The 144179-nt window shown below is 37.3% G+C and overlaps 3 protein-coding genes across 5 annotated transcripts in view; 1 reads left to right on the top strand and 2 right to left on the bottom strand.

The window, feature by feature from the left end:
• Positions 1 to 329: 329 nt before the first annotated feature.
• On the bottom strand, positions 330 to 64494 carry LOC122496585 (protein sel-1 homolog 2). 3 transcript variants are annotated; one of them, XM_043602912.1, is made up of 17 exons: positions 64387 to 64494; positions 59785 to 59947; positions 37412 to 37465; positions 36685 to 36744; positions 36513 to 36594; positions 35154 to 35308; positions 34401 to 34457; positions 25488 to 25556; positions 24468 to 24545; positions 20137 to 20199; positions 19482 to 19569; positions 15382 to 15530; positions 14086 to 14251; positions 13904 to 13978; positions 9062 to 9234; positions 668 to 796; positions 330 to 530 (listed from the first exon to the last, which is right to left on the bottom strand). In XM_043602912.1, the coding sequence occupies exons 1-17, from the start codon at positions 64434 to 64436 to the stop codon at positions 411 to 413; spliced, it is 1731 nt and encodes a 576-aa protein (XP_043458847.1). In that variant the 5' UTR covers positions 64437 to 64494; the 3' UTR covers positions 330 to 410. The 3 variants fall into 3 exon arrangements, with proteins under 3 accessions (XP_043458847.1, XP_043458846.1, XP_043458848.1); XM_043602911.1 differs by having other exon boundaries at positions 330 to 533; XM_043602913.1 differs by lacking the exons at positions 9062 to 9234; positions 14086 to 14251 and having other exon boundaries at positions 64387 to 64489.
• Positions 64495 to 80637: 16143 nt separating this feature from the next.
• Positions 80638 to 118904, bottom strand: LOC122467056 (protein sel-1 homolog 2-like). Its single transcript, XM_043553313.1, has 3 exons — positions 118756 to 118904; positions 99577 to 99632; positions 80638 to 80814 (listed from the first exon to the last, which is right to left on the bottom strand). The coding sequence occupies exons 1-3, from the start codon at positions 118811 to 118813 to the stop codon at positions 80638 to 80640; spliced, it is 291 nt and encodes a 96-aa protein (XP_043409248.1). The 5' UTR covers positions 118814 to 118904.
• Positions 118905 to 125251: 6347 nt separating this feature from the next.
• MACROD2 (mono-ADP ribosylhydrolase 2) overlaps positions 125252 to 144179 on the top strand; it is a 2047020-nt gene continuing 2028092 nt past the window's right edge. Inside the window, 2 exon segments of the mRNA XM_043602917.1 lie at positions 125252 to 125590; positions 131037 to 131153. Coding sequence (XP_043458852.1) covers positions 125545 to 125590; positions 131037 to 131153 — 163 coding nt within the window. The 5' untranslated portion in view covers positions 125252 to 125544.

The raw sequence follows: 144179 nt of genomic DNA on the forward strand, positions 1-144179 counted from the left end.
TCTGAGGGATCTGTGTTCCTGCCCTCCCCAACTCCTCCTCCTCTGTATCTCTGTATGTCTGTAGGAGCCAAGAAACACATTTGTCCTCTTGAGAGGGAAGAGGCTGTTATAACAATGTGAAAATGGGGGCCATTATCCCTAACTAGGGACTAGATTACCAAAACAACAAGTTTGTAAGGAAACCTCAGGTGACCAGTCTTCAGCAGCTCACTCCCCCACAAGTGGTCACCCAAACTAAGGAAGTCTGAAATGGTTTCTGAAGACAGATCTCAAGCTTTGTCCATTTTCCACCACAGGCCTGTGTGAGAAATATGCAGCAGACTCTTGAGTTTCATGAGGAAATTCTTTATTTAGCAAGGATAGTTTGAAGTGAACTGTTCCCATGAGCAGGTTTTGCTGTGGTCCAGATTCTACCCATAGCGATTTCTAAGCAAGAAGATCAGCACAGCAACAATTAGGCCAATCACAAATAAATCCCAGTATGGTCCAAGGGTGTTGTCCAATTTCATCCATTTCCAACACATCGTAAACTGCTGGAAGAGACATTCTGTCAAAACAAATCCAAGCCTCCCCCTCCATACACAACCGTCATCTCCTTCCATCCCACCATTCAAAAACTGCTCGTTGGAGTTTTCAGAGATTTGGGGCCTATCTGAGACAAACTTACTTTAAAAAACAGGATATCTTGGAGCAAATGCACAGTTTCCAGTTTCATGAGGGCAAAGAAAACAGGTATGTGAGCATCTGGACTTGTTTGAGCAGCCATATCATACAATCTCCTGGCCAAGTGAATGTCCTAGAAATAGAAGAATAGCCCTGACTCATTAAGTCCAGATTCCTTAGGGGTAATTAAATGGAAGCCATCACTTGAAATATTGTTATTTATCTTTGGTAGCCCACCACCTCCCCCATCCCTGGCAAGGCAGTCATGTCCTAATCCTTGGAACCTATGAATATGTTATGTTACATGGCAAAGGGGACTTTGAAAATGTCATTAAACCTAGAGATCTTAAAATAGATTATCCTAGATTATCTGGGTGTACTACATACTATCACATACTACATATTATCACATCTGGGTATACTACATATTATCACATAAACACAGTTTTCTCAGGGCTGAGGTCAGGAGAGAAAGTCAGATATGGCAGAAGTACAAGTTGTAGCTTCTAGATTTGGGAAGGGCTCAACTTACTTGCTGGAGGGCCACGTGGAAAGAATGAGAAGGAATGTGGGCAGTCAGCGAGGAAATGGGACCCTCAGTCCTACAGCACAAGAAACTGAATATGCCCAACAACCTGAGTGAGCCTAGAAGTGATTCTTCCCCAAAGCTCCCAGTAAGGAACACAGACTGACTTTAGCCTGTGAAACTACACAGGATGGGTCAAGCTCACCCAGACTTTTGAACCAGAAATCATGAGATAATAAATGTGGTTGTGGGGTGCCTGTGTGGCTCAGTCGGTTAAGTGACCGACTTGCTTTCGGCTCAGGTCATGATCTCATGGTTCGTGAGATGAAGCCCTGCATTGGGCTCTGTGCTCAGCGTGGAGCCTGCTTAAGATTCTCTCTCTCTTCCTGCCCCTCTCCCCTACTTGTGCACTCTCTCTCTCTCATAAATAAAAGTTAAATTAAATAATTAATGTGAGTTGTTTTAAGCCTCTAAATTTGTGGTAGTTTATTATGGCTATAACATAGAAACTAACACATAGAAAACGAACACAAAAAGCTTTCTTGGATACTGCAGGGCCAGACCTTAGATACGATTCCAGTTAAAGAAGTAGAACACGAGATGCCAACAGTCCAGCTCCCCCAAACAAATAACAATACAGATACTAACAAGCATTTAAAATTCCTAGTTTTCTTTATAGTACTTTTCATACCTGAAGTTACAGAATTTGCTTGGTCATCTGTCCTTGTCCTCAAGGACCTGGACTACCCCTCAATTGCCAGTGCCTAATGGAATGCCAAGTACATAGCTTCTCTCTGATAATACTTATAGAATGAATGAATGAACTTTTTACTTCTCAGGCTGGAATTTTGATTCCTCAAATTACATACTATATTTTTAGGGATCTTTCCCCGCCATTAAATTATGCCATGGCAGGTAAATTTCTTTTCTTTAATTTTCACCTACTTGTGGCTTGTTTTTATTTGTTTGCTTTACTTTTGCTTGATTTCCCAAACAGAGTAGTGAAAAAGCTAAGTAGTGTTGTTCTAAAGGTTGAAGTGCCTTGGGCCAGTCCCATTATTGTACTTTACTGGGTGCCTCTGGATTCGTTTCAAAAGGATAAGAAAAGAGATTTTCACAAACTGTGTTTATCTTGCATCTCTTTGTCCTCCCTGTCTTCCAAACCTCCATTACACAGAGTGCAGTAGTTGTGAATCCCTGCGGCCCCTGCTAAACCCATGTTTTGGGTGGTATTGTCTCAGCTGTGTTCTGGTTGTTATTTCTTAAATTTTTCCCAAAGCTTTGTGGTCTTGTAAATTGATTGGTTGGAGAAAGAGGAATGTTCTTGCTAAAAACTTAAAATGCAAGAGACTGTTCTGAACAAATCTTCCTGGCAACAGAGAAAATGGATGTTGTAAAAACTCTAATTTGTGTCTCTAATTCCAACAAATTCAGTGGGTGTTCTTTTGAAAGCACCCTGCAGATTATAAAGGCTGTGTCACCCCCACACATGAAAGGCATATTGACTTTAATAGGGCATTCAGAGAACAAAAGCATTTGTCAATGTCTCAAGCATTCATTCTTATTTGAAGCAGGCAATAGTTATTAATTTATTTCTTCAGGCACAAACATCACAATTCAGTTGCTTAGTTTGAAATAAAAAATAGCAAGAAGCACCATTAAGGTGGGATAAGCGCCCTCCTTACCCAGGGGCCTCACAATTCTCAGTGGGGGTGGGGTGGGACATGAAAGTCTTTCTTAAAAATTCCCAGAGAAAGAAATTCCTGAACCCACTGGTTAATTAGGGCAACCCATATAAAAGAGATTTTATTAGCTGATTCTAGAAAAGGCTCCTTGTTCTTTGATCCTTATTAGGAAGAAATCCAAGTCATTCATACAAAAAATTCCCTTTCAAAAGTGTTTTGATGATGGCCAGGGTTCATTAAATAAGTCCATTGCATACCCAATCCACTTACATTTAACTTTCCTGTGATCCATTTGAGCTTATTTTGCTTTAAATTCAATGATTGAGGAGATTATGTAAACCGATCTGCAGTCTCTTGTTAAATAATGTGTTTCCAAGTAAAATATCAGGTTTGCCAAAATATTGCCCAATGTTCATATGTTCAAAATAGCTTCTTATAATTCAAAAATACAGAATTCTCCAGGAATAAAGTAGCTGGTTTATGAAAATTGTTCATATACACGATGCAGGAGTTTGCTAGCCCTGAATCTTTGGGTGACATCAAAAACTTCTTATACCAGGACAGAGGTAGATTTTTTGAATAGTTTATTCTTGTTTTCTAACTATAAATATACCATATACTAATGGGAGAAAACTTTGAAAACATAGAGCTGAAAAAAGTATTAAAAACCCACCTACAATTTCACTGTACATAGATAAGTCCTGGTAATATTTTATACACATCCTTCCAGCATATATATATATGTATATGTATATGTATATATATATATTCAAATATACATACTTTTAGGAATTTTTCAACTTGCACAATATTTTGTCTTCCGCTTTCTCAATCTAACAATATATTTCAAACAACATACTGTGACCTAAGATATTGCTTTAGTCTATAATATTTTTATTTTTAATAGTTGCATAGTATTTCATAATAATGGCTAATGCTTATTAAATACTCATATTGCGTGCCAGTTACCACCATCATTTATTTTAACCTCATGACAATTACATAGGGCAGATGATATTAACTCTACTATAAAGATGAAGAAACTGAGGCACAGAGAGTTTAAGTCAGTTACCTAAATTCATGTCACTTGTAAGTGGCAGAACTGACATTCACATCCAGATGGTCTACTTCTAGCCTGCTCACTTAGTCACTGGGCCATAAAATACATACTACAGTGGTGTACTACCATGTGATAGTTTATAGAGCATGTCTTCTATTTTGAAGCAGTTTGTTTGTTTGCTTGTAGGATTTTTTTCCTGTAATAAATAAAGTTATCCACACATAACTATTTTGCACATTTCTGATTATTTTATTAGGTAATAAGCCATTTATTTCAAGAGGAGTTATGGCCATTTTAAAGAGGTGTGTGTTTTGTCCTGTCATATTTCTGAGAAGGCCATTTTAAATACCTAACTTGAACTTGTCCTTTCCAGAAAATAATTCTATTCTGGTGTTTAAAGCTTCAGCTCTAACACTCTATAAGTGGTCAGACCAGACAAATGAGAAGTGAAAATACCTCGTGTCATAATTACTCTTATTTTTGATATGTTTATTTATAATTTATTCAGTAGATGTGGTTTTGTTTTCTTTGTAGGATCCCAAAAATGTGTTATCTGGTAGGTCTAACTATATATACTGGAAACTCATCTGCAAAGGCTACTTCCTCCCCTCCTTTTGTCTTAATTTAGGATAGATTTCTTAGTCCTTATCTTAAAACATACCTGCTTTCTTCCATTAAAGAAATTTGTCATGCGTTTCTTATAGTCCATGTTATAAAATCATTTTAGAACAAGACCTGGCAGTACTGATCCTTCCACCTGAATTCACTGTTCCCTCTTTAACATTTTCACACTACTTTATTTGTGTGAGCATCCACTAGTGCCTTTTTAGGCTTTCACTATAGCTATGGACATATCTCTTCCATAGTAGGCTATGAGCTCTTTGAAGGTTGTCTTGTTCTTATATCCCTAGAATGAAGCACATTGCTTCCCGACACAAAATAAGCACATGAAAATATTTGAGCTAATAAATAAGTGAAGAAAAGCAAGTCACAGTGCCATGGTAGTTTAGAAGCAGATGCAGGGGCGCCTGGGTGGCGCAGTCGGTTAAGCGTCTGACTTCAGCCAGGTCACGATCTCACGGTCCGTGAGTTCGAGCCCCGCGTCAGGCTCTGGGCTGATGGCTCAGAGCCTGGAGCCTGTTTCCGATTCTGTGTCTCCCTCTCTCTCTGCCCCTCCCCCGTTCATGCTCTGTCTCTCTCTGTCCCAAAAATAAATAAACGTTGAAAAAAAAAAAAAAAAGAAGCAGATGCAGATATCTTTCAAATCTGGGGGCTCATTGAAGGGTTCATGGAGGAGATGATAATGGAACTATTCTTTGAAAAACTCAGGGGTCTTTAATGGTCAAAACTCTGGGAGAAGATCATTCTAGCAAATGGGGTGACATGATCGAAAGTCAGGAGGGTTAAGTTCAAGGTCTCTAGTTGGGAGGGAAGGAAAAGTACCCTAGAACATACATAGGGGAGTAGGTAGGTTATGTCAAGGTAGGTTTGAATGGCAGACTAAGAAGTCTGGACTTCATTAAGCAATACAAAGTCAATAAGATCATTTTATTTTTGTTTGTTTGCTTGTATTTTTTTTCTCTGTGTGTGCATGGTTTTTGGAGGAGTGAGGTGGAGGAGAAACAGTATCAGAGTTGTATTTTATAAAAAATAACATGGTACTGCTCTGTTAGATGGATTATGTATTAACTAAGGTAATGCTAACACCTGTAACAAATAAACCCCCAAATTTCTTTTTTTTTAATATGAAATTTATTGTCAAGTTGCTTTCCATACAACACCCAGTGCTCATTCGAATAGGTGCCCTCCCCAGTGGCCATCACCCAACCCCCAAATTTCAACAGGCGTATTCCTGGTTGGTAACTGAGAGACCCACCCTCCTTCTACTATGTGATTCTGCCATCCCTTAGAGCCTCTATAAGTTCTGCATTTAACAAATGGAAGGGGAAAGAGACTAAGGAGAAGCTCCATCTACTTCTTAGCCGCCTTAGCCCAGAAATGACACCCTTCATTTTTATTTCTGTCCCATTGGTAAGAACTAGTCACAAGGATGAAAGGGAGCTGGGAAATGTAGTCTCTGACTAGAAGACACATGTCAGCAACAAGTCCTCCCCGTGAATTGGAGATTATATATCTTTGGCAGACACAGCTTTCTCTGAGCAGATTTAAAGGAAGAACAGTAGAATGGAAGACGACTGAGGAGCCTTTACAACAAGCCTGAATGAACAGAAATGCGGGCCTGAACCAGGATACAGACAGAAGGAATGGGCAGGAGGGGATGGGCAAATCATTTTGTTCATGGTTAAATTTCTGAAGTACTTCTGTAAATTGAGACATAGTTGCATAACAACTTGTGAGCTGAGTGCTTATGTTTCTAAATTAGTTCAGGTCCTCTCCCAGTTCTTCCTCAGGCATTATTTTATATTCCCACAACAATGGTGCAGCCAGTCTTGGCCCACAGTTTAAGTCAAGGAGCTCACTGAACTTAATTCGAAGTCATAAATTGGGTAATGAGATGCTTCTCAGTGAAGCTATTAGGATTAAGTCACCTACATCACCCAGTCCTGATGCCCTTTCCTAAAGACAGATGAGGACAACAATGACCCATATTTTTATACTGATTTACCACAGGTTGATTTATACCTCACTTCCTTCTCCCAGAGAGTTTTGGTTTACAAACCTTTTTCGGTTCTCAGAGAAATCCTGGTAATGATATTATACTTATCTTTCCTGCTGGTTTGCATGAGGACTAACTAATAAAGAGGATTGTGAAGTGCCCTGCTGAAGAAATGCTTAATTACTTGATGACTTAAATGCTGTGAAAGTCTGTTCTAATTGCTTTGCTTTCATTAACCATCGCTCGAACAAGCTTCAGCTTTTTAATTATCAGAATATTCATTTTAAGGATTAGAAAAGGTGGTATCTCCTTGTTAATTTGACTATGAGATGGCAAGATTAATAAAGTTTGCCCCTGGGTACTTGGTTATTATTTTTCGAATTGCAAAACAGAAGAAATTAATAAAGACAAAAGAGAAATGGCTCCTCACCAACTAAACCTAAAATTCCTCTGTCCGGATCTAAGTTCAGCTCTGTTTCTTATTTTTTGTTTACAATTTTTTATGTGTAGAGACTTTCTGTAGGAAAAAATACACCTGTGACTGTGAGAAAGGATCAAAATGAACTAACTACCTGTGATTTAACAGGACCTGGATAGGAAGGAACAGAAATGTGTCCAGAGACAAATTACAAAGTTTCTTCTAAATGTATGAAATGTATGTCTTGACAGCTGCTGCTTGACATAGTGAAGAAAGTGACTGGGAGAGAGGCTAGCGGTGACTCCAAGGAAGAAAACCAGACCTTCTGATACAGTGGGCCATCTGGGCTCTGGTAGGCAGTGTCCTCTCTGGTGCACAGTTGACCCTGTGTCATCCTTGCCCCCAGGCTGTTAAGGCAAAATGGTCTCGTTGTGGTGAGGATAAGGCTGTCATGGGGACCAAGTCCTTAAATCACACAGGACAGGTGAGCTAATTTGAAGTTAACCCATAGAGTGGGGTCATTTTTATCCGTGATACACACAGTGCTCCTTTCACCTTTACTGTTACATTTTGCATGAGGAATGATGAATAAAAGCTTTAATCTTACTGAAACTTTACTTAGCAGTCACGCAAATTCTCTTCTGATCTAACTAACAGTTATTCCATATGCTGACTACAAAGCCCCTTCACAAAGGCTTATTTTTTATTTCAAAGCCTGGGGAGGGGAGGTATCATTGTTCTGTTTTACAGATGTGGATGATGGTTAAAAGGCAGTGGGGTGTGGCTAAATGACATCCGAAGAATCTTCTGATTTAGCTATTTGATCTCATTTTATAAACACAGGAAGCCTGTACCTGCTAAGGATGGGAAAAACAGACTGGATTTGGATTTGACAGTCTTTCTACTGCTTAGGGTTCTGGGGCTGATGGAAAGTGATCAGTCAAAAAGCAGGTCACAGGGAGAGCTCAGGAAGGCAGGGATCTGGATTGTTGGTGCTTGAATATGAAGCCGTTGGTTGTTGCACAGTGCACAATTAGCAGTCAGATAGGAAATTCCCCACCAATAATTCTCAACTACTAGCACAATTGGAAGAAAGAAGAAAGCATAGAAAAGCAGATAACCCCTTCATTATTTGGCTCTCAAAATGCAGCCAGAAGTATAGATACTGATACAAAATATATACTCGAATAGTAAGAATGACTCAGTGCAGGGCCCACTCTTTCAAAACCATAGGGTCAGACAGGCCTGGATTCAAATTCTGACTCCCCCACTAATGAGTTCTGCAAATTTGGTCGGTGACTTAACCTCTCTGCACTTTGGTTTCCTGATGCATGCAATGATGACACTGATAGGACTTCTCTCATTTATTGAGTGGTTGTGTGATTTAAATGGCATAGTATATATAACACACCAATGCCTGGCTATTATTTTCATTATTGATATTTAATACACCTTTCTCACTGAGTCAGAACCCAATGCCATCTTCTTTAATTACACTTACCAAGGGATTTACCCAGTATCTCCTTGTAGTGTTAGTTCTCTTTCTTAATAAATATGCCTTATATCCTCAAGTTAAGTATAGCCTTTGAAGGACGGAGATCCATTTTTTTAGGATTCTCCAGAGTGCTCAGCACTGTGTCATGTACATAGTGGGTGATTTATAAGACATTTCTGGATTAATGTCACCTTGGTATCCAGCTCTGACCTCAGTCCCACTCTTTCCTTGTTTACTGAAAGCTTGAGAGTCAATGGAAATTTTAATGGAAAAAGGCCTGGGGTGTAAGGGAGTGGAGGCAGGACCCACTAGTATAGCTGAGAAAAGTGTGAAGTTATGAATCTAATTAGCCGAGACTAGATTTATTTCAACTTGCTGGTTATGTCTTTGGGCATAAATGGAGAACATAATTTCCTCCTCATAGGGTTCACATTAGGGTAAGTACTATGTGTTGGTATGGGGGGAGGGACTCAGCAAATGTTGTCTTTTCCTTGCTTCCTCTACACTGATGACATCAATGAATTTAAAAACATTTACAAATGTTCCCTTCCCATTCAGCCGCCATTACTAGGTTTGGATTATTACCAACACAATTACCTTTGCGATACCTAAGCCATGTTCATACATATAGGCCAGATTAAACATGGCTTGAGCGCTGTGGTATTTGTCGGCTGCAATGCTGTAATGTGTGGCTGCTGTTTGATAGTCCTTCTTAGTCCCGTAGCCATAGTAATGGTAATCTCCAATTTTTACTCTAGCAAATGCATTGCCTGATAGAAATATTAGAAAGAGAAGAAAAAGAACTCCAATGATTCACATACAGTTCCTAGTAACTCAACTTGATGATAATATACATAGAAAAAGAAAAACAAAAGACTCAATATCCTAGAATCAAGATTAGCTATAACTTATGGATATAAATTATAATGCTCATTGTTAGCTGTCTTCCTTGCAGGATAACTCCCATGGTATAGTACAAATGTTCATTCCTAAAGAATAAAAATTATGAATTTTACCTTTTAAGTTCATTTTGTGAAGGTAGGTCAACTCTTGAAAAACTAGATCCCACCCCTCCAGTTCTCAAACTTCACCCCTGAGGCTGTGTTCTCCTGCATCACCCATGTCTCCCTCTTTCCTAGATTAGTCCTGTCAGTCATTTAAACACACTTTGGTATCTTCTATGAATGAAAACAAATCCTTTCTTTATCCCATGGTGTATCCTTTTAACTACTCCCCATTTCTCTGTTCCCTTCACACTCAGCCTTTCCAAAGTGTGTTCTATACTCAATGTCTCCAAAGCTGCACCTCCCACATACTCTTAACCCACTCCAATCTGGCTTCTGCCCCTCTCCATGGAACTGCCACTTTTAAAGTGGTTGGTAACCTCCATGCAGCCAAACCCATTGGCCACTTCCCTGTCCTCATCTCATTGGACCTATCTGCCCAAGAACTTTCCTCTCTTGACACCAGTGACATCTCATTCTTTGGGTTTCTCTCCTGCCTCATCAGGCTCTCCTATTTAAAAAAAAATTTTTTTTAACATTTATTCATTTTTGAGAGACAGAGCACAAGCTGGGGAGGGGCAGAGAGAGACAGAGACACAGAATCCGAAGCAGGCTCCAGGCTCCGAGCTGTCAGCACAGAGCCCGACACGGGGCTCGAACTCACGAACTGTGAGATCATGACCTGAGCCGAAGTCAGATGCTCAACTGACTGAGCCACCCAGGTGCCCCCAGCCTCTCCTCTTTAGACACTTGCCTGACTCCTCCTCCACCCAGCTTCTAAATGTTGGAATATCAAGGATTTATTAGTTAAATCCTTCTTCTCCTTTCTTCTCTTCCTTCTTTTCTCTTCTTTCTCTCCCACCCTCCTCTATCTCAACTCTTTTTCTAGGTGATCTCAATTAGTGCCATGCCTCTCTTGATGTTTACTCTTCCTGAATTTTATCTACAGTCCTGTCTTTCCCCCAAGCGCCCGACTCTTCTAATCACCTCTTTGACTTCTCTGCTTGGATCCCAAAATATTCAGTGGAGATTCCTAACACGCTGCTACCTCCCTCCCTCAAACCAAACCAAACCAACCCAAATAATCAGTTTCTTCCCAATCACAGTGCTAGCATCACTGTTCAGGCACAAATTTAAATTAGTTATTCCTAATTGTTTTCCCCTCCCTTCCATTTATAGAATCCATTAGCAGGTCCTGTTGGTTCTACTCTCAAACACACCTGTTTCTTGCTGTCTCCTCCACCACCTAGTTGAAGCCTGGAATACTACAATATCTTCCAAACTGTTCTTTTATTTCCACTTTCCAATATATTCTCCATACAACAGCCAGGATGGTTTTTTTTTAATATAAAGTCAAATCATATTATTCCCTTGTGTTAACCCCCAAAGTGCTTCACTTTGCACTTGGAATAATATCCAGACTTCCTAGCTGACCTACAAGTTGTGCTTCATCTGCCTTTTCTGCCTCCCTGACTAGCCTCATCACGTTACTTTCCCAACATGCTCTAGCTTTCTTAATTTTCCTAATACTCCTTCAAAACATCAAGCTCATTCTTGCTTCAGGACCTCTGCATTAAGATTCTCCATGCCTGTCTGCCTGGCACGTTTGGACTTCCTCTGACTCTTCACGTGTCTGGTTTCTCATTATTCAGACCTCACTGCAAATGTCATTTCCCTCCTAGAGGCCTTCTCTGACTACTGTGTCTAAAGCATTGCCTCAGCCCCCACTCTGGGAGTTATCTATCTCACCTCCATGGTTTATTTTCTTCACAGCATATATCGCTGTTATTTTATTTGTTTAGTCTCTCTCTCTCCTTCATGAATTTATTTTCTCTCTCTCTCTTATGAGGACAAGAACTTTGAAGGTCTTGATCACTGATTATAGTCCCAGACCTAGAATGATACTTGACAAATATTTATGGAATGAATGGACAAACATGGTAGGAAACTTTTTAGAAAATGCTTTCTCCAAATGTTATATAATTTAGAATCTTACTTTCCAACAAATTTGGATATAATCAGGAGTAGAAAAAAATTCACGTGACTTTTAAGATATGAGACTTCAATCTTTTGAAGACCACAACTTAGTGATGACCTTTGGGGATCCATGTTTCCATTCACTAAGAAAATGTTGATTGAAAAGATGAGGGAATGCTAACTAGGACATCCATCTCAGGTGTGGCTAACCCCTCTAGTACAGTCTAGACTTTCATGGAAAAGGAGAAAGCACCCTGTGCAGTGTGTTCTCAGGTGTATACTTAAGGGCTATAGGACTCCTCCATCCCAAATTTTCTCCATATTTGGCCTACTGCAATGCCTAAAATCCTTTGCAATTGATTCCTTTGGATACTGAAGTTCTCTTAATCTTCTAGAATCCTCTATTGGATTCTAATGTAATACCATGACCCATCTTTAGTTCTGAGTAGAGGTATCATTATAAAATTCTTAAGCTGCCGAAGACATTAGTTAATAGGCTTTGCTTCCCAGGTGCTTCAAAATATACAGGTAGATGAGGGGTGCCTTGGTGGCTCAGTTGGTTAAGCATCTGACTCTCGATTTCAAGAGGCTCAGGTCATGATCTCATGAGTTTAAGCTCCACTGTCAGTGCGGAGCCTGCTTTGGATTCTCTCCCCCACCCTCTGTCCACGCCCCCTTCAAAATAAATAAATAAACTTTAAAAAATGTACAGGTATCTGGGGGCAAGTCCTTATAGAAATGCTACCCAAGAGAAGGGATTGGATGGACCCAGAGAGGCAAAAGTCCCTTGAAGCCCTAATGAGAAACCCACTTCATTTCTAATTTTGCCCAAAGCTGCCCTCCTTTGACCCTGAGATTCTTTCTGGGCTATAACCACAAACGGACAGGACTTCTATGTGTTTTCAAGCTTTAGAAGGGGTAGGCAGGACCTCTAAAATCTCTGAGAAGGAAGGCAGTGAATAGGCAGGTTCTCCAGAGGATTCGGCTCCACCCTAACTGGGGGGCTGACTGGGGGAATATAGTGACCCTGACAGGCTCTCAGGGGGTCACTTGACAGTGGGGAGGATTCCTCCTTGAATTTCACAGTCACAGCGTGGTGACTGGGTCCTGATGGTTCAGCGTTCTCTGCACACACTGCACCACCAGTGCTGATCAGAAATGTTCATTATTAGATTTCCTAACCTCAAGTGAGGTACAGCAGCCTCATCTCCAGAGACACTCATGCCTGACCTCTCTTGTGACACATAGTTAATTTTAGCAGCCTGACTTTTTTTTTTATATTGGAGAATTCTGTTTAATATTAATGTCCCCTCATTTTCAACGTCTCTTTTCCTTGGTGCAATTTCCACACATTTCCTGGCTTGGAACAGGCCTGTATTTGTTGCAATTGAGCTGATTTGCTACAGCTGAGAGATTGCTGGTGTTGTTTCCCTACACCAAACAAGGTCTTTATTGCATTTTAGAAAACATACACTTTTCTTCTTTAGGGAATTTCTCACTAAAGTTGCATGGATGGCTTGCTGCTGGATCACCTGCTCAGCTAGATCTGAGAAGGCACCCCCCATAACTTTTCCCCTCTGCCTCATATTAATATCAGTTGAGAATTTTTTCATACCATTTACTTCTTACAGAAAAGAGGTGATTTGACCTCAGCATGAGACAATTTTAAGCAACTTAATTGGAAGTAAAATTTCTCTTTTATTGCATGAGACTTCCTCACATATTCAAATGCAGATAGAGCTTTGCAGCATCTGTTTGCTTTTAATAATGCCACCTGCCAATGCTTTCCCACCAGTGCTATTACACTTTCCTTATCACATGTGAATCCTGTAAGCGGAGCATGGGAACCCCGGGAATAGGGAGAGGATCATGATATTTGACTCTGGGTTTTGTTCTGTTTTGTTTTCTGATGCTAACATGTTAATAGTTATAATAAAGGTGTGAAGTTGGTAGTAATCATCAATGTGGCACTTCAAAAGAGACATCAAATGAGTCTTAAATCCATAAGTAATTTTACCTACAAATTCATTGAGACATAGGTCACTACTCAGAAAAAAACTCAGCAAATGTGTGACTGAAGCCAGAACAACAAAACTGGTTTCCTGAGTAAAATTGTCATATTTCAAACAATTGTTCTGGTGCCATGGAGACAGAGCCATAGAAAAATTTCTATTGTTTACTAAACCAGGACCTTGAGAATAACAAAGAAATTCCTGGAAATGACCTGTCAATCAAAGACTGACCCTAACATTTGTTTACTAAACCAGGGACCTTGAGAATAACAAAGAAATTCCTGGAAATGACCTGTCAACCAAAGACTGACCCTAACATTGGTACAGTTGGAAATAACCACCTTCTTGATATCTTGCTTATACACCCGAGAACTCGGCTGAAGCGAATCGATGACTAATAGTGGACAGAGACCAGGTACGTGCTTATTTTTATCTAGGTTCTATACCTTGAATGGCAGCTCGATTCCATAGGAGAAGTGCCATTGGATACATCTTCTCTTTTTCAAGAATTTTAACCTTTTCTAAAAAAAGGAGAAATTTCATTAGGAAGGCTTAAAATACCCGTGTAGTAAAGTCATTTATGCATATGTATGATTGGGGAATTGCAGAGAATTTTAACTTATCTTACTAGATTCCAAAATGAATGCTGAATTGCTTTGAGCTACTTCATACCCCATTTCTGCAAGCAGTGCATACTGAACAAGAGAAGAATCTATATCACCATCCTTATAGGCAAAGTATGCTGTCAGGAATTTCTCAGCCCAGTGGCCTAGTTCACAGACACCTTTATAAAGCTGTATATGGAAAAAGAAATCAAGCAGACTAGTTAGCCAATATACGTCATCCCAGGTAAATGATGAATGAAGTCAATCTTCAGCTCCTGCTGGCTGGTCAGGCAAGGATTTCAGGTTTAAAGCATGGCTTTTTTGAAAATTATTTAGGGTGAAGACATAATACCTTTCATAGGCACAGAGATTACAAGTGTGTATTTTTTGGTCTTGAGCTGAAACTTCCGGAGGCTTATTTTAAATTTGTGTAATAAACTTTCCTGACTTAGAGGCTATTTGGCAGGACAAGAATACATCGACTTCTTTTTTTAAAAAAAGGACTTTTCTGGGCACTGCTACACTGCAAGGGTGAGTGATAAGGCCACAGCTGATGTGGAAAGGAGAGAATGAAGGGAAGACAGTGCCTGAGGGTGTAGGTGACATAACCACGAGGGAGGTGTGCAGAGCTCTGTGGGGACAAACGTCAACTTAGCTGAATAGCCCTTATGTAACCAAAAGAGGCTAGCCATACATAATTCATTAGGAAGTTGGCAAAGGAGCAAATCTAAAGATAGATTATTAGCTGGCAGCTTTTGAAATGAGTTTCAGAGGGGCCAGATTGCAACATGGAGGTATTCATATTGGTGCAGTGGAAGTGTTTAATAAATCAATGAAGGACATTAAAGTCCTAAAAGCTTTCTTTTGAAAAGTACATCACTGGCTCAGGCTGAAAGAATTCACCTTCTCAGCTGTCATCCAAATCCTCAAAAACCTAAGGGCCCTGCTTTCCGGGAAGCAGTGGGCTGCATTTTCTGGGCTAAATCAAGACTTTCATTACCCACAACTCTCAATCCCACTGAAGTGTCCAGTTGCCCCGGCCATTTGAGTGAAGGCTGAGACAGAGCTCCTTAACTGAATTCTGAGGTGAGCTCTGAACCTGATGAAAAGCCAAATGCAAGAGAGGAGGGATCATTTCTCTTCTTCCCTTTCCCAGCCTGAGTTTCATCACTGCTTTTCCTCCCTGGCAAAAGTCAGTGTTCACGCTGTCAACTGGGAGAGGTAATATCTATAAAATCATAGACACCAACAACTTAAGGACAGTTTCACCTCCTCTGTGTGATAAATGAAAAATACTTTAAAAACATCCCATTATTTACCTCCACAGCAGTTCTGCACGATCTTAACACTCCTGTTCCTGTTGCGTACATCTCGGCCAGATAATAAATGGCGAGGGGCTGCCCACTCTGAGATGCCAAGTAAAAATATTTGAAGGCAAGTTTATAATCCTTCCATACTCCAGAGCCAGCTGAAAATTAAAATTATTTTGAGCCACCCCTCATTTGTGTTAATTTTTATATTATAATCTATGAATATAATGGCCATAGTGATGCCTTCTGTTTTAAATAAGAACCAACCAATCCATAGCCAACAAAAGTCAAGCTGTTACAGATCCACTATTTGTAGGGGGGAAAAGCTGAGTTTGATTATAAGTAAGAATAAGGAAATTTATGTTCTTGATCCATTCAGAAATCTGAAGAAGGACTCTTTAGTCTCATGAAGATATCTCTTCAATACAACATACCTAAGATTAATAAAAGTAAACTAAGTGTGGTCTCTGAGTACCAGGGACAACAACCAGGATGTGGCTCACCATCCTTGTCCTTCCACACCAGAAGACCAGTGTAGTGCCTCCCTGTCATAACTATGGATTTTGGAGCAGGCAAATCCCAGCTCCAGGAGGCTCAACTCAGATTCAACTCATGCTTGGAGCAAGGAGAGGCATTTGGGACTAGGATAGAAAAATCAGCATACTCTCAGCAGCTGGGATTCATATCCTGGCTCTTTCATTATTCCTTTGTGAGTTGGGCACTTCTAGGCCCTTTATTTTCAAAAGGAGAGGCTTTCACTAGATGGTCCCTAAATTGTCTTCCAGCTGTTAACATTTCATAACCTTTAGAAGCGGTGCCACTAAGAGCAAAGGCTCTGGAGGCAGATCACTTGGGCTTGAATTACCAGTTCCACTAACCGCGTGATCTTGGGCAAGCTCTTGGACCTTAATATGGCTTAGTTTGCTCATCTATAAACTGTAGGATACCCCCTAGATGTGCTGATAGGACTAAATGAGTAAATGCACATAAAGACTTAATAAACATTAGCCATTACTATTTCTCTTATTTTAGAAGCTTGAGTTATCTGATGGATCCTGGGCCTGCAACTTGTAATGAGCCAGAAGAACAAGGCCATCTTAGGCAACTACCCAAGACAAGTACAAAACAGGCCATCTCCTTGGGCTACTAAAGAAAATGTCAGCGGATGTTGCAGTCTGCTGCTACCCTAGCTCTACCTCTGAAAGGAAGGACTTATGGGGATACTCAGGTATGTTCAGATCTCTTGGTACTTGTCTTGGGCACTCCCTCTCTCAGTCCCCACAGAGTATTACAAAGTTTCATGGCTTCCTAAGACCTCCTACCCCAATCACTCTACCTTCCCTCTCAGAAGACAACTTGGTACCTCCTAGCTCATTGAGGAAATTCTTGCATTGTCTTTTCTCACTTGCTTCTCTGTCCTTCCTTCCAGATTTACATCTGCAATATCCTTTCCTCCATCTCTCCAGTCTTTGAGGGTGAGAAGTTCCTCCTCTTTATTAAGGCTAATGAGACCTCCACCTACCTGGGTGCAGTCAGATCCTAATGCCACCCTATTTTTTCCAGAACCTCTTCATCAATTATCTCATAACTTCCATAACACATTAATTATCTCCAATAATTGGCTGGCTCTTTTTTTTGTCAGAAATTATACCCAGGTGTCCCATCATCTTAAAAAGAATTCCCTCTTGGTTCTTGGTCTCTCTCATGCTACCATTCCATCCTTCTTCCTCCATTTAAAGGCACACAACTTCCAAGAATATTTTTACTTATCTACTTTCTCACCTTCCATTCATACCTCAACACATTGTGTCTGGTTTCTATACCAACCAGTCCAATGACCACATAAACATTCTCTATATTGACAAGGCCCATAGATTCTCAGACCTTTCTTATTTTTTGTTTGTTTTGTTTTGTTTTGAAGAAGCAGGCTTCTCATTACATTTCACAGAAGGGCTCATTCATTTATTCTTTCTTGACAGTTCTATCCCATGGCTTCCTTAAGATCACTTTTTCCCCCCATTCCTCTGATCATGCTTTTTCAGTCTTTTTGTGTCTTCACAGTCCCCACAGAGTCTTCACTCTTTCTTTGCCAATCTTTTCAATACAACAGTGAGGACCACCAGATTTCTGACCATGGCCCACTGTTCTTCTCATGTTTTCGTTTCCATTTGCAGTCTCAGCTACTTTTAATTAACTCCTATATGTTGATGCCTCTCAAATCTTTCTCTTCAAGTTTGACCTTTCTTGTGAGTTTCATACCTGTTTTGGGGTATCCACTGGACATCACAAGGCACCTCAAACTCAACCTTTTCAAAAGTGAGCTTCCTGACTATACCTTTTGCCTCCTTCCTCAACTGGTATCTTTTCCTTCAGTCTTCAAATTCCTTCTCAGATTGCTGCCTCAACATCTATCTAAATCAATCACTCTAGCAATTTGATTTTTGTTAAAAAAGGAGTAGACTTAACAATGCATTTGTCATATGGATCCAGGAAAGACCCCGAAGAGCCAAAGTAATGTTGAAAAAGAAAACCAAAGCTAAAGAAAACCAAAGCTAAAGGCCTCACAATTCTGGACTTCAAGCTGTATTAGCAAGCTATAATCATCAACATAGTATGGTACTGGCACAAAAACAATTACATAGATCAGTGGAACAGAACAGAGAACCCAGAAATGGACCCACAAATATATGGCCAACTAATCTTCGACAAAGCAGGAAAGAATATCCAATGGAAAAAAGACAGTTTCTTCAGCAAATGGTGTTGGGAAAACTGGATAGCAACATGCAGAAGAATGAATCTGGACCACTTTCTTACACCGTACACAAAAATAAACTCAAAAATGGATGAAAGACCTAAATGGAAGACAGGAAACCACCAAAATCCTAGAGGAGAGAACAGAAAACAACCTCTTTGATCTTGGCTACAGCAACTTCTTATTAGACATGTCTCCAGAGGCAAGGGAAACAAGAGCAAAAATGAACTATTGGGACCTCATCAAGATAAAAACCTTCTGCACGGTGAAGGAAACAATCAGCAAAACTAAAAGGCAACCGACATAATGGGAGAAAATATTTGCAATGACATATTGGATAAGGGTTAGTATCCAAAATCTATAAAGGACTTACCAAACTCAGCACCCAAAACACAATCCAGTGAAGAAATGGGCAGAAGACATGAATAGACACTTTTCCAAAGAAGACATCCAGTTGGCTAACAGACACATGAAAAGATGTTCAACACTGCTTATTATCAGGGAAATACAAATCAAAACCACAATGAGATACTACCTCACACTTATCAGAATGGCTAAAATTAACAACTCAGGAAATGACAGATGTTGGCGAGGATGTGGAGAAAGGGGAACACTTTTGCACTGCTGGTGGGAATGTGAACAGTGCCGCTATTCTGGAAAAATAGTATGGACGTTCCTCAAAAAATTAAAAATAGAGCTTCCCTAGGACCTAGCAATCGCACTACTAGGTATTTATCCAAAGGATACAAATAGCTGATTCAAAGGGGCACATGCACCCCAATGTTTAGAGCAGTGCTATCAACAATAGCCAAATTATGGAAAGAGCTCAAAAGTCCATTGATTGGTGAATGTATAAAAAAGATGTGGTATATACACACACCAACAATGGAATATTACTCAGCAATCGAAAAGAATGAAATCTTGCCATTTGTAACAGCGTGGATGGAACTAGAATGTATTATGCTAAGTGAAATAAGTCAGTCAGACAAAGATAAATATCATACGATTTCACTAATGTGGAGTTTAAGAAACACAATAGATGAACAGAGGGGAAGGGAAGGAAAAATAAGATAAAAAGAGAGAAAGAGGCAAACCATAAGAAACTCTTAAATACAGAGAACAAACTGAGGGTTTCCTGGAGGAGAGGTGTGGGGAGGGGGATGGGCTTACTGGGTGATGGGCATTAAGGAGGGCACTTGTGGTGAGCACCAGGTGTTATATGTAAGTGATGTATCACTAAATTCTACTCCTGAAACCATTATTACACTATATGTTAACTAACTTGGATTTAAATAAAATTAAAAAAAAATAATGCACTTGTCAGTCTTGGCACAGTAGCTATATTTGTAGCACTTACAGTAGTACATGAAGCCTAACTGAAACTGTGCGTTGGGCCATCCTTTCTCTGCAGCTTTCTGAAAGTATTTAAGTGCTTCAGCATAATTCTGCAAGATAATTACACTTTATTACTCAAAGGTGTATTGTATAACTCCATGGTAACAATTGCCTTCTTTTTTTTAAAGAGTATAGATAGTGCCTTATGTGATTTAGGCTAATTAAAATAGTATCAGAAGCATTATAGACTTTATTTAATAATTATATTATACTCTATTAGGAAATAATTATCTCATTTTCACTGTAAATTATGTCTTTTCCTACACTGACAGTATTTTTTTTTTTTAGATATTGGGGAAAGGTCACCCAAAAGTGAGGAGGATAACAAAAAAGATAAATTTCTCTGTCAGAAAAAGTCTTCAGGAATTATATAATTTCTAAGGTTACTTAGAATCTATAATTCTAAGATATAAATATGGTCATTATTCTTGTCACAAATTTGTTCTATGTCTCTTTGGCAAATATTCCACTGGATTATTTTATTTCTATCATCAAATACGATAGTTTGGCAAACTAGGTATTAGACACTAATTCTTTTAAATTAATCAACAATCATGAATTTTACCCCATAAATTGCTAGAAATATGTTGAAAAGATAATGAAATTATTTAACTTACCACAGGAACTCCTTTCCCATAAAAGTAAAGAAGACCGAGCCCATGAAGACCAATTGCATTGCCCTGGAACAGTTTTAAAAATCCAAGTAAAGTCCCAGAAGAATTCATGATAAGGTAAATTATGGAAAAATCATTCTAAATATTTAAAATGCACCCAGTAGAGGTTTAATCAAGGCAGGTTAATGAGACAGTTGGTAAATTATTCTGTCTCTCTCTAGTTTCTCCTTTCATGCCTTCATAACCCCCTCTGACGAGAAAAGAGGGAAACAAAAGCCAAATCTTTTCTCCATTCTTTCATTCAGCATTTATTTAGCGCTAGCTTTGTGAGTGACTCCATAATAGGCATTGGACAGACGTAGGAGGTGAAAGTTGAGAGGTGACAAAACAATGATCCCTGTCTTAGAGAGTTCACAGGCTAGTGGGCTCTGATCCACTGAGTAGCGCCTCTTAAAATAGTCACGTCAAAAGTGGTAAGTCCTGTACTAGAAACAGATCAGGAGTCTTGTGGACACCTAGAAGGGGGACTCAACTGCCTAGATGAGGGTAGAGACTGAGGGGATTGAGTTGTCAGAGGTGGTTGACATTTGAGTTTGGTCTTGAAGGATGTGTAGGAATTTTCCAGAAGAGAGAAGTCTATCCAGACACTTGTTACCTGCTTTGGTCAAAGGAGGTTGACATAAATGGCCAAGTGACATTTTAGAGATTCTTTGAATTTCGATCTAGCGATTCTGGATGGTAAGGTGTTGTTAATATATGTTTCTTTATTTAAATCTGATTGCTTATAACATCATCAGTGTTTTCTTTTCCATTTGATGCTAAATTAACTAACATTTCTTTTTCTGATTAGTATTCTAAAGAGCCTATGGAATGGAGTATTTATTTAGCATGTTTAGAATTTAGCACATGTTCAAATACATCAGTACTTTGCATATCAATCCTGGATGAAGTGTGAACCTTGAAAGTGACTTCCCCAACCAGGAAGCCCACTTTTCTTTTTGTCTCCCATCATGTATTTCACCTGCTAGTGACTGAGTAAAGAGGCACATTTGACCACTCGACTGTCATTCAGTAGACATATAGGTTTGTTTTACAGGTTTATAGTATTTCCTCAGGACTCAAGTTTTGATAGAAAACTCTCCAGATTCTTCTTACCACCTAAATGTAGTTATTGTGGATGCAGCCAGAGTCCCTCTCACTGTTACAGGAATAGCACGTAACTAGAGAAGGCATAGTTCAAAAATTATTTTGAAACTCCAAAGTTTGAGCCTATGCATATCAAAGGGCCAGCTATTCCAAGAATTCTTAAGGATGGTCCAGCTATATTTAAAACCGGTGGTATACAACTGCTCTCTTCTTCTTGCCTGTCCCCTTACTATGTATCTACTTGTTGTCCTAGAACTCTTGGGAAAGTCTGGTCTGGGGGTGGTAAGGCCTTGTGTGATGGATGTGGTAAAGTCTGGTGAGTCTGTCTTCTAACAGTGAGTCTGTCTTCATTCAGGTGTTGAGCAAAATAGAAGAGAAGGGAAATGAGAATAGAGAAGGAGGAAGGGAGAGAAGAGGGTAAGGTTTCTAACCTTTGGCTCACCAACTATTTATGGACCAGACTACTTGTTTATAATTTTCAGGTCAGGAGTGTCCCACTTAGATCCCTCCAGGAGCCATTCAGGTAATGTAAGTAGTACATCAATCTGGTGATAGACTGACAGAGACTGAGGCAAATCAGAGAGTTCCTGCCCTGTTTAAAGGCAGTAGCACCACTCAAGAAACTGCCCCAGGCAACTGTTGTCACATGGAGTGGCAGCCTCATATGGTCAGCTCTTCCCATTTCCAAGAAAAGCTGGATGTTCAAATTTGTATATGTAATTTCCTGGTTTGTTTTTTTACTTCAATATAGTTGACACACGATGTTACATTAGTTTCAGGTGTACAGGATAGTGATTCGACAACTTTATACATTGCGCTGTGCTCACAGGTGTAGCTACCAACCGTCACCATGTAAAACTTCCTAATTTTTGAAACACTTTTTGGGCCAAATAAAACATATGTGTAGGCAATCCCCCCATGAACAACTTCCACTTTAGGGCTCATTGCTCTTGCTTAGGTTAAGTGACATGAACTTAGAAAGCAGATGGTCATTTATTGTCAAATATGTAATGAACTTCTATGTACTAAGACCACTATCCTCCTCTAGTTGAGGAGACATGGCCTTCAGATAATAGGAGAGAAGGCATAAGGTAGAAGCAGTAAAATTCCAGCAGTACAGAGAGTGAATGCAGGGCAAGTGCAGAAAAGAGAAAAATTATATAAGCCAAGGTGGATAGAGGTGGTTTTGTGGAAGGAGAGAGGAGAGAGGATTGAGCTCTCCTCTGGGAAATGGGTTGGATTCAAAATGGGGGATTTTAGGGAGGGAGTCAGAATGACAGAAGTGATAGGGATGGGACTGATCTGTGAAAGAGAAAACCAGAAGAATATGGTCCAATATGGACCCAACAGGATAACTGCTCATGTTTCTGAGAAAATAAGATAAAAGAAGTCATAAAGACTGTAGCTTTGTATCCTGATCTGAAGACTTAAAAGCAAATTAAAAACCATATATATATATATATATATATATATATACATAAATATATATATACATATATATATATACACATACATATATATATAATCTTAATGTTATATCTTATCTTAATATTATATATAGTAAGAGTATGGGTATGCAGAAAGTGGAAGATAGAAAGACAAAAAACCTTTTACTTTGGTAGTGACCCCGAGTGAGAAATCTAATAAACCATCAACCAGGTGATGATAAAGGAATATATGGTCATGTCCACCTGATGCCATTCAGAATAATTACCTAAATATAATTTTAGATTTATCTGTAAAGAAAGACAGCTCAGATTTAGAACACAAGTAGCTCAGATTCCTGCCCTGAATAGCTTGGAAGCCGGGTTAATTTACACACCCAACTTCCTGGCGTTATTCTTTGGGCTGACAAATCAGTGTTATTTGCCAGATTACAAGAGATCTTCCTCTGTTACTTAACCCCACCTCTTTTTCAGCCAGTTTTCCCTTGTCATCCTAATCTAATGGTACTCCATCCAGATCACTTTCTTGCTGAGCAAAAATTTCATATAAATTACAAGGGAGAGGAGAGGAGAGGAGTACCAGCCTTCTCAGTAATTTACAACACAATAGCAGCAGCTCCAAGGTGCTAGTCACTTATAAATAGGCTCCTAAAGCAGCATGTGGGCTTTTAAAAACTGAGTACAGTTGAAAGTATTCCCCAGTTTGAGCACATCTTCACTCCCAGTGTTGCAGTAAGGCATTGTGAGACAATGAAATCCTTCCTGCTGTGCAGGGTTAGAAAGTTTATCAAGGCCATTTCCCAGCATTAGGCACATGGGTGTTACAATGAGGATGTTCTTAATGCACTAAAGGAAGTCAGAGTAGTCTACTAAGTTTATCAGACAGATGCTAGCGTCACTGAGCCCCGGAATCAAGACACAAATTTTAGTGGCAGGAGCCATATTATTCCATTTCTATATTCCTTCATAGATCCAATTAATTCAGCTTTGGATATGCTTTGAAGTTCACTCTACCTAACTGGCCCCAGACTGCAGAAGATAAGCTGACCCACTGCATCTACTGTAAGCCAGGCACTGCTTTAAGTACTTTGCAATAAAAGGCATATAAACATAAACTCATTAGATCCTGGCAACAACAATATGAGGCAAATCTTCTTATATTCCCATTTTACATTTGGGAAAATTGAGGCACAGAGAAGTTAAGTAACTTGCCCATGGTCACACAGGCAGTATGCTGCAGGGCTGGCATTTAAACCATGGATTCTGCCTCCAGAGTTGTGTCTCAACCATCTTGTCCTGGTCACCTATCTGATGATCTGCCTGGGCCAGGGAGATTTCTGGCCTTTGAGTAAGACTAAACTGGAAAAAACTAGGCATTTCTTATTTGTCCTTGTCCTGAACTTACTGCAGATATTGTTTGAGTTTTCCCTTCCTCTGTCCTCTTTTATTTCCTGTTTCCTGAGCTAGGTGGCCTTACCTACTGGGGGACAGAAAGCTGAGCTTTTGTTTGCCCTCATGCTGGAGAAGCATGTCATTGCCATTTTTCGTTTACTGAGAAAACAAGATGTGTCTCCCCCTATCCCAACTCCACATTTTATGGTCAATGATATTCTTCTCCAAGACATGAAACTCCCAGGCTCATTACTTGGGCATGGGGCTTTGAAATCAACTCTTCTGCATGAGTCTGCATGTAATAAAAGCCAAGTGTTTTAAAGTGCTTACAGAAATGGGCTGAGTACATACCTTACTGGCTGCCATGGAAAAGTATTTGAAGGCAGTTGCGTTATTTTGTGGGGCTGCAGCGTTCCCCTCTAAATACATCTACAGAAACAAACAAGAGGATGTAAAAAAAAACTGAGGAATTTGTGGGTGATTAAAATGTTTTAGAACTACATAGAAGTGATAGTTGGCCAACATTGTGAAATGCAGTGAATGCCACTGAATATACAGTTTAAAATTGTTGATTTTACGTTGATTTCACCTCAATTTTAATCAAAGAAAAAACTGAGGAAGCAACCTACAACACACATTCTGGAGAGACCTGGCCTAAGGGCAGAGAAATGGACCCTATTTTGTGTCTTTTTCACTGTTTCCTTCCATCTAAATTAGTATGTAGCACTTCTGGAAAAGGAGCATTTGTCCCCATGGTTACTAATGCAAATTGGCCGTAGGGAGCCAAGGGCAGCACTTGGGGGGATGAATGGTCTTTGAAGGAGAGAAAAAAATGTTCTTCTTTAGAGGAACTGTCCACAAAAGTTGCTCAGCAGCCGAGGGCCCTCCCTTGATAGTTGGCCCCAGGATGGACTTTGGTCAGCTTTGAGCTGGTTCTCATTTCCAGGGTGTAGGAAGGAGGCATCTCACGGGAGGCGGTGGGGGGGTGGGGGGGGTGGGGGGGTGGGGGGGGTGGGGGGGTGGGGGGGGGAGGGGGGGGTGGCTATACCAGTTAGATGTTCAGTTCGCCCAGATCTCTTGTTACATGCCAGAGTAGGGGGTCATGGTGGTGGTAGGGGTCTCTGCCCAGGAACCCTGAGCCAGGTGCACTTTCAAGGCTGTTTTTGGTGCCTCAGACAAAGGCTGCTGTTGTATGGGGCTTTTTCTCAAACTGTCACCTCAAGAATACTATCCTCAGTCTGTAGTGGAATGCCCTGGCCAGCTGCTTCCATGAAAGACATCTGTCATGCTATACTGGGTTCAATTAGCTGGTACCATTAGTTTCTTAGGTTTTTAAGAAATGAAAAGTACTGATCAAGATGAAGCATGTACCTTTCCTATAAATGCCATGGCATTTGCACTCCCAGCCTTTGCTGCCTTTAAGAAGTAGTATAATGCTTTCTGGAGAGAAAAGGAACAAACAGTATTATTGACAGTCACAAACATATCCTACAAAATGTTTTTCAAACCAAACTTTATTTCATTTAACATACATTCAAAAAATATCTATGAAATGCCCACACTGTTTAAGGCACTATTTCAAATGTTATTTCAACCATAAACCTGAAGAGTGGGTGCCATATAGAGTTCACAAATATAATTTTAAAATGTGGGGACTGTTCCTTGCATGTGGAAAGGCATCATGGGCATGTGGCTTTGTGGAGGACAGATGAATCCCACCTATAGAACTACATAGCTCATTATTTTGAAAAAGTATGCTTCGATGTTAACAGTATGTACTTATTTTATAAGACAGTTTGTACAATTTGGTAGAATTGGACATGCAGCCTCCTAATGTTTATGAGGCCGAGTGAGTAAAACAAGACACCTCTAGCTCCTGCTGAGACTAAGTCTTTTTTTAAAAATATATAACTTATTGTCAAATTGGTTTCCATACAACACCCAGTGCTCATCCCAACCAGTGCCCTCCTCATGCCCATCGCCCATTTTCCCCTCTCCCCCACCCCCCGCCATTAACCCTCAGTTTGTTCTCTGTATTTAAGAGTCTCTTATGGTTTGCCTCCCTCCCTCTCTGTTTGTAACCTTTTTCCCTCCTCTCTTCCCCCATGGTCTCTGTTAAGTTTCTCAGGATCCACATATGAGTGAAAACATGGTAACTGTCTTTCTCTGCCTGACTTATTTCACTTAGCATAATACTCTCCAGTTCTATGCACGTTGCTACAAATGGTCATATTTCATTCTTTCTCATTGCCAAGTAGTATTCCATTGTATATATAAACCACAACTTCTTTATCCATTCATCAGTTGATGGACATTTGGGCTCTTTCCATAATTTGGCTATTATTGAAAGTGCTGCTAGAAACATTCGGGTACAAGTGCCCCTATGCATCAGCACTCCTGTATCCCTTGGGTAATTCCTAGCAGTGCTATGGCTGGGTCATAGGGTAGTTCTATTTTTAGTTTTTTTGAGGAACCTCCACACTGTTTTCCAGAGCGGCTGCACCAGTTTGCATTCCCACCAACAGTGCAAGTCTTTTTATAGAAGTGAACTTCAGGCTAATTCTTTCTAAAGCAAAATGAAGGAGGCCAGCCTAGCTTCTGCTTCTCTCTAGGTTGTAACATTAATTGAAATGCTCAGTCTAGAACATCTAAGAGCTGACCTGTCCCTTGTTGCCCCATTCCTTAGGCTTCATCTTAACCTCCCAGATGTTCTCCTCAGAAACCACATGGAGCATTAAAAGAAATTAGGCCCACAAATGAGAAATGAAGACACTTTCCAAAGTGTCTTTTTAGGACGTAACTCTTCTGTCTTTAAAAAGCCTCAACTAAGAGTGCCTAACTAACCTTAACCTCCGTTGGTTAAGCGTCTGACTCTTGATCTCAGCTGAGGTCATGATCTCATAGTTTGTGAGATCAAATCCCATGTCAGGCTCTGTGCTGACAGTGTGGAGCCTGCTTGGGATTCTCTCTTGCTCTCTGCTTCCATCTCTCTCTCTCTCTCTTTCGCAAAATAAATAGACTTTAAAAAAAAAAGCCTAGGGGCATCTGGATGGCTCAGCCGGTTAAGCATCTGACTTTGGCTCAGGTCATGATCTCACAGTTTGTGAGTTCAAGCCCTGCGTCAGGCTCTGTGCTGATAGCTCAGAGCCTGGAGCCTACTTCAGATACTGTGTCTCCCTCTCTCTCTCTCTCTCTCTCTGCCCCTCCCCTGCTCACACTCTGTCTCTGTCTCTCTCAAAAATAAACATTAAAAAAAAAAAAAAAAACCTTGACTAGGTTGACATACAAGAATCTGCTCCTTCCCAAAGAGGAAAGGACATTTAAGGAAGAAATGTGAGTAGTTCCTTTATATGTACATTTGCTCCAGAAATATTGCCAACTTATTTGGGAATCACACCCTTGTTGTAAGTTAGTCTGCCTTGTGGACATAACTAAATACGAATGCCACCAGTGCTGAACCTCACTAAATCATATACCCATTCATCCATTTATCTCTTCTATTCTTCATTTATTCTTTGTTTCAAAAACTTAATTGAAAAGTGCTATATATAGTAGTAGTGTGTTAAGTATTATAGGTGATTCATAGATGAACAAAAAACACCATCCCTACATAAGCTTTCCACCAATACTGCTGTGAAGAAAGGTAAATAGCAATGACAGTAGGTGAAAGGTGGGATAAAAGCAACACCAAAAAGAATTCGAGAGGCATGGAATAACAGAAATTGTATATAAGTGTTTTACAAGCTTCGTCTTACCTAATCTTCACAACAGCAGTATAAGGAATGACACTCAAAGTGAAGCAGCTGGTACCAGAGTTCTCCTGATTCAATTCCCATGCACTTAGTACTCTGCCTTCATGGTGTCAAGAAACGGGAACCCTCTTGCACTGTTGGTGGGAATGCAAATTGGTGCAGCCGCTCTGGAAAGCAGTGTGGAGGTTCCTCAGAAAATTAAAAATAGACCTACCCTATGACCCAGCAATAGCACTGCTAGGAATTTATCCAAGGGATACAGGAGCACTGATGCATAGGGCCACTTGTACCCCAATGTTCATAGCAGCACTCTCAACAATAGCCAAATTATGGAAAGAGCCTAAATGTCCATCAACTGATGAATGGATAAAGAAATTGTGGTTTATATACACAATGGAATATTACATGGCAATGAGAAAAAATGAAATATGGCCTTTTGTAGCAACGTGGATGGAACTGGAGAGTGTGATGCTAAGTGAAATAAGCCATACAGAGAAAGACAGATACCATATGGTCTCACTCTTATGTGGATCCTGAGAAACTTACCAGGAACCCATGGGGGAGGGGAAGGAAAAAAAAAAAAAAGAGGTTAGAATGGGAGAGAGCCAAAGCATAAGAGACTGTTAAAAACTGAGAACAAACTGAGGGTTGATGGGGGGTGGGAGGGAGGAGAGGGTGGGTGATGGGTATTGAGGAGGGCACCTTTTGGGATGAGCACTGGGTGTTGTATGGAAACCAATTTGTCAATAAATTTCAGAAAAAAAAAAAAAAAAATAAATAAATAAATAAGCATTAATGCAAAAAAAAAAAAAAAAAAAAGAAAGAGGACTTAAATGACAAAGGTCTCACAAAAGATGGAGAGGATTCACCAGCACAGAGGGCATCATAGGCTGGAGGAATAACATGAGCAAGGAACGGAGATAGAAATGTTCAAGATGTGTTTAGGAAACAGTAATTACTTCAGTATGGCTGAAGTAGAATATCCAAAAGTTAAGATGTGCAGGAATATGATGGGGCCATATTATACCAGTCCTGGATACTAGGCCAAAGTTCCTCTTTTATTTGGCAGAAAATAGAAGGCATTGGAAATTTATGATCATAAGGGAATCTTGAGACAACAAATGATGTCCAAAATGTCTAGAATAACCTAAGTGTCAATTGGATAGGAGCAAATTGTAGCAATGTATGATTTATCAATCATCTATCAGTAAATAAATCAAAGGTATGATTTACCAATCACATTTATCTGATCCCATTAATACAGAAAATGAAGGTATTTCTTATAAATGAGTCAAGACCCAAAATACCTGTGGGTAACTATCATGGCATACATCCATACATTTAATTGTTTGCTTAATTTTCTGTCTCCCCCAGTGTTGAATCCTCTGTACTTAGCACAGTATCTACTGTATATCAGTCATTTAGGAAATATTTCTGGACTGAATGCATGAGTGAATGAATGAAAGAGTAAGTTTATAAATCTCTAAAACAGGGGAACTAGATTTTAAGCATTATGGTCCCTTATAGTTCTCATACTATGATTCTGTGACATAATTCTCAAAGTCTAGTTTCAGAATCTGGCTTTCAAATACATATTTGGCAATAGAGAGTTCTGGGGGAAAAAACTGTCATTCTGGTGAACTATACTTGAACTGTTAAAGGAGATAAACAAATAAGAATCAGAAGATAAGAATCCTGGAGTTTTCCCCATCTTTCAATATAATGATCCCATAAGGACTAAAGGAATTGAAGCTTTCTATAATTTCCCCTTCTATACCCCTCCACTCACATGACTTACTCAGCATTTCAGTTCTCTTTTATTTGTCTTTAAATTAACCTACCTTTAATGCTGTTGCATTTACTAAACATTTACTAAGCTCGGTGTGAAAGTATCACACAAGTTACTTTGATGGGTACTTGCTCTCAAAGAGTTAAATATCCATCCATCCACCCATCCATCCATCCATCCATCCATCCATCATCTGCTGCAGTCTGCATATTTGTGTCCCTTCAAAATTCATATGTTGAAACCTAATATCCAAGATGATGGTATTAGGAGGTGGGGCCTTTGGAAGGTGACTGGCAGAGCCTTCATGAATGGGATTAGTGTCTTTATAAAAGAGGCCCCAGAGAGCAAGCTCAAGTTCTGTTACATGAGGATACAACAAGAAGTCCATAAACTGGATAGAGGGCCCTATCTAACCATGCTGACACATTGATATCAGACTTCAAGCTTCGAGAACTGTGAGAAATATATTTCCATTGTTTATAAGCCACCCAGACTATGGTATTTTTGTTACAGTGGCTAAAACAGACTGACACCATCTATCCCTTATTCAAATATTTACTGAGCACCTATAGTCATATTTTACTGATTCTCAGATGTGCCCCCCACTTTAATCAGACACTTCTTACTATCAATGGCATCATATAATTTATATTGGCAGTGTATTTTCTTTCTCAGTAGAACACAAAATAAAGTATCTTATAATTGACGGTGTCTTAGATAGGTTGAAATATAGTATGTCCCAGGCATTATGCTAAGAGAAATTTTATTATTTAAACACACATCTATTTTTTTTACTAAAAAAATTTTTTTAATTTTTATTTATTTAAAAAAATTTTTTTTTCAACGTTTATTTATTTTTGGGACAGAGAGAGACAGAGCATGAACGGGGGAGGGGCAGAGAGAGAGGGAGACACAGAATCGGAAACAGGCTCCAGGCTCTGAGCCATCAGCCCAGAGTCTGACGCGGGGCTCGAACTCACAGACCGCGAGATCGTGACCTGGCTGAAGTCGGACGCTTAACCGACTGCGCCACCCAGGCGCCCTGAATTTTTATTTATTTTTGAGAGAGAGAGACAGAGTGTGACTGGGGAAGGGGCAGAGAGAGGGAGACACAGAATCTGAAGCAGGCTCTGGGCTCTGAGCTGTCAGCAGAGAGCCCCACACAGGGCTCAAACTCACAAACCATGAGATCATAACCTGAGCCAAAGTTGGATGCTTAACTGACTGAGACACCCAGGTGCCCCCACATCTCTTTAAAAAAAAAAAAAAAAAAAAAAAAAAAACCACAACGAGCATGATTTTTCATTGGTTCAAGAAAATCCCTAGTTTAATCAGTTTATAACATTCCCCCTAGAATGAAATGCCAAGAAATATTTATAAACACTGAAAATAAATATAAACTGAAAATATTTATAAATACTCCTTTTATCTCAAAATTTGTAAATCATCCTGAAAAGGGATGATATTAGCTCTTGATTTTTTAATGGGTGGCAGGATAGACAAAGCAGTTGCTCTTACATATCTGATTATTATGCTTCTGCTAGATTTAATTTAATTATGCCATATCCACTTTAATAATATGCACCCAAATACCCAGCATTCCTAAGCCAATTCATGCTGAGCCTGTACATATTTAGGAATGCAAATTACATTAAAATGTATGTGTAGAAATTCAAGATAATGTAATCAAGGCTTGCATATACAATATTTTTCAATAATTTAGAATTTAGTAGTGGGGGAGGGAGAGGTGAAAATGTTGCCTTATAGTGACAACCCATGAAAGAGATTAATTTAATCAAACAATGAGGAGAAAAAAAAGGCAAACGAGTTATTTCCAGGTTTTTGATACTTAATTTTCTGGGAAGTAAACTGGGCATTACTTACATTTATAAAGAAGCTTACTACATTAATCATTTTCTTTGGTGGACCAAAGCATTAGCATACTGGCTCAAGTGGTGGCTCTCAGGCTGAGGACCAACATATAATGCTTAGGATGCTATCACTCACTAACTCACTCACTCATTCATTCATTCATTTCATTTATTCATTTGTTCAATAAATACTAAGTACTTAATATATACCAGGTACTATCAGAGTACAGGATACATAGAACGAGCAAGATAGACAAGAACTTACATTCCATAATGGAATGGAATAACATTCCATTATTATCCAGATAATAAACAAGATCAAAATAATTTAGGGAGTGATATGAGCTAGAGGAAAATAAACACTGTAATAGGATGAGTAGTGGAACAGTAGAGTTGATCAAGAAAATCCTTTCTAAAGAGGTAAGACTTGAAAGATGAGAGGCTAGCCATGGGAAGAGTTATAGTAACAGCCTTTCAGAAACTGGGTCTATCCTTTTACCTTCTCTCTCCACTTTGCATCACCCTCCAAGTTGATTCTGGTGCATTCTGGTAAGCTGCAAAACTGACCACAGTACTTTGCTGTTGTGCCTTCATTAGGAGTCCTTTTTAACTACCCTTTCAATGCTGGCTGACCTTGTAATTTGCTTTGGCCAAAAGAATGTGGTGGAAGTGATTTGTGAGTTCCAACCCAAGGCCTTCTACCCTTGTGTTCTTAGAACCTTTGGCTGCTATGTGAAAAGCTTGGGCATAGTTGGCTGGGAGAAGAAAGCATGTGGAGAAACCTAGTCATCTTAGGTGTCACAGATGAGGCCATCATAAACCAGCCTGCCCTGGCCAATACTCTACAGATGCATGAGCAAGCCTAGTCAAGATTCTGGCTGAGACCAGAAGAATTACCCACCTGAGCCCAGACAAAACTGCTAAACTGCCAAAATCATGAATTAAATAAATGGTTGTTGTTTTAAGCCATCTAAATTGGGGAGTGGTTTATGATGCAGCCTAAACTGATTGATACATAAGCCAATCAGTCTGGAGATTTGAAGCCTTGACTGGAGCACTCTATGCAGGTTTGGGTTTATTAGGCTGAGGTAAGCTGGAAGGACAAGCCTGTGCTCACATCTAGAATGCGCCTGAACCACTCAGATGTTTTGGAAATAAGCCAGCATTTTGGTGATGTCTGGATGGGAAGTATGGGGCCCAACACTACCATTTGAAAATTTTCAAATAGTGGTCAGAAACCTGATAAATTATATGAGTCCTTCTTTTTGCTTTATAAATGAGGAAACTAGATTTTAGAGGTTGTATGTCTCCCACCCCCACCCAGCTCAAAAGGAAGTACAGTTTAATGGAAAGAGCACAGGCTTTGAATGTTGAAGCCCAGAGTTCAGATTCTGATTCTCAACATTACTACCCAGCTGTGATACTTGAAACAGTTTACTTCATTCCTCCAGCCTCAGCTCCTCCTCTGTAAAATAGAGATAGTAAAACCTCTGTGGATGAGTGCATAGGAGAGCCTGACTGAGTTCCTTGGTGTTGCCCAAGTGCCTGGCTGTTGCTACTACAGCACCAGAATCTTTGACTCAGCATTGGGATTACATTTCATCCTCATCTGGAAGCAGCTCCCATCTGGTATTCAGAGTGGCTGGTGCTGCCCAGTTCTTAGCTTTATAGGGTTTTTCACATATTTTGCAAAAACTGGAGGGTATTCCCTACAACTGAGGTTTGGGTGCCTTCACACTCAATGGAATTTCATGTTTATGGAAAATGGGTAATTCTTACCAGTTTATGTATCTGTTAGTTAACATGAGAACCTCACTGCAGACTGAAATCTGACACTGGAGTAATATTGTGAATCTAGAACTTCTCATCTATGAAGGTAGAACCCTGGTTATGATGAAGATTAATCAAATCTGAAGACCTTCAATTGAGCTGTCTTAAGATGCATATGCTTATTTCAATTGCTACCTATTTTATCATGTTTTATGAATTTACCCAATGTGTACTCAAATTACACTCATAAAAATAACATAAAGTGAAGTGAAAAGTAATAACAAATCACTCCTTTATGTAACCACCTAATAAAGTAGTTATTTCTATTGCTTAGCCATTGGGACTATGTTGAAATAGGGTATGTGTTTTTTGAGACAATGAGCACATAGGTTCTATAAAATGACAAGGGCTGCAAAATCATCTTTTAAAAAGAATCTCAGTTACTTCCTCAGATCTTAGGGGATCCACGGCCTTGAAACCACAATTAGAATCTAGATGAGACCTTATCCCCCCAGCTCTGGTATCTTACTGAAGATCTTGTGTAGGTCAAGTTTATTTGCTTTTTTCTCCACTATAAATTTGAGTTGTTAATTAATCTTCTAACCTCATGGGGATAAGGTAAGGTTAAGCAAAATGATTGAAAGGAGCTTTGCAAATTTATAAAGACGTTTAATAATATTTCTAATTATATTGAAAGCAGTCTGAGGCTGGTTCTCAGACCCCTCGTAAGAAACTCCCATGTGGACTCTCCACCGCTGGTTTTTGGGCAATGGGTGTGTCCAAGGCTGGCAAGTGAGGGTATCTTCCTCACCCAAACCAGTTAGGGTGGGAAGAGACTAGGTTCCAGGGGAGCATGGAAACTCCCCAGCCCCAGTGTTTTGTTGGAAGCCTCCACTCCTTTGTATTTAGAGGCAGTTAGGAAAAGTGCTTTCTCTGGTGAATTTTGTTCTTCCTCAAAAGCTACAACACTGATCTGACCAAGGAAGTAGTAATGGGCTCTCCCCAGCAACTTTTCCATGCTCCACTCCTCCCTTTTTGCCCTACTATCCTCCCTCACCACTCTCCTCCCCACCCCATGTGACTGAATCTTGAAATGACTTACATAATAATCCTGATCCAGACCTTTCCTCCCAATTAGATGTAATTGTCCAAGAGAAACCTAGGAACAACAATTTTTGAAAATTATTTTTAGCGATAGCATTAATTTAAATGAAGAAAATAAGCCAATTATAGCACGATTTGAAAAATAAGTGAAAAAAAGGAGTGAAAAAAATAAAGAAGGCATTTACTTGGTGATTTTATTATAGTATGCTGTTTTAGTTTGATGCAGCTGGTATGCCTAAAAAAAGAAACAGAAAAACATTCCAGGTGATACCTTTTATTTGGTAATTGATTGATACTGGCCATCTGGCTTCCTCAGTGACAGGAAGCTGGCCTGCTGGTATACAGCAGCACCTGGGTATATAAACCTAGTGGTCTTTACTCTTAACTCTCAAAGCTCATACAAATGCTGTCCCATTCCCATTCTCAGAGACAGAACTTCTGAATGCTGGTAAGAGTTCATTCATATTAAAGTCAACACTGGATGGTGCTTTGTTCTATACTTAAAATCTAGGTCTTTTAAAAGTGAAATTTTTAGGAGTAGATGCAAAAGGAAAAAAAATGCCATTACTGTAACACCTGGCTCTCCCATAGGCTTTAGAAACTGCAAGTAGCAGGGAACAAGGAAAGAGGAGGGTGTGTCTCTTCCCTGTCATATTCAGGATGGAGCATTGTTAACCCTTTTAGGACTCAAGACAACTAAACCTCTTGTAATTTGCATTTCTAAAAATTCAAATTTGTCAGTATACATTACCTGTATCTGAACATCTCCTCTTTCTGCCAAAAATTTATAGTATTGGTATATGTCCCAATCTAAAATCTCACTGTTAGAACTCAGATTTTCAGGTCTCTCAGTCAGTCTCACTTTTTCCACTGGAATACTTTCACTTTTTTCCAATTTGTCAGCAACTGTGAACAGAAACAAAACAGAGACTAGCCAGAATACACAAGGTTGCAAGAGATAACTTAGAGAAAACAGCTTAGAGAAAACACTGTTCAGCCTATTCTTAAATTGTGCAGAGGTCTGGCCTACTAACAGAAAAAAAATATATACCCTTAGGAGATAGAAATTTACTGATTTTTGTTTATTTGGTTCTGAGAAAAGTGCAAGAAACCTCATTATTTTTTGCAGTCCCTACAAATAGTGTATTAACACATATCAGAGCCTACTGAAGAGTTTGTCCAAGCAGGCTCAAGGAGAGAAGACAGATGTTAGAAGCAGGCAACGGACCCTCTCTACCACTGACCTTTTCCAAGATTGAAACTACAATATAAGAGTAATAGCTTCTTAATTATTTCCTATAAAGAGTAGGAAACTAAATATAAATATAAATATATTTGAATAAACCTAACAAAGTATGAAGTTTGAAACATATATAGTAATTGTAGTTTCATTAAGCATATGAAATGATCTTGTTATATATATTATCTTAAATTAAAAAACAGTTGTTTCACTCTTTCCTTTCTCAGATCCTAATAATGCCAGAGCTGTGTATTTAGATATTATTTTGATTATAGAAATTAACCATATGGACCTTACCTTATTCACTTCTTGGAAGACTTTTATTTAAAAACCTATTATGTCGTCTGGTTCAATGATGTGCAAGATGAAACGTTACATTCAACTTTGAAAATGATTCCAGAAGCATATATTAATCTCATGCTCTATTTTTTGTGATCATTTTAATCATTTAAATAGAATAATGCTTACTTAAGTTGTTCTCACATGAGGTGACAGAGACTGATAGTGTATGTATCTTACATCCATTTATTGAAGAGTTTTTAAAAAGCCACCCCATATTCTAAATGTTAGAATTGGAAAAACTGCTAAATATTTATTGATGCTTCATTCAAATTCTCAGTTGAATGAAAGCACAGCACAAGAACATGGGGACTTATTCTAACAAAAATAAAAGATAAGCACATTCATTTAAAGCTTTTGAAAAGTAATAAAATCAGAAAACTCTACATTGTATTAAAAGAATTGTACTATAACAAATGCTGAAAGCATAGTCATTTAATACTTTCATAAATATACAAACTGGCATTGATTTATTCTTCTAATTGCTCAGCAAGCCTATTTATCTTAAAATAAATTATGTGAAATACTCACTGTAATCTGCTACCTTCTTGTAATGATTTAGGGCAACTTCACAATTCTGTAGAACATTGATTCCTGACAAATATCTGTACCCCTAAAACACAGGGATATATATTCTTAATATTCTGACAGTGTTGTATTTATAACATGCCCATTTGGGCCCAAGAATATTTAATTTACTTACCAAAATCATTTGGGACATCATGCTTCCTCCAGCACTTCCAAAGGTGTAATATATCAGTGCCTAAAGTAAACGAAAAAAAATCTATATCTATATCTGCCATCTAAATTTGAAGCTCAAACCAATCATTGCTTTTTTATTCCTTGCCCAGCAATGAACTTTGAACTACTCCAAAATAAATTTCAACTTTTGTCTTCTTCCTTGGTAAAGATGGCTGACATTTTTGGAGGACTTAGGGCATTGTACATGATACTTCATTTACATTACAAAATACCTATGAAGTAGATATTATCTATCTATAATAGAGATATGATCTATCTATCTAAAATATGGGACATTAAGAAATTTTATTTTATTTATTTATTTAAAAAAATTTTTAAACATTTATTTATTATTGAGAGACAGAGAGTGAACAGGGGAGGGGCAGAGAGAGAGGGAGACACAGAATCTGAAGCAGGCTCCAGGCTCTGAGCTGTCAGTACGGAGCTTGACACAGGGCTTGAACTCACAAACCGTGAGATCATGACCTGAGCCGAAGTCAGATGCTTAACCGACTGAGCCACTCAGGCACCCCAAGAAACTTACGATATTTTAATATTAAACTTCTGACTATTGAGCTGGCGCTTTTAACCACCACTCTCAAGTAAGCCCCTTTACCTAAAGGGGAGACTATTCAATGTCCCTTTTTAAAAAATTCAGTTTTGTTCCAGGAAAAACAGAATAATTTTACCTTGGCTTGATTGTATTCCATTCCTATTCCATAAGAAGACAAAAATCCTAATGCCTAAAGCCCAAAAGAAAAGGAAAACTAAATAAATCCATTTATTTCACAATTATTCTTATTTACAGTGGTAAAAGATATTTTAAATGTCTGTTGCATAAATAATTGTATTGTTGGCTTGTATCTTATATCCTATAATAAAGTACCCTTTTACACTTTTGCTAAAGCTGTAAGAAATTGGAAAAGGTAATAGTGGGAGTTTTCTATAATATATATGAAAATAGGCTAATACTGACATTTAGTATAAATCATAATAATGAAACATTATAAACCAATGATATTTATATTCTTGCCTTTAATGGCAATGAAAAAACTTCTTCCTTCAACATTTTAGAATTTAGATTTGAATATTTGTCTTCATATTTTTAAAAGAAAATGCGATGTATATAAAAAATTCAAATGCAAAGAACTGTATTGAATAAAAGGAAAGTCTAATCGTGTAGCAAGATGCTGAAATAGGCAGCCCCAGATCTTGTTCCTCCATAGAGACACTGATTTAGCAACAATATACAGTCCAAAAAATCTTTATGAGAACTCCAGCAACAACTTAAGAAATCATGGTAACCCAGACAAACTCAAAGCAAGGAACAAACAATCCATTGATACAGGTAAAGAAAGCCGTTTATTTAACCTGCAATTGCTCCTCCCCCAAGCCAGCATAGCACAGTGTGATGAAGAGGAAAAGCCCAACTCAGGACTTCTACCTTGGGAGGGAAAGAGAAGAGTGGAACCTAGGTCCAATGTTTCAGCTTTTGCAGGGACTGCCCATGGGTCTGATTTCTGTCTTGCCTGACTTGGCATGATTGAAGAACCAGCATACTATGGATTCCTGGGCAGCTGCTGAGAACAAAAGAGAGCTCAGCCACTAATTGCAGGACTGGAGAATTTCCCATATACCACAGATAGAAGCCAGCACAACTTGGCACAATCAGCAGAAAGTGACCAACTGTGACTTCTCCTTTGGGAGGAAAAGAGAAGACTGGAATGGGGGCCCAATGTTATGGCTTTTGGGAAGCTACTCAAGGACTGATTTCTATCTCCTCTGACCTGAAGCACTGACCGAACTCTCATGCTTTAGATGCCTGGGGCCACTAAGAAGAAAAAGGAGTTTTGCAGCTTGTTGCAACCCCAGAGAACCTGCAATATCACATACAGACACTAAAAGGAGCAAAAAACTACAAGCTCCCGAAAAATACCAGCAAATCTCTGTAACTGGAAATTACAAACACAAGCCCCAAGAAGACACACCCCCGGAAATGATTTGAGAGGTCCCCAGAATCTCTAGCTATGTTGATAGGTGAAGGTATTTCCCTGCACATATCCAATCTGTAAAGATAAAGGGGTGGCTATATTTCCAAATACATAAATCACAGAAAAAATTAACAAGGCATATGAAGAAACAGGCAAACATGGCCCAATCAAAGGAACAAAATAAATCTTAAAAAAATAAAACCCTCAACCCTAAAGAAATGGAGATCTATAAATTACCATACAAAAAATCCAAAATAATCATCTTAAGCTCAAAATGCTACAAGACAGCACATAGAAACAACTAACCAAAATCAGGAAAAGGATGCATGAATAGAATGAGAATATCAAAAAAGAGATTGAGAAAGAAAGAAAGAAAGAAAGAGAGGAAGGAGGGAAGAAAGGGAGGAAGGAAGAAAGAAAGATTTCTTTCAAAAACTCTGGAGCTGAAGAATATAATAACTGAATTGAAAAATTCATTAGTGGGCTTTAATAGTAGACTGATCAAGCAGAAGAAGGAATCAATGAACCTGAAATCAGTGGAACAAAAAAAATGAAGACAAGTAAGAAATCCTAAGAGACTTATGGGAAACCATCAAGTGGACCGATATACACATTATGGGAGTCACAGAAGAATAGTGAGAGAAAAAGGGGCAGAGAGCTTATTTTAAGAAACAATGGCTGATAATTTTCCATATCTGAGGAAGGAAATGGATATCTAAATTCAAGAAATTCAATAAACTTTAACTAGGATGAACCCAAAGAGGCCCACAGCAAGACACATTATAATCAAACTGTTACAAGTCAAAGACAGGATCTTGAAAGTAGCAAGAGAAAAGAGACTCATCATGTACAAGAAAGTTCCCTTAAGTTTATGAGCAGATATCTCAGTAGAAACATTACAAGCCAGAGGGAATAGGCTAATATGAGCAAAATACTGAAAGAAAAAAGTTGTCAACCAGAATACTGTATGTGGCAAAACTGACCTTCAAATATGGAGAAGTAAAGGCCTTCCCAGATAAACAAAAGCTAAAGGAGTTCATCAACACTAAGTTCATCAACACTGCCTTATAAAAACGGTTAACAGGAGTCCTGCAAGTTGAAAGAAAAAGATGCTAGACAGTAAAACAAAAATATACAAAAATATAGAGCTCTTTGGTAAAGATAAATACAGAGACAAATACAGAATCCTGTAGTACTGTAATAGTGGTACAAAAGTCAGGTTTAATTCTGGTATAGAATTTAATAAAACAACAAAAGCATAAAAGAAAACTATAACTATAAATGTGAATGAATACAAAATGTGAATTGGGTTATTGATAACATAAAGTGGGGGGAGAGAGGAGTGTTGTGATTGTAGTTAAGTTGATATTAATTTAACTAGAAGATGTTTTATGTAATCCCCTTGGTAACGACAAGGAAATAGTTATAGAAGATACACCAAGAAAATAAGAAGGGAATGAAAGCATGCCATTACTAAATAAATAAATAAATAAATAAATAACAAAAGGAGGGACGAAGAAGGGAAAAGGACAAAATAACTACAAGGCAAACAAAAACAATCAACAAAATGACAACAGGAAGTCTTTCCTTATCAGTAATTACTCTAAATACAAATGGATTACACTCCAAACAAAAGATACAGAGTGGCTGAATGGATAAAAATAAGCAATATCCAACTATCTGATGTCTACAAGAGGCTTTATTTTTTTAGAGCTGGGGGGAGAGGCAAAGAAAGAGGGAGAGCGAGAATCCCAAGCAGGCTCTGTGCTGTGAGCATACAGCCCAACGCAGGACTCAATCTCACAACTGTGACATCATGACCTGAGCTGACATCAAGAGTTGGACCTTTAGCTGACTGAGCCACCTAGACACCCCCAAGAGACTTTAGATGTAAGGACACATAGGCTTAAAGTGAAAGAATGGAAACACATATTCCATGCAAATTGTAACAAAAAGAGTAAGAGATGACCATAATTATATGAGACGAAAGTAGATTTTAAGTCAGAAAGTGTCAAAAGAGACAAAAAAGGATATTATATAATGATAATAGGGTCAATTCACCAGGAAGATATAACCATTATAAATACATATGCATTAATGGTAGAGCACCCAAACATATGAAGCAAACATTGACAGAACTGAAAGAAGAAATAGACAGTAACACAATAATGGTAGGAGATTGTAATGTCCCATTTTCAATAATGGATAGAACAACCAGACCAAAGCTCAGAGAAGAAACAGAGGAGTTGAAAAACACCATAGACTAATCGGACCTAACAGACATATAGAATGCTCCACCCAACAATAGCAGAATGCACATTCTTCTTAAGAACACATAGAAAAATTGGGAATGCAAGCTGGTGCAACCACTCTGGAAAACAGTATGGAGGTTCCTCAAAAAACTAAAAATAGAACTACCCTACGACCCAGCAATTGCACTACTAGGTATTTATCCAAGGGATACAGGTGTGCTGTTTCGAAGGGACACATGCACCCCCATGCTTATAGCAGCACTATCAACAATGGCCAAAGTATGGAAAGAGACCAAATGGCCATCGATGGATGAATGGATAAAGAAGATGTGGTATATATATACAATGGACTATTACTTGGCAATCAAAAAGAATGAAATCTTGCCATTTGCAGCTACATGGATGGAACTGGAGGGTATTATGCTAAGTGAAATTAGTCAGAGAAAGACAAAAATCATATGACTTCACTCATATGAGGACTTTAAGAGACAAAACAGATGAACATAAGGGAAGGGAAACAAAAATAATATAAAAACAGGGAGGGGGACAAAACACAAGAGACTCATAAATCTGGAGAACAAAGTGAGGGTTACTGGAGGGGGTGTGGGAGGGGGGGATGGGCTAAATGAGTAAGGGGCACTAAGGAATCTACTTGTGAAATTCAGAAATATGTGGAAATTAAGTATCACACTCTTGAACTACCAATGGGTCAAGGAAGAAATCACAAGGAAATTTAGAAAATATCTTGAGACAAATGAAAATTAAAATACAACATACCCAAACTTATGAGATGCAGCAAAAGCAGTACTAAGAGGAAGTTTATAGAGGTAAGTGTCTACATTTAAAAAGAAAGATCTCAAATCAAATCAACAACCTAACTTTCCATCTTAAACACACACACACACACACACACACACACACAGGAAAAGAAGAACAATCTAAACCCAAAATTAATGGAAGGAAGGATATAAAGATTAAAGAAAAAAAACAGACAATAGAAAAGGTATATAAACACATGCTACAAAATAGTTGAACCTTTAGGACAGTATACTAGGTGAAATAAGCCAGTCACAAAAAAGACAAAAACTGCATGAAACCACTTATATTAGGTCTCTAAAGTAGTCAAACTCTTAGAAACAAAAAACAAAATGAAATTTGCTAAGATCTAGGGAGAGGGAGAAGAGGGGAGTTGTTTAATGGATTTCAGATTTGTAAGATTAAGCAGTTCTAGACATCTGCACAATGATGCACATACTGCTGTACTGTACAGTAAAAATGCTCAAGATGGTGAATTTTATATTTACCTCATTTTTTTAAAAGTGGAAGTCTTCCATCATCACCAATGCTTGATAATCCCCATCATCCCCAAGCATCCCCATGCTTGATAATAGTTTCATATATGTCTTTCCAAACCACTTTCTTTTTTTTTTTTTAATTTTTTTTTCAACGTTTATTTATTTTTGGGACAGAGAGAGACAGAGCATGAACGGGGGAGGGGCAGAGAGAGAGGGAGACACAGGATCGGAAGCAGGCTCCAGGCTCTGAGCCATCAGCCCAGAGCCTGACGCGGGGCTCGAACTCACAGACCGCGAGATCGTGACCTGGCTGAAGTCGGACGCTTAACCGACTGCGCCACCCAGGCGCCCCCCCAAACCATTTTCTAAGCATTCATATACTTCGAAATGGTGTAGTTTTTCTTAAAGCCCATCCCTTACTGATTTGGCATTCCTTTGTTACAATCTACTAAATTTTCTTATATTCATGGATCTAAGTCTAGAACTTCTAGTTCCTTGGTTTTCAAGGGACTATTTTCATAATAATGAAAATATGTTATTTGTGTTTTTTGTCATCTTGACATTTGCATGAATGATGCAAGTCAATGGTAAATAAAACTGCTGTCATGTTGGCATGAATCAAGCAAGTACACCAAACTGCCATTTATATTGTTATTGTATTCTTCACACCACACACTCACAGCAAAACTAAAAATGCTAATGTCAGTTAGGAATGTCCTTGATGAAGCAGTAAAAACATTTTTGTAAGTCTCAACTCCTGAATAAATGTCCCTTTATATTCTATCTAAGATGGAAAGTAGGCATAAAGCACTTCCAATAGTGAAATATGTTGGTTATTTCAAGGAAATGCTTGAAATGCTTGTTTGAGTTGCAAGCTGAAATAGTCACTTTTTTTCATGGAACACCATCTTTAGTTGAAGGAACAATGGGATAAGCTACATTCATTTAGACTGGCAGACATCTTCTTGAAAATGAACAAAGTAAACCTGCCACTTCAATGAAAATGATTGAAAGTACTGTTGCCAATGATAAATTCAAGCTTTTAAGCAAAAATTAGAATTTTGGAAAGCTTGTATTTGCTACCATGTGCTTGCCACTCCAATACTTAGACTTTTCATGATGGTGGTATTAACAAATATGATTTTGATATTGTACAAAGCAATGTGTCAAATTTGGAAGAACTGCATAACTTAGTGAACCAATATTTTCTAAATAACCAATGTATGATACTATAAAATCATGTATAGGTAAAAAAAATTGCATTCAAAATGCAAGGTAGACCAGTTACTTTTAATGTAACAGAATAGGAAAAAGTTCATTATATGATTTTGGATTCCACACTGCAATTAACCTTTAAGAAATTATCACTGTTGGGCTTTGGTGTAGCACCAAGGAATATCTACAGTTATCTGAAAAAGCTATTAAAATAGTCTTACCTTTTCTAGTTTTATTTTACTTTGCTACTTTCTTTTTTCTTTCAGCTTTTTGAGATATGTTTTTAAGTTTCTTGTTTATTAAGAAACATTTAAAGGTATATATTTTCCTGTGCATGTGGCTTTAGCCATATTCCTTAACTTTTACATATAGTTGTGTCATTATCATGTTCTTAATATGTCATTTCAGTTTCTACTTTATCTTTGCTACTTGCTAAAAATTAGGACTCTTCAAATTTTATAAAGAGTTAAGCTTTTTTTCCAGTAATTTTTAGTTTCACTGCTTCTAGTCAAAGAATGCAGTATCATTCCTATTTTTATTTTTATTTTTTTTTACATACAAATCTGATATTTAACTTTTATTAGATACATAGGGTTGGGCTATTAACTTATCCTCTCTGAGCCTGTTATTTTGTGTAAAATGTGGATATAAAAGTAGCTACACCACAAATTATTATTAGGATTTTAGATAAGGTTATTAACGACCTAAGTTAAAGCTATATAAAGCCATATTTCCTTTTGTTTTGCCTCCAGAAGCACAGGTTTGGATTAATCATAGTCTTTAGCCACGAAGTACTCTCATCACTGGCTCACAAATGGTTGCCCTTGTTTCGTTGTTTGCTTGTTTGTTTATACTTATTTGTTTTTAAAAAATACAACCACTTAAACATTCAGCACTCAATATAAGAACTAGAATTTTTCTTGAAAGTCCCCTTTGGCTATTCCATTATGGGATAGGTCACAGTTATCTAGCATGGCCAGATGTCAGACGATAGAAGATTGTTCTTGGGTTGTAGGGCTTTTAATCTGTACATTTAAGTCTACTCCAGCTCCTCTCCGAATGTGATTAGAGTCCAAAGTAAAATAGCAAAGTGATATAACAGAAGCTTTAGCCCAGTCCTGTCTTGCTGGTTGAGTCTTCTTAGTAGATGGTACCATCAACCTCTCTCTCACAGTGATCAGGTCAAATTCCCTTTCTACTACTTGCAACCGTATAATGATGTGAGTGAGTGGCAGAATTTGCCACATGACATGAGTGTTCATGTTTGCAGAATCACTGTCCATCATGGGGCACAATCAGTGTGCTGGGGTCAAACCCTTGAGGTTAACCAGAAGTGGTATCACCTTAGGTATTTGACCAATGCTGGTTTCCATGGTGCTTTGTAGGAGGTCAGCTCCATTTCTGGGAGATCAGCTTGTAGTGGATTGGTCTTTAAAAGTTAATCTTTATCTCTCAATCCTATTCATCTAAATTTCTCCCAATATTTGGTAATTGTCAAACATTAATATTTTTATTTTTATTATGTTGTCAGTCAACAGGTCTAAAGTGGCATTTTATGTTGCAATTTGTATTTTCCAAATATCTGGTGAAACTAAATCTTTCTTTGTACATATATTGATTGGTAATATGTTTCCTTTACCTCCAAGTGCTTGCTCATGAATTTGGTCATTTGTTATTGTGTTATTTGTGCTTTCCTTATGATTTCCAAATGTTCTTTATATATTGTTAGTAATCTTTTATAGGTTATACATGTTAAAAATATCTTCTTCCAGTTTATTATACAAATTTTCATTTTCTTTAATGTGTCTTCTCATTAGTAAGTGATCTTGATATTAATGTAAATTCATCCATTTGTTTTCCCCTACATTGGTACATTTTGTGTTTTAAGAAATCCTTCTCTACTTTTTTTTTAATTTTATTTTTTATTTTTTAAAATTTACATCCAAATTAGTTACCTTATAGTGCAACAATGATTTCAGGAGTAGATTCCTTAGTGCCCATTACCCATTTAGCCCATCCCCCCTCCCACACCCTCTCCAGTAACCCTCACTTTGTTCTCCAGATTTATGAGTCTCTTGTGTTTTGTCCCCCTCCCTGTTTTTATATTATTTTTGTTTCCCTTCCCTTATGTTCATCTGTTTTGTCTCTTAAAGTCCTCATATGAGTGAAGTCATATGATTTTTGTCTTTCTCTGACTAATTTCACTTAGCATAATACCCTCCAGTTCCATCCATGTAGCTGCAAATGGCAAGATTTCATTCTTTTTGATTGCCAAGTAATAGTCCATTGTATATATATACCACATCTTCTTTATCCATTCATCCATCGATGGCCATTTGGGCTCTTTCCATACTTTGGCTATTGTTGATAGTGCTGCTATAAGCATGGGGGTGCATGTGTCCCTTCGAAACAGCACACCTGTATCCCTTGGATAAATACCTAGTAGTGCAATTGCTGGGTCGTAGGGTAGTTCTATTTTTAGTTTTTTGAGGAACCTCCGTACTGTTTTCCAGAGTGGCTGCACCCACTTGAATTCTCATCATTTCTATTTTTAAAAGTAAATTAACTTTTTTCTTTGTGTGATAATTTTTTAAAAATAACTTTTTAATTCTTTTGCTTTTTAATTTTCTTTGGGATGATTTTGAATATAAAATCTTGTATGTAGATGTGGTCAGGGTATGCTGTTTTTTGTCTGCTTGGATTCTCTTTGTGAAACCACTTTTATTCCATTCTGAGTTCATTTGATTCAACAGGGCTCCTCACCCTCCTCACTAGACACAGGTTCAACCAATCAGATTATTCTCCTTCTGGATGCAGTAAGTGATTTGGGGTGGTTTTGTGACCTAATCTGGCATTTTTGCTGAAATCATTGGGAAAAAAACTGGCATCTTTCATGGAGACTTCCAGACAGAAGGGCTAATGATACCTAGGTTTGTTGGAGACTGTTTTTGCCTTCATGGGGGTCAAGCCACTCAAAATAAAACCATCAGAGAAAAAGGAAAACCCAGAGACCAAGAATGTATGTCCTGATGTCATCATTCTGGCCTCTGAATCCAGATGATCTAAAAGCAGCTATAACTTGTACTTCACAGTTAAATGAGTCGATAAATCACACTTTTGCCAGATAGGTTGAATTTTCTGTACTTGAAATTTAGAGAATCCTAACCAATACAAGCGGACATCTCTGTTGATGGGAAGTTTATTAAGTTAATAGACACACAGTGAACCAAAATTAATCTCTGTATTGTAGTTGTTCCTTAGGACTTAGTTGTTTAAACTGTATGGTAATTTGGTGCCTAACAAATCAATTCCTTCTTGTACCACTTTCTGCCCTGTTAGACACTTGAGGGCAGCTATTTGATACCTGATGTTTTCTACTACAAAGATTCCCTATTTTGCCTTCCTCCTGTGATATATTTTAGATTATATTCACCATCTTGTGTGTTCTGTGAATCTGGTCTATATTGTGGATGCCATATTTCTGTCATGGCCCTGTGGAAACAAAGTAGTTACAAGTTTTTAAAGAAAAGGAGGTACCCCAAAGTAGATAAAACTACATTACTTTTTGTTACTAAATTATGTGCAGAAGGAATGGCTCTTACAAGCCAAGTTATCCCACTAAACACAGGAGAAATTGCCAAATCCCTAGGAATAGATGAAAAACTAATGAATGAAAAGCTGTTGTGACCAGTTTATTTATCACAAAGGGTTACAATTAAGGTGTTTAGCATCAAGCATTGTCAGAAACTTCTTGCTAACCTCGAACTGAACTTCTAGCAACATGTGATTCAATCGAAGAAAAGATAAAAGTATAAATTTAGTCAAATTGGAAAGTGTCAGCACTAATAGTTGTAGAATGAGTCAGTAGTTTGGAAGAAATCCTGGAGGTAATCGAGGAACACTCCCTGAGGAAATGTCACACTACTGACATTCTTAAGGGTATGGAGAATGATATGCTAGAAAAGATAGTCATCAAGGAAGTTTTCTAAGTTGAAAACTGATTCAGTTAGATTCTGAATGAGAAGAATTTTGGAGCACCTTGATTTACTTAACTTATATTTACCTTTTTATATAATCAAAGACTGACATCTGATGGAAATCTATGTCTAGAATGTCTAAAATAGCACTCTTTTTTTTAATTAAAAAAATTTTTTTTTTCAACGTTTATTTATTTTGGGGACAGAAAGAGACAGAGCATGAACAGGGGAGGGGCAGAGAGAGAGGGAGACACAGAATCGGAAACAGGCTCCAGGCTCTGAGCCATCAGCCCAGAGCCTGACGCGGGGCTCGAACTCACAGACCACGAGATCGTGACCTGGCTGAAGTCGGACGCTTAACCGACTGCGCCACCCAGGTGCCCCTAAAATAGCACTCTTAATAAGAGTAAAACAAAAAATATAGTAAGAAAACTTTAAACTTTAATTGACATCATTTATATAATTAAATAACTTAAATTTTAAAATATATATAACTTACAGTCGATGATGTCTTATAATGGATAAAATATGTGATTATCATCTCTACCACATTTTTCAGATTTCTTAGTCTAGCAACCCTGTAAAATAGAGTTTGCTTAATACAGATTGTTCTTAGTGAACTCATGCTGCTTGGCAAATAATACTGCTTCATTTTCTGGGATTTTCAAAAACAAACATTTTGAAAATATGATGGGGAATTTTACCATTAAACTCACCAGCACTATGCGTAATTTGCAGAATTTTACATCCTCCAGGCCTTGTGGCTTCTTTTCTGCCCTCTTTAGTCACTCAAAATCACTGACAAGTTGGCAATAACATCATTTGTAAGTTCTCTCAGCACCCAGGGATGCAACAGGATTGGGCCAAAAAATTTGAACTCACTCCAAACAGATGTTTGCTGCATTCTGCTTCAGGTGCTTCTGAGAAGTGCATTCTACCCTTTTAATTCTGAATACAAATATCCTTGTTCCAGTTACTATGGCTGTGTAACAAATTACTCTGAAACCTAGTGGCATAAAGCAACCATTATTATGCCAAGGGTTCTGTGGGTCAATAATTTGGTCAAGAGTGGGCATTTTTGTCTCTGATCCACCATATGGGGACCTTGGTTGGAAGACTCAAAGGCTGGAGGTTAGAATCATCTGAAGACTTGTTCATATGTATGTTTGGCAGTTGATACTGGATATTGGTTGAGACCTTAGCTGAGGCTGATGGCCAGGACACCTACATGTGGCCTCTCCTATAGTATAGGTTTTCTCAGAGCATGGTAGCTGAATTCCAAGGGTGAGCTTCCTGAGAGGAAGAGCTAAGCAGCACTGTATACCTTTTATGACTTCCCTCAGAAATGTAACATTACTTCTACCAAACTCTACTGTTTGAAATTGTCAAGAATCTCCCCTAGGTAGTAGAAAATAGGAGGGAGGGAAGATAGACTCCATTTTTTGATTATGTTGGTTGGGTATTGAAATAGTATATGGGACTGGAAATAATTGATGTGGCCATTTTTGAGAAAAAAAAATCACAACAATGCTTTACAAAAGCCAGAAGAATGTGGGGATATCTCACTTCATTCTAGTTATTAATTATTATGAATTAATGACTTTTAGTATGCTTGAGGTATGTCAGTCCATTGTGGTAATTATTCATGTTAGTGCTCAATTTTTCCATCTTGAGTCAATAGTAGTAGCCTATTTTGAGTTTGCTCAGTCCTTTGGTCATGACCATGGTATTTTCTGACAGCTTCTTTATTATCATAATGTATTATATGGCACCTTGTATTATACTGATATGACCCCTTGTATAATAAGATGTTTCAAGAGCATCTTGTACATTTCTTGTCCCACACCCAGAATTTGACATCTTCCAAAGAAGCTTGTTTCTTTTTAGTTGGAGAGGATTCGATTTTTATTTTAAACACAATTCCTCCTTGTGGAGAAAGTTAGTATCTAAATTTAAATTTTAATATATTTAAAAATACAGGGGTGCCTGGGTGTCTCAGTCAGTTGGGTGTCCAACTGATTTTGGTTCAGGTCATGATCCAGGGTGGTAGGATTGAGCCCTGTGTCAGCTCCATGCTCAGTGTGGAGCCTGCTTGGAATTCTCTCTGTCCCTCTGCCCCTCTCCCCCATTCACATGTTCTCTCTCTCTAAAATAAAATACAAAATAAAAATACATGTGTTTGTATTAACAATGACAATTTTATTTATTTTTTATTATTTTTTTTAATATATATGAAATTTATTGACCAATTGGTTTCCATACAACACCCAGTGCAACAATGACAATTTTAATACTTCTGATGGCTTAAAATATAGACATCAATGTCCTGCTCCTTTCTTGGCTACTCTTTATTCCCTTCATAAACAACCACTTTTAATTATTTTTGCTGTTTTATTCACATAACTTGTCATCATTATAATTCTTGATAAATTGCTACCACTTGTGGTTAATTTTTATATTTCATATATTATATGTACATTTGCTATTTTGTAGATGACTTAGGTCATTTACATTTAGGTCATTTACTTTCTCACTTTTTCTCCTTGCACCTCTTCTTGACAGAATCATAACACTATTTTTTGTCATAATATAATTGTAAAAGTCTGTCTTGGTGTTCCTAATATTTTCAAGATTCTACTCATTTGGAAATTTATAATTCCTGTCACCATTTTTAGGAGTTCATTCCACACTCTTATGTATATCACTGATAATATAATTTTCCATGCTTTATATTAAAAATAATCTGGTCTTATCCATTCAACTTAATAGTTGATGAAATATTGAAGAATACAAAGTCATAGGCAGAATCCTTTGGTGGATTGCCATAGACTTGCTTTCACCTTGGCATCAACCCATGAGTCTACTCTTTACTTACTATCATCAATGCCCACATTTCCATTGTTTCACTGAGTTTATGAAAATATCATGCAAGGTTTTGTAAAATGTCTCACTAAAATGAAGATACCACGAAGTCTGATAATTCATTCCAAACAGAAAATGAATATTTTCTTAAACTTTTTATTACAATTTCAAAGGCAAAGAACTATGTTACTGTTTAAATTAAAGAACTGACTACAGAGTTCAGCAAAGCATAATAGCTGTAATATGTGGTTTATAAGTATAATTTGTGTAATTTACTTAATCCACACACTGAAAAAAAAAATCTATGGTTCGACCAATTCCTCTTTAGTCTCAAACATGATCTTTTTATTGGAAAGTTGACCATAAGGCTGTTATAACAAATGGAAGGCGTCTGGAATCCTGGTACTTCTCTAACCCTTATAGTTTATATTTAAATTTTTTTTTCAACGTTTATTTATTTTTGGGACAGAGAGAGACAGAGCATGAACGGGCAAGGGGCAGAGAGAGAGGGAGACACAGAATCGGAAGCAGGCTCCAGGCTCTGAGCCATCAGCCCAGAGCCCGATGCGGTCTCTGGTCCGAACTCACGGACCGCGAGATCGTGACCTGGCTGAAGTCGGACGCTTAACCGACTGCACCACCCAGGCGCCCCATAGTTTATATTTTAAATGGCCTTACTGGCTCCTATTAAGGATGTCTTTAGTCAATATTAGATTTTTATTTTTCTTGCAACTCTTAGCAATTTTTGATTCTGCTGAATTTAGAAACTGGTTTATTTATTTAGAAATTTTAACAGTAAACAAATATACTGACCTTTATATAAGTAAATAAAGATACTGTTCTATTCAGTTGAGCTTGTATTTTAAAATACTTTCACCAAAAGTGTATAATTTTGTGCACAGCTTATCACACTTTTTGGCCTGATTCTGAAGAAATTTGTGAGTTGTGGATTGTGTGGGAGTTAAATTTCCATTCTGTGCCTGGGGAGGGAAGCCTTTCTCTGTATAAAGCTCATTCTAAAAAGTAAGACCCGAAAACAATGATTTTTAGCAGTTTTAAAACCAGCCCCAAAGGCACATTCCCTCTCTCTTTCACTGAGAAATAACAATGGGTGATTTTGAATTAACTCTCTGGAGGACTCAACTAAATTCCTTCAGTTCCTTCCTTTTTTTTTTTTTGCTTTCTACATAAATATCGTTTTTATTACAAGAAGCAACCACCTCTGTAGTAAGGCACACACTGTTTCGCCATCACTGTGGCAGAAATCCCTGCTGCTGTCCCTTGGATCTCAGCCAAGACTCTGTGCCCACAGGCCTAAGGCACTTGAGATTGCCCCTCAACTGGAAGCCAATAGTGGAGGTCCCAAGAGCCAAACCTCTAGGGATCGTTCATGACCTCTGGACCCGTGTCCAAGTTCCTTCCTTCCTTCCTTCCTTTCTTCCTTCCTTCCTTCCTTCCAGAAGTAAAAGAAGACAAAAGATGTTCTGGGTTTTCGTGTAGTGAATATGCTAATTATAGCCAGTGCTGTCTTATTCCTTTACACTTGGGCATTGTCACCTAACAACTTTACTGTCTTCTGTCTGTCTGTCTGTCTTCTGAGATATATTTGAGATGAGATGAATTATAGGATGGTTCAAGCTTAATCCAGAAACAAAAATGCTGTAAGTCAAAAAGGAAGCTATATAATAGTGATGACATCAATGACCCTTCCAGTGGCTTTTAAAGGTCAAACTCTGCAAAATAGTTTTGTTAAGACTTGATTCTGAACTCAACAATTGTGCTTTGGTTTGTAAGAAACTGTTATAATAGCTGGGATTTGAGTGGAATGAGTTAAGAATAGAGAATATTTTATTATATTCAAAGCAAATTACTCAGGTTCCATAATAACAATTTGATTTTACATAACCCTTTTACTTTTTATATAGGAGATTATTATTAAAAGAGAAAAGATTAAGCATTTTTTCTTTAATTACTGCACAAGGCTTGAAAGCATCCAAGATCATTACTTTTAGCTCAAATTGCATACCAAACGAAAGTTTGAATCAACGCTAATGAACAACTCAGATCCTATCTGTACCCTTAATACAAAAAGAGCATTAATGTCAAGATGAAATGTTCTACACAGGTAATCCTAAAATTATCAAAGTGATTATTAGGTTGATACTAAAAATGATTTTTTTCAGTAGAAGAACAGTGCTAATAAGTACAGTCCCTCTACAAAACACCTCTATAATTCACATCCAAAAATAAATGAAAATATGTGAAATCTTTGCCATTGAGATAGAATTATTCTAGAATTACAAAGTATGGAAAAGCACACAGTCACTTATATCCTCCTTAATATATCAATTAAAGTTATTTTTACATAATAGAATGGATTTTCTCATTCATAGTAAGATTTTTTGAACTAACTAAGGAAGTACATGCATCTGTGTTAAGTAATTCTTCTGATATCAAAATAATACATACCCATGAATTTAAAAACCTAGATAAATAAAACCCAGTAAAATATTTTTAAAAAGAAAATGATTACAAATAATACCACCATTTAGAGATTATCACAATTAAATTAAGTTTTAAGGTGATACAACGTGGATGATCTATTTTGTTAATCTTTTTTATTTTATTTTAAGTTTGTATTTACTTTGAGAGAGAGAGCACAAATGGAGGAGGGGCAGAAAGAGAGGGAGAGGGAGAGAATCTCAAGCAGGCTCCACGTTGCTGGCACAGAGCCTGAAAGGAGCTCAAACCCATTACCTGAGCTGAAACCAAGAGTCGGTTGCTTAATCGACTGAGCCACCCAGGTGCCCCTATTTTGTGATTTTTAAAGGAATGAGGTTTAACCCTACCTTCTTGTTGGCAAATTGACAAATTTCCTATTGAAGCTATTCATTGATATTAAGAGTGAATCTTTCTAATTCTGAATTTTTGCTTCCTGAATGAGAATCAGAAATAAAAGTGATACAATTTACCTACTCTCAGCTGGTATAGTACAGTATCTTAAAGGACATCCTCAAGTGTGTGACTTAGTTTTGTTTGCTATTTCCTCAATTTCCACCATTTTCATGAAGACTACTCTGTTAATTAACAGTTCTTATTATTTGGAAGGTACAGTTTCTTTGAAAATTAATATAAAAAACTCTGTTCATACTGATAAATGCTTTTGTTGCTCTTGCCAGAATTTCCTTCAATTTGGAATTTTGTGGGGTAAGCCATTCAGAGTACGTGAAATAAATCATTATGCCTTTTTTCCTTTATCCAGCTTCCCTTTATACATAGCCTGAAATTATATTTTCCCCTGACCCCTTACTACCACTTTATAATATGGATTCATCTCTTTTTCATTTTTTCTTTGTTAATTCAGGTCTTTGCTAGATTTCTGGCACCCTAGGCTCTCCATTTATTACACTTCATTATTTCTGTTTGTTCTTCGTTTGTTCCCCAGAGATTGGTGTCTTCATACTCCTCATTATCTATCTGTTTCCCTCTCATTCTCTTTCATTGCCATTCTTAGTATATGTTTTCAGCTTTTTTAGTCACATTGCTGTTGCTAAATTGTCCTCACAGTTTCCAGAAATATTTGCTAAGAGTGCAGGCAGGATTCCTGTACCTGGGTGGCACAAACAGCCTGAGAAGAAAGGTGGACACCCAGCCTTTCAGCCTGGTAACTCTCTATTAGAAAGCTGTAGTCAATGTGGCCTGTGGCCATTCTAGTTGCAGTCATTGAACTAGTTGTAGCACAGAATCTCTTTAGTTGTTCTTTGTACAAGGACATAAATCGACTTTAAGCAGACTTGCTACTGGAAACAGGTTTTCTTATAGTGATGACAGGGATGACAACAAAATTACAGAATAGAATCCAGCAATCCAGCTGTAGTACTAGACCAGGGTCTTGTAAGCTCCCTGTTCATCCAGTTGTTAACAATTTGGCCACTAGATCATGGGGAGGTCAGGAGGGGAGAGGGAGTCTGAGTAAGGAATAAGAGTGTCCAGGATGTCAGGGAGAGCATGGGAAGCGCTTGGGACAGAGACTTTTTGCCATCTAGTATTGTAGCATTTCAATAAAACAGTTTGGTTGAAATTTGCGTATCAGGTCAACCTCAGCCTTTCAGGTGATGTTTGTCTGCACTCATATTCTATCTTCTTATCCTCCTGAGACCAAACACACACATATATCAGACAGATATTATCCCCATTTTACAGAGGAGGAAATTGAGACTCAGAGAGTGCTGGTCACAAGAGCCAGTATTGGAGCTGAGATGTAAAGCCAGGACTGACTGACTCCAAAGACAAAGCTGTTAGGACTAAAAGTGTTACACGACATTATTCATTAGTGTTCTTTAACATCTGCTAAGGGATCGTGTACACATTGTTTGGTTCTTGCAGCAACCTTATAAAGTACTGTGGCCTTCTTATCAGTTCCCTTTTCAGGTTTGGGACATCTAAGGTTTAGAGAAGTGACACTGAAAGAATGAACAGGATGGAAGCTCATTAGGTTGTAGAATCTGCATTCACATATTGTCAAACTTTCTGACTCCAGAACCCCTGTTACCATGCCATACCATGCTGAAGTCTGCAACTGCACATTTTTGAGAACACTGTCCCAACAATGCTTGATTTTCTCTACAAAGATGGCATGGCCAACAGACATGCATTTAGATCTGTTCTTCCTGGCATCAGATTAGCACTCAGCCAATGACATTCTCCTACCTGATTCTCCTTCAAACCCATGGCAAGAATTTCAGGGTCAATTAACAGGGATTAGAGGGTGATCTGTGGCTGGAACCACATTACTTAGAGTATGGGGAGTGATATACTGAATTCAGCTCTGATATCCATGTGTTTTATGTATGATTTATGTTAATTTGGAATTTATTTTCTGGGAGTAGTAGTTTGACTCTGTATCAAAAACTTTATTTAAATAGAGACAAATAGGGGCGCCTGGGTGGCTCAGTCGGTTGAGCATCCGACTTCGGCTCTGGTCATGATCTCATGGTCCGTGGGTTTGAGCCCCGCGTCAGGCTCTGTGCTGACAGCTCAGAGCCTGGAGCCCATTTCAGATTCTGTGTCTCCCTCTCTCTCTGCCCCTCCCCTGTTCATTCTCTGTCTCTCTCTGTCTCAAAAATAAATAAACGTTAAAAAATTAAAAAAATAAATAAATAGAGACAAATAAGTCTTTTATGTTGCCTATATCCAATATTCTAGACTGGGTAGAAATGTCACTTCTTCCTACAAGCCTTCCTTACCTGTTCTGGCAGAACCAGTTAGACTCTTTTCTGTGCCTGAAGCATTTTATACTGTAGTCTATCTAAATTGTGCTGCAAGTAACCTCTTTGACCTCGGCTACAGCAACTTCTTACTAGACATGTCTCCAGAAGCAAGGGAAATAAAAGCAAAAATGAACTATTAGGACCTCATCAAGATAAAAACCTTCTGCACTGCAAAGGAAATAATCGACAAAACTAAAAGGCAACCAACATAATGGGAGAAGATATTTGCATATCAGATAAAGGCTTAGCATCCAAAATCTATAAACTCAACACCCAAAAAACAAATAATCCAGTGAAGAAATGGGAAGAAGACATGAACAGACACCTTTCCAAAGAAGACATCCAGATGGCTAACTGACACATGAAAAGATGCTCAACATCACTCATCATCAGGGAAATACAAATCAAAACCATAATGAGATACCTCACACGTGTCAGAATGGCTAAAATTAACAACTCGGGAAATAAGCAATGTTGGCAAGGATGTGGAGAAAGGGGAACACTTTTGCACTGCTGGTGGGAATGCAAACTTCTGCAGCTACTCTGGAAAACATTATGGAGGTTCCTCAAAAAAATTAAAAACAGAACTACTCTATAACCCAGCAATTGCACTACTAGGTATTTATCCAAAGTATACAAAAATGCTGATTCAAAGGGGCACATGCATCCCAATGTTTATAGAAGTGCTATTGACAATAGCCCAAGTATGGAAAGAGCCCAAATATTCATAGATTGATGAATGGATTAAAGAACATGTGGTATATATACACAATGGAATACTACTCGGTGATGAAAAAGAATGAAATCTTGCCATTCGCAACAACGTGGATGGAACTAGAGTGAATTATGCTAAGAGAAATAATCAGAGAAGTCAGAGAAAGTCAGGTATCATATAATTTCACTCATATGTGCAATTTAAGAAACAAAACAGATGAACATGGGGGGAAAAGAAGGAAAAATAACATAAAACACAAAGGGAGGTAAACCATAAAAGACTCTTAAATACAGAGAACAAACTGAAGGTTGCTGGAGGGGTGGTGGGTGGGGGGATGGGTTAAATTGGTGATGGGTATTATGGAGGGCACTTTAAAAAATAATTAATTAGTTAATTAATTTTTCAACTTTGTTAACATACAGTGTAGTCTACTTAACGAGTAGATTCCTGTGATTCATCACATACAACACCCAGTGCTCATCCCAGCAAGTGCCCCCCTCAATGCCCATCACCCGTTTTCTCTACCCTACAAACTCCCCACCCCATCAACCTTCAGTTTGTTCTCTGTATTTGAGTCTCTTATGGTATTCCTCACTCTCTGTTTGTATCTTATTTTTCCTTCTCTTCCCCTATGGTCATCTGTTAAGTTTCTCAAATTCCACAGATGAGTAAAATCATATGATATATGTCTTTCTCTGACTGACTTATTCTGCTTAGCATAATACATGGAGGGCACTTTCAAGGATGAGCACTGGGTGTCATATGTAAGAGATGAATCACTGAGTTCTACTTGTGAAACCAAGACTATACTATATGTTAACTAACTTGAATTTAAATAAAAAAATTAAAAAATAAATTGTGCTTCAATTATATGTTTACATTTCAAATTGACCCATAAGGACTGTGAACTATTAGTCTTTTTCTACCCATCAACTAGGATTATGTTTGCTACAGAGTAGGTGTCCACAAAACAACTAGTGGCTTAATTAACTAATTAATACTCCCACTGAAAAATAAAGTACCTGTTCACTAGTTTGAAAAGGAATTTGGAAATATCAGTTTTAAATATTTATTTATTTTGAGAGAGAGAGGGAGAGCATGTATGTATGTGTGTATGGGGGAGGGTGAGAGAGAACCCCAAGCAGGCTTCACCCTATCAGTGCAAAGCCCGTTGTGGGGCTCTATCTCACAATCCTGAGATCATGACCTGAGCTGAAATCAAGAGTTGGACACTTAACTTACAGAGCCAACCAGGTGCCCCTAGGAGATATCATTTTTAGTGTTGGACATGATGGTAACATTTAGTCTGTCTTGGAACTTTATATTTTTGATTAACCAAATATGGGTAATTAAAATTTTAAACTCTCATATTTTATTATAACATTTATAAATCTGTTTAATATTTTGTAAATATAATATTTTATATTTAATTGGGGTAAAGATAGTATTCAACAACTTAAATTAATTAAAATTATACAGATATTTAAAATGGTGATGTTGATATATATATATTTATATGGCAAGATGTTTATGGCATATTATTTAGTGAGTAAAGAGGAGATTAAGAAATAGCAATTAAAGTATCTCATTTTTGTAAGAAAATTCTACATCGTTATGGGAAAATTCTAGAATAATAATAATAGGAGTAATGATAATATTTATATTCTTTCTTTATTATGAATGATTACAAAGTTCCAGGTATGGAATTAAGCGCCTTCATACATTACTTTAATCCTCAATTAATTAATTAATCCTCAGTTAATAATTCCATTAACTCGGGGCGCCTGGGTGGCGCAGTCGGTTAAGCGTCCGACTTCAGCCAGGTCACGATCTCGCGGTCCGTGAGTTCGAGCCCCGCGTCAGGCTCTGGGCTGATGGCTCAGAGCCTGGAGCCTGTTTCCGATTCTGTGTCTCCCTCTCTCTCTGCCCCTCCCCCGTTCATGCTCTGTCTCTCTCTGTCCCAAAAATAAATAAACGTTGAAAAAAAAAATAATTCCATTAACTCATTCATCATTAATTGGTTCAACATTGAACATATATTTCTTGTCCCAGGCACTGTGCAGACTTATTAGAGATAGAGCTATGAACCAGATGGACATAGTATCTAGCATTTTATCATATCCTAACTCCAGAGATGAAAATTAGGGATGTTGTCCCACCCATCAGGGGTCTTCTGGCCCAGGTTCTGGTTCAACCAAACAAACATAGAGACTCATAGGCTACATTTACCATCAGTCTATTCAGGTGGATACAGCACAGGAATGATGGTCGCCCAGCAGGGCACCATCAGGCCTTCCCTTCTGTGGGAGTTCTTGCTGCAGTTCACATAGTCTTCCAGCAGCCATTGTCTTTGGTCCTTCAGATGATGACTCAGACTCCAGGAGGTGAGATCCATTCTGAGTGGGTTCAGGATCTTCATTCCTCAAGTAACGATTTCATAGGTACAGTGTCCAGGGTTCTCATGAGAATCACTACCACCATCAGGTATTTACAGTTAATTTAGTTTGTTTGCCCCAGTACAAAGGGAGTTTGCCAATCAGAAGTCATTGCAATCATAAGCAATGCTACTTAAAAACAACTTAAGATTTTACTCCTATTAGATTACCAGGGAAACACAACTAGAGAGTGTAGAAGGGGAAAGGATTTTGTTAAGGAGGGATCTAATAAGCAAGTGGCAGAGTGAATTAAAATTTACGTCTTTCTGACTCCAAAGTCTAGCTTCTGTAATTTACTGGATGATACCAAAAATGATCTCTGGGAGGAAAGCTTTTTAGACAGCTTTTGCTTTCTTCTTTATACTGTCTGAATTCTCAGACTTTTTTTTTTGTAATGAGAATGAATTTCTTTTGTAATCAGAAATAAATGTTTTTATTAAAAAGACTAACAAGATGAAAACAAGCTTTTGGTGTAACATTAAGTGAAAGTAGCCAGAAACAAAATTATATATGCATTTGTGTTGTGATTAAGATGATGTAAAAAGAGAGGTGCATGAGGAAGAAGCCAAGCAAAAATATAAAGCAGTCCTATCAGTAGCTGAGTCAGAATGGTTGGCTTGCGAAGGCCTGCTTTATCTATCTGTTTGTCTATCTATCTATCTATCTATCTATCTATTTTCCAGATACTTTATGAAATTCTTATGTTATTCTTTGAATAAAATGAAATGCATTAGTAAAATAGAAAAGCAAATTTAAATGTAACTATATTAGGGGTTCAGAGTTCTCAAATTATTTCAAAACATACCCATGGACCTAAGATGGGAGGCTGAATTAGAGAGCAGTTCTGTTCCATTCCTGACATTTACCGATGTAACTGGAAGAATTTGCCCAGGGCTCTTGCTATGTCCCTACGCCGATACTACTATTTCAGTGCATTACGGTAACTTTCCTAGGTCTGTGTTCATGTGGTAGAGTGGGAATACTATTGCCCAATTCCTTTCACATGTCATTTATCTACTATGTAAGGTTTACTTTTTGTTCAAAACTCACGTTTTGGGCTTTATATGATCCTTCTTTAGCCAAGGACTCATATAATTGGATAGCTGCTGTTATGTTTTGCATACCAAAATTTCCAAATAGCAAAGCATCGGCCATTTTCTCCATAGCTTTCAAGTTTCCCATGTTAGCTGCTTTGGCAAAGAATACATAGGCTCTGTTTAAAAAATATGAAGGTAGAGGTTTGATTATCAAAAATGAAATTTTCTGCTCCCTCCTTCAGACTACTTCTAACAAGTAGGACCAAGTTGTCATTGCTGCTAACAATAAAATTTAGCTGAAGTCCGTCACATCTATAGACCAGTAGGTTTTTTTCCAGCCCTACATTATCTAAGATGACAATTTCAAATATATCTGACAAACAGTGAAGCTGCTAAAAAGGAGAAATATGCTTCAAGCTTATTCACCAAGTGAGGTGAAATATTGAGGCCCTTGTCCTAAAAGTGAACTTTCCCATGGCCACCCACATTATAGGAGTATTTATTTTACAAACTGAACTCTGAAATATGTAAGAATATAATCAAAACCAATAAAAAAATAATCAAAACTGGAATGTCACATGTAGAGAGCTACTATCATGAAAACAAAAGTCCCTTTATATTCTGAAATAATTTTCTAAAACAGAACATGTTCTTCAGCACCATGTGGAAAAACAATAACCAAATAAAACCCAATGGTTATTAGGACTCTAAAGTCTGACTGCCTGGTTCAAAATCTGTGTCTACCACTTGTTAGTGTGGGAGCTTCAGGCAAGTTATTTAATTTCTCTGTGCTTCTCTCATCTATGGAGTAGGGATAATAATAGCACTAACTTCATAGGGTTGCTGAGAAGATTCAGTGAGATACTCCAAATGAAGTGCTTGGCATTAGTGCTTGGTACATAGTAAGCACTAAAAAAATTTAACTATGATGATGATGATGACAACGGTGACAATGACAATTGCATAAATTCTAAAGTTTCATAGCATGGCAATTGTTCTCCTGTAATTTGTGGGTAAATGGTGTGAAAGCTTAGTGACAGATGCCATAGGATTGCCTTATACTGTATTTTCTGAATCCCAGTCAGAAATCACCTGGATCTGATGTGTATAACAAGTAGTGATGGAGAGCCTTTCAAGGTCAAAACTTGTGTCAGAGACAGAGAGTACTTTTGGGGTTTATTTTTACTTTTATAATTTCCTTTTTGGTACCGGTAAGACAAGAAAGCAACTTCTACTGGTGACCTTGATTCCAATATAGGAACAAATACACGAATCTACCATTACTACAAACTCAGAAGGATCAGGAGACTCAGCTTTATGTACCGCCTGTCCATGCCAATGCTAAACGAATCTGTTCTTGGTGGCTGGAGCAGGGTAGAATGGGCTTGGACTGAATGATAGCTACATAGGCATTAGGGTTCTGGATGCCAACACAGTGAATAGACTCCAGTGAAACAAAAGAAGCCAGAGATTAACCATGGTCAGAGCAAGCTGAGATTCTGGGGACCAGAAGGCAAATAAGACAGAAGGTCTCAAAGGCCAGTGAGTACAGATGTCTGGCATCCAGGGGCAGGCATGACATCAGGACACAGATACCCTGAAGCCCTTCTGTCACATGGTTTGCTGCTGCAACCACATAGCCTGCTGGGATTAGAAGGGCACCAACATGGAACAGGGCAGAGAAACTTGAGATGGGCTGCAGGAGCCTTTGCTGATCCCAGGGGGCAGTAAAAGGTTGCAAAATCAATTCCTCTAGGTGTCTCTGGTCCCCTGTCAGGAAAGTCCAAGGTGACATAAGGAATACTAGAAGCAGGACCCAGGGCTGAGGAAAGTTGTTGGTACATTAGGTAGGATTAAGATCTGGGCTGCAATCCCCAAGATGGAAAATGTAGGAGAAACTGGGCAGCATTAGCAGATCCCCAAAAGAAAGTTTAGTTAGGTATCTGGAAAATTTCTAAAGAATCTGGTATTGGATGCTAAGGTAGGTGCTGGGGAAGAAGGAGACTAAATGCATCTCTAGGATACATTAGAAACCTGGCGTAGGGCAGCAGCTTACTTCCAAATCTTCTTTGTTAATGGAGAGTAATTCTTAATGACAGCTAACTCCGGCTATCTCCAAGGCTTCTTGACTCCTGCAGACAGGTTTGTGTCTCCCTGACATATGCTCGCTTAACATCTTTACTTCTAGCACTACTGACCATTTGTAGCTGAATGAATTAGTGAATGAATGGGGTCAAGATGTGGGTGTTGATGAGCCAAAAGTACTGGTAGCACCTTTATCTTATACAAGAAGTGGTGGACAAGGAGGGCATAGGATAGACGAATGAATGGGAGAGAAATGATTCCTCTGTGGTCAGTAGGGTGTTTTTTCTGTCCTCTGACCAGAATCTTAGAGATGGCTATATTAGATGTAATTGGCTTGACCGTCCTGATAACTGAAGGAATTTCACTCAGTTTGCCCACAAATTCCTGAAGTCTCTTGCTGTGAACAGATTAGGTTTCATTTCTCTATCTACCACCTGGGAAGGGTCAGGGGACTCAGCTTTATGCACCTTCTCATGTATCTATGCGACTGCAAAGATAAGCTGCTCTTGGGTGCTTGGCTGGCTCAGTTGGTGAAGCATGTGACTCTTGATCTTGGGGTTGTGAGTTCGAACCTCATGCTGGGTGTAGAGATTACTTAAAAAGAAAATCTTAAAAGAAAGAAAGAAAGAAAGAAAGAAAGAAAGAAAGAAAGAAAGAAAGAAAAAAGCTGCTCTTCCGGAACTCTTTAGGAAGGATAGGCTAGGCAAGAATAGCCTGAGATTGAATGACACCTAGGTAGGCATGTAAGTTCCTGCACTGCTGGATGGTCTGCTTTCAGAGCTGGGATTTCCTCCCATTCTTTAAGCCAAAGAGGAAGGCACCCATCAAGGTTAAGTGGATAGTTACTTGGGAGCTTCTAAGAGTGATTTTGTCCCTTTAGACTGAATCTAGGGTTTCCTTGAACTTAACAGGGTATACCTAGTGGGCCTTCATCTTGGGTTCATCTGCTATTAACCTGAAATCTGAGGGACCAGCCCCTTTCCAGAATTCCATTGTTCTCTCATCTAGGTGGGCTGGGTTGAGAATTCTTTATTCTTACTCCTTCATTCAGTGAGCACATGAATGAGCAGACTTCCATAGCAGGCCAGATTGCATTTTGGGGGGTCTGATTTAACCCCATTCTCATCATGATAGCCCCCAGACATGCTCAGCATGACACGCAGGTTTTGTAGGGGATGGTTTCCTTTGCTCTTATAAGGAGCTTCTAACTTTCCCTAGAGAGAGGTCCAACTCCTTTACCTCCTTTCTTGCTGCTTTGGAAGAATTACAGAATATTTTTGACCTTCCATTTACTCCTGTATAATTTGGGGATAATAATTTATGACTCTTAATTTCATTGTGAGCAATGAATGATATTCTATACATAAATACCCAGAACAATAACTAGCACAAAGAAGGAGTTTAATAAATGGAGGTTGTTTATAGTCGAGTGCCCCTTTACCCGCTATACTCTTATGCTCTTTTGGGAAGCTTTGAATTTTAAGAAAGAACTCAGGAGCTCTGTTGCTGCCCTGTCTAGGGTCGGCCACCACAGCACTGGGCTGCTTTCCCCGGAGCTGGTATGCCCAATTTGTGTGAAAACAGAAGATGTCTCCTAGTTGGAGGTACAGAGCCCATTCTTTTTATTATTATTGCTTCGGGACACACTTGTTTTCTTCTCTCCCACACCTTCTTCCTCTTACCATTTAGAGGACTAGAGATAAAAATAACAAATCTTTATCTTCTGCTTACTATGTGTTGGGCATCCTCCTAAGAGCCTGACTGCACTATCCAGAGCACAGGGAGGTTAAGTAACTTGTCCAGGATAACACAGCCAGTAAATGGCACAGCTAGGATTCGATCCCAAGGTTTTAATTAGAGACTTGAGGGGTGACCTCATGTTGCGTCCCTCTACTCTGGGGACAAGATATTTCTTCCTCCCCGTCAGACAAAGTAGACAAGGAAAAAGAGAAATGATGAACATGGAGTGAGACCATGTGGCCACAGCTTGGTTACGTCCCAGCTGTGTACTTGTGATCATCTCACTCACATCTTTGAATCTCTATTCTCAGCTGTTTACAGGGGGAACATGAAGCTCTTCTTAACTCATAAGGCTGTTCTGGGATATAATGGAATCACATACATGAAAGTGCCTTGAAAACCACAAAGTGCTCTATAAATGCTGAGTTAGGCAGAATAAAGCATTCTAAAACAACCACTCTAATTCAAATAACAGATTTTATTTTGTTTGAAATACCTAATAAATAAAAGTCAAAACAGAATATTCTTGCCTGAATACTTAGATCAGTGCCTTAACTCTGCATTTCACTTAAAGTGTAGGGACCACAATTTCATATACAATTCTGTTTGTTTAGGCTGGTAATTTGTAGGATTCTTTAAACATCAATTGATCCTTTTCAAAACAAAAGCTTATGGGCAAATAAACTTATTTGTTATCCCAATAAGCTTTTAACAACAAACGAGATTTTGAATTGTTCTTTTTTCTCAGCCAGGAATTTAAGTTGGCTTAAATAACTGGATAAAGACTTACTCTGCTTTTTGTTTTTGGCTTTTAGACTGCTGGAGAATCTTGATGCCCATCTTAAACAGCTGGTCTCCTTCATCTGTGAAATTTTTCTTTGCTTGCTTTCTTACTATATATGGGCAAACAAGGAAAAATAACATCATTTTTATGTTTTATATTTTATTTTTTTAAATTTATTTTGAGAGAGAGAGAGAGAGAGAGAGAGAGAGAGAATCTCAAGCAGGCTACATGCTGTCAGCACAGAGCCTGACATGGGGCTCAGTCTCACAAACCATGAGAACAGGACCTGAGCTGAAATAAAGAGTTAGACACTTAACCAGCTGAGCCACCCAGGTGCCCCATGTTTTATATTTTTAAAATAATGTGCTGCCATATTAGTTTGGGTTTTTCTTATGAGGGGGTTCAGATGAACCTCCCTAATATGTGCCATTTTGGCATGTGGATTATTTTGAGCTGAAGACATTCAAGGCTGGAAAGACTCAAGAAGAGCTTTTTACCTCCCCCTTAACTGCCCATAAGAATTTAGATAGAGGGCCTGGTCCAGGAAGATAGCTATCACCAGAGATAACCATGCAGAGTATGGGCTAGGTGTGGTAAGATAGGGGAAGTTGGTAGGTCATGTTTGTTCCAATTCCTCCCTGTCCTATTGTCTCTACATGGCATGAAAATCATTTGTTTATCAAACATTTGCTCTTCCCATCTTCCTGTGAATTGTCTTCCTTCCCTTTGAAGCCCTAGTCCCTTACTTCCTCAGGATGGTTTATAAGCCTTACTCACCCATATAAAATTAGATTTGTTTTTCTATTAATTTGACTTATGTCAATTTAATTAAAAAACCAACCGAAAAAACCTCCTTTCCTCCTTTACACTCTCCTTATTTTTTAACCTCTGCATTTCAAGATCACCTTGGTTTTGTTCAGAAGATAAAAGCTGTCTACAAAAGTATCCTCTTCCTGTCTTTTGTTAAAGCGTCTGGAGGGTGGAGGAGATAGAAAGATGCTTCTGATGGTAGGAAGGAGAAGGATGCTCCCCAGTCTGGGAAAGTGATGCAAGGTTCCACAAGTACAAAGCAGGACAGAAGGTCTTCAGGGAAGGGGCTGCTTGGTGTACTCTAAAGAAATGATCTGAGCACCAAGGTCTCATCTTGCAGACTCCCTTGTCTGAACATGGCCCATAAACCTGAGAGCTATAAGATTCCAAGAGAATATGAGGACCAAGAAATGGACATCGCCTAGATATCTAATGTACATCTAGGATTGGAGGAGAAAATCTCCCTGAAAATTTTGCTCTGCCCAAGGCTCCATCCTCCTCCCCAACAACCTTTCTGAGACCTTGGGGAAAACACAGAGAGAGAGTACCAATAACAACTTGCCGTGTTGGGAAGAGGGCTCAGAATTAATTTTATAGGATTTAAATAAAGAAATGGAATTTTACCTGGTACAATAATATTTCTCAAACACTTATATAACACTTCACAATTTTCAAACCATTGTCATCAGTTTACAGATGCAGAAAGCTATTTGGAGGGAGAGTCAGCTTTACAGCTCCTACTACACCCACACAGTGCATGTGCACATGTGCAACACACACACACACACACACACACACACACACACACTCACACTCCCTTCCACATCACAGTGCCTCTTGAAGTCCATTATGACACTCAGTGAAACCTCTGATTAGGTGAAACATGCCTGAAACCATTTAAAAAGAGAGGCATTTTGAGGTTTGATGCCTCATTAAGAAGACTACAAAAATCTTTAAGTGGTTCCTGTTTTTCTTCTCCCTGACAAACCATCAGAGTTGTTCAATTTCTTTTTTAAATTAAAAAAATTGTTTTAACTTAAAAGTTAATTTGCAATTATTTCGAATGCTTCAAGTATCCAATCAATTCAGTAACACCAGACACTTTTAGTATCTAATTTTTGCTTTGAGTTATATGTTAACTATAGTCATGACTAAAGAGGAAAAAAAATGGGGAAAAAACCTACCAATCTTTGATTTGAATAGCAGTTTCTCTTATTATCATGCTTTCAAAGAGCAAAAATCCATTTTGAAATGTTGACTCTGCATGCACATACATATGAGAAATGATACACCATTACAGATTTCCACCCATGGTTTTTACTTCTATTTGTAATTCTATTTTTGACTTCCCAAATGTACTGAAATAACAGTTTTCTTTACAATAAGAGGGCTCAATTATCAAATAAAATTCTCTTGACAACACTTTAATTTCCTTTTTATGGTTTAACAATTTCCAAATTTGGGGAAAGCATAGTCAGGAAATGACTCGAGGATATTATTCTGAACTTGACGTAAAGAACCTTCCTGAATCCAGAATCTTCTTCTTCTTCTTCTTCTTCTTTTTTTTAAGATAATTTTTGAAGTTTATTTATTTATTTTGAGACAGAAAGAGGGGAGGAGAGGTGGTGGGAGAGGGAGAGAGAATCCCAAGCAGGCTCCCTGCTGTCAGCACAGAGCCCACTGTGGGGCTTGAGCTCATGAACTGTGAGATCATGACCTGAGCCAAAATCAAGAGTTAAAAATCTGCCCAATCGACTGAACCACCCAGGTGCCCCAAATCTGGAGTCTTCTCAACAGCCAAATAGTGGATGCCTGTTGTTCTTTCCTGATAAGGGCTCGAAGCTAACCTGAGTGGTGGTAGGAATGAGCATCAGGAGTAGAAGAGGGCACAGTATGCCACAGTGCCAGAGAGCAGCAAGTATGGGAAGTACTTCAACTAGATGGATTTGTATTTCAGTGTTTGCCAGAGACATAATTTATAGAAAGTTCTTGACATGTTATTACATCCGCAGTCTTAATTATCATTTCATACCTAACTTGAATACTGTTATGGGCTGAATTGTGTCCCACTAAATTCATATGTTGAGTGTATCTCAGAATGTAACTTTATTTGGAGATAAGGTGTTTAAAGAGGTGATTAAGTTAAAATGAGGCCATTAGGGTGGGATCTTAATCCAATATGACTGGTGTCGCTATAGGAAGAGAAAGAGACATCAGGGAGATGCAGGCACTAAGACCATGTAAGGATACACTGAGAAGCCAAGGAGAGATGCCTTAGAATGAAACCAACTCTGTTGGCACTTTGATCACAGACTTCCAGCCTCCAGAACTGTGAAAAATAAATTTTTGTTGTTTAAGCCACCTTGCCTGTCGTATTTTAACATGACCTCCCTAGCAAACTAATACAGATGCCAACTCTGGATTACATGGAAAACAAGCTGCTCTTTCTTCCTACTGGAAGGGATGCACCCAACTCAGCTTCCTATCAGATCAGTGGCTACCTTCTAAAAATAGGAGGGCATGTAATTTCCCATTGGCTCCCAAGGTCTCCAGGTGCTGGACATCTGACTTGCCCAGGCAGCTGGGTGCCCAAGTAGTCCACCTCTGACAAGGTCATTTTATCATGATTATACTCTAGGTAGGCAGTGTAGTAGGTAGACTTTCCATGTGTCCAGCAATCCCAGGACCCAGCTCACCTCTCTGTAAGATGATGGGAGAACTGGAATTCTATGTGTTCTCTTGCTGACCCTTCATCTATAAAATTCTCTAATGAAGTCTATTCTTTAATCCCTATAACCTGTTTTTGTGGCATTCAAGAAAAATCCTCTTGTTGATAATGAATTCCAAAGCAAAGCTTTGGAACAAAAAGAGCTCGCTTGCTGCAGATATTAATGGAAAAGGAAAGAGCTGGAAACAACTTAATCTCTGTCATTCATACATTTACTTGTCCATTTAATTGGTATGAATTGAATATTTATCATGTGTTAGACACAATGCTAGATATTGTGTTTCCAAAGATGATGGAGACACTGTTTGAGCCTGGCAGTGGAGATAGACATGTTTGCCAAAAACTACAATGCCATGTGGTAGGCACTCTGTAATAAGGCACTATGAGAGCATAGGAGCCTTCTTTGTAAGCAACAGAAACCCAATATTATTGACTTAAGCAAAAGCAACTTATTGCGAGGCCACTGAAACTCATAAACTCACTGGGGTAGGTCTCAGGAATCAGAGCTTTCTAGAAGCAGAGACAGATATTGCTATAGGACTGGATTGAAATCCAGTCCTTTTAGGATCTTCCCCTCTTTGCTCCAGACTCCATGGCAAGTATAATGGGTCTATTCAGGGAAGACAAAGGTTCTCATTACATTCCTGTAAGAATATATCCACTGGGGAAGACTTAATTCCTTAAAAAGAAATTGAGAGGGTGAGAAAAGTAAAATGGATGATCAGAAGCGACCAAACAGCAAATGCCCGCTTAGGCACTGGACTCTTGCTAGGGGAAATAAAAAAAAATCTTCACAGATGAAAAGACACTTCAGATAGTTCTTGAAAGGAGGTAGGAGTTTGTTGGGCCAAGAAGATGAAACTGGCATTCCATTTGGAGGAAACAGTCTATGCAAATGAACCAATGAAAAAATGATGGGGGGGCAGTGTATCTTAGATGAAGAATGATGGTTTGAGAGTCATGTTTGGTCATGTGGTCCAGACTGGTGGTGGGAGTAAGTGATATTGAGGGGAGTGTACAGAGGGCTGAGAAGGGAGTGGGGAGAGGGAACAGAGGTCATTGTGAAGGTGAAGGCAAGCTTGATATGGGAAGAGAAAGAGCAGAAGTGGCAGGAAGTTGGCTCTGATCAGACAGAATTATTTTGGAGTTTGAAATTATATTGATGAAATAGGTCTATATGTGGCTGGTAAATGACTGAGGAGAAACAGAAACAAAGATTACTGGAATTGTGGAAGCCTAGCAAAAAGGATAAGGTCTTCAACATGGATAGTTAGCCCCTGCAGAGTGCTGGTGGCCTGTAGCCATTGACTGACTGATGTAGGGGTAACAGCGTAACCCCTTGCCTACAGGGAGGGGGAAATCCTCTAGTGTTATTCACTTGTAAAGCCCTAAACTTCTCCTGAAACTCTATCTTTGCCCAACTCCTTCTCTTGCCCTATCCTGTATTCCTCACTCTCTTCTATGTTTCATCACGTCTAAAACTTTAACATTTAAATTTAACATTTAAATTCAAAAAAATAAACAAATACCATTTAAGTCATCTTAAAAAGCAAAGAGAAAAATATTTGTATGTCAAATTATAGTTATATTAAAAAATGACATGAAGGATCATTGAGAGTTAAAGGAATTAACAATTAAGCTAGGAGATGGATATCTTTTAGTCTGACTAAAAACCAGGTGCTTTCAGCATTAAAATGATACAAGCAGATAAAAAAAAGAAAAATTTTCTTTCCCTTGCAGAAAATCTTGCCTACACAGACACTGCATCCTTCTTATTTAATTTCAATTGTATTTAATATAAACCAACTTTAGTTTCTGATTTTCTGAATAATGCATCAGAAGAGCTCTTCACATTTGCCCTTAATGTCTGCCAGGAAGATACAATCCCAGATAAGGAGGGAGAATAATGATCCATTACTAAAAATAACATTCCATCTAAGAAACAATGACTCAGCAAAGAGTTTAGTCAGATAAAGATGTGATCAACTCAAATGCACTTGGATAAGAGCACAGATATTTATAATAATCAAGTTTATTCACACTGTCCCCAGATCATTGTTGCCAAACATAAATACCTTCAGTGGTATTGCTAGGAAATGGCATACAAATTGTGTTGTAAGTAGAAAAACATTTTCTCCTCAAATATCTACTAAGCAAAACTTGAAATAACAAGGATTCTGACTTTCAAAGATTAATTCACTACCCCAAACTTTTAGCAGAAAGAAATATGGTTTATAAAACAAGTGAAGAACCAAAAGCAATAATTATTATATTATAATAAAAGCTAACATTTATAAAGCACTTAGTCCCCAAGCAGTTTTTTCACTGTGAGAGGAGGGAACTATTATCATTCCTGTTTTACAAATGAGGTGATACAGGCCCAGAGAGGTTAAGTAACCTGTCCAAGGTCACACAGTTAGTCCCTGATAGGCAAGAATTCAAATGTAGGCAGAATGACTGCACAGTCTGCTCATACTGTTTGTCAGAGCTACACAATATGCAGAATTATGTGAGGAACACAAATTTACTATCAATTACTGAAAAATTTGAAAAATGAGTTCAAAATACACTTAAAAATAAATGTATTGTAATTGAAGTATTTTAAACGATGAATTTATTTATAGTAATACTTCTTTTACCTGAAATTATTATTTTTTTAATGTTTATTTATTTATTTATTTTTTTAATTTATTTTTGGGACAGAGAGAGAGCATGAATGGGGGAGGGGCAGAGAGAGAGGGAGACACAGAATCGGAAACAGGCTCCAGGCTCTGAGCCATCAGCCCAGAGCCCGACGCGGGGCTCGAACTCACAGACCGCGAGATCGTGACCTGGCTGAAGTCGGACGCCTAACCGACTGCGCCACCCAGGCGCCCCAATGTTTATTTATTTTTGAGAGAGAGAACATAAGCGAGGGAGGAGCACAGAGAGAGAAGGAGACACAGAATCTGAAGCAGGCTCCAGACTCCTAGCTGTCAGCCCAGGGCTGGACACGGGGCTCAAACTCATGAACTGTGAGATCATGACCTGAGCCAGAGTTGGACACTTAACCAACTGAGCCACCCCGGTGCCCCTTTCAGACATTATTAAGAAATGTGTTCATATAAATAATTTTTTCCCATTAGATGAGTCATATCCCTTTTTATTTTGACTGTTTTCTGATGGAAATGTGTCTAAAAAGTATACAATATATTCCTCCGCCTTCCCCAACAAAAGATAATGAGCATGATTTAACCTGGTGTTGATGATTTAGAGCATCATTATGCACACCTGACCATACCCAGACTAGTTGATTTAGACATCATTACTTAAGACTGTGCTTGTAGGAGACCTTGGATAATGGAAAGCCCTTCAGCAATGAGTGGGAGCAAAAGGGACAAGAGAAAGATGGTGATAGGCTGTATTCAAGGCCCTGTGAAGGGTTAAGAGTGCCTGCTGGCTGGCTTAATAGTTAGCTGCACTTGCTAATTTGCAACACCTTACATTACTGTTTCCCAAAGCATACATGAGAAAATTGTAAGTGGTACACACACAAACTTTAACATTTTGATAGTTAATATACTTGATATACATTCATCTATAGATTCTATTTGTGGCAAGTGGCACATCTATAGATTCTATTTGTGGCAATTAATTTTCATTTTTTTTCTCTGAAAAATTAACCATGAAATATTTAGGACATACAAAAAATCCAGAAAGGAAAACATACTTCAACATAACCTTTCTATTTCACATAATTTAACAGATGGTAACATTTTGCCCTGTTTGTTTTAGGTATCTAAGGAAACAGAATGGAACAAATACACTCAAAGCCTCCTCCCAACATAATCCCAGTGTTCTCTCTTCAGAGGTAGCTATTGTTCTGAAGTTACTATGTAGTCCTTTTACTACATATATGTACCCAATATTATTTCTATACTGTAAAACCATACATATGTACATGTATATATGTATATAATATATATGTATATATTATATACATATATATATACTTCTGCAATTTGCATTTTTATCTTATGAGATTTATATGTCTAGATACAAGTAGGCTTCATTAATTCATTTTAACCAGTGCCAATGGTCAAAATTCTTTGTATGACTAAACCAGTTTATCTATTTATTCCTCCATTATTTACCCTACCAATTCCACAGATACTAACTTTTTCCACTTGAATGCTACAAAAACCAGTTCTGCAATGAAAATCCTTGCACACATTTTCTCATACAGATATGTGAGAATTTCTGTAGGATATATTTCTAAAAGTACATATGCCAAGTATAGCATATAAGCATCTTAAACTTTACTAGATATCACCATTTTGCTCTTCAAAGAGGTTGCACCAAACATACATTCCCAACAGTGATGTATAAGAGTTCTCATTTCCTTAAATTCTGGGTTGCTTAGGGGTTATCTGATCTTTTAATCTTGCCTATCAATGTGAAATGATAAATCTTTATCAAATTTGAATTTCTGCAGTTACTAGTTAAGTATATTTATTGGTTTTTTTTCTAAGAATTGTATCCTTTGTTCAGTTTTTAAATTAAAAAAAAATATTTATTTGAGGGAGAGAGAGGGACAGAGTGTGAGCAGGGGAGGGGCAGAGAGAGAGGGAGACACAGAATCGAAAGTAGGCTCCAGGCTGCAAGCTGTCAGCACATAGCCCAACGTGGTGCTTGAACTCCTGAATTGCAAGATCATGACCTGAGCTGAAATTGGACGCTTAACCAGCTGAGCCACCCAGGTGCCCCTTTGTTGAGTTTTCTACTTGTTTTTCCTGTTGATTTGTAGGTGTTTTTTATACAACCAATTCTTTCTTGGCTCTATTTGTTACAATATCTTCTTTTAACGTGTGGGTTCTTTTCACTCTATAATTATAAATACCTATTAAAACTTTTAACTTTAAGGTAGTCAAATTTATGAATTTTGGCATCATGGTTTTACTTTAGTCTTTTGTAAGAATTCCTTTCTTATATTAATATCTTAATGTTTTTTAAAAAATTATTATTAAAGTTCTGATGTTCATATTTAGGTCATTAATCCACCTAGAAGTTACTTTTGTGTATGAGGTGAGAATGGGATCTGATCTTATTCTTCTTCCAAATGAGAATCAGTTGCCTGCATACAATGTTTATTTTTTCACAGCTGATTTGTAATACCTCTGTCATATACCAAATTCCCCTATATATATGGGACCGATTCTAGACTCTTTTCTATTTTTTTTAATCCATATGTCAATACCATATGTTTTATACAATATAATTTTATAGTAAGAATCTAATGGGGCAAGTTCCACTTCTCATTCTACTTCAAAAGTATATTGGCTGTCTTTAGACTTGTTTTCATATATACTATTAAAATTAGCTTATTAAATTCTATGAAAACCCCTTTGGGCAATTTTGAAACTAATTTGGCAAGAAATGATATCTTAAACTTTGAATCTTCCCATTCAGAAACATAAAGACTCTTCAGTTATGCAGGTATTTTTTATATTATTCAATAAAGTTTTATGTTTTTCCACTTCTTAAACATCTTGTAGATATTTTGTTAGATTTATTCTTAGGTACCTTTAGTTTTTATTGCTATTTTAAATAATATTTTAGCAGTTTAATTTTCAGTTGTTTTTTGTATCATATACAGAAATGCTATTGATTTTTATATATTAATTTTAAATCCAGCAACTTTGCCAAACTCCATTAATTTTCATGGTTTAATAGATTTTCCTGAATTTTTCAATATCAACATCATATCGTTCTGGTGAATTATTCCTTTGAAAACTATGTGATAATGTTTTCTCCCTATTTATGGCTTTACCTTGAAGTCTATACTGCATAAAATATCAGATTTCTTTTGCTTAGTATTGGCTGTGATATCATTTCCATCCACTGACTTTCAGTCTTTTTGAGTTATGTTTTAAGCATATCTCTTTCAAATAGCATATATCTTTGACATTGTCTTAATCTAAAGGTCTCTGTCCTTCAACTCTTAGTTTGTTTCTGGGCTACATTCAGGGGAGTATCTTCTGATCTTTCTCTAGTTCATTAACCTGTTCTTCCACAGTATCTAATCTTCTGTTTAAGCCATTCACTTAATTTAAATGAACATACTTTTCATTTTTTTTACTTCTATTTGGTTCTTTTGCACAGATGTCTACTCCTTTTTTCATGATACCTCTCTTTTTTCTTACGGTTTCTTAACAACTTAAACATATATTTATTCCACAATTTTTTCCACATTGTTGTTCTACTATATCAAGACTTGGGCATGCTATGTCTTATGTTGTGCACGTGTATGTATGTCGGTGCATGTACATGCAAACTGACTCTGAGTAGATTTTTTGTTATGAATAGATTTTTAAATTGGTGCAATTTATAAAATTTTCTTGTAAGTTCATCCTCAACAAGGCTTTTTATGTAGGAAATGTGCAAATGTTTTTCCAAACTGGTTTTGTGTTGCTTCTGTCAGTTTTGCAGACTTATCATCTTACTGATGGAAGGAAATTCTTATATGTGAACATATTGACTTGAAATTACCAAAAAAAAAACCAGGTAGCATAAATTCAAATTCAAATCTGTATAAGGTACAGGGCTGTGGTGTAGGGTTTTTCAGGGAGATGTTTTTCCCTGTGAGAGCCTAAATAGAGGAAGAACTTCCTCGATATCTGCCTAAAATGGTAGGTGGCTTATCTGTTTTTTCCTAATATTCCTTTCACTGCATGCACAACTCTATAAAACTCTCAGTTTTATTCATAGCTCTTCATTCCAATTGTCTTGTCAAAAATCCCAATGTGTTTTTGATTTTCCCAGCCTGGGATTTAAAAATCCAAGGCTCATGCATTACCAGCTCTGATCACAGTCTGCCAAAACTGTGTGAAGGATGCGAATTCGCATCCTTATTTTTCATCACTTCTAGCACTTGAGGATTTCAGTTTCCTGTGAACCAGCTTTGCATTAAACACACACACACACACACACACACACACACACACACATACACACACACACACAGAGTGGGGAGGGGGGAGTTTGGTATATTTTAGGCATTAGTTTTAGGTATTTATAGTAGCAGGATTTTCCTATTGGATTAGCCTACCATTTTGCTAGAATAGGAGAGATTTAGTAATTTTCTTTTAAAATCAACTTATTAAAAACCACTCTGTTGATTTAAAGAAAAAAAATCAGCAATAGGAAAGGTATTAAATGGTGTGCAGTTTGGGTTCTCTGATAAGCAGACTCTAAGAGTTCAGGGTGTTTATTAAGAAGCACCCCTGGGAAGCACTCCTGGGGAAAAAGTAGGATTAGGCAGAGGGAGAAGCTGTGATGCAAGGCTAATGAAACAGTTGACTGGCCCTCCATCTCAAGTTAGGATGAGATGGTCAGGACTTTATATTCCTGAATAGATTAGTCACTGGAAATTGGCAGCCCTAGGGAGGAGGTATGACCTCGGGGTACGTGCCTCTCTGCACCTGAGACAGTCTCTTCACTGCTGAAGGCTGTCTGTGAACTACACTTCCAGTAATTGGGCTCTAAGAATCTCACTGAAGGGGGGATATGAATGGCACTTCGCAATGTCCTCCACATACATTCCAAAGTCAATAAAGTAGAATACACATGATAAACTTAGCCAAATGGTCACAGACCCCAGAAGTGATAAAAAAGAATGCCAAGACAAGCTTAAAGCAAGATTGCAAGGCAAACTTCTCCATTCAAGAACATAGTAGTGATCTGGTCTGATCACCAAAATTAATGATGATTAACTCCAAGAAATGCCAGTAAGGACTTGTCAGGAAGGACTTAGAAGTAGTGTTCCAGTTGCCAGCAGGAATATGCTCCATTGTTCCCAGTGCATGATTAATTATTGATTTGTCTTGCTAACAATTTAATAAAGGTAATTAATCTATGATACTCAATTCTGTCTCAGAAAAAAAGGATTGCTATTGAAGTTATAGTGAAAAGATACCTAAAGGGAAAATGAACATGCCATTAAAAAAAATGGAATGGATGTGAAAGCATTATGTTCAACTGTAAAACAATATTCAAATATACTCTAAAAATGGAAGGCTCTCTTATGTTTATGTAGCACTTATAGTGTAGTATATTGCAAAGAATGCTGAAATTGGAGTCAGAAGACCTGATTTTATATCCTAGCTTTACATAAAAAGAATTCAACTCAATTTAAATCAGCAAATATTGATTCATATTAAGTATGTGACAGATACAATGCCAGGCACAGATCTTGCCTTGAAGTAATGGTAGTGCAAATGCTATTGGTTATTATTTGACAAATTCTAGGTAGGGGGAAAATGGAAAATGGGTAAACAGTTTCTCTCTTTTAAAAATGTGGAGAAACATATTCATATTCTAGAAACAGCTTGATGTTAATCTCTTTGATTTCTCTAACAGGTTATTATACATGGGTTGTAAGCCTTGAGTTAAGGAGATGTGGTCACTAAGAATTAGGAAAGGTTTTTGATAATGTTAAGTTAAATCTCCTTTCTTGTATGTGGAAGACTAGTAAGTCTTGGGAACAGCACTTTTATAGAACACCTATATTCCATCTCTTATGATATCCTATGTGTAAAATGCTGAAGTGGGAACTGAGTGAGAACAGAGTTGAACAAGGTTTTTAGCCAGCTTGATAACCATGTATAACCTATATTCCCAGTTTATTCTACAGCTTGTAAAGTTCAAACCCTCCCTCTAGAGAAGGTTACTTCTCCATGGCTTTCCCTACTTTCTTAATTCCTGATTTGAGAGGTACTGTTCCTGGACTGTCTCACAGTGACCCACAGTGAAACCAACAACTCTTCAAGTTGTCTCAAAAGAATATTCACTCTTGAAAAGCATTTGTCAGGAATATAGATTTTTACCAATGATTTCATAGAGCAGAATGAAAGATGATTAATTCTAAGAACAAAAACAACTTTTAATGGTCAGCTTAGGCATCACCAATTTTAAAATATCATTTGGGTTCCCCTAACTTTGGAGTTGTGCTGGTTTCTCAAGTTAGCGCAGTCAATAACCACCTTTCTGGATCCTTAGGTCTGCTTTCTCCCATTGTTCTCCCATTCTCTCTTCTTCTTACTTTAACAAAAATAACAGAATTCTTCTCCCTGGCTCTACAGTGCAATTTCTTTCCATGTGTAAATATTTGGAATCAGATGACACCAGGCTTCTGTGTTGAGTTGGAGGTAGGGGATCAGGAGGGGATGTTTATCTCCCTTCTATCCACAAATGCCTCTTAAGGTATCTTCCATAACAAGGGCAGTGCACACTGTACAAGGCATTCCGGTAAATACAGTTTTATTTTCTCAACCTCATCACTAGATTTTTATCTGGTTGATCAGTGTGTAAATATAATCCTAGAGATTTATGGTAAATTATTGTGGGCTCTAAGCTCTAAATTTGGCCGTATCTTGTTAATTCCTCTAAAAAAACTTGGGGTAAAAGATTGGAAGGATGCTGATCAAAATTTTGAGTGAGAGAAAATCAGGAGAGAATAGCTTATTAATTAATTGATGTAATCAACAAACCCTTTATTAAACTTTTTCTCAAAGGACTCAATTTAAATGTGCCATTTATTTCCTATCAGAGCTCTACCTGATATTTCAAGTCCATGCATGTCAACATTTTTATGTCATATCTAGAACTCCTCAACTGAGCAGGGAAGCAGCCTTTTGGAGTAAATGTGGGAGAAAACACTCTTAAATATTAAGGCAAAACAATTAAAAATCATTATCAAATAAGACTCACATAAAAAATTATCAACTAGAATCAATAAGAGTCCTCTGGAGTCCCTTAGTTCTCAATTTCTATCTATTGGTCTTATTAGCAGTGACCACCCTTCTACATGTACTTCTGTCAGGAAGAAATATTTTTCTAATTTATGTAAATCTTCAGACTGTTATAAGACAGGGCTTCTCAAATGTCCTTGGAACATTCATGTAGTCAGTGATGAATGCATGTAACACTCTCTAGAGGTCTGGAGAACAGGAAGGCATTTCTTTGAAGTCTTCGTTTTGATATCAAAACATGAATTTTGAAGTCTTTTGCATACATTATAGTTGTGAGTTCTAAAATAAAGATGTTTGCAATTATTTACTATTATTTACTTCCTTCAAAACCTTCAAGTAAATTTGGTGGTCAGGAAATTGTAGCATCTTTATCATGTAATTCAATATTTGCCCAAAGCCATTTTCAGGAGCATGACGTTAACATTTCTTCATTATTGTCACCTTACTTTTATGAGAAGCATATGGCATAATGGCTAGAGGACTTTGGCACCAGACCATCTAAGTTCAAATCCTAGTTTTCCTGCTAGGTAACTTTCATAATGCTAAGCAAATTATTTCTCTGTGCTGCAAATTTCAAGTGTTATAAAGTAGAGATAATATAACCTATCTTAAATTGGGTAGAGCACTTAAAATAATATAGAAAATTCTCAATTAAAGATAACTTATTATTTTTTATTATTAGGTATAATATAACCACTTCTACATAAGGGAAAGAGATCTCTTTTGAAGGGTGGTATTATTTACTCTTTTATTTTTTTTGTTTTTAAATTCCAGTATAATGAACATACAGTTTTATATTAGTTTCAGGTGTACAATGTAGTGATATACTTACTCTTTTTTTATTTTTTTAAAAGTTTAATTATTTATTTTGAGAGAGAGAGAGAGAGGGAGAGAGAGAGAGAGAGAGGGAGAGAGAGAGAGAGAGAGAGAGAGAGAGAGAGAGAGAGACTGCGAATAGGGGAGGTAGGGGGAGGGAATCCCAAGCAGGCTCCACACTGGCAGCAGAGAGCCCAATGTGGGGCTCAATCTCATGAATTGTGAGATCATAACCTGAGCTGAAATTAAGATTTGGACACTTAAGACAATCTGACAATAAATCATATTAAAAGAAATGTAAGTGATGAACCACAGGAATCTACCCCCCAAACCAGGCACACACTGTACACACTATGTTAGCCAATTTGGCAATAAAGTATATACATAAAAAAGATTTGGACGCTTAACTGACTGAGCCACCCAGGCACCCCTCTTATTTACTCTTTTAAACAGCAGAAGCTCCTTCAACAATCTGTACCTTCCTTACTTGCCAAATTAATCAACACTTTTCATTTCCTCTATCTAACTTTCTTACTGATGTCTACAGCACACTAAATACTTGCAGGTAGTGGGATTCTCCTTTAGTAAATGTGTTCAATTCTGTTCTCCCACCTTGCACGCTTACCAATGATCAGGAGTGTTTGATCCCAAATGTTTTTGTGCCAGTTTTCCTGTTTACTGTAATTATAGAATTGAATTAAAAATCTGTACACTGGGGGCACCTGGGTGGCTCAGTCGGTTGAGCCTCCGACATTGGCTCAGGTCATGATCTCATGGTTGGTGGGTTTGAGCCCCACATTGGGCTCCCTGCTGTCAGCGTGGATCTTGCTTCAGATCTTCTGTCCTCCCCTTTCTCTGCTCCTACCCGACTTGTGCTCTCTCTCTAAAAAATAGCTAAAACATTAAAAAATATGTAAACTGATTACAAAAAGAAAATGTTTCTATTAACATTACTGGAAAACAATGAAAAAACTTGATAAAGGAGAGTCCTTAATAATTATCCAATTTAAGTAGGTGAAGCATCTATAAATTACTGAGGAAAAAGTCTACAAATATCTGGAAGGATTCTCTTCACAGATTGTTCCATAAATGTTTTTAGTCCCTTGTTTCATTGAAAATGTAAGATGGGAAATCATGGATGATGCAGTTTGAGTGTGGTTTGTACTAGAAATGCCAATCATTAGACCAATGTTAAATAGAAGGCAAGCCATGTTTCTACATCAAAAAATTGTCAAATTAATGTTTCAATGTATATGACTTAGATTTAAAATGAATTTAAGATGTTCATAATTTTATAATGCCATTAAAAATGGATATCCTTAATTTTTGTCTGCCAAAGAAGTTTCCCTCTGTTAAATAAGATGCTAATAAAATAGAAATTCATACGAATCTGTTAGAAAAGAGATAGTTTTCATGAAACTGTTGGAAATGATTAAATGTTGGAAATGATTCTTAAATTTTATAACTGAGGGCTAGTTAACTGCTGAACACAGAAGCTATGGAGACATTGTTCATATTTTCTAGACCCTTCTTGCATCCAGAGAAATCTGTCAACTAACCAGGTATGTCTTTACTAGGAAGAGATTTAGATTGCTAGACTAGAAAAAAAAGGGGCACTATATTAATTTTGGTTTTGTTTTCAGCATGAGTGTTTCTATTAGCAGAATAACTGACACGTGTTTTCTCCACATAATTTTTGAGATTAAAAAAATGTTTATTTACTTTTGTGAGAAAGTGAGAGGAAGTTAGTGGGAAGGGCAGAGAGAGCGGGAGACAGAGAATCCCAAGCAGGCTCCACACTCTCAGTGAGGAGCTGGATGTGGGGCTCGAACTCAAACTGTAAGATCATGACCTGAGCTGAAATCAAGAGTCAGATGCTAAACCAACTGAGCTACCCAGGCACCCCTGGAGATTTTTTTTTTAATCCATGAGTCCTAATTATCAACCTTGCTTATTATCATCAGAACAAATTCTGAATCTAAAAGAAGCTCACAAAATTTAAAGCTTTTGTGTATATAAATATTTATGACTATATTCTAAGAGTTTTCAGAAAGTAGATTTAAAATTTTATTTTAGATTACATCAAGTAATTTTAAATTTATGTTAGAAAGAATTCTACTTACAATGATTTTTATTTCTTTTTGAGAGATCTTTATTTTGAATTCCTCTTATTCTTAATTTACGTTGAATCTTCTTTTTTCCTAGGGCATTTTCTCTTTGTTGGATTACTTTAATCAATTTTCTTCGTTCCAATATATGTGATAAAAATCGCTTGACTTCGTTAACTGATACCTACAAAGAAAAATATTTTTGCTCATTTTTTCATGGGTAACTTTCTATGATAAAATAAGACAGTGCAATTTTCATCTGTTCATGTCAAAAATATTAGAAATTACTCTAATTCCTGCTTTTTTCAAATCAAAATCATAGATGACTTAAAGAATTCATTTTAATAAATGTTTATTTATTTTTGAGAGAGAGAGAGTGAGCAGGAGCGAGTGGGGGGAGGGGCAGAGAGAGAGGGAAATACAGAATCCAGAGTAGGTTCCAGGCTCTGAGCTGTCAGCACATGTTTATTTATTTTTGAAAGAGAGAGAGCAAGTGGAGAGGAGCAGAGAGAGGGAGACACAGGATCTGAAGCAGGTTCCAGGCTCTGAGCTGTCAGCACAGAGCCCGATGTGGGACTTGAACACACGAACTGTGAGATCATGACCTGAGCTGAAGTCGGACGCTCAATCAACTGAGACACCCGGGTGTCCCTAAATAAAAAACTTTTAAACCTATTGCATTTTCATCTGAACTGCAGAGCCATGCATTAAAATCTAAATGTTATAAATAAAATAAAATAGTAGGAGAATTTAACCAATTTTACCCTTCTAGTGGTAAGTTGTCATGGTAATATCAATCGTGTGAGCTAAAAAAAATGAAGATGTTGGTATTCCTTATATATTACAAATTTAAAATTGGTGGGAAGTATAGTGATCTTGTGACTGTATGGAGAAAAATGTAAAAAAATGTTTTCTAAAGTACTTTCCAGCAGTTATATAATTAATATATTTTAACTAAGGAGAGGCATTTGGAGGGATTGTTTTTGAGTAGTAGAAAATGAAGAGTTTAAGAGAGAAAATTAAAAAGCTTTATGGAGATACATATTCATAATTTACATATCTACTTTTTCAGGCAAGATTATATTTGGAGACTGAAAAAATTCTTTATTTGTCAAACACCACTTCAAGAAGAATCAAGGTTTTTATTTATTTGCTTTTTATACAATATCAGAATTTAAACTCTCTCTTTAAAATTTTTTTTTATATTTATTTATTTTTGAGAGACAGAATGAGACAAAGTGAGACTGGGGGAGGGGCAGAGAGAGAGGGAGACACAGGATTGGAAACAGGCTCCAGGCTCTGAGCCGTCAGCACAGAGCCTGACATGGGGCCCGAACCCACAGACTGTGAGATCATGACCTGAGCAGAAGTCGGACGCTCAACCGACTAAGCCACCCAGGCGCCCCTAAACTCCCTCTTTTAAAGATCACTTTCTGGGGGCACCTGGGTGGCTCAGTCGGTTAAGCGTCCGACTTCAGCTCAGGTCACGATCTCACGGTCCGTGAGTTTGAGCCCCGCGTCGGGCTCTGGGCTGATGGCCCAGAGCCTGGATCCTGGTTCCGATTCTGTGTCTCCCTCTCTCTCTGCTCCTCCCCCGTTCATGCTCTGTCTCCCGTTCATGCTCTGTCTCTCTCTGTCTCAAAAATAAATAAACGTTAAAAAAAATTAAAAAAAAAAAAAAAGATCACTTTCTGGAATGCTTAATGCCTTCCTAAGTGGTAGCTAAGGCAGCAGAGCAGTGACACAGATGCTAGAGCTTGCTGGGACATACAGTCATATAAGGACTGTTTTTAAAAAACATCTTTATTGAGATATAACTCATATACTGTAAGTGTATAGTTGTACATTTTAAAGTGTACAGCCTAATGATTTTTAGTCTATTTACAGAAGTGTGTGACTGCCACCACAGTCAATTTTAGAACATTTTTATCACCTCAAGAAGGAACCATGAGTCCTTTAGCTGTTAGCCTCCCTATCCTCCCATTCCCCTTCCCCCCAGCCTGAGGCAACCACTGATCTATGGTTTCTCTCTATGGATTCCCCTCTTCTGGATTTTCATATGAATGAAATCATAGAGTATATGGGTGTTTGTGACTGACCTTTTCCACTTAGCGTAACTTTTTCCAGGTTGATCCATGTTGTGTAGCATGTATCAGCAGTTCATATCTTTTTATGGCCAAATAATATTCCTTACATGGATATACTACTTTTTGTTCATACGTCTGTCTGCTGGTGTACATTTGAGCTGTTTCCACCTTTTGGCTATTATGAATAATGCTGTTATACACCTTCATGTACAAGTTTCTGGGTGGATATGTAAAGAATTTAAATGTGATTCCTTATTGTAGGGTGGCCAGATACAGCAAATAAAAATACAAGGTGCCCAGTTAAATTTGAATTTCGCACAAGCAATGAATTTTTTTTTAAAAGTAAGAAGGTGACAAATATTGCATGTTAACAAACAGACCCACAGTGTGTAATGGCTCAAAATCAACAGGCAGGTGTTCAAGTTAGTGGTAGCTCTGCTCTGTGCTGTCATTCAGAGACCCAGGCAGACAAAAGCTATGCCAAGTTTCAGCATGTGGATTCCAAGGTTTCCCGGAGCATTAACATCTAGCAGACAGAAAGGGAAAGAGCATAGAAGAACATGTGCAGAAAGGGCTTTTGTTTTGTTTTTTGTTTCATTTGCTTTTTTTCTTTTCTTTTCTTTAATGGGCCAGACCTGGAAGTGGCACACAGAGGCAAACATTTTCCATTGGCTGGGACTGTCACAGGGTCTCACCCAAATGCCAGGGGAGAATGGAAACAATGTATCTGGACACCATGAAGAAGTACACATGGACTTTGATGAACCTGCAGCATTCTTTGGCACAATGGGGTTAACATATGTCATTGGCATTAAAGGAAAAATTTTCAATTCAAAAATAGCCAATAGCTTTGGTGAAGAGGCAGTACAAATTCGGCAAACACCTCTGATTGTATGGTGCTATTCTTCCTATCTCCTTCTATAGAAGCCATGTTTCTGGATTTTGATTCCTTTCCTACCCACTGAGAGTGGGAAGGGCAACATCCATCTGGAGTATTAGGGAACCCCAGAAGACAGCCCTTCTCTAACTCTATAAGGCACCCAAAGATTATGTAATTCAATAACAGGTATTTACTGAATGTTTATCTCAGGCCTTTGTCTAAGAACTGGGGAGTCAGCCATAAAAAAAATTCTCTGCACTCAAAAACTGATGTTCTGGTGGGGAAGATAATAATCAACTGATAAAAGGAGGTTTTTTCCCCTGTTAGAATATCATTTGTTAAAACTAAGTTTCTAAACATCTGAAAATAATTAATATACCATATAAATAGAATTAAGGACAATAACCACACAATCATCTTAATAGATGAAAAGCACTTGACAAAATCCAGCACCTCAATGATAAAAATAGTAAACTAATATAGAACATAACGTTCTCAACCTGATAAAGGCCATCCATGAAAAACCCCAGCCAGCATATATGGATTTGTTTTGTTTTGTTTATTTAAATTCGAGTTAGTTAACATACAGTGTAATCTTGGCTTTAGGAATAGAACCCAGTGATTCATCTCATATGTATGACACCCAGTGCTCATTCCAAAAAGTTCTCTACTTAATGCCCATCACCCATTTAACCCATCCTCCCACTCACTTGCCTTCCAGAAACCCTGTTTGTTCTCTGTATTTAAGTCTCTTATGGTTTGTCTCCCCTCTGTTTTTATCTTATTTTTCCTTCCCTTCCCCTATGTTCATCTCTTTTGTTTCTTAAATTCCACATGAGTGAAATAATATGATCCCCATCTTTCTCTGAATGACTTATTTCACTTAGCACTATACCCTCTAGTTCCATTCACATTGTTGCAAATGGCAAGATTTCATTCTTTTTCATTGCCAAGTAGTATTCCATTGTGTATGTATATCACATCTTCTTTATCCATTCATCAGTCAATGGACATTTGGGCTCTTTCCATAATTTGGCTATTGTTGATAGTGCTGCTATAAATATTGGGGTGCATGTGCCCCTTCAAATCAGCATTTTTGTATCCTTTGTATAAATTCCTAGTAGTGCAATTGCTGGGTCCCAGGGAAGCTCTATTTTAATTTTTTGAGGAACCTCCATACTGTGTTCCAGAATGACTGCACCAGTTTGCATTCCCACCAGCAGTGCAAAAGTGTTCCTCTTTCTCCACATCCTCACCAACATCTGTTGTTGCCTGAGTTGTTAATTTGGCCATTCTGACAGGTGTGAGTTGGTATCTCACTGTGGTGTTGATTTGTATTTCTCTGATTATGAGCAGTATTGAGCATATTTTCATGTGTCTGTTAGCCATCTGGATGTCTTCTTTGGAAAAGTGTCTATGTCTTCTGCTCGTTTCTTTACTGGATTGTTTGTTTTTTGGGTATTGAGTTTGTTAAGTTCTTTATAGATTTTGGTTACTAACCCTTTATCCAATATGTCATTTGCAAATATAATCTCCCATTTTGTTGGTTACCTTTTAGTTTTGTTGATTGTTTCCTTTGCTTTGCTGGAGCTTTTTATCTTAACGAGGTCCCAATAATTCATTTTTGCTTTTATTTCCCTTGCCTCCAGAGACAAGTCAAGCAAGAAGTTGCTGCAACTGAGGTCAAAGAGGTTGTTGCCTATTTTCTCCTGCAGTATTTTGATGGCTTCCTATCTCATACTTAGGTCTTTCATCCATTTTGAATTTATTTTTGTGTATGGTGTAAGAAAGTGGTCCAGTTTCATTCTTCTGCATGTTGCTGTCCTGTTCTCCCAGCACCATTTGCTAAAGAGATGGTCTTTTCTCCATTGGATACTCTTTCCTGCTTTGTAGAAGATTAGTTGGCCATATGTTTGTGGATCCATTTCTGGGTTCTCAATTCTATTTCTTTGATCTATGTGCCTGTGTTTGTGCCAATACCATACTGTCTTGATGATTACAGCTTTGTAATACATCTTAAAGTCTGGAATTGTGATGACTTAAAAGGAGTTTTTTGTTTTGTTTTTTATTTAAAGAGTAGGGATAGAGTTGATAAAAGTTGCGTTATTTGACATCGGATAGGTAGGGACAAGTTCTCTGATAAAATATGAATAGACCCCTATGTGGGTAAGAAGGGGACAGTTAATCCTACAAACACTGCAGGAAAGAGACTTCTGGCAGAGTGATAAGTAAAAGCAAAGGCCCTGAAGGAGGAGCACACTGTTGTCAAGTAAGTAAGATGGAGTAGCTGTAGCAGAATGGGGGAGGTGGTAGTAAACAGGGCAGAGGCAGCTCTGAGGCCACCATCATGATTGTGAATTGTGTTCTGTGTGAAGGAGAGACTTTGGAGGTTCTGAGTGGAAGAGTGATACTGACTGACTTCAATTGCGAAAGAGTCACCCTGGCTGCTATATAGAGAATATCATACATTGGGGAAAGGGTGGGAAGAGGGAAGTTCCTGGGCATTGATGGTGGCAGTAAAGAAGATGGTAGGGTGATAGTGGATGGGTTCTGAAAGTATTTCAGAAGTATTACTGACAGAATTTTCTGTTGAAGGATTTATAATGTACATTTTAGTTTTCAAACAGCAAATGCAATGGAAGTCTGTTTTTAAACTCTAAGTTTAAAGTATGTGCTTTGCAAGTATCTTTAAACTCCTAATGGCCATTAAGGACCAGCCATAGCTCTCAATCAGAGTGACACGGTGTTCCAAAATGCCTTACCTCGTCCTCCTGTCTCTTCACTTCCCTGTCTCCTGAAGATTCATGGCTGCATGAGTTTTTAAGCATCTGTTTGATTATATCACTGCCCAACTCAGAAACCCTCAGTTCCCAGCAACAACAGTATAAAATCAAACGTATTTGGACAGAATCTAAGATTCTTCACAGTCTAGCCTAAAAATGTCAGAGTAACCTTACTTCTTATTACTCCCACGCCTACATGGACATCCACAACAGCCAAACTCTTCTACCCTCTGTTCCCCAAATAGAAGGGCTTCTTTCCTACTCTCTCGCCATTGCTCATTCAGTTTTCATTGCTCCCTCTTTCTTATTTTCCAAATATCACTCCTTGCTCTCAGGCCTACCTCAAATTCCTTCTCCTCAAAGCTCTCCCATTTCACTCTGGCCCACAGTGATTTCCCTTTCCTCTGACCTTCTGGTGTTTTCCCCTCTTGGTTAGCAGTAGCTCACTGCTCTATGGTCTCTACAGCTGAGATCATTCTATGGCATACATTTCATGTTTTATCTACTCAATTAATTATAGATGCTTTATAAACCTTTTTGTATATTTCTCATCTCAAGTAGAATGCCTTGAGGAAATGGGATCCTAATGAATGTATGGATTTATTTGGGGGAAATCATTTGTTTTCTTAATGCATAGGAAAGGTAGAAGCATCCTCTCTTAAGAGAAATTAAACCATCTGTGTGGGCTTGGAGGAGTGAAGGTTTGAATTTATCTTGCTATACATTTAATCCTAATTTATTTGTGGCTAGATCATGGTTTTTGTGGCTAGACACATTTCCAAAGTAGGATCTAGTCCTATGACACTTGCCTGAAAGCAAAAATAAACACACAAAAACAGTACTGGGATGCAGAACACATTTTTAATAGTTTCCTGTTTAAAAGAATAAGCCGTCTGCTAAGGCTAGAGGCTTGACTTAAAGGTTTTTACATCGTATTGTTTGGATGATAATTAACAAGTTTTACTTTTAAAACAACACACAAGTTTACTGTTTTAAACACAAGAAACGTTGATAACTTGTTAATATATGAACAGATAACTTATTCACAATTGTTCATAATTAATCATACTCCAAAATAAATATGTTACATATTTTAAAAATTTCATTTACATTTCCTTCTAAGTATTTTCTGTTCACCACTAATTAGCTGTGTCTAACTGTGGGCAAGTTAATTAATGCCTTTGTGACTCAGTTTACAATAAATATAAATAGTAAATGTAAAATGGGAGTAATAATATTGCCTACCTCACTGGATTGATGTAAGGATCATACAAGTTAATATATGTGAAAAGCCTTATACATAGTAAATACTCAATATATATTATCTATTATTATATTGACTATATATGTCCTCTGTAAATAAATGTTATTGTTTTTCTGTTTCATATTCTAAACTACTAGGATCCAGGTACTTTGGCTATTTAATTTGCTTTGCTCATCAATGAACTATGAGGTCTTCAGCTTGGGAAATCAGTAAACATTATTTAGTTTTGTGAAATATAGTTTTTTATATCCTAAGCAGAATATCTAAAAACCTTTATACTAGCAGAAAATACTCCTATATATTTTCTGGCCTAATTTCACCTAAGGGCAGTGAACAGCAATTTTAGCATATACTAGGATCCGACTGCTGCCAGAGATGTATTTGATGCTGAATATAAGTTAGACCCCTAATTTTCAACAACAGCAATATGACCAGTGTTAATGGGGCTTTCATAGCCTCCTCAAATAGTTTCTGGGAGGCAGTAAGTATGAAATAATCAAGTAATGAATCAACCTTGTTCTTTTAAAAAATTTTTTTTTTATATTTATTTATTTTTGAGACAGAGAGAGACAGAACATGAATGGGGGAAGGTCTGAGAGAGAGGGAGACACAGAACTTGAAACAGGCTCCGGGCTCTGAGCTGTCAGCACAGAGCCGGACGTGTGGCTCAAACTCACCGACCACGAGATCATGACCTGAGCCAAAGTCGGATGGCTCAACCAACTGAGCCACCCAGGTGCCCCTCAACCTTGTTCTTTAAGAGCTATAATAATTAGTGATTCATTCGTTCAATGCATTTATGCTGGGCATTCATAAGGAATTGAAGATAGAGTGGCAGATAAGACAGGGGATTCTGATCTTATGGAGTTTCCATTTGTCTGTGAGAAGACAATAGCCAGTAAACAAGTGAACAAGTTAGTGTCAGGTGTGAATATATGTTATGAAAAGATTAAGATAAGGAGATGTAAAGAGTGAAATGCAGGATGAAGAGGGGTTGGTGAGCTAATTTAGATTGGATGCTCAAGAAAAGCCTCAATGAAGAGGTGACTTTGGAGCCAAGAATTTAGTTACAAGAAAGCAGCCCTGCATAGTTATAGGGGCAGAGCATTTCAGGCAGAGGTAACAGCAAGTATCAATGCTCTAACGTGGGAACAAACTTGTATGGTCTAGGATTAAGGCTGAAGTAGCTGGATGAGTATTAGCTAGGGGAGAATTGTAAAAGACAAAAGGGGTCACATCATATAGGGATATGGTAAGGGGTTAGCATTTTATTCAAAAAATAAGAGGAAGACATCAGAGAGTTTTAAGTGGCATGTTTTGATTTATATTTTAGAAAGAAAGGACATTCTGGATGACATGTAAGGAGCAGACTGCACAGGATTAAGAGTGGGAGCAAGAAGCACAGTTCAGAGACTACTGTAGTCAACTAGGTGAAGGGATGATGACATTCGAAGTGTAGAAGCAACGGAGATAAACTGGGCAAACTTAGGATACATTTTGGAAGTAGTGCAACTGGAGATTAGATATGGACTGGATGTAGGGATAAGAGAAAGGACAAAGTCAAAGATAACTTCTTTGGTGAGACTAGTTGAGTGGATGAAGAGTCTAGTTGCAAGGATGAAGAAGAATGGGGAGCAGAGGTGAATTTTGGAGGAGAGAATCAGTTTCACTCCACCCAGACACATAACTGTATATGTGGTAATGTTTCCAAATTGTGTGACTATATATGAAAACCAAATACATTTGTTTGTCTGTTTGTTTGTTTGTTTGTCTCAGAGGAATAAGTGCGAGCCATGTTTGCTATGGAATGAAAAGAGAGTATCATTCCTTGCAAAAGGGCGATAGGTGTGACGTTAAAGGACTGGCGGGTGAGGATTCTTTGCCTACCAATCAATGACTTACTTTTCCCTAGGGCTCAACAAGGGCATTTCTTGCTTTCCTTAACTATTTTTGTCCCTTTTTCTTTTCTGGCTCACATGCCCCAAAACAGTCACTGTTCCTTGTCACTGTGTAATACTCTAAATTCTGCTGAAAAACTTCTCTGTATAAAGAGCATGTAAAGATAAGAGCTATTGAAAACATCAGTGAGAACAACAGTAATGGCAATCCCAGACAAGCTCAGCACCTCCTCCTTAGTGGCCCTTGTTGAGGTAAATGAATGAGGTGCTACAGGGTTGTGGCAGAGAGAGCAACACAGGCTGCTGTCTCTGGTTTGGCAAGAGGGAGGAACTAGATTTCCACTTTTTCCACTACATATAGATGTGGATTCCATATCCTATGTGTAGACCACTATATTTCCAAAGACTATGAACATTAGTGCTCCAGGCATTATCAAAGAAAACCCAAGTTATGGAGAAAGCCAGGAGAAAGTGAGAAAAAAAGAAGAGTTTTCCTACAAGAAAACTAGGTTTCTCTAGGTCATTGGTTCTGAGTATGGTCTCTGGGACAGCAGCATCAGCATTACGTGGGAATCTGTTAGAAATGCAAATTCTCAGACCCACTCAAGGTCTACAGAATCAGAAACTCTGAGGGTAAAGCCCAGCAACGTGGTTTAACAAGTCCTTCAGGTGATTCTGATACATGCTAAAGTCTGGGAACCCTTACCCTGGGTAAATGAAGAAGGTGGTCAGACAAATTAAAATGGAATTAAAATACAGAAATAAAATAGTACAAAAATTTATATCACTCATCAGATAGTGAAGATATTTACACATATTGCAAATATTCACACTGATGTTGTTTGGATTATGGTTTTAATCAGCAATTTAAGGTGTATCAGATTAGTCAAGCTTTGTAGGCCATCTTAAATAAATGTATATAATATTTGAAAAAAAGGGACCGTCACTTTTGAACTTGAAAATCTCACTGTTTTAGTAGTTTTTTCCCCTTAAAGTAAGATGTTACTTATGAGATGCTTATATTTAAGTAAATATGTTTTTAGTGATGGTTTTAGTGTCTTTCATTTTTCCCAAAGTATTTTCAGTTAAGGATATAAAACAATCTTAGAATACTTTTTCCTAATATACCTAAAAATTAAAAAAAAGACAACAAAGCAAATATGACAATAGCCACCCTGAGTTAAGAGAATAGTTATCTCTTACAAAGAAGAAATAACTCATTCATCAGTGAAAACATTTCTTTTTCCTAGAAAAGACAATGCTAATTATTTTTTTTTGTATTTGTACATCTACTTTCCAAAGTCACCAAATAACAATAATAGACAGCTATTCAAGGATGACTTTTGAAATGTAGGAAAATGGCAAAGTAGAAAGTAAAAGGGGAAAATAAAATAGCATTAGTGATACTAATGATATGGTGCTAGCATAACACCTCTGTTAATTGATAAGTGCATTATAAGGGTAGCTTTCTGAAATTAAGAGATGATCAAGAACTAGTACACACTGGAATATTTATATTCTGCATTTTTACCTGCAAGGAGCAGAAAATTATATTTCAACCCATAGCCATATTAAGTATTCATGGTACATGTGATAAGTAAATTAAAATCAAAAGGAAACTCTAGAAAACTGTCTTTTTTGTTACTAGTTTCAGCATCTTTTTTTTTCTAATAAATTTCACTAAAGTTATTGACAAATAGTTTATATTTTGTCTCTGATACAAATATTGCTCAACAATGACACTCTTGGGGTGCCTGTGTGGCTCAGTCAGTTAAGTATCTGACTCCTGATCTCAGCTAAGGTTATAATCTCTGGGTCCTGAGTTCAAGCTTGGCATTGGGCTCTGCCCTGGGTGGAAGCCTACTTAAACAAACAAAAGAAATCAACCAAACAATGACATTCTTTCATTTACAAACATTTATCAAGCACTTATTATATTTTAAAGATTAATTAAGGCTTTGAGATATAAGTGAAAAAGTGAAGTGTCTGTATTCATGGGGGTGCCCATGGGTGGCTCAGTTGGTTAAGCGTCAGACTCTTGATTTTGGCTCAGGTCATGATCTCCAGGTTGGTGACATTGAGCTCTGCATAGGGCTCTGCCCCGACAGCATGGAGCCTGCCTCAGATTCGCACTTTCCCTTTCTCTCTTCCCCTCCCCCACTCATGTGTGCAGGCACTTATGTGCGCACATTCTCTCTCTCAAAACAAATAAACTTAAAAAAAAAAAGCCTGTATTCATGGAGCTCAGTTCCCAGAAGTAAGTCAAATATGAACAATTACATAAATACATAATGACATGTGGTGATAAAACATATGAAATTTCAAAAGAAATTTCAATTAAAAAGTGATGGAGTATGCTCTTTTAGAAAGGCATTTAGGAAAAATTTTGTTTATGCAGAAGAATGAAACTACACCACTTTGTTATACAACACATGAAAATAAACTCAAAATGGATGAAAGGCCTAAATGTGAGACAGGAAACCATCAAAACCCTAGAGTAGAAAGCAGGTAACAACCTCTTTGACCTCAGCTGCAGCAATTTCTTGCTTGACACATCTCCAAAGGCAAGGGAATTAAAAGCAAAAATGAGCTATTGGGACCTCATCAAGATAAATACCTTCTGCACTGCAAAGGAAACAATTGACAAAACTAAAAGGCAAATGATGGAATGGGAAAAGATATTTGCAAATAACATATCAAATAAAGGGTTAGTATCCAAAATCTATAAAGAACTTACCAAACTCAACACTTGAAAAACAAATAACCCAGTGAAGAAATGGGAAGACATGAATGGACACTTTTCCAAAGAAGACATCCAGATGGCCAACAGAAACATGGAAGGATGCTCAATGTCACTCATCATCAGGGAAATACAAATCAAAACTACAATGAGATAGCACCTGACACTGGTCAGAGTGGCTAAAATTAACAACTCAGGAAACAACATATGCTGGCGAGGATGTGGAGAAATGGGAACCCTCCTGCACTGTTGGTGGGAATGCAAACTGGTGCAGCCACTCTGGGAAACAGTGTGGAGATTCCTCAAAAAATTAAAAATAGAATGACCCAGCAATAGCACTACTAGGAATTTATTCAAAGGATACAGGAGTGCTGATGCATAGGGCACATGTACCCCAATGTTTATAGCAGTGCTTTTAACAATAGCCAAATTATGGAAAGAGCCTAAATGTCCATCAACTGACAAACAGATAAAGAAGATGTGGTCTACATATAGAATGGCATACTACTTGGCAATGAGAAAGAATGAAATAATGCCATGAGACATGGATGGAACTGGAAGCTATTATACTAAGTGAAATAAGTCAGTCAGAGAAAGACAGATATCATATGTGGATCTTGAGAAACCTAACAGAAGACCATAGGGGAAGGGAAGGGGAAAAAAAATAGTTACAAACAGAGAGGGAAGGAGGCAAACCATAAGAGACTCTTAAATACAGAGAAAAATCTAAGGGTTGATGGGGGGGAGGGGAAAATGGGTGACGGGCATGAGGAGGGCACTTGTTGGGATGAGCTTTGGGTGTTGTATGTAAGCAATGAACCATGGAAATCCCCGCCAAAAACCAAGAGCACACTTTACACATTGTATGTTAGTCAATTTGATAATAAATCATATTTCAAAAAAGGATGTTTTTACACCTTTAACTATAAAAAAAATAAATCGGTTATGTCTTAAATAAAAAAAAAGTTAAAAAAAATTTTTTTTGTATTATTTTTTTGAGGGAGAAAGATGAGCAGATACCTGAACGAAGTATGAATTGAGGGCAACGAGCCATTGATTACCTGGCAGATCATCCCAGGTAGAGAGAAGAGTAGGCCCTGTGGTAGGGACAGGTAGGTAGGTAGTTACTTGAGTCTCTAACTAGTAACTAGAATCTCTAGTATACTAGAGTATACTAAACATACTATGGAGGCCAAGATGGCTGGAATGGAGTACATAATGGGTAGAGTGGTCAGAACTTAGATAAAGAGCAAAGAACACGTCATATAGGGCCCTGAAGGGCATGGTAAAGACTTTGACTTTATTTGATGTATAATGGGACACATAATTTGAGATGAAAAGACTGCAGTAGGGTAAGAATGTAGGCAGAACCAGGGAGTTGACCATGGAGTCTAAATAGGTGATGTTGGTGCCTGGTGGTAAAGTAGTTAAGTGATTAGAATAAGGATATATTTTAAAGACCAAAGTAGCTGTGTTGTTGGGTCTGAAAGAAGTGGAGAGTGACTTTAATCATTTGGTGAATGAAGGAGACATTTACTGGTATGAGAGGTGCCAGGGGAGGAACAGGTTTGGGGTTGATAAAATCAACATGTCAACTGTCAGATGCCTTTTAGATGTCTCAGTAGAGATTTCTAAGCCACATTCAGGCAATCTGCATCTGGAGTTGATGCAGTGTAGATGTATAGATGTTGGTGAAAGAGTGAGTGAAAGGATGTAAAATCACTCTTAATACTCTTATTTTTTCAAGGAGAAAAAGAAAAACAGCAAAGTCATTGGCTGAGAGTGAGGGATGGATATGTTGGATTTTGGAAAGACAGGAGAAAATATGAAACAGTAGCCTTAGAAATGGGGGATAATTAATTTGACAAGGGAGATGTTAAGGTTTGCAGAGAAACACATGCCTACTTGAGGTTTGTGGTCAGGAAATTAACATGAGAATGGTTGTGTTGATTTCCAGCCACATTTCAGCTACCAGGTCCAAGGACTGAGTGGTGGATAACTGCATTCAGTCAGGGTTGAGGTTTTACTACTAAATTGGATGGAGTGCAAGAAGGGTAACTAAATGGAAGGTCTATACGAGGCAGTGATTTTACAAGACCTTCAAACCCTTTCTATAATTCCCAAATTAAAAAAATATTTGAAAACCCAAAGCTTTTTAAATAGTCTGGTGATGACAATCAGTTGGTAGGAAAACCTGTCTGGATCTGACATGAAGTTATTTATGTTGTTTATTTACTTCTTTTAATGTGGATATTCATATGTTTTACTGCATGAATAGTAATATGTTTTAAACAATATATTTCCTCAGTCTCTGTTGGAAGTCTCCTATAATCTATGATATGTATGTCTGTGTATGTAGTAGTATATTTCCACAATTAAAAAAAAAACAACAACCCTGAATTCTGCCTCACTCTTGCAATAAATTGAACTCATTCTATGAGGCCAGTATTACCCTGATACCAAAGCAAGACAAGGACACTACACCAATATTCTTGATGAATGCTGATGTAAAAATCTTTGATAAAATACTAGCAAATACAACTCAATGGTACATTTAAGGATTATATATATGACCAAGTAGGATTTATTCCTGGAATGTAAGGATGCTTCATCATACAAAAATCTATTATATAATATACTACATTAACAGACTGCAGGGGAAAAAAACCCATGTGATCATGTCAATTAATGCAGAGAAAGTATTTGACAAAATTCAACACCCTTTCATGATCAAATAACTCACAAACTAGGAATGGATAGAAACTACCTAAAAATAACAAAACCATATATAAAAAAAATCCATAGCTATTAACATATTCAACAAAGACTGAAAGCTTTGGCTCTAATATTAGGAACAAGGCAAGGATGCCACTCCACCACTGCTATTCAGCATACTACCAGAAGTCCTAGCCAGAACAATTAGACAAGAAAAAGAAATAAAAAGCATCTATATTAGAAAGGAGAAGTAACATTATCTCTGCTTACAGATGACATGATCTTATACGTAGAAAACTCTAAAGCTTCCACAAAATATTGCTACAGTGCATAAATTTAGCAAAGTTGGAAGATAAATCAACACACAAAAGTCAGTTGCATTTGTATATACTAACAATGAACAATCCTAAAAGAGAATCAAGGAAACAGTTCCGTTTATAACAGCATCAGAAAAAAAAATAAAGTCGTTAGAAATAAACTTAGCCAAGGAGGCAAAAGGCATACATTGAAAACTACATGATTTTGCTAAAAGAAATTAAAGAAAATAAAAATAACTAGAAAGACATCATGTGTTTACAAAGTGGAAGTCTCAATATTGTTAAACTGTTAATACTACCCCAAATGATAACAGATTCAATGCAATCCCTATCAAAATATCAGTGGCTTTATTTTTTTTTTTTTCAGAAATAGAAAAATTCCTCCCAAATTCATTTGGAACCTGAGGAACTTTGAATAGCCAAAACAATCTTGAGAGATAAAATCAATGTTGTATGTCTCACATTTCTTAATATCAAAATGTTTTACAAGCTACAGTAATCAAGACAGTGTAGTAATGGCACAAAGACAGATGTGAAATAGAGCAAAAAACTAGGAAGTAACTCTCCCATATTATAGTCAAATAGTCTTCAACCAGGATGTCAAGACCACTCAGTGGGGGAAAGGACAGTCTTTTCAGCAAATTTGGCTGGGAAAATTGGATATCCACATACAAAAGAATGAAGTATACTACACACACAAGCTAACTCAAAACAAATTAAAGACCTAAATGTAAGACGTGAAACCATAAAGGTTCCTAGAAGAAAACATAGGGAAAAGCTTTATGTTATTGGTTTGGTGATGATTTCTTGGATACGACACCAAAAGTGTAGGCAAAAAAAGTAAAAATAGATAAGGTAAATTGGACTACATCAAAATGTAAAGTTTTTCTATTTAAAGGGCACTATCAACAGAGTGAAAAGGCAACACATGGAAGGGAGAAAATATTGGCAAATTATATACCTGATAAGTGGTCAATATCTAGAATATATAAAGAACACCTACCACTCAACAATACAAAATGAAATGATTCTATTTAAAAATGGGCAAAAGGCCTGAATAAACATTTCCTCAAAGATGATGACCAATAAGCATATGAAAATATGCTCAAAATCACTAACCATTAGGGAAATGCAAATCAAAACCACAATGAGATACTACCTCATACCCATTAGGATGGTTATTGTAAAAAAAGAAAACCAACAACCCAGCAACATAGAAAATAACAAGTGTTGGTTACAACGTGGAGAAATTAGAATGCTTATGTACTTATACCTTTCTACCCAAAAGAACTGAAAGCAGGATATCAGCATAGTTGTACACCCATGTTCATAGCAGCATTATTCACAATAGCAAAAAGTTGTAAGCAACCCAGTGTCCATCAATGGATAAATGGATAAATGAAGTGTGGCATATACATACGATGGAAAATTATTAAGCTTCAAAAAGGAAGAAAATTCTGACACATGCTACATGAGGACAAACCTTTAGGACATTATTCCAAGTGAACTAGCCCAGTCATGAAAGACAAATACTGTATGACTCTACTTATATGAGGTACCTACAGTAATCAAATTCATAGACAAAAAAACTATAATGGTGGTTGCCAGGGGCTGAGAGAAGTGGAGAGTTTTTCTTCTATGGCTATAGAGTTTCAGTTTTGCAAGATGAAAGAGTTCTGGAGACTGGTTGTACAACAATGTGGATGCACTAACACTAACAAACTGTACACTTAAAAATGGTTACGAGGGTAAATTTTACATACATTTTACCACAATTAAAGAAACCAAAAAAAAAAAAAACCTCTTGAGTTATGAAACACATTTGTTCCCAAGGTGTTGAAAAAGGAACTGTGCTCCTGTAGCTTAGTCCTCAACTGTAAGCTAAGTAAGAAGGCAAATGAAGATGTGAATGGAATGATAAGCAGTGAAAGGGGTACATGGATTTGAGATCCTGGTGGGATTACAGCATTCATGGAGTAACTTGGAAAGCACCAGAGGTCTTCAGAGACTTGGAAGCTTAACCATTTAATTTGGAAAAGACAGTCCAGGTTATGACCATGAGAGTAGAGAGAGGGTGCAGTTATTGGAGCAAAAACAACCCCTAAATAATGGGACTGAGAAGCTAGAATTCATGGATACAGAAATATTCAAAACTTGGAGAGAACCACAAGCTACTTCTCCGTCCTCATCTCCCATTTCTCCCAGTGAAATGTAGCAATAAGGAAAGGGAACGATATTTACCATCCCAACTAGGACCAATTTAATTGTGTTGCAGGAGAAAAAGCTTGAGAGGCCTGCAGGGGAAGTTCTCAGGAGAAAACTAGATTTCAGTTACAATGAAGGTAAAGGTAACATTTGGAGGAGAATGACCCCAAGTTAGGTGATCAGAAAGAAAGAAAGAGTCCAGGGAATGGAGAATCCACCCATTTTAAAACCAAAGTCTTCGGGAGATGGTAGTAGTATATTAATTATCTCTGTAAACCCTTACTGTACATGCCACATGCAAAGCATTGCACTAGAAAAGATTTAGTGAACTGAAATTACTTTACTCTGGCTGTATTGTAGCATGTGTGTAAGGAACTTTGCATTAGAGAGATTTAAAGTCCTTGTTATTTTCACTTCTGCTGTCTGTGCTCTATGAGGCTGGTACTAAGGAAATTAAAACAAAACAAAACAAAACAAAACACAGATACTCCATTGGAAGTGGGTGAGTTATACAAATAGTCTACCCTGGCATGTTTTCTCATCTTTGACATCAAGACATTGATTTTGTTTTTTTAGTATTTTGAGATCTTTTAGTAGAGTTTATGTCTTTTTTGCTTAGCTATACAAGGGTAGAGCTGGGGTCCTTTCTATTTTTACTATGTATGCCTCAACTACTAATGCTGGCATTGGGGAGGATACTTATGGGCCTGATAAACATCCTTGGTCTCCAGAAACTCCTTAATTACAAAGGGCACTTTCATTTGTCATTGGGCAGGCACTGCATATCACAAGATATCAAGAGCCCACAAGGGAAAGTCAGATGACCTGAGGAATTGGTGTCTTTTTACTTTCCACCTGCCTAAGGACAAACTGTGAGCTTATGCCAAGGTCACTTCTATTTCTGCAGATAATAATCCCACTGCTGATTATGGGATGTTTTGGTTATGGTAATGGGGAGGAGCTAAATTTGGAGGAATTTAGAAAATGTTACAATGTAGAGAGGAATTTTTAATTTATATACACATTTTTTCAAACTTTCCTCCTTTAATCAAGATTTAAGATTTATTCATTTATTCAATAAACATTTATTTAATGCCTGCTATGTGCCAGGCACTGTTCTAGTTGCTGGGATAATAGCAGTGAACAATATAGACAAAACGCCCTACTCCCATGGAATTTATATTCTAGTGGAGGGAGAATAAGAACAAACATAGCAAAATATGATGTTACACAGTGATAATTCTGAGAGGGAAGATGTAGCAGGGAAGGGAGACAGAAGGTGTTGTAATGGGGCTTGCAATTTTAAATAGTGTGATTGCAAATGTACACAATAGTCAGGGAAGGACCCTCCGAAAAGATGACATCTGAGCAAAGACCCGAAGAAGGTGAGGGCAAGGAGCCACATGGTTATCTGAGTTCCAGGATGTTCTAGGCAGAAAGAGCAGAAAGGTGGGTCCATGGCTAGGAGTTTCTGAGGAATAGCACAGAGCCCAGTGTGTCCAGAATGATGTAAAGAAGACAGTAGTAGGAGATGATGTGAGAGAAAAAATAGTGGGGCCAGACCACAGAGCCTAATAGGCAAGACACTGGTTTTACAGTGTGAGATGGGATGCCAAGAAAGGGTTTCAAGTAAAGGAGCAACTTAAAAGGAGTTATATTTATAGGAGTATGTTGGTTGCTGGACTGAGAACAGACTGAAAACGTTGAATCCCCTACTTCCAGATGTCAGAAGAAATCATGACGTTAATAAAGTTATAAAGCATCTGTGACCATAAGCCAGACTGGTCTCTGTCTTTTTGTCTTAATATTTAGGACCTCAGACAAGTCCTAAGAGAAGGCTCAGGAAGTCTTATCTTCTCACTGTAGAATGAATAAATATTTGTTGAGTGAATAAACAAAAAGCATTGACTGAGAATGGAAAAAAAAAAAAAGAACAGAAACAACAGCTAATAATTACTTGGTTAACAAATTCTGAGCATGCTGAGTAAATACTACTTACAGTGCCTACAGCCTAAATTTTGTACTGGAGAAATATAATGGTTTAGCAAAATAACTACCTGTGTGGTGACATTTCTTTCCTTTTGCTTTTTATTATGCTTTTCTGCTTCGATATCTGCAATATACAAAACATTTTTATAAAATTAAAAATATTTTCTTTTAAAAATATCAATAAATAATTCTTTTCTTAGAAAAGTTTATTTATTTTGAGACAGAGGGAGAGAGTGTGTATGAGTGGGAAGGGCAGAGAGAGAAGGAGAAAGAGCCCCAACACAGGGCTCGATCTCATGAACTGTGAGATCATGACCTGAGCTGAAACCAAGAGTCAGACGCTTAACCAACTGAACCACCCAGGTGCCCCTAAAATTTCACTAAATAATTTCTTACTGAAAAAGTTTCTAGATAACTTTTAGAACTCTAAAAATAATAGTGGAAAATAATTTAAATTTAAAGTTACCAGCATTGTGGTACAAAATAATTCCTTCACTGATAATTTTTAAAGATATAACTTTCCACCAGAGACAATCTAAATACTTTAATCAACATCCTGAAATTGAGTTAATATAAAAGAGTTAGACAAATAATAGACTAATCACAAAGCAGAAAACTTTCTGAGCTAGAACTTAATTAAAATGTGTCCATGTAAGTAAATGTCATCTATTAATAAAGAATATTAAAACATAGAAGGAATACAATCTTTTATATACTTACATATGCATTCATATGTCAGAGAGATACTAAATATTAATATAGTTGAATGATATAAATATCTGAGAAATGTAGCCTAGTATGAGTATATCAGGCTTTGAAATCTGAGAAAATAATTTTCACAAGCATTTTTAACAAATCTTTTTTTTTTTTTTTTAATTTTTTTTTCCACGTTTATTTATTTTTGGGACAGAGAGAGACAGAGCATGAACGGGGGAGGGGCAGAGAGAGAGGGACACACAGAATCGGAAACAGGCTCCAGGCTCTGAGCCATCAGCCCAGAGCCTGACGCGGGGCTCGAACTCACGGACCGCGAGATCGTGACCTGGCTGAAGTCGGACACTTAACCGACTGCGCCACTCAGGCGCCCCTAACAAATCTTTTTTATACAGAGTAGAATATATATACACCATATAGAATACATATATAGTCCTTGGTATATTTCATTTTTGCTTATACTTGAAGTTTCTGAACTTACTGCTTCAGAAAAATAAGTCTTTGAAAACCTGATATAACAGGGTATCACATAATGGCCTGCCTACTACATTAGTAAGACTGATAATTTTCAATTACTAAAAAAATTATTTGATGCGTTGTAAAAATGACCCTACATATTTCTTGAAGTATGTGATACATTCACTTTATAGACTGATATGGATAGTCGGAATTTTATTTTTCCAAAAGTTGTGAGCTTGTACTTTTTAGAGCAGATTATGAATGTTCTAATGTTATCTCTGACATTGTATTTATTAATTTGATATGTTTTATTCTTTCTCTCACTGATGAACTTTAGTATTTGATCTCAAAAATCTGTCTTTTCTGTTTGTAAGACAGACCTTGTAGAAACTGATTCCAGGTTGTTCAATATTTACTCCTCTGTCAAACTGGAGAAACAATTGGAAAATTCTCAATAAATATTCAACAACTTCATGGTGAAACATATGGAAAATTTTTAAAGAAATATATTTCATCAAATATATACATTAGATACATTAGGATTGCTCTTCAGGTTCAGGGTGTAAAATAAATTATGCCAGAATAAGAATGTTATTATAAATTAAACTTCCTTTATCCCAATGTTGCCAAGCGATCATTTTGGGGCCATGGATACTCATTATCAGGCAACATAGCATCATGGTCCACCATATGGGCTTTGAGTTGAACAGCCTCTATGCCAGTCCTGATTTCGAATCGATTTCAGTAATTTGTTATGGTAATCTAATAAGATAATCTATGTAAAGTATTTAGCACATACTTAATACATATTCAGTACATATACATACATATATTCAGTCACATATATAATTATGAGTATTATAAAAAGACCTACTTCCTTAAAGGATTGAAGATACCTTCAAAATAATAATATATGTGAATTAGTACTTTAAAAGGACCACAGAAAATAAAACATTAATAGAGACTTAATATGTTATCAGAATTTATTAATGCTGTGCCTATAATGTGACTTTTCTCTCAATTAAGGTATTTTCTTCAAAACAAATTACTTATGGGGTGCCTGGGTGGCTCAGTCAGTTGAGTGTCTGACTTTGGCTCAGGTCATGATCTTACAGCTCGTGAGTTTGAGTCCCGCGTCAGGCCCTGTGCTAACAGCTCAGAGCCTGGAGCCTGCTTCGGATTCTGTGTCTCCCTCTCTCTCTGCCCCTAACCCACTCGCATTCTGTCTCTGTCTCTCTTAAAAATAAATAAACATTAAAAACATTTAATAAAAAACCCCAAATTACTTAGCCTAACTATATTTGTGTATTAGAAATCAGACAACGTGACTGATATAGCTATAGTAAATATGGAACAATTTTTAATCTCCATTATCATGACAAGAAAAAGTAAACTGGGAAAAGCAATGTGATTTGATCTATTCCCTTTGTTATATTCCCCAAGGTACACAGAATAAAATTAGAGTTAGGATGCAAAGAATATACAGACATAGAACAAGAAGTACAAAGTGTCATGTGTATTAGAGCAAGAGGAGAAAATTATGGATATTAAGTGGAATAACGTTTGTATTATACACTGGACCAGAAAATCAAGCTGTCAGTGGTCACATATTAACATGAAAATTACAGGGCTAAAAGCAATTATCAAAGGTAGGATAAGTATAGATAAAAATGTGGATAAAAGAATTAGTGAGATGGGAGGAGTGTAAGAATCTAACTGAAGGAACAAACTATTTAATAGCTTAAAAGATAAAAAGAATATAAAGGTAGCTGGTCATTATTTCCAGCATAAGATGCACAACAACAACAAAAATATGTTTCTTTTCTAAATTTCAGGCTTTTAGGTTTTCACCTAAAGAAAACAAAGTTTTGATGGGCTACTGGGGAACAAATGCTGCTACAAACAATATCTTTCACAAAACTTTCTAGCAGGTTTTTACATATCAATTGGGGAACATTGGTGATTGCTGGAGACCTGTCCCACTGTTTCATCACTTCCCTCTATCTGAATACTGACATCGGAGGTCAGAACCAGGAGCCCACAGGGCGTTGCCAAGAGCCAAGGAAAATAATAGAGAGTAGTCCAGGGCCTTCATCAGGGAACACTGCCTACCCCTGGGGCAGAGAAACCTGCCAACATGCGCACCTGGTTGGATTTCCAAATTGCCATGGACCAGTGGCTGTTGTACATATCTCATTCCCCCATCCTTTTTTTTTTTTTAATGTTTATTTATTTTTGAGAGACAGAGACAGAGTATGAGCAAGGGAGGGGCAGAGAGAGAGAGAGAGAGAGAGAGAGAGAGAGAGAGAGAGAGAGAGAGAGAATCTAAAGCAGGCTCCAGGCTCTGAGCTGTCAACACTGAGCCCAAGGCGGGCTCAAACTTGTGAACTCTGAGATCATAACCTGAGCCGAAGTCAGACGCTTAACCAACAGCCACCCAGGTGCTCCTCATTCCCCCTTTAATTTCTATTTTTACTATTTATTTAAGTTTTATTTATTTAAGTAATCTCTGCACCCAACATGGGGCTCAAACTCATAACCCTGAGATCAAGATTGCATGCTTCTCCAACTGTGCCAGCCAGGCACCCCTCATTCCCCTTTTATAGACAGCAGTGTCTAGTGTAGCATAGTTTTGGCATAGTTGTAGCACAGAGAATTATGAGAAACAATAAATCATTGTTACTTCAAACCACTAAGTTTTGGGTTGTTATGCAGCAGTTGATGACTGAAAGCTGTCTGTTTCTTCAGCCTACTAGGACTCCTTGCATAGAATTCTCAATTCTCAAAAGCTACATTAGACCAATAAATAATGCCCAAATAAATAATATATAACATACTCATAGTACTGAGAAAAGGATTAGAAGAAAATAATATCCAGGGATGTTTATTGTCTTGATGAAAATTCTTTTCAGATCCACTTTCTCATGAAAGGCTTGATATACATTAACTCCTGGTTTTATCATTTATTTCCCCAACATGGCCAATGTCCTTTCTTTCCAAGACATGGCTTATCTTCCTTTTAATGGACACTGATTAACGTGACCAAGATTCTGAAAAAAAAAAAAAAAAAAGAAAGAAAGAAAGAAAAGAAAAAGAAACCACCACCACAACAACCAAAAAACTCCCCAAAACACACAAAAAAACACCTCTGTGCTCTATGAGGGAATCTGCCTGGGAAGTTATAGGCAAATAAAATGTTTGCTGGTTTGTGCAGACAACATCGGACAACATTAGTTCCAACAAATGGAACTAAACAGAAGTATTTTATTGATTCTACTGTCCTAGTTCTCTAAAATGGTGCTTCATGCCTTAGCTTCTTTGACCATTACATGTAATAATAGTATAAAAAATACTAACTATTGGTTCTTTTCTGACCTTTCTTTCAGACTCTGTGTCGTACACTGGCTTCTGTGACTTTAAACTATCCTGGATATCCTTTCTCCTTTCAAACCCCTATTTTAGATATCCTCTTTGGTTTTATATCCGCTAATGATTGCGTATTTCTCAATGTCAGTCCTCACCTCTTCTCTTTGGCATGACCTAAGAGTTGAGCTGGGTTAGCAAGGACTTTGGAGTGGACAGATGCGGAGTGCAGAAGGTCAGGAACTACAAAAGGATAATACACTGATTCCAGAACAGGCAGCCACTTAAGAAGTAAAAGCCTGGGAATTAAACTGTAATGACTGGAAAGCAGAATAACACAAGTCATAAGAAAATCCACAGAAGGAATCCAGGACGGCAGAGGTGAGACAAGTGATAAGAGACAAACCTGGCAACAAGGATGGTTCCAAAACCTGGGACTAGTAACATGGCAGCAGGTGAAACCAGGGATAGCAGTGCGTAGATGTGTCTAAGTCACCAGAAATAGGTACACAACTGGGGAGACGTAGGAGTAAGAAGAGTGAGGGTTTGTACTTACAAACACCCAGAGAAAATTTCTGTCAAAGGGATTTCTGTAGGGGTGAGTTTTCAGTTTCCTGTGGAAAGCCTAGCATAAATCAGACCCTCATCATTTCATGACTACATTCTTACAACAGCCTCCTAACAGATTTAATCATGATTGCTCTAATTTTAATCCAATTTACATCTACCCTCAGAATAATTTTCCTTGAGTACTGTTTCCAGCAAGGCACACATCTGCTTAAAAACCCACAAGTCCCTGTAGCTTACTGTATAAACACTAACTCCCTATGTTGACTTCCAGTTTCCTCTAGTCAGATTTAACTCCACATTTACAAGTATTTTTTAAATACAAATAATCTGTTTCACTAGCTCCTGACTACTATTTGAAAGTTTTCTGCTTCACTTTCTGTAAATTTAACAATTCCTATTGAATGGATTAAAAGTTATCTATTAAAAATTAAAAAAATACCAGATATAATTTTAGGTCACTTATTATTTTTGGTTTGTGAGATACTTAGTTTTGGACATCATCAACACTGATGTTCAGAAATAACATTTCATTATCTCCTTACTTAGCCATGTGACCTTGGATAAGTTATTTAACTGCTCTGAGCTTCAGTACTGTACCTATCTCTGGAGTAGACATGAAGACAGAGTAGAATTATTATTATTATTTTTTTTTTTTAATTTGTTTTTCAACGTTTTATTTATTTTTGGGACAGAGAGAGACAGAGCATGAACAGGGGAGGGGCAGAGAGAGAGGGAGACACAGAATCGGAAACAGGCTCCAGGCTCTGAGCCATCAGCCCAGAGCCTGACGTGGGGCTCGAACTCACGGACCGCGAGATCGTGACCTGGCTGAAGTCGGACGCTTAACCGACTGCGCCACCCAGGCGCCCCTATTATTATTTTTTTAAGTGTCCCAATTTATTTACTTATTTAATATAATTTATTGTCAAATTGGTTTCCATAAAACAACCAGTGCTCATCCCAATAAGTGCCCTCCTCAATGCCAATCACCCACTTTCCTCTCTCCCCCATCCCCCATCAAACCTCAGTTTGTTCAAGACAGAGAACTAAAGTGTAGTGTTTGGTGTTTATTAAATACACGGTGGCTGAGGGGCGCCTGGGTGGCGCAGTCGGTTAAGCGTCCGACTTCAGCCAGGTCACGATCTCGCAGTCCGTGAGTTCGAGCCCAGCGTCAGGCTCTGGGCTGATGGCTCGGAGCCTGGAGCCTGTTTCCGATTCTGTGTGTCCCTCTCTCTCTGCCCCTCCCCCGTTCATGCTCTGTCTCTCTCTGTCCCAAAAATAAAATAAAAAAACGTTGAAAAAAAATAAAAAAAAAAATAAATAAATACACGGTGGCTGAATAATAAATGTCAGTTCCTCTCTCTTCTCCAAAGGCCTACCTTTTTTAAAAACGTACATACATACATACATATGTGTGTATATATATATATATATATATATATATATATATATATATAATTTATTCTCAAATTAGTTAACATACAGTGTGTAAAATGTGCTCTTGGTTTTGGGGGTAGATTCCTATGGTTCATTACTTACATATAACACCCAGTGCTCATCACGACAAGTGCCCTCCTCATGCCCATCCCATTTTCCCCTCCCCCCCACCTCCCCATCAATCCTGTTTGTTCTCTGTATTTAAGAGTCTCTTATGGTTTGCCTCCCTCCCTCTCTGTAACTATTTTTCCCCCTTCCCTTCCCCCATGGTGTTCTGTTAAGTTTCTCAAGATGCACATAAGAGTGAAACATATGATATCTGTCTTTCTCTGACTTATTTTACTTAGCATAATACCTTCCAGTTCCATCCACATTGCTGCAAATGGCATGATTTCATTCTTTCTCATTGCCAAGTAGTATTCCATTGTATATAAAAACCACATCTTCTTTATCCATTCGTCGGTTGATGGACATTCAGGCTCTTTCTATAATTTGGCTATTGTTGAAAGTGCTGCTATAAACATTGGGGTACAAGTGCCCCTATGAATCAGCACTCCTGTATCCTTTGGCTAAATTCCTAGTAGTGCTATTGGGTTATAGGGTAGTTCTATTTTTAATTTTTTGAGGAATCTCCACACTGTTTTCCAGAGTGGCTGCACCAGTTTGCATTCCCACCAATAGTGCAAGAGGGTTTCCATTTCTCCACATCCTCGCCAGCATCTGTTGTTTCTTGGGTTGTTAATTTTATCCAAAGGCCTACCTTTTAAAAGCAAATGTTATCAACATCTGTGAGAAAATCACTTCCCTTACTGAAATAAAATTAAGAAACTATATAGGGTAAACACTGGGAGAAGAATCTCCTACTGGATTTTACCTTCTCTTTGGCTTTTTCTCACGTAGCCACTGCAAACACCTTTCCCTTCAAACTCCTTTCCTGTGGTTACTCTTACCACATCTAAAACACATTGGAATTTTCAAAATAGAGTTAATAATCCCAAGGAAGAACAACAAAAATGTAAAAGGCATGGACAGAGTCCAGTATACATTGGCAGATCTCTGGTTCTATAATACCTCAACTGAATTCTCCCTGATTCTATCTCACTCCTTTTTCTAGAAGAATTTCTGGCATTCCCAGAAAAGTCACTCTAACTTATACTTCCACACATGGTATATCAGGATATGAATCTTTCCTCAACCTAACCAACACTTATTTTTGCAAATGTATTGGGATAAACTGATATTTCATTGTTAATTTCCATTTGCGGATTACCAGCAAGATCACATTTAGGGGCATTTCTTTTCCTCTCCAAGGAACAGACTGTTAGATATTTTCCCCATCTTTCTATTAGGATTTTTTTTTAAACATTTATTTATTTTGGAGACAGAGAGAGACAGAGCATGAACAGGGGAGGGTCAGAGAGAGAGAGGGAGACACAGAATTGGAAACAGGCTCCAGGCTCTGAGCCCTCAGCCCAGAGCCCTACGCGGGGCTCGAACTCACGGACAGCGAGATCATGACCTGAGCTGAAGTCAGACGCTTAACCGACTGAGCCACCCAGGCGCCCCTCTATTAGGATTTTTAAGAAAATATCTTTAGGAGTCTTAAAATATATTCTGGATATTATTTGATTGGTGTTTATGTTATAGATATATTTTTAAGTCTGTTAGTAGCCTTTTAACTATTTATGGTATTCTTTGCAGGACAGTTGTTTTAAATTCAAATGCAGTCAAAACTATCAATCTTTTCTTCACCTATAACCTTTGTGTAATATGTGTGTATGTCTGCGTGCGCACGTGTCTTGTTCAAGGCCTTACTAATCACTTGAATGTAAATTTTCCTGCATTCCTTCAGCCATTTTTATAGTTTTCCTATTCCTGTTTATGTTTCTGATCAATCTGGAATCAGTTTGTTTTGACTGGCATGAAGTGGAACCTGGTTTTTACTAATGAATAGACAATTTGACAATAATTCATTACAGTCCATCTTTTATCCATTGTACTGAGAAACCTTCTTTGGTAAGAATTTCTCATTTGTACATTGTTTCATTTTTAAACTCTCTGCTCTATTTTCTTGATGTATTTGCCTATTATTCTGGTAATACACTATTTACTGTAGTTTATAATTGCATACTTCACTATTTTGTTGAGCAAGAACTTCTCTGTGCAGATACAAGTGCACATATGCACACATACCCTTGTTCCTCTTTTAAAAACTTGTCTTGGGAATTTTAGTATATATTTCCTCATTTCCTCTCTAGATGAATATTAGAATAAGGTTGTCAGATTCATTTAAAAAATGTATTGATATTTTCACTGGGATTGCACTGGATTTACCTGTTAATTTACAAAGACCTGGCATATTTATAATACTGAGATTCATTTAGGTGTATAGACTTGATTTATTCAGTTTTCTGTTTAATGCTCTTCAGAAAATTTTCATTTTTATTACTCATATATGCCTTGTCTAATTTTTATTAAATTTATTCCCAGCTATTTTAAACTTCTGTCACTCTTGTGAAAGGGACTCCCCCCCCCCAAGTTTTAATTTAAGTTCCAGTTAGTTAGCATACAGTGTAATATTAGTTTGAGGTGTAGAATTTAGCTATTCATTGCTAACACCCAGTGCTCATCACAACAAGTGCCCTCTTTAATAGCCATCACCCATTTATCCATCCCACCACCTACCTCCCCTCCAGTAACCCTCAGTTTGTTTTCTATAGTTGAGAGTTTGTTTATTGTTTTGCATCTTTGCCCCCCTGCCCTGCCCCATGTTCATCCATTTTGTTTCTTAAATTCCACATATGTGTGAAATCATACGGTATTTTCTTTCTCTGTCTGACTTATTCTCTTAGCATAATGCTCCCTAGATCCATCCACATTGTTGCAAATAGCAAGAGTTCATTATTTTTATGGCTGAGGAATATTCCATTATACACGCACACATGCACACACACACGTATATGTATATACAACTTCTTTATCCATTCATCAGTTGGCGGGCATTTGGGCTCTTTCCATAATTTGGCTATTGTTGATAATGCTGCTGTAAACATTGGGTGCATGTATACCTTTGAATCAGTATTTTAATCCCTTGGGTAAATACCTAGTAATGCAATTTCTGGCAATTTCTGGATGGTAGGGTAGTTCTATTTTTAACTTATTGAGGAACCTCCATACTGTTTTCCAGAGTGGCTACACCAGTTTGCATTCCAACGAACAGTGTAAGAGGGTTTGCCTTGTGAAAGAGATTTTTAAAGATGAATTTGATTGTTATATTTTTTAAAATTAAAACAAACATTTACTAAGCTGTATCATGTCTGAAAGGTTTCTTTGGTTACCATTGATTTTTAGCGTTCCTCTTAAATTCATGCTTTATTTTCCTGGAGCACATCTTCCAGTCAATATTTCAGCTAGGATTTATGGGTGATAAATTTTCTGAATCCATTCATGTATGAAGATGTCTTATTTTGCCATTACACTTTACAGTTTGTCAGGTTATGTAATTCTAGATGCAAAATCATTTTACCTCAGTACTTAGAAAATCTTTCTCCAGTATCTTTTTGTACCCAATGTTACTAATGAATTTGAAGTCAACATGCTGCTTTTCACCTTGTAAATAATGTATTTTTTCTCTTTAGAATCTTTACGGGGCGCCTGGGTGGCTCAACCGGTTAAGCGTCTGACTTCAGCTCAGGTCACGATCTCGCGGTCCGTGAGTTTGAGCCCCTCGTAGGGCTCTGGGATGAGGGCTCAGAGCCTGGAGCCTACTTCCTATTCTGTGTCTCCCTCTCTCCCTGCCCCTCCCCCGTTCATGCTCTGTCTCTCTCTGTCTCAAAAATAAATAAAAACGTTAAAAAAAATTAAAAAAAAAAGAAGCTTTACAATGTTCTGATTATCCATAAAGTAGTAAACATTTACCATTATTTTCTAGGAGTGGGTCTTTTCTCAATCTTCCTCCTTGGCACTTAGTGGAACTTAATCTAAAAACTCTAAAAAAGGTCTTTTTAAGATCCGGGGAATTTTATTTAATTTCTTTATTTCTTCCTCTCAGTTCTTCTATTTTCTCTTTTTGGAGATCCCATTATGTGAATTTGTAACTTTTAGATGGATCCTCCATGTTCTTGAAACTTTATTTCATACACATCATTTCTTTTGTCCATTTTCATTGTGCTTATAAGAGAATTTCTCAGTTTCATTTTTGAGCTTCTGGGTTGCTATTCAGCTCTGTCAATTTTGGCATTCAGCCTTGAGGTTTTTATTTTTATTATCATATATTTCAATACCAAAATAGCTCATCTTTTTTCTTTCATTAAGGCATGCTCTTCTTTCATGGATACAATATCATCTCTAAATTTCATAATAATCATTTTAATGTTCTGAAGACTGCAACGATTTCCTCTACTTGTTCTGTTTCCTCAGGTATTATAGTGTGTGTGTGTAGGCTGATGCTTTTATGTGGTTACTTTTTCCCATGTTGGACTTGGATTTTCCCTCTTAACCTGTCTCTGAATGCTATAACAATCACCTAAGCCTGCCACCAGTTACCTTGTGGGTGTTGGAGGAGATGCTATCAGGATGTGTCAGACAGGACCTAGTCATCTGGGAATAGGTGCTCCCTCAGTATCATTAGCCATTTGCAGCAGATATTACATCACTGCCAAAATGCCACCCCAAACCTCATGCTTTGTCTCCTTGTGTACTGAATTATTTTTACTATATACTGAAAACTTTATCTCAGTGGATTGAGACCTAAAATGAAGTTGCTTTCCAATGGAGACAACATGAATTTGATTTTGCCAGAGGCCTAGGGCAGTACAAGTACAGGACAATCTTAGATTGAGTTCTAGGCTCAGGGTGCCTGGGATTACCCAAGCTGTAAATCTCCAATGGAGCTGGCCTGTGACCATAACTTCTCAGGAATGTATTTTTTTTCTTATTACTTTACTCTGTGTTTTGCTAAGTGTCAAGTTTCTGCAGACCCCTGGACTTGGGAGGGGTGGGTTTACTTCTGGTCTGCCCTTATCACAAGAGTACAGTACTTTATGGTCCTTGGTGGATGTTGAAAAGGTCTCCTATTAGACTCCTCACCTTGGAAAGATCCTGAGAATCAGATTCTGTTCTCCTTGCTTTGTGAGGCCACAAAAACCAAAGCCCACATTTGCCTGGCTCAGGATAATAGCAGCTTTGATGCTCAGGTACAGGACTGGGACCAAGGTGAGGCAAGTCCCGGCCCTGCTGAGGTGCTCTTGTGCTTACTTCTCTTGATTCTAGCAATTCCTTAGATTTTTTTATCTGGTAGTTCTTTACCATCTTCTCAACTCTGATGCATTTAAGAAGCTTGTATATTTTATGCACAATTTTTTTTTTCAGTGGGATGGTTGGACCAAATAGCCTAGTCACCTAGCCTTTCATTACTAGAAATGAAAATTCTGCTGTCTCCTTTGCATATGGAGGTGGTGGTCATGAGGAGGGTACGAGTCAGACTGCTAGGCTGCAGCTGCTATTGTTTCTAACCAACAATCCTCTCTTTTTGCCCCAAGGATCCTTTCCTTTTTCCTGAACCCACTTGTATGTCATTTCTAACCATATTCTCTTTTGTACATTTTTGGGTAAAAGTTTCTACTTTTAATCCATTTTATCTTTTATTTTGTCTTTTAGGTTATTCATAATTTCTTTTTCATTAAGGGCATTCCTACTTGTTTTCCAGAGACTATGAATTGTTTTCGAAGACTATGTTCTATCAGGGAAGCTTCAGGGTGTACACTTTTTCCAAAGTGAGAATATTCTCTTCAAGTCCAGCACTGTAATCTTGGTGCTACCTCTGTGAGGCAGACTTACAGAAGTCTTTTTTTTTTTTTTTTTTAACGTTTACTTATTTTTGAGACAGAGAGAGACACAGCATGAATGGGGGAGGGGCAGAGAGAGAGGGAAACACAGAATCGGAAGCAGGCTCCAGGCTCTGAGCCATCAGCCCAGAGCCCGATGCGGGGCTCGAACTCGGCGGACTGCGAGATCGTGACCTGAGCCAAAGTCGGACACTTAACCGACTGAGCCACCCAGGCGCCCCCAGACTTACAGAAGTCTTAAGAAACCGGTTTTTCTTGTCTACTCTATCTCATTGGTTGATGAACTACAGAAATAAAATTTGATGGCTACAGTAAATAAATTTCAGATGCTAGTAAAATATAAAATCAGTGAAAAATGACTAAATGCCACTGTTAGAGTTTATATAATCATCATACTGCCAGAACAACTGGTTGAAAAGCAAGTAACTCAATCAGTCACCTAGCTGTTTGTTCTATACAGCAGCAAACGTATGTATACTACATTTTAAAATGGTTGAATGATGAATTGAATATTTTATTTTTCATCTGGCTGCTTGGCAATATGTCGAAACAGCCTGAGGTAAGTAAATATGATTATGAGGCAAAAACTCAGAGCAGTCCACTTTGGAGAATACAGACTTAGAAATAACAAACAGGTGATACAGAGTAAAAACAAGAGAAAACGTGATTCCTACTATACAATTCCTGTTTTAGTAAACTCTGTATTGCAGGGTTTTGAAAATCTGTAAATCTCGAATAGTAGACATAAAAATATCTGCATGACCTACTCCACAGGTTTTGAGAATGTGTTATAGAAATTTTAAAGTGTTACAAGTGCTAATTTAAAAAATTGTTGAGAACCTGATGAGGAAGTTAAAAACTAACTCAATTATGAGACTGTGATGCATGAGAAAGGTGCATGTGCTATGAGGAAGGGCTTGGGAAAGTTTTTTTTTTTTTTAAGGGGGGGAGGAAGTAGAACTTGAAATGGACCTTAAAAGATGAGTAGGATGTTATGCTGTAGATTTCTGGTGGTGATGGGAAGAAAATGGAATGACAGTACATTCCTGCAGTCAGGCCAGCTTTGTGAACCATTCAACTGCAGAAAAGATTAAGAAAGACATCAAAGTGAGAGTTAGGTGGTATACTGAGTAGCTACTAGTTTAAATTAGTTAAATTAGTTGAAATAAAATATGTGTGTAGCAGAGACAAAAAACAAAGGAAGTCAGGATCTAATTGCATAGGATTTTGACTGCTAGACAAGACACTGGGATTTTATTTGGCATAAAGTAGGTGCTTGAAAATTATGACCAAGTCTGGGGTTTAGGAATATTATTTCTGGAAGTACTGTATTGTAAATAAGAGGAGAGTTAGAAGTGCAGTCATGTAGGGGCACCTGGGTGCTCAGTCAGTTAAGTGTCCAACTTTGGCTCAGGTCATAATCTCACAGTTTGTGAGTTCGAGTCCCACATCAGGCTCTGTGCTGACAGCTCTGAGCCTGGAGCCTGCTTTGGATTCTATGTCTCCCTCTCTCTCTGTTCCTGTCCTGCTCACATGCTGTCTCTCCCTCTCAAAAATAAATACTTATTTAAAAAATATAAAAAAAAAAAAGTGCAGTCATGTAGATAAAAGATACTAAAATGAGACCCTAAATTGAGACATGAAAATGCATAGATGGGAGAAGCACTATGGAGTTGACAGGATTTGTTTAAGGAATAAAGGAATTTATGATGGTAAAGGATTAGAAGATTCTGGCTCCAGATGTGGCTTTCCAGAATGCCCCTGAGGAATCAATTTGACTACTCTGGGCCTCAGTCCTATCATCTATGCAAAACATTAAATTAGATGATACTTAGTGCATTATAACTGTATGACTATACAATTTTCAGGTTTTGTTCTTGAGAACTAGGGGAGCAGGGAGGGATGTTGATGCCATTAATAAGAGAAGAAATACAGAAGAGGAGCTAAATTTGAGGTTGAATTTAAGGTGTTTGCAGGCCATATACTACTGGTGATATCATCATGCTGCTGATGTACACATCTAGAGATAGCAGGAAGGTCTAGGATGCAAATACATATGTAAAAGAAGCTGGGGCTTGGGAAGGAGTAGCAGAGACATAGAATATGAGAGCCAATTTCTGAACTTTGGGCATAACATTTAAAGGGAGGGTTGAGAAAGATAAGCCAGTGAGACAGTTTAAGATTCTACATAGGTAGAGGGGGAAAAGAAGATGGAGAAAAGTGTCAAGTGTTGTATAGAGGTTAAGAAACAAGAGTAGTGAGAGGCCACTAGATTTGTAATCAGTGGGCTATTGCTATTCTTTGAGAGGGCAGTCTTAATGGATGGGAAGTAGATCTTAGGATCAATCAAGAGCAGGTAGAGGGCTATCACTGGCAGAGAGAATTCTTGGGGCAGGTATGTGACAAGAGAGACACATGAGCCCTTGTACACAGAAAATGGAATAGAATTGGGAAGAGTGTCAGAAGGAGGCAGTTCCTCTAAGCAGCCTGAGTAACCCGAAATAAAGCTGATGCAGGGACATTAATGGGTTCAGCTATGAGATGGGGGGGGGGGGAAGGATCTGTTCATCCAGCTCTTCTCAGGCTGAGGGCTGCCCTCCTCCCATTGAGTGCTGTCCTATTGAATTGTTCCAAAGAGTAGTAGTCATTGTAGAAGTAGTAGTAATATTGTAGAGTTGTAGAAACCTTTCAGATAAACCTAGGTTATGAAGAAAGAGCCTTATATTTTTCAAGACAATTCACAAAAGAGAAATCAGCTTCCTTACTGATTTATAACATAACGCAGTAATCAAATTTCTCTATAATAGTGAGCAATCCCATCATGACACATGTGCTCTTTCCTGCTTCTCTTCAAGGAAAGATGCTCTATATACTTGCAATGTATTTGTTCCCTGTTTAGAAGTATAATGTAAAAGAACTGGAAGGAAGCAAAGGTAACTCAGAACTCCTAAATTCTACAAGTTATTTAAAACAGCACTGGTAATAGCAAGCCCATTAAAAAAAATTTTTTTTAATGTTTATTTATTTATTTTTGAGAGATATCACTTCTCGGCCTTTTGGCTAAGATCAAGTGTATTTAATTTTGAGAGAGAGAGCATGAGCAGGGGAGGGACAGAGAGAGAGAGGGAGACACAGAATCTAAAGCAAGCTCCAGGCTCTAAGCTGTCGACACAGAGCCCAACACAGGGCTTGAATTCATGGACAATGAGATCATGACCTGAGCCTAAGTCGGACGCTTAACTGATTGAGCCACCCAGGAGCCCCGGCAAGCCACTTTATGTAACAGTAAGATATAGTCTGCTTGTACTGCTTAGGCTCAGTATCCTCTGCAACACGTCCAGGACTTGGCCTTAGTGTGGCCCTGACAGGGACATAGATATGATTGCTAGACAATTGCTTTCTGAATTCTGATTAGTTTCAGATTGATGAGCTACTTGCCTTTTTCAACTGGGATAGAATTGCTACATGGGTGTCAGGGAATCGCTATAAACTTTCTATTTCATTTTGTTTCATATCATATATTTTTTAAACTGTAGAACTTGTATGATAGTGAAGTACTGCTAGAAAGAGATAGACAAATTAGGAAAACCTTGGATCCTAGATAATTTAGAGCCAGAAGTTCTGGCAATGTCTTTTCTCTGCCTCAGTTATATACCTTACACTACCTTAAATCAGAAGCTGGTTTGGAAGTATGGAAAGAGAAAATACTGTTGATTTTACTTCCATTTTCTAAGCCACACTTTGGAATAAACTATGCATTTTTTTCCAGCAGAATGAACTACTTTTTTCTAAGGATTTACCAAAAGGGAAAAAAAATGTCAGAAACTCTTTTAGAACTTTCCCTAGGTCAATGCAGAGTCAGGAACAATCACATAGTTATGGCAGCTTCCCTCTCTCAATAATTTTACATAGGTGAAGTCAAAGTATATTGAGCATCAAGTGAAAAAATGTATAAAAAACAATACGCAAGTTTGCAAGGTATATGTGAGTGAAAAAAAGGCAGCCCTGTCTGTTTTGCCTGGAGATCTAGGGTTATAAAGGCTGGAAAAGAAAAAAAACAGAGTGGGGTAAAACCTGATTTTGGGTACGAACCACAGGTCTTATAGCGTGGCTTGTAAACTGTCTTGTCCCCTAACTACTTCCCTGGGTCTCTGTAGACCTGCAATCAATAAATTATCTCTTAAAGACTCAAGCCTGACCTTGCAAAGTGCCATAATACAGAAAGAACTCTGTAATTATCATCACTGTCTCTACTTTGTCTCTTCCTATTCACTTCCATCAATTGAAATCAGGTTTTGTCCCTGCTTCTCTGATAAAACTATCCTGGAAAGGTAACGACTTCCCTGTTGTTAAATCTAGTGATACCTTGTTGGCCCTTACCTCACTTCCATACTCTCTCTGGCATTTGGACATGCCCATCTTCTAGGGACACTCTTACTTTGGACTCTTATGTCACTATTCTCTCTAGCCTTGTCATCCATTTGCTCCTCTCAGTCCCCACTCTTATTGTTATAGTTAAATCCTCATTGTGGCATCTTATTGTGGTTTTGATTTGCATTTTCTTAAGGACAAATGATGTTGAATACCTTTTCATGCATTTTATGGTCATCTTTGTATCATTTTTGGAGAAATGTCTATCCAATTCCTTAGGTACATACCCAAGAGAAATGAAAGCAGATGTCCAAACAGAAAATTTGTATACAAATATTCATCACCCATTAAAAAACTGGTTTGCTGTTTTGCTGATGAGTTTGTAAAAGTTATTTATATATTCCGAATGCTAAACCTTATTGGATATATGATCTGCAAAAACTTTCTCCTTTTGTGTGGATTGTTTTTTCAGTTTCTTGATGATGTCCCTTGAAGCATAAAAATGCTTAATTTTGATGATGTCTAGTTTATCTGTTTCTTTTTTTTTTTGTGCTTTTAATGATATACCTAACAAGTCATTGCCTAATGAAGGTCACAAAAATTTATGCCTGTTTTCTTCTAAGAGATTACATCTTTAGTTACTATATTTACATCTTTGACTCATTTTACATTAGGTGTGAGGTAGGTATCCAAATTCACTCTTTTTGCATGCGGCTCTCCAGTCATCCCCATCATTTGCTAAAGAAATTATTCTTTTCCTTCTCCATTGAGTTGCCTGGCATGTTTGCCAAAAATCATCTGGCCATAAATTTGAGGGTTTAATTCCAAACTCTCAGTGATATTCCACTGACCTATGTCTGTCCGCATGTCAGTCTCATACAGTCTTGATTACTGTGGCTTTGTAGTAAATGTTTAAATTGGAAAGTGTGTGTCCTTCAAATTTGTTCTTTTTGTTTAAAAACATCCACTTCTATATTAATTTTCAGATAATTTTCTTAATTTCTGCAAAGAAGTCAGCTGGGATTTTATATTGAATCTCTAGATCAATTTGGAGAGTATTGCTGTCTTAATATTAAGGTTTCCAAACTATGAACATGAGAAGTATTTTCTTTTTATGTTTATTTATTTTAAGACACACACACACACAGAATATGAATCCCAGGCAGGATCCACACGCTGTCAGCGTTGAGCCCCATGCAGTGTTCCATCCCACGAACTGTGAGATCGTGACCCAAGTTGAAATCGAGTCAGATGCTTAACCTACTGAGCCCCCCCGGTGCCCTGAGAAGTGTTTTCATTTATTAGGGTTTTCTTTAATTTCTTTCAACAATATTTGTAATTTTCAGAGTAAGAGCTTTGTACTTTTGTTAAATGTATTACCAGTAACTATTCTTCTTGATGCTATTCTAAATGGAACTGTTAATTTCATTTTTTTTGTTTGTTCATTGTGACTGTAAAGAAATAGAATTGACTTTTGTTTATTAGCCTTTTATCCTGCAACCTTGCTCAACTCATTTCTTAGTTCTAATAATTTTATAGTGGATACCTTAGGATATTCTGTATATTAGATTCTGTCTTTAGTGAATACAGATAGTTTTACTTTTTCTTTTCCCATCCTGTCCACCACAAGTACAGGTGAGGTGTGGATTTTTCGAAGATGCTTTTTATTATTAAGTTGAGGAAGTTTCTTTCTATTTCAAATTTGAGGAGTGTTTTTATCAGAAAGGGATGTTGAATTCTGTCAAATGTTTTTTTTTTTTTTTTTCATCAATTGAGATGACCGTGTGTGGTCTTTATCTTTTACTCTATTGATGTGGTGCGTTACATTAATTAATTTTTGGATATTATACCAACCTTGCATTCTTAGATTAAATGTACATGAATATTTCTTAGGTTGAATTCAGGAAGAGTAAATTATCTGAGGACTGAGTAAAAATTAATTCAATAAAAGGCCAGAGAAACAAGACTGGAAAATAATTTCCATTTTAAGATAGTAACTAGTTAGAAATCCTAGAAACTTTGGAAATACAAATGTTACTGTGAAAAGATTAAAAAAGACTGTAAGAATATAAATTAATGCACTTTACAACTCTTTGAGTCCTCTACTTTTCCATTAAAGTCCTGGAACTAAATATTCATAATATTCTGGATTCAACAAAATTTAACAACCTGTCTCAAATATCCCTACTCTATAAAAATTACTTTAATGCTTTCCTCATAAATTGCTCAATCTTTTCTATTTTTCCCTCCTTCCCTTTCTCCCTCCCTCCTTCTCTTTCTCTCATACACACATCTTTGCCAGGTATTATCCTAAGTAAGAGTATCACTGATTTCTATCCTGTTTGGATATTCTTAAGTACTTACCCCCCAAATGGTATCAATTGGGAGTATAGTGAGGTTACTTATGATCTTTGAATCAGCTTCTACCCTTACTACCGTTAAAGAGAGAAGACCCTCATAGACAACCACAAAGACAGAAAAACTTACTTTTAATTATGACCCCAAGAATGATCAATATCTCTATTAACAGGGACAGGGGCTTCATCTTCCCATAAGCAGTTCCTCCTTACTTATATCACAGGCAGAACTAGGTGGCTGGCCCACAAGTTTCCTCTTTACAGGTTTGCAGGGGTCAGGATTTGGTTGCTAAGCAACCATTTCCTTACTCTTGGGCCAATGAGCTGCCAGAAAGTTCCTTTCAACTGGAATGAAGGCAGCTACTGGAGAGAGCAGGCTACGGGGAGGGAACCATATCTAGTCTGCTAGTCTGGTGGGAGGGAGATAAGGAGTATGTTTAAGATATGTAAGAGTTGCTCTCTGAAAGGAAAGAAATAAACCAGAAGTCCAATTTGTACATGTCCACAATAACATTCAAGTCATTTTCAGAACTGCGAGAAGTGTTTATTTTTATGTTACCTTCAGTGTTGCAAGCTGCACTTATATGAAAACACAATTAAGTACGTGAGCTGACCTAACATCATCCTTTACTCTAACATTTGAAGGCGATGGTGCATGGGAAGCATATGGATCAAGTCTGCTTTTGTCGCCATCTTGGTGAAAATGTTTATCCTCTTTTTGAGTAAAGAACTGCTGAGGTTTTACTGGGACAAAGGCAAACAAATTCCAGTGATCATTTTTTTTTTAAAGGCATTTCATTACACTTTCCTTAAAAGTTATTTAAAAATGCCCTCTTCATTGTCTTTAACAATATGGGCAGTTCATAAGTGAGTACCCTCAAGGCTTGAACCAGAAATGAAAATGAATATTTAGGTTAAAGCATGGGAATATTAAGACTATCCAAGGAATGGAACTGAGAAATTATGCCTAAAATATATCCAACATTTACAGTGTGTACAGGTAATTACTTCAGAAATAGACATATTTATTGCCTTGAATTTCCAGGTTTACTCCCTTTGTTAGTTTCCCAATGCTTTAATCTCTCTCTGTCTTCCTCTTATAAGGACACTTGTGATTACATTTAGGGCCAACCATGATAATATCGGATAATCTCCCCATCTCAAGATCCTCAATCACATCTGCAAGTCCCTTCTGCCAAATAAGGTAACATTCACAGGTTCCAGAGATTAGATCCTGGAAATCTTTGGGACCATTATTCTGTCTATTCCCTAGTATTTTTTCCTTTCACCAAGGGACTTCAAAATGGGACTTTCCTAACTTCTGTACTTTTAAAAATTGCCTAAATATAATTTATTTAAACTCTTAAATATAATCTGTTAAACATTTTCCAAATATTTTTTGCATTCCCCATTTGGATCCAGATTTATCAGTATCTTTCAGCAGATGATTTTGCCTCCTACTTTCACTGAACTGAACTCATTGGACCTATCTTCCCTCTACTTTCTTTTCATTAAAATTTTTTTTGAATCTTCATTCTTTTTTCAAATTCATCACAAAAGATGAAATGCTTTTTCTATACTCTAAGTCCAAGACTTCCCTCACTTTTGATTCTATCCAAATTTGCTTTATCTTTTTCTAGTATTTCTGACATTTGTCCTTCTTTTCTCTTTTTTTGTCTCAATCTTTTGTCACCAATCTTCTTAATTTAAACACTTTTCATTTCATTTCATGTCTCTTAGAAAAATTTTCCCTTGACTCTGGCGTCCTTCCAACTACTATGTACTTTACTTATCCTTTAATCTCTGAACATTAAAACAAAACAGACCACAATCACTTCTCATTGCTTTTCACTTTTTCTTCAACTACTTGTTTTTATTTTCACTGATTTACATAGACTATAAATTCAATGATCTTTTCTCAGTTCTCATCCTACTTGATCTGTGAGATATCTGATATTTCTAACCACAAACATCTTCTTGAAAACATATTTTTGGTTTCTCTGAAAATTGAGCTGCAAATATTTTTCTACTTGCTTGAACACAATTTCTCACTCATTCTATCACTTCCTCACCTATTCATTCACTTTTTGAATACCTACTATATGCTAATGATGTATGCCATTCTTTTTCAGGCATTCGTTAATTTCACTTGTCAGTTACTCTCTTAGTCTTTGCTTTAAAATTATGGCCTCCCCAAGGTAACCTCTTTTGGTCTCATATGCTCTTCCTCAGTTTTACCAACATCTCTGTATGGACGCTCATTCTTCTCATTCAATAATTTTTATTGAGAATCTATTTTGTATCCGGCATTGTGTCATTCTCTGTGGGCAAAAAGATATACTTCCTGTCCTCAGAGAGTGAAAGAGAGTCCAGAGTGAAAGATAAATATTAACAAAAGAATCACTCAAATATATTTATAATTACAAAGTGTAAAAAATGCTATATAGGGAAGTAAATGAGCACTGAGGGCATATAAAAGAACACTGTGGGTAGGGCTCAGGTGGGGTCAGTGTTAGGGAAGGCTTTGCCAAGGAGTGATTTTTGAGCTTAATAAGAATAAGAATAAGAGTAGGTCCACTAAGGGGTGCCTGGGTGGCTCAGTCAGTTAAGCGTCCCACTCTGGATTTCAGTTCAGGTCATGATCTCACAGTTCGTGTCAGTTTCCTGCTTGGGATTCTCTCTCTTTCTCTCTCTCTGCCCCTCACCTGCTCATGTGTACTCTCTCTCTTTCAAAATAAATAAACAAACATTAAAAAAAGAACAGTTAAAAAAAAGAATGGGCTCACTAAGCAAATCATGTCTCAGTTACAGTGGCAAACGTGAATAGACCATATGGTGAGAATAAGATGTGTTCAAGGAAGTGAAAAGCTCTATGGTTGGTATGAATGAAACCAGAAATTGGGTGGTGGGGGTAAGGAGAATTGGTAGGTGATGAGCCTTCTATTCTTAATGATTTAGTTTTTATAAGACTGTATAAGTCAGCTTGGGCTACAATAGTAAAAGGCTATAGATTGGGTGGCTTAAACAACAGAAATTAATTTTCTCACAGTTCAGAATGCTGGCATAGCCTGGTTATGGCAAAGGCTCTTGTCCCATATTGCAGATGAACACCTTCTCACTGTGTCTTCACATGGCATGTATAGGGGGAAAGGGGGAGGAGGAGGAGGAGCAGGAGTGGAGATATACATATATATCACATTTCACAACATGATCACATTTGAAAATGTGATGCAGGGGATAGAATGGACATAAGAGGGGCAAGAGTAGACATGGGGGCCACTTAAGAAATCTTTGTAGTAGTCCAGTTAAATTCACACTGAGCTTATTGCAGTGTCATTGGAAAGGTGAGGAATTCAAGAGTGATACAGGAGATAAAATTGAGAAGGTATAGCAGTTCATTTGAAATGAGAATAAAGTTATAAGAGGTATCAGGGATAGTGTTTAGGTTTCTAGATTGTTCAACTGAATGGGTGATGAGCCATTCAAAGAGATAAGAGACACTGGAAGAAGTCTAAGTGTGGGGGAAAGATCATGAGCTCAGTGTGGTACATGGTACATTTCAGGTACTTTTGAGAGAGTAAATATTAATATTTAACACTTTTCAATGATAATGGTTAATGCTAAAACAAATACCCTCTAAATACCAATGCTGTAACATAATAAAAGTGTTTTGTTTATATCATAGCTTGATGTGGTACTCCTTGGATCCTTGAGATACTCCTTCAAGCAGTGAGTGACTCAGGGATCCAAGCTCCTTCCTTCTTGACATGCTGCTTCTGAGATCACCATGAAAAGAAAAGAGAGAATATGCATAAGTGTACAAAAGATTTGATGGCCTGGAATGGCATACATCACTTTTGCCTTATAACCCACTCACCATACAGTTTCACATCCTATCTAACTTCGTGGGAGGCTGGGAAATATCATTTTTCTATGGGCCAAGAGAAAGAAAATTGTATTAGTGAGCATCTTTGCCACATTTACTAGGTGCTAGTCACTTTATGTGTTTTAACGCATTCAATCCTCACATCAAGCAAGGTAGATACTATATTACCATCTCCATATAATAATTTAAATAAGCAAGGTGTAGAGACTTTGAGTAACTTGCCAAGCAAGGGTCACAAAGTCAATAAGGGTAAACGTAGGATTTGAATCCAGATGGTCTGGCTTCAAATACCTTTTAGCCAGTGCATAATGCTGCCTCTTAAAGTTGTGATACAGTATATGGTAGCACATATAGGTCTAAAGTTCAAGAAGAAATTTTTATTGAAAATAATAAATTTGGCAGTCATTGGTATTACTCGGATTGCCAATCTCAGCAGTGTTGACATTTTGGGCCAGATGATTTGTTGTGCGGGGCTGAACCATGCACTTTAGAATGCTTAGCAACATCCTTGACCTCTTCCCACTAGATGCCAGTAGCATTCTTTTCTCAGTTGCAATAACTAGAAATGTATCCAGACATTGTCAGTGTTCCCTACAGGGCAAAACTTCCCCTGGTTGAAAATCACTATTATAACTGAACCATGAGTACGGATAAAGTTGTTTAAAAAAAAAGTATATAGTGAAAAGAGATAAGGGGATAAGACTAAGTCTTAATGAACTCCAAAATGTAATGGCTGCAAAGGAAGATGGGCCAGTAAAGGAAACTAAGAAGGAATGGCCATACAGGAGGAATCTCAAAAGGGTGAGAAAAACTGAAGGAAAAGGATGCTGCAAGGAAGAATGAGAGGTCAAGAGTGTTAAATGCTGCCAAGAGATCTTGTAAGAGAAAGACTGAAAAATGACGATTACATAGCATGTGACAGTCACTGGTCACCTTAGCAAGACCTATTTCAGTTAGTTAATAGGAAAGAACCTAGAAGAGAGGGGACTGAAAAATTGAAAGTGGGATGTAAGGAAACTGACACAGCAGGTATTGACAACCATTTGGAAAGAAAGGAGATGCAGTAGCTGGAAGGTGTTGTGGAGTTGCAGGGCGATTTTTTTTTTTTTTTATCATGAAAGAGACTTGAGAAAGTTTAAAAGTTGATGTATGGTTCTAGTTCCTTGAGTTGACATGAAATAAAGAATAATCAGTAGCATATTTAAGGTTCCTAAGAAAGCACAGATGAACTCTAGGTTGGGGTGGAAACAGGTTCTCTCTTGTAACAAAAAAGATAGTGCCCAGTATGATGCACTTTCCAGCAGACACTTCAAACTTAGCATTTCTAAATAAGAACTCAATATATTTCCCACAATATCTGCAACTGCTCTTAATTGCCTAATATTAATAATATTGCCATCCTCCTCCTAAACTAACCCATGAAACTCTTCTTTCTCTTCTTCATTCTGTTCCCAAAATCTATTCCATTACCAATGTTTATTGATTCTACCTTTGTAATGTATCTTGAAGCAGAGCCCTCCTTTTATTTCCATTGCCAAAAAATAAGTGCATATTTTTATTACTAGCCCAAATGTCACTTCCTTCTTGAAGGCTCCCTTATTTCTCCCAGCCAAATGAATTTTTATGTATTTCACAGCATTAAAAGAAAAAGAGAAGCAGAAGCATTATTAAAATAAAAATTATTACATTAGTATGTCATGAATCATATTCATGAGTGTTCTGTTACTCAAAACATTTCATTTTTTTACAATTCTTAACAGGGCCTTTCTTTCTTCCTTTTTTTATTATTAAAAAATGTGTTGCAAATATTAGCTCTTACACACCTGGCTTAAGTACAATACATAAAACAGCACCCTAATTGTCAAATAAATGTGGATTCACTACATCCACCAAATCAGCCTTGTGGATGGTCTAATATTTAGCTAGGTAATGCATTTGGGGAGAGGATCTAAATTTTGGATCACCCTACTTTTTTGGTTGGCTCCACCTGAACTGTATTTTCAGAACACCAACCGGTAAGTATTACTCAGAATCAAGCCAGTCCTTTAACCCAGTGCCTTGAGTTGAAGCAACTGGAGAAGGAACAAAAGGATAAGATGACCTGGCTCTGGTTGATCTGCTTTGATATCAGATTTTTGTTTCCAATGTAACATGTTGGTTGCCCACTACTTTTCAGTTCCTTGAGTAGTTCAGTTTATCTTTGTTCTTTGCAAACTTCACAGAACTCCAGTGAAAACTAATTTTTACTAAAGTTTGACGAGCTATTTCCCGATCCTTTCACTTTTTTTGGTTATAATTTACTCACCAAGAGGAAAGCTTCAGATTATCTGGTAAAATCCATTCAGACTGGCCAGTTGGAGTAGACACGAACAATTCGCGCTGACTCAATTCTCCTCTTACCTTCACATCTTCCAGTTCCGCAGGCTGCTTTCGCCGGCTGGTTAGCCAGTCACCTGGCGCACCTGGCCCTTGGCCACGCCCTCAGGTCCTCCTAGCGGCGCGAAGCCTGGTGTAGCGCCAACAGCCTCACGCTCCTCCCAGGCGTCCGTTCCACGCCCCGCCCCCGAAAACGCGAGGCCATCTCCAGCCCCCTCGCGCCCTGGCTCCGCCCCCTCTAGCTCCCCAACGTCCTCGGCGTCGGGCCCGAGCCTGCGCCTGCGCGTGCGCCCTGGGGCCGAAGTAGGGGCGCGCGGTGACTGGAAAGCGGAGAGCGGCGGGCGGTGCAGCCAATGGGAGGCGTCGCTGGCTAGCGGCTGGAAGGCGGGGCCTGCGCGGGTGTTAGGTTAGCGCGAGGCGTGACCTAGTTGACAGGCGCTGAGGTGCTGCTTTGGCGGCGGCCGCGGGGCTGAGGCGGGTGGGAGCCGAAGCGGAGCGCGGGCTGAGAGAAGCGACTGGCGAGCGGCGCGGGACTCGGAGCCTCTTGCACTTTTTTCCTCCCGAGTGTCCCCTCCCACCCCTCCCACTCCACACACACCCTGTTTGCCCGTGAGCCTGGGGAACTTGCAGCTTAAAGCCAGCCACCCCCACGGCAACATGTACCCCAGCAACAAGAAGAAAAAGGTGTGGAGAGAGGAGAAAGGTAACTGGCCCGTCGAGTCCTGGGGCTGTGGGGGGTGGGAGTCGGGTGGGGGTGGGGGTCAAGGCTGTGTGTGCCGCGGCGCCCCCCGCCCGAGCTCCCGTCTCGCGCCTGCCCGGCCGGTGCCGCCTCCCTCGCGTGTCCGTGTGTACACACGCGCACACGCGCGCGCTTACCGGCGTGCACGCGCCGCCCCCGGGCACCTGCAGCTCGCACACGTGTGGGCGCACGCCCCTCTGCTGCCTGCCGCGCCCGGTCACCTTCTTCCCATGCGGGGCTTCCTGCGCCTGGCTGGTGGCGGAGACCCCTGACCGGCAGGCAGTTCCTGGGCCGCAGCACAACTTGTTCAGGTCCCCCACCCTCTCCTGGGACCCCAGCTGGGACTTTTGGACTCCTGGCCAGGTTGTCCCAGGCACACGTGCCCGCCGGCGGGCACATTGGCTGCTGCAGCTGCTGCGCCTTCGCGCCCAGCTGACCCTCAACTATTCACTCCTCGCCTCTAGCCCCCCACCCCCTAGCTGGTAGAGTGTCTGCTCTTTCGGGCGTTTACCCCTTCTCCAGGCCTCTTCCTTCTGCGCCGCAGTGTGACTTTGGAAACCTGGAACTCTAGGGGAAACTGAAAACGGGCGTCTTGTCCGCGAGGATAAGAGCTTTCAGAGAAGTCTGAATGGGCTTTCTCTGCAGTGTGTTTCTCTGTATTTCATCCCCATTCGTAATCTGAAGCTGCTCAGAGTAAGGTTGTGAAACTGATACCACTCTCCATGAATGAGCTTGCCTCTGAATTTTGTGCACATCAAAGCTCATCCAAATCAGCTAGATTGACAGTGGCACTGATTTCTGTAAGACAGAAGTGTGCGAACCAACCCTCTCTTCTCTCTTCCTCTCCCCTTTTTCTCTGGCATCATAATTAGATAAATCTGAGATAAAACTTTAGTGTCTGGAGTTGTTTCATTCTTTCCACACTGTAGCTTTTTACAGAAGAGTAGCAAAGAGAACTTGCATTGCTACTGCTAACATAGATTAAACCTGTGTACCAGAGTGAGGTCAGGTGAGGGTAGTGCAAATTTCTCCGAAGAATCCTATCTTTTTATTAGAAGGATAATGGAGTGACTAGGTTGAAAGTTGATTTGCTTGAAAATAACTCTTAAAACTTGTAGATTATTATTGCAAGCTCTGGCTTTTATGAACACTAAGGCCAAACAGTGGACGTAAGGAAGAGAATGAATGTGGAAAAAGAATCCTTTATGTAAGGCCTACTTAAAATAATTCCGAGGAAGGGGATGAAGAAAGGATTCTTTTTTAAGTGAACTACTGGGAAGAGTTAATATAATTGAACAATCCAAGTAAAATGGTCTCTAAAATATTGAAAGATTGGGTTGTATGTCATTTAATTCTATCTTAATGATCATGGGCTTATATAGAAGTAAAAATTCTGGTGTCACAAAACAAATGCTGTTGAAAATAATAGCCTGGTATATATAAATTAGTGTAAAATAATCTTTGTTTTTGCAGTAGTAGTTACTTTAGTTTCAACACACTTTTAACAATGATTTACCTTGTAAGCATTGAAAGATCATCTGTGCCCATTTTTGTTGATGGTCTTGGAATGTTAGTTTTGTATTGTTAATAAGGCAAAATAGTGGAAATCATGGAGATTGTTTTCAGTACATAATTTATTGATGAAGTAATGATTATTGCTTAGGAACTATTTTTCTGTCATAATAATGTTCCTAAAGTAACAATGTTACAATGGTTCCTTCATTTAACACCTACATATTTGGACTGTGAAGAGCAGGCATTTTAGAATCTTTGATGTCTTGATTTTTTTTTTTCTTCTAACAGTAGGGGAAAGTACAACCAAATTAATATTTTCTAAATAAAGAAGTAAATGCACAATTAAAGGTATCTAACAAAGTAAATTTCTCCTGTCTAAAACTAACCTATTTTTGCATGAAGTTTAATGTTAAAGGAAAAACATTGTGATTTGAAGACTTTAATGTATGTCTCAGTTTATCAGGATGTCTATTTTTGGAATATTTAATATTTAAAAAGAAGGAGCTAAGGATTTCCAGTATGGTTGTTGCTATTAAAGAAGCTGATGGGATGCATGACTTTTTTTCTTTCATTGCACTTGTGAGGCTGGTATTATATTTTTGCAGCTGTTACTTAAATCTAAAGGAAGGCTTACCCACCTCATTGAAATGTCAGGGCATTCTGTAAACATACTTTTACTCAGTATGCCATCTAATCGTAGGTCTGCCTACTTATATGCTTGGTTCATAGAGCAGAGATTCATTGTAAAGGTGAAGCATTAAGGACAAGTTTTGTGTAATTCTAAAGAAACTGTATAGATGTCTGTGGTCCTCAGTATGTTTCATTGTTGAAACAAATAACTAAGGACTTCTCAAGTCCACATATGTTAAATAAACTGTTTTGAGCTATAATTTAAAACCACTTAATGTGTATTATAATTTTAAGAACTGAGACATAAATTATCTCATTGTTTTATTTTCTTATTATTGATCTTATTTCTGTTCTAAGTGTCCATACTTAAATGTTTAAATAAATGGAATCACGGAGGCCAGGTTGCCTTCCCGTATTACCTTCTGACATTTACTAAAACTGTGAGTTGCTTCAAAATATCTCTCAACCTGATCACTGATGTTGTAATATTTCTGTATTAGTGATCTGAACTTTTTAGTAGTGTTTTGGTAAGTGCTAGTCATCCCTTCTCCTTTGTGTGAGTCTTCCAAATTTATCATTTCCTTAAAGCTTCCTATGCCATCAAGACCCCCCTCCATTCTCCTACACAAACACATGACATTTCCTTTTAATTCACGGAGAAAATTCATGTCACGTAACACGAACAGCCATAATATCTTCCCCTGTAGTCTCATTTGTCCATTTCTTTACATGTCCTTTGTCTTTTCAGTTCTGTTCCTATCTTAAAGGAAGGACTTAAAAACAAAAAATGTTTATTTTGAGGTGGGTAGGGAGAGAGGGACAGAGAGGGAGAGAGAATCCCAAGCATGCTCCACACTGTTAGTACAGAGCCCAATGGGGGCTCAGTCCCACAAACCAGGAGATCATGACCTGAGCCTAAATCAAGAGTCAGATACTTAACCAACTGAGCCACTCAGACTCCACCAATGGCTTATTGATTTTTATTCTTCCTGATCTTTCTGTAGCAATTGACAGTATTTCCCTTCTTCTACTTATTATAACTTTGCCGGTTTCTACATCACTGGCACTTTGATTCACCTGGTACGTCCAGTGACATCTAAGTTTTATTTCATTTTATTTATTTGCATTTAAGTTTCCTCTTTGTGTACACTCCCTGATTTTGGTGTTTTGTTTTGTTTTTTTTAGGTTTGGTCACATCCCTTACCTTTTCCTATTAACTTCCTGTAGGACCAGAAGTTTGGGTCATAATTTCCAAAATCTCTAAGCTAAACCTCTTTCCTGAATTCCATATTCTTGATTTCAACTCGAATACCCTTTAGGCATCTTACATTCAATACAGTATTGTCCTTTGAGTATTGTAGTGTTGTGATTTGGTTTTATCATACCTAATTAAAATATCTTATTATCATTTAATGTGGCTGAAGAAAAGCCAGTTCTAGGAGTAGGACAAATGTTGGCTCCCCATTTCTTATTCACTTGTACTTATATTAAAACCTTTGGCAGTTTATTTCTGTGAAAGAATCTTTTAAAGTGATTATTTTATGAGAGTTAGACACCTGAAACTAGGTACTATCCTTAAATCCATTCATCTTGTAATCTGCTGACAGACAGTTGGAGAGTACAACTGTCAATCTCTTTACATTGTGTAGACCTTTGGTAAAGTATATGATACATGGCTGCTGGCATACAGAAACACATCGCCTTTTTTGAAGAGCTTTTCCTGTGACAGTAGTACACTATAGTGACTAATAGTTTAGGCTATAGTTTTTGACTTAGGGAGATATGTGACTGGATTTGAATGGAAAGCTTTCTTGCTTTGGACAAGGTGCTGAACATTGATATGCTTCATTTCCCTACCTACAAAATAATAATAATACTACCAGCGTGCCTGGGTGGCTCAGTTGGTTAAACCTCCGACTCTTGATTTTGGCTCAGGTCAGATCTTGCAGTTCTTGAGTTCAAGCCCTGTGTCAGGCACCACATTGCTGACCGTGTGGAGCCTGCTTGGGATTCTCTCTTTGCCCCTTCTCCACTTGTGTGTGTGTGCACACTCTCTCTCAATAAATAAATAAATAAATAAATAAATAAACTTAAAAAACCATCCTTAAAAAAATAATAATACCAATTTTGCTGAGTTGTTGGAAAGATTATTTTCATTATATGTGTGAAGTACCTGCCACTCATAAAGAACAGGGGCTTTTTTTTTTTTTTTAAAGTTTATTTATTTTGAGGTGGTAAGGGGCAGAGAGAGAGAGGGGAACAGGATCCTAAGTGGCCTCTGTGTGGAGCACAGAGCCTGATGTGGGGCATGAACTCAAACTGTGAGATCATGAACTGAGTGGAAATCAAGAGCCGGACACTTAACTGACTGAGCTACCCAGACACCCCAAGAACAGTGACTTTTTTGTAAGTGACACCAACTGTTAATAATTCTAAGGTGCATTTGAAGAATATTTTAATCTTACCAAGATGTATATTGCAAGTTGTGTTTAATCACCTCCACAAAGATATTACATTGAAAGTGTAGTTTTATTGTTGATGGCATTTTAGAATTAAGGAATACCTTGGTAGCTGCCTTTCTTGTGCTCTTAACATTTCTATGTATTTGTCTTAGGATTTTGTGTTTTATGTATGTAGCAGTTATTTTGTATATTATCTATTCCCGTTTTGTCTTGTGAACTCCTCAACGTTAAGGATCACCTTTGTACCTGCAGTGTATAAACATTACTGGCACATAGTAGACTGTTAGTAGATGTTGATTGAAAGAGTTCACTTAGGGGCGCCTGGGTGGCTCAGTCGGTTAAGCGGCCGACTTCGGCTCAGGTCACGATCCCGCGGTCCGTGAGTTCGAGCCCCGCGTCGTGCTCTGTACTGACAGCTCAGAGCCTGGAGCCTGTTTCGGATTCTGTGTCTCCCTGTCTCTCTGACCCTTCCCCGTTCATGCTCTGTCTCTCTCTGTCTCAAAAATAAATAAACGTTAAAAAAAAAATTAAAAAAAAAAAAAGGAAAGAGTTCACTTATTTCTTGGTCTATCACAAAAGAGTCTTCCTCATCAGGCTTTGATTCCCCCTCCCTCCCACTGCCCCAGTAACATGGTGTTAACACTTTTTAACAGTCAAATATGAAATCATTAGATTTTCATTTTGATGTTTCTCAGGCCCACACTAATTCTTTGATTTGTTTATACAATTAATGTTTAAATTATAAAATAATTGCTGAATTTAAAAGTTAAATACAAATGGAGATTCTGCTTTTGTTTTGCAAGAACGTTTACTGAAGATGACCTTAGAGGAGAGACGCAAAGAATACATAAGGGACTATGTTCCCCTGAACACCATCCTGTCGTGGAAGGAAGAGATGAAGGGCAAGAGCCAAAATGATGGTAAGTTTCTCAGAACATTTTTAGGTATATACTGTTCCCATTTATTTATGATTTCTGCGAGACAGTTTTGACAGAAATGAATAACTGGCATTATATAAAACAGATGACATTTTTGCTATTTGAAGTAATTGCTTGGTTGCATTTAATTGTTTTTAGCAACCTATTGTGTGTTATTTAAATTTAGGAAATTATATTAACATAATTCATGTTACAATCCACATTTATAATATGACACTTTAAAAAAACTATTCCATAGTTGTTCTTGGAGTAATTAATATTAAGGATTTGGTGCTTTGGTGGTGTGGCCCTTTGAGTTTGTTTTGATTAGATTCATTTATATTGGATTTCTTTAAGTTATTGTAAGGATTGGATATAGTTGAAAGTACGTTAGGAAGAACAAAGAAAAACTAGTATTTCACAGAGTTTTAGAGAAGAGTATATGTTTTGTATAGTATGGTATTATGTCTACATGTAAAATATTTATTACAAAATTTACTGTCAAAGTCTTTATGATTTAATGAGAGTATAGCATAGATTGTTTGAGTCAAGATATGTGTTAGAATATCAGTGAAATTTTAAGTATTGAAAAAATAGATGCAAGAAATTCTTAAAAAACAATGTAATAGATTTAATAGATACTTATTATGTTTACTTCTGAATTAGCACTCATTGCTCTGGATGTAAAGTTTAGAAGAAATAAGGTGCTTTTCAGGATTTTTAACATTTGAGAAAGAAAGGTAACTTTATGAAAGGGACTTGGAACATGCTAATTTCACAGGTTATGGTCTTCGATTGATGGAACTGTACAGGATACTGTGAGTTTAGAACAAGAAGTCTAGTATGGAATTCCAGTGGACAAATCTATGGGAAACAACAGCCCAATTAGGCTTTTCTGTCTGTGAAGAGAACACATTCACCTCATTGTTTGCATTTTAGGCAGAATTTTTCTTTTTCAAGAAGGCAAAACATGTGGGTTTTCAGATTTTGCTTGAAAACATATGTGACCTTGGGCAAGTGAAGGTAGTAGTTCTACCTCAAGTTATAATGGGATCATTGGACAAGCTGATTGGGACATACACATCTAACCTGCTTGCCCAGGGTTTTCAGCAAAATAAATGCAAATTATTTTAGTAATGGTCTGATTAAGACATCATTCATTGATAGAGAAAGTAGTGCTGTGTAATGAAAAGAATATAGAACTAGAGACCCAACAGGACAGATTTTTTTTTGTTCTAGGACCATGTGCCTCTTCCTTTTTGGGTCTCAGTTATTCTTTTGTTTGTAAGAAACTGGTATTGAATACTTCAGCTCCGTTATTTTATGGCTAGTAGATCTCTTTTTTTCCAGTGCTTCATTCATTTAATTTTCTTTCTTAGTTGCTGTTTTAGCTGGTTACTTTTCTTTTTAAAAATTTTTTTTTTTCAACGTTTATTTATTTTTTTTGGGACAGAGGGAGACAGAGCATGAGCGGGGGAGGGGCAGAGAGAGAGGGAGACACAGAATCGGAAACAGGCTCCAGGCTCTGAGCCATCAACCCAGAGCCTGACGCGGGGCTCGAACTCACAGACCGCGAGATCCTGACCTGGCTGAAGTCGGACGCTTAACCGACTGCGCCACCCAGGCGCCCCTAGCTGGTTACTTTTCTAAGGATATAGTACCTGATGTTCTTTTAAAACACTTTTTGCCTCTCAGATAGAGGTGGATTTCTGTTGCTGCCAGAACAATTGACAAAGCAGTAGCGATACCAGGTTATATTGCCCGATGTTGGGTCTGCTCATCTCTGCATTAAGGCTTGGCCTTTATATTGGCTGCTTCTATTTGAATATTCATATAACAGTGTAGGGTTGAATTGGATTATCAGATAACTCACAGTTGGGTGTTTTCAGAGATATCAGACACCAAAATATGTCCCCAAATCAGAAAAATACATTGAATAACACCAGTTATTCATTGTTATTCCCTAATTACTCTTATATCCCAATATAAGCTTTATAAGTGGGTTACAACTGCTCTATATATTTCAGTTTTTTCATTCATGCTGTTTGGAACTAAAAGTCTTTCATGGGGAGTGAGGTGGTGTGGTCAAAATTGTATTTCTGTTGAACAGTTTTTTTGTTTTTTCCATCTAATGTTACTTGCTCCTCTGTTGTGACCTAGAAATTAATGACTAGCCTCTTCTTTTTCATGAAAAAAAAAAAATGGAATGGCTCATTCTACAAGTAATATCTGTTTATTTCTTTACATGATAGATATCTTTTGTAAGTGCTTTCTTTCATTGTTTCCTATCCAGTGCTCAGTTATGCTAAAATATTAGTAAAGAGAATTTTAGTGTTTTAACAGATCCTTTAAAATTATAAATTAAAACAATGATAAAGAACAACTATAGTTTTGTATTTTATTTTGAAATGTTTAAACCACTGCTTATAAATGTATATATAAGTAGATTCATTTTTTTATAATGACTTAATTTTTTATGTATGAAATTTCCAATTAAGTTTTAAAAGAAGTCTATAATTCTCTGCCATAGTTTCTATTTGTAGGAAATGAACAGTATTTACTGGGCTAGCACAATATACCAATTTCAAGTGTTACAGTTTACCATTATTACTTAAATTTTTTATAGAAGGACATTTTGACCTTGATACCCAAGATTACATGGAAAGTTCTCAAGATGTTGTTTTTAATTTTTTTCTTTGCTCAGTTTTGTTCTACTGTAATTAAATGCTTTTTGTTATATTGTAGTAAAAAGTTAAATAAGCTGGAGAGTAGCTGAATGTATTTGTCATAATTTTGATTTTGAGGCATCCTAAAGGAGGGAACCAAAAATTGCCAAACATAAAATCATTGTATAGAAAGAAGGAATTCCTATAAATAGACAATATTTTTACTTTGACTTGCTACTCTAGTAATACTGGCAAGCTATGGATCAGACAGGGAAGAGATGAGAGATGATTACAAAAAAAAAGAAAAAAACCCACAAAAAACCAAACCACAACCCACTTTATTGTTCATGTTCATATTTGTCAACTGCTGTTGGTAAATCTCTGGAATTATGTGCTTTCACTTAATAATTCTATTTCATCTGCCAGTTGCTTTTTTGTAGGGAATTTTTAAGTGCTTGTCTCTTATTATATTGTGTCTCTGTAACTGCAATAGTGCCTCATGGGTAGGTGAGCTCAATTAGTATGCTAAATAAGAACACCTCAGAGGTTAACTGTCTATGAAGGACAATTCTGTATTTTTTTCAAACTTTTAAATGAGCATTTAAAAACATATATAAAAATAGAGTGGTATGATGAATCTTTATGCACCAATCACCTGTTTCAACAGTTAAAACATGGCCAATTTTATTTCATCTTACACCAGTGCTTCCAAATTATTTTGAAACAATTCTTGTATATCATATCAAATTTTTCTGTAAATATATGTATGTGTGCATATGTATGTATCTCTAAAAGAGACATATTTTTTGTTGCTTTACTATAACAACACTATCAATCACACCTAAAAATTAATAATTCTTTAATATAATTAAATGTCCAACTAGTATTAAGATTTTTACAATTGTCTCATGAGGGGTTTTACCTCTTTTTAATACAGTTGATTTGTTTAAGATCTAAACAAGATCCAAATGCTGCGTTTAATATATTTCTTAAGTATCTTTTAACATATAGTTCTTTTTCCTCTCTGTCCCCCCCCACCCTCCACCTCCCATAATTTTGTTTGATAAATAAAGTTATTTGCCGGGGTGCCTGGGTGGCTCAGTCAGTTGAGTGTCTGACTTCGGCTCAAGTCATGATCTTGTGGTCTGTGGGTTTGAGCCCCACGTTGGGCTCTGTGCTGACAGCTCAGAGCCTGGAGCCTGCTTCGGATTCTGTCTCTGTCTCTCTCTCTGTCTCTCCACCTTCCCCACTCACACTCTCTCTCAGAAATAAAGAAGCATTAAAAAAAGTTATTTGCCGTATAGAAATTTTCACATTTTGGGTTTTGCTGACTGAATCTTTGTGGTGTCTAATGTGTTCTTCGGTCCACAGTATTTCTTATGAGTCCAGTTTCTTATAGGCTGGTGGTTAAATCCAGAGACTTGATCAGACTTGGGTTTAATTTTTTGAAGGAATACTTCATACTTCTTTTCCATAATGTCGCAAGGCAATAGTGTTTGCTTCCCTCTCTGTGTTAAGACTGATCACTAGGTTCCAGTATTGTCAGCCTAATCCATCCATTGTAAAATTTCCTATCACCTTTCACCTAATGGTTTTAGCAGCCATTGATGATCTTATCCTAATTTTATCATTTTGTCTTCATTTATTAGTTGGACTTCTATAAAGAACTTTCTCTTGTCACCTTTTTTGTTTCCATGTAATACAATTTATACAGAAAAAGCAGTATAAACTTTTCAAATTGAGTTGGTTTCCTGAAATCTTCTAAAACTAATGAAAGGGTACTTTTTAATTTTTGACTGTTATTTTGAATCTCTCTTTCTCTCTCCTTGCCACATAGGTATATTAAGTGGGAATACTTCAGTGTTAACAGTCTGTAACACAGCATGTGTGTATGTGAATTTAAAGTATAGCTCTCACATAAAAACATACAATTACTGAACTGTAGTCTGAAGATGTAGTAGAAAGACAGAGATACATACATGGATGTATGGATGGATATGATAGAAAGATGGCATTGCTTCTTTGTAGGGACAAAAATTCTCAGCTTTAATTGATATGAATTCTGTTCTCCTTTACTACTTCCAAGCTAATGTTCTATAACACCACTCAGAGAAGCATTGTTGTTCCTTTCTTTAGAGGGAGCAAATGATTGGCAAAGATTCTGCTATGCTTCTGCTAATTTTCTCTTCCTAATTAGTGTTAGGGAAAATAGCTACAGCTGTAAGTTTAGATGTTTGAGTCATTATTTTTAATGTTCATATGGAACAACAAAGACAAAATGTAATAAATGATGAAGATAAGTTAGATGAAAAGTATACAATTATTTTACTCAGGTATGACAATTTAAAAAATGGGTCATTTAGGAAGAAACTTCATATTTCATATCTTGATAGATTTCATGTCTTACATATATTCAAATTTGATTTATAGTCATTTGAAAATACTTAACTAGAAATTGTGAACTGTGAAGACTTTGTAAGTGTGAATCTTCATTTTTTGAAGTATATAAAAATATTTTGAGATGTGTGGGTTGACTAGAGAGAGGCATGTGTGTTATCTTTCATCTTGAAAAACTAGCATGTTTGGCATAGAAGTTCAACCTTATTTGCTCTCATTTTCATTATAACTAATTTCTTCTGTTAAATTATTTCCACAAGAGGTGATGGCTGACAAAAAAAAAAAAATCAAATTCCTCAATCTCTCAGCCACTGAGATCTTATTTCAGTGTAGGTAGTGAATTTCGTTTTATTTTATCTGTGTACTAACTTGACTATTGATATTTAGAAATCACCAAAAAGAGTGTGTCTTAATATTTTGATTTCAGTGCAAAGTCAAGTATTTTTGTTCTGAGTAAATTTACGATAACTTTTTTTGAATGTTAATATTTTTATTAATCACTAGAAATGGGGAAATAAGAATATAATTATGTCACTGAGTATTACATGGAGAGGGGTTAGGGACTATAATGGTAAAAGGAATTAAAAAAAAATTAATAACTATGATGAGGTGGGCACTGCCCCAGATTTTCAAACTATGTCAACTATATTATTAAATATTTGATGTTAGTCACAATTTAAAATGACTAAACAGTTAGGAAAATGGAATGGATGGAATTTAGTAGGGATACAAATATTGGAAAGGAGTATTTCCTATTTAATTTTTTGATATTGATTCCTCTTTGTATTTAGTTTGAGTACTACACTTTAAAAGCAAAATGATCAGTCAAAGCAGAAGAAGGCTCAGAACAAAACTCCTCAGCTTCTTAGATAGAAATCTTTTATTTTGAGTGGGTGGTGATTTTTGCCCTCTTTTAAATGATCTTAAAATGAATTTAATTAAAAAAACTGGCAATCTATTTTTGCCTCAAGTAACAAAGATCACTCTGGGTTTTTCTTCAAGCAGTTATTTGTGATGCTTTCATTAACAGCAAAGATGTTGCAAAAGTAGAACTTGAATTAGAAACAGGCATTTTTCACTTTACAGTTAAAAGTAAAGACTAGTATGAGGACTAAAATACTAAAATGGGCTGAAATTTATGATCTGGCCCCTCTCCTCTTTGGCCTCTTACTCCTTTTCTTGGTCTCTGCCTCTAGCCACACTACCCTTTTTGTTTCTTGAATGTACTGTGATCCCTCCCACTGCTGGGTCTTTATCTGTATTTGCCTCTCCCTCCATCCCCCTTAAGGACTTCTGTCACCTAAATTTTTCTTAGCTTTCATTTCTCACCTTGAAACCCTTCTATTTTTTTTTTTTTTTTGAAGTCTTCCCTGAGCCCTTACTTTGAAACAGTTTCCTTTATTATATACTTTCATAGAGCTATGTTCTTTTCCATAGAGCATTTATATTAATTTGTTTTTATGTATTCAATCACAGGGTATTATCTTGATCCGGTTGTATCTCTATATAAGATTGCAATTACTAGGAAAATGGGATGATGTCTTCACTCCCCTTCATATCTCTGCATCTGTCATAGTACTTGCTGCACAGTAGATATTCAGTAAATACCTGTGTGAATTGAAGAAATTAAAAACTATTCTCATGATGGCATTTTTGTTGTTACTTTGTTTCACCTTTTCCTCACTGTATTGTAAGGATTCATGTGGGAATGATGGGCTTAAAAATTAAGCCAGATGCTTTTTAATGTAGGTGATGTATACATTTACGTCTTTGTAATATAACATCGGTTTTATTGTTTTAAAAGTTAGTTTACTAATAAATTTAACAAAGATTTTATTGAACTGTTCATAGATGTTTAATTGAGACAAGGATGAAAATTTATGCGTTATGTGTATTTATCAGCATTGTATGTTTTTGTTTATATAGTACTTAGTAACTAAATGTCATGATTTCAGTTTCTGTGAGTTTAAATGTCAAAAGAGCTTTAAGTAAAAATGAGTGTAAACATAGACACTGAGCCTATTGTGTAGTAATAATTTAAAGTGTAGAAAAACCTTACAGTATTACCATTCCAAATGCATTTACTTTAGCATTGATTCTTGATACATAAAGCAACTGTAAGAAATAATTTTAATATTCTATCCCATTTAATCCCTTTATGGAGTTCATTGATTTGCTTTGTAAAAGAACTTGGCTACTGACAGATTGGTACACCATGAAAGAATTAGGCTAAATAACTTCTAAGAATGTTGAGAATAATGGCATTCATTGTAATGTTTGAAAACATTAAATTTTTATCTTGATACTCTGTGTGAGGTTGTGAACAATGGTTTAGTCAAACATTTGTGAAGTAAGGTTAATTTCTAAAATAGAAAAAATAAGTTATATAGGGACTCATGATTCACTACATGGTTTTGTTTTTCCTCCACTTTTATTTCTCTCTTGGTCCTTTTACCTACTTTCCAAAATTGTTTTAACAATATGCACATATATTTCATTGTACCTTGGAGTGTATACCACTAAGTGCTGTGTGAATTGTCCTTGTATTTAAGCATGTTTTAAACTAATACCGAAACAAAAACCACATTTTTTTTTTTTTGTATATATACAGACTTGGTGTTAAGACCACAAGATGAAAAGTTTTTTCTGTGTGTCTCTGTATTTCATAAGTCTGTAACTTCACAGATTCTGTTTTCTTTTTAATCCATTAAATGAATTATACTAGTTAACAGATTTTACTTAACATTTTGGTCAGTGCAGACAGATATTTTGCGATGAATTACAGACTGGTGGTAGCCAAAGCCAATGTTTTCCTTTAATTTTCTTTTTTTCTCCCTCTGATCGTACTTCTACATGAAGAAGTCTTTATAAAGTCTTAGTCTTCGTTTCTGAAATATTTATTGAATTTCCATGTAAGTATTCAAAACAAAGATTTAAATACAATTTATAGTTTTACCTATGCCTTTGATGTAGAACCATATTGAGGATTACTGATGAAACAATCAAAGTATGGATCAACAACAAAAACCAGATGTGTAACAAAATACAGATCAACAAGATAGCAGTTAACAGTAGTCCATATGCCTGGCTATATCCATGCCAGGGCAGAAGATATATGTGCCTTTTGGGTTTTGGAAATACTAAGGTCTAGTTTGCTCTAACTCCAGAGAAGCCATGGGTTTCAGATTGCTGGTTGTTTGCCTAGATATTGGACCAAGATATATTCAGTTTTTGAAGAAACCATACTATCCTGACATATAGGGGATTCTCTCATCAAACTTAGATTTGTGATTGTGTCTGTCATATGAATATAACAGAGTTAGAGCTTTTCCACATTTTGTACTTGTATTAGTGATTCTCTTGGGGTAAAAACTTTCACGGACTGCATATATGTGTGTGTAAGTAGAGGCTTACTGCTAAATACTCATCAGGCACGTAATAATGGAGTTACTTCCATTATTTTGATGTGTATGTATCTTCCATGTTAACTCCGGAAGTGCAAAAGTTTTGGGATTAAACATTGCTGGTATACGATCCCAGTTCTGCTTTTATGTGCCCTAGCCAAAGAACATGTGACTTCCCTAAACTTGTCTCTTCATTTGTTACATAGCTCCAAAGCTTGCTGTTTTTTTTTTTTCTAGAATGAACCTTTCTCTTGCATGAAACTTCTTTTGACTCCGTATTCACTACTAATCATATTTATGCTCTTAACCAATGTATAATACAATGTAGATTTTTTTCTATGCCTGTAACTATAACTATATGTGTACTTTGGATTTAGTCAGTCTGCTTTAAGAAGGTAGGAATTGTGACTGTTTATTGAAATTTTATTTTGTAGAGTCTACTGGAGGTCCTTATGTGTATTTGTTTGCTAGTTTGTTTTATGCATAGTAAGTTGAGTTAAAACCTGTGAAGGAAGATTTTTTTAAAAAACAATTGGTTATTTTGAAACATTAGGGCTACTTTTTTGTTTCCTTTATGAGTGTATGTTAGTTAAAGAATTTAGAAATTTACACTGTCAGATTTGAGAAGAGGGCATCTGAAACAGAAAATGCTTTCTGAATTAAAGGCTAATTTTTTTAAATTGATAACTTTTGTTATTTATCATTTAGAGTAGATAACAAGTGAATTAAAACTTCTCTGGCCTTCACTAAAATTCACTGTATGTGAATTTTAATGTTATTGAAAGGGAAAAATTGTTTAAAACAGGAGTTGACTGAACAATTTTCACATACAAAGGAATAGCATAGTTCGTACATCAGATGAGATGACTTTTTTTTTAAGGAAAGTATCTTGACCTTTTGTGGACATGAGAAGTCTAGAAAGAAAAGACAAAACAGAGAGGCATTTTGAGTTTTGGCGCAGCCTGGGTGAGAGATGTGAGGTTATAGGCATGAAAAGAGGAGGAGGAGACCCAGGAAGGATGGCGGAGATCAAGGAGCTCCAGCAACATGGCGGGAAGTCAGTCCGCATGTAAGGACAGTCTGTGCAGCCTCAAAGCATATAGATAGGATGGGGGCTGGAGTTATTTATCTTATTTGATTGCTAAAATAATGGGTGTACCTCTATGGAGATACTCAGGTGTCTAACATCTTGATTGTTTTAATGATATAATTATGCATGTGGCTCATAAGAATATTGAGTTTAACCATACTTATGAGTGTCTTTGACAAACACAAAAAATATATGCTGTATAGTCTCTGAATTCTTCCACTTGTTCAGGTGGTATGGGGCTGGACAGATAAGAAAATGTGTACCTGGAAGACTATTAGACATATTAATCTCAGCATAAGAAACCAGTTCAAATTTCTGGTAACTTGACTTGGTCCTTAAGTGTATTTAAAATCTGTTTACTCATTTTAAAGTGTACAATTTAGTGACTTTAAGTACATTTACAGTGTTGTGCAACCATTTTCAAGACCCATTTCCAAAACCTTTTCATCTTCCCAAATAGAAGCTCTGCATCCATTAAATAACTCGCATCCTCCCCCCATACAGCTTTTGGTAATCTGTATTTTATTTTCTGTGTCAATAAATTTGGCTGTTCTAGGCTTCACATAAGTAGAATCATACAGTATTCTTTATGTCTGGCTTGCTTTACTTAGCATAATGCTTTGTAGGTTCATCCATATTATAGCATGTATCAGGAAGTTCATTCCTTTTTCAGATTAGATACTATTTTACTGTACGTATATACTACATTTTTTTCATTCATCTGTTGATAGACATTAGAGTTTTTACACCGTTTGGCTGTTGTGAATAATGTTAAGAATAAAAAAAAATATTTTTTAGTTCTTTGGGGTATATAAACTAGGAGCGGAATTGCTGTATTATATGGTAATTCTGTGTTTTAACTTTTTGAGGAACCACAAAACTGTTTTCCACAGTGGCTGTACCCTTTTACATATTGCCATCAGCAATGCACAGGGGTTTTCCCCCATTTTTGCCAATGCTTGTTATTCCTTTTTTAAAAATGACAGTAAAATATAAATAATACTTTTTCAGCATTGCTTTGTAGTTTTTAGTGTACAAGTCTTTCACCTTAGTTTATTACTAAGTATTTTATTCTTTATGATGCTATTATAAATGGTATTGTTTCCCTTTACTGCTTAATGGTTGTTCATTGTTAGTACACAGAAATGTAACTGATTTTTGTGGGTTGATTTTGTATCCTGCAACTTTGTTGAATTCAAGCTAATAATCTTTGGGTTTTCTACATATATGATCATGTCATTTGTGAACAGAGATAATTTTACTTATTCCTTTCCAATACAAAGGCATGTATTCCTTTTAAGCTGCTGCTGAATTCAGTTCTAATTTTGTTGAAGATATTTGCCTAGTTATTTATAACGAATATTGGTCTGTATAGTTTTCTTGTAGTGTCTTTTTCTGGCTTTGGTTTTGGGTAATGTTGGTAATAGTTATATAGAATGAGTTAGGAAGTGTTCCCTCTTTTTTTTTTTTTTTTTTTTGTGGAGGAGTTTGAGAAGGATTAGTGTTAATTTTTTAAATGTTTGATAGAATTCATCTATTCCTTGGCTTTTTTTTTTTTTTTATGGGGGCAACGCTTCTCCAGATTTTTGAATGCTGATCAGTCTCCTTACTAGTTACAGGTCTATTCAGATTTCCTATTTTTCAACGAGTTGGTTTTTGGTAAGTATTTCTAGTTGTTTCTAGGTATTTGTTTATTTTATCTAGGTTATCCAATTTGTTCGTGTGTAATTGTTCATAGTAGTCTTATTAAATTTTTATTTTTGTAAAATTGATGGTTCTGTACCTACTTTTATTTTTGATTTTAGTAATTTTAGTGTTCTCTGTTAATATAGCTAAAAGTTTGTAAATTTTATCTTTTCAAAAGGCCAGCCCTTATTTTGGTGATCTTTTCAATTTTTTTTTTTATTCTTAATTTGTCTCCACCTGTCTTTATTAATAATTTCCTTTATTCTGGTACCTTTCTGTTTAGGTTTTTTTTTTTTTTTTTTTTTTTTTTTAGTTCCTTGATGTGTAAAATTAGATTATTGATTTGGGATCTTCCTTTTCAACGTATATGTTTAGAGCTGTAAATTTCTCTCAGATAAATTTCTCTTTTTGCTTCATGCCATAAGTTTTTATACATTTGTTTTCATTTGTTTCCATGTATTTTTTGATTTTTTCTTTGCCCATTGTTCAAAAGTGTGTTGTTTAATTTGCATATATTTATATCATATTGCGATTTTCTTTCTGTTATTGACTTCTAGTTTTATTCCATTGTGAGCAGAAAAGATTCTTTTTGTGATTTCATTGTTTTTATACTTTTGAGATTTGTTTTGTGGCATAATATCCTGGATGGTGTTCCATGTGCACTTGAGAAAAATGTTATTGTATCCAGTATATATCTGTTACGTACATTTGGTTTATAGTGTTCAGGTCATCTGTCTCCTTCTTGATTTTCTGCCTGACTTTCCTCCATTATCGAAAGTGGGATATTTAAATCTCTTTAGTATAGATCTCTATTTTCCCTTCAATTGTGTCATTGTTGTTCATATAATTGGGGGGGGGGTCTGTGGTCTGGTGCATATATATTTATAATGGTTTTATCTTCTTGATGACTTGATCTTTTTATCAATATTTGATATCCTTTATCTCTTCTAATGATTTTTGACTTAAGGTCTGTTTTGTTTGATATAACTACCACAGCTCTCTTGATTACTATTTTCATGAATATTTTGTTTTATATTTTCACTTTTAATCTTTTTGTATCTTTGGTGAGCCTCTTGTGGGCATCATGTAGTCTGATCTTTTTTTTTAATTCTTTTTAAATTCTGCCAATCTCTGTCTCTTGATTGGAGAGTTTAATCGTTTATGTTTCAAGTAATTACTGACCAGGAAGCACTCACCTCTGGTGTTTTGCTGTTATCTGTGTGTTTTAAAGTTTTTTATTCCTCATTTCCTCCATTATTGCCTCCTTTTGTGTTCATTTGATTTTCTTTTTTGTAGTGATATCATTTGATTCCCTTAGCTTTTATGCATATTGTATATAGGTTTTTCTTTGTGGTTACAAAGAAATCCCATGGGGATTGTGTATAACCTCCAAAAGTTATAAAGTTATTATTTTATCAGATTGATTCCTGCTTAACTTTATTTGCGTACAAAAACTGTTACATAGCACCATCATCCTGCCCATATTATGCTACTAGTGTAATATATTGCATTTTTATACTTTGTGTGCCCAGTAACATAGGTTTATTATTAGTTTTTATGTATTTGTCTTTTAAATTATGTAGGAAATAGTTTGCAAACTATAAAATTGCAGTAAACTAGCTTTTATCTTTACTAGAGATACTAATTTCTTCCTATGGCTTCAATTTACTGTCTAGCAGGCTTTTTTTTCAACCTGAGAAACCCCATTAGTATTTTGTATGTCTACTGGTAATACACTCCCTCAATCTTTTGTTTCTCTGGGAATGTGTTTATTTCTCCCTCAAGG

The sequence above is a fragment of the Prionailurus bengalensis genome, chromosome A3 (assembly GCF_016509475.1).
Source record: "Prionailurus bengalensis isolate Pbe53 chromosome A3, Fcat_Pben_1.1_paternal_pri, whole genome shotgun sequence".
Lineage (NCBI taxonomy): Eukaryota > Metazoa > Chordata > Mammalia > Carnivora > Felidae > Prionailurus > Prionailurus bengalensis.

Bases quoted from the DNA above. Each gene is read 5' to 3' on its own strand.
- LOC122496585 (XM_043602911.1), bottom strand. From the start codon at position 64,436: ATGGGCATCAAGATTCTCCAGCAGTCTAAAAGCCAAAAACAAAAAGCA. The intron at 25,557-34,400 runs GTAAGTCATTTC...TTTTCTCTCCAG, and splicing joins GTCTGGATCAGGATTATTAT to AAAGCATTATACTACTTCTT. The intron at 20,200-24,467 runs GTATGTACTCAG...AAACTGTTCCAG, and splicing joins TTTCCATGGCAGCCAGTAAG to GGCAATGCAATTGGTCTTCA.
- LOC122467056 (XM_043553313.1), bottom strand. From the start codon at position 118,813: ATGAAGCCCCTGTCCCTGTTAATAGAGATATTGATCATTCTTGGGGTC. The intron at 99,633-118,755 runs GTAAGTTTTTCT...TGTATATTGCAG, and splicing joins TCTTGGGGTCATAATTAAAA to ATATCGAAGCAGAAAAGCAT. The intron at 80,815-99,576 runs GTAGTTATTTTG...TTTTCTTTGTAG, and splicing joins AAAGAAATGTCACCACACAG to GTATCAGTTAACGAAGTCAA.